Source organism: Coregonus clupeaformis, chromosome 26, assembly GCF_020615455.1.
Source record: "Coregonus clupeaformis isolate EN_2021a chromosome 26, ASM2061545v1, whole genome shotgun sequence".
NCBI classification, from domain to species: domain Eukaryota; kingdom Metazoa; phylum Chordata; class Actinopteri; order Salmoniformes; family Salmonidae; genus Coregonus; species Coregonus clupeaformis.
The window spans coordinates 39,573,861-39,718,039 of NC_059217.1; the positions used below are offsets into that span (position 1 = coordinate 39,573,861).

Consider the following 144,179-nt stretch of genomic DNA (forward strand, 5'->3'; position numbering starts at 1 on the left):
CTGTCGTTCACCATCAGCTTATTTTCCTCCAGAGTTTGTAAACAGTGTAAACTAAATCTTTATGGCCTCAAAACATGGTTAAAACTATAATTTTGATATCATGGATGGTCAGTCATTGCTTCAATAGCTCTGTCTATGAATTTGTTTACTTTTCTCCAGCTCCATCCTTCCGCTTTTTACCAAAACTGTGGCAGGGCGACTGCTTTTTTATTGTTTGAACAGCAGATTGCCCCTTTAACAATTGCCATCTGATTATTGAAAATGGCAGGATCATCATCACCAAAAAGTGGTTCAAGAATATATCAACATTGTCCCTTGCTTAACAGGTTTATCTATCCATGTCGTCCGTGCTTAACTGGGATGGCCTAATTGGTATAGAAGCCAAGTGGCAGCTCAGGTTTTGGGAGACACCTTGCAGGAAGGGAAATGTATGATGTGAGTTGGAGGAAAGGGTTGGTGGTATTTCAGGAGCTCACAGTTCCATTGGCCTAAAGAGTCTCCACCACCATAAGGAGGTCCCTGGGTTTCTGCTGATTCATCACTAGTCTACATATACACCCTGTTTGATTTGTTCTTTGCCTGTGACTTGCCAGTGTCTCCACTTCTTCACCGAGTGTGTCCTGTCCTCCTCTTCTCATAGGTGAGAACCTCTCTTTTCCTCCTCTCTGATCTTTCTATCACACAGGATGTGTCTTATTGATAAATAAGGCAGGATGTGTCTTATTGATAAATAAGGCAGGATGTGTCTTATTGATAAATAAAGGAATACGGTCTCACTGTGGCTGGTAGTTTTACCTGTTACTGTCACGTTCGTTTAAGCACGGGTCAGACCAAGGCGCAGCGTGAAATGCGTACATGTTTATTTAAATTATAAACACACGACAAACCAACGAAACGTGAAGTCCTAAGGCTAAACACAAAACAAGCCTCCACACGGAACAAGATCCCACCACTAACGAGTGCCAATAGGCTGCCTAAGTATGATCCCCAATCAGAGACAACGAGCGACAGCTGTCTCTGATTGGGAATCATACCCGGCCAAACACAGAACTACAACACCTAGACTGAAACATAGAAAACACACCATAGAACACCACACCCTGACTCAACATATAAGAGTCCCTTGAGTCAGGGCGTGACAGTTACTTAAGTCTTACACAGTACGCATTTGTAGACTTTAATGATTAGGTGATTTCATGACTACATTTACACACATATCCACTAACAGGTAGCACCTGGAAATGATCACACTAAGTGACGCCTGTCACAAGATCAACACATTTGAATACAGGTGAATACATTGAAGTAAATATGTCAGAGTGGATACTATGAGAAACTAATGAGCCTGTCTAGACAGAATGATGTGGCCCTGCTCAAGGGCAATACTCTAGCATGGAAGGCGGTTGAAGAGATTAACTTACTGTAGCTATACCCATACCAAAACCAAGTTTCTGATTATTTACTTTTTGTGGTATTTAACGTTTTTATATTTTTTGAGTGATGTACAGTACCAGTTAAACGTTTGGACACACCTACTCATTCAAGGGTTTTTCTTTATTTTATTATTTTCTACATTGTAGAATAATAGTGAAGACATCAAAACCATGAAATAACACATATGGAATTATGTATTAACCAGTGTTAAACAAATATATTTGAGATTCTTCAAAGTAGCCACCCTTTGCCTTGATGACAGCTTTGCACACTCTTGGCATTCTCAACCAGCTTCACCTGGAATTATTTTCCAACAGTCTTGAAGGAGTTCCCACATATGCTGAGCACTTGTTGGCTGCTTTTCCTTCACTCTGCTGTCCGACTCATCCCAAACCATCTCAATTGGGTTGAGGTCGGGGGATTGTGGAGGCTAGGTCATCTGATGCAGCACTCCATCACTCACATTCTTAGTAAAATAGCCCTTACACAGCCTGGAGGTGTGTTGGGTCATTGTCCTGTTGAAAAACAAATTATAGTCCCACTAAGCCCAAACCAGATTGGATGGCATATCGCTGCAGAATGCTGTGGTAGCCATGCTGGTTAAGTGTGCCTTGAATTCTAAATAAATCACTGACAGTGTCACCAGCAAAGCACCCCCACACCATAACACCTCCTCCTCCATGCTTTATGTTGGGAACTACACATGTGCAGATAATCCATTCACCCACACCGCGTCTCACAAAGACACGGCGGTTGGAACCAAAAGTCTCCAATTTGGACTCCAGACCAAAGGACATATTTCCACCTGTCTAATGTCCATTGCTCGTGTTTCTTGGCCCAAGCAGGTCTCTTCTTATTATTGGTGGCCGTTTGTAGTGGTTTCTTTGCAGAAATTTGACCATGAAGGCCTGATTCACATAATTCTGAACAGTTGATGTTGAGATGTGTCTGTTACTTGAACTCTGTGAAGCATTTATTTGGGCTGCAATTTCAGGGGCTGGTAACTCTAATGAAATTATCCTCTGCAGCAGAGGTAACTCTGGGTCTTCCATTCCTGTGGCGGTCCTCATGACAGCCAGTTTCATCATAGCTTTTGATGGTTTTTGCGACTGCACTTGAAGAAACTTTCAAAGTTCTTGAAATGTTCCGTATTGACTGAACTTCATGTCTTAAAGTAATGATGGACTGTCGTTTCTCCTTGCTTATTTGAGCTGTTCTTGCCATAATAAGGACTTGGTCTTTTACCAAATAGGGCTGTCTTTTGTCACACAACATAATGCCACGGATGTCTCAAATTTTGAGGGAGCACGCAGTTGGCATGCTGACTGCAGGAATGTCCACCAGAGCTGTTGCCAGATAATTGAATGTTCATTTCTCTACCATAAGCCGCCTCCAACTTCATTATAGAGGTATCTGTGATCAACAGATGCATATCTTTATTCCTAGTTGTGAAATCCATAGATTAGGGCCTAATTAATTTATATGAACTGTAACTCAGTAAAATCTTTGAAATTGTTGCATGTTGCATTTATATTTGTATTCAGTATACATTTTGTAATGATACCACATTGCTCATAGCCATCCTAAAAACACTTGGGTTTGAGTCTTTCCTTTTCACAACAACAATGTGAGAAAATTGTAAGTAAATTTGATATTTTCTGACCTTCCCATTCTATGCAGCATGCTATAGAATATCACTGATACAACCCTTGGTCAACATATTGGCCAGTCATGTCCCTTCAGCATATTGAGCAGTCGTGTCCCTTCAGCAAATTGACCAGTCATGTCCCTTCAGTATATTGACCAGGCATGTCCCTTCAGCATATTGACCAGTCATGTCCCTTCAGCATATTGTCCAGTCATGTCCCTTCAGCATATTGACCAGTCATTTCCACTCAGCATATTGATCAGTCATGTCCCTTCAGCATATTGAGCAGTCATGTCCCTTCAGCAAATTGAACAATCATGTCTCTTCAGCATATTGACCAGTCATGTCCCTTCAGCATATTGACCAGTCATGTCCCTTCAGCATATTGACCAGTCATTTCCACTCAGTATATTGATCAGTCATGTCCCTTCAGCATATTGACCAGTCATTTCCACTCAGTATATTGATCAGTCATGTCCCTTCAGCATATTGACCAGTCATGTCCCTTCAGAATATTGAGCAGTCATGTCCCTTCATTATACTGACCAGTCATATCCCTTCAGCATATTACCAGACATGTCCCTTCAGCATATTGCCCAGTCATGTCCCTTCAGCACATTGACCAGTCATGTCTGTCCAGCATATTGACCAGTCATGTATATAACAATCCTGTATGTCAAACTCACCTTTTTTCACAGGAAAAGGATGTCCTCGACCCGCAAGCATCATCTAAAGGTAAATCAACACATTTCACTGTGACAACTTTCTATGTATTCTTATGGTCTGCTTGGCAAGTTCGGTGCAAACTGCATTTTATCGATGGGTTTCCAATGAGCAGTATAGGACTCTGGGTATGACAATGTGCATTTCTATATTTTTGACCTCCATTAAGTACACTAGTGTGTCCTAAATGTACACAGTGGTGTAAAGTACTTAAGTAAAAATACTTTAAATACTACTTAAATAGTTTTTTGGGGTATCTGTAATTTACTTTACTATTTATATTTTTGACTACTTTTACTTTTACTTCACTACATTCCTAGAGAAAATTATGTACTTTTTACTCTGTACATTTTCCCTGACACCCAAAAGTACTCGTCACATTTTTAATGCTTAGCAGGACAGGAAAATGGTTCAATTCATGCACTAATCAAGAGAACATCCCTGGCCATCCCTACTGCCTCTGATCTGGCGGACTCATTAAACACAAATGCTTTGTTTGTAAATTATGTTGGAGTGTTGGAGTGTGCCACAGGCTATCCGTAAATTAAAAATATTTGCTTAATATAAGGAATTTGAAACGATCGATACTTGTACTTTTTTTTAAACGTTTGATACTTAAGCATATTTTAGCAATTACATTGACTTTTGATACTTAAGTATATTTAAAACCAAATACTTTTAGACTTTTACTCAAGTAGTATTTTACTGGGTGACTTTCACTTTTACTTGAGTCATTTTCTATTAAGGTATCTTTACTTTTCCTCAAGTATGAGAATTGGGTACTTTTTCCACCACTGAATGTACACCAATCCAGGTACTAGACTAGGTTTGGCCTCACTGTGTTTCTTTTCCCCCCAGAGCTTGTGTCTCTTGATTGTGGCTACTTCGCTGGAAGCAGAGAAAAAGGAGTCTGTGAAGGAGAAAGACAATTTCATGGCTCAGATCCCCGGCCTGGATTTGTCTGGAGATCAAGCGGCGCTGGTGGTACGATACTATTTATTAATTTGAGTTTGTCGTAATAAGGAGGGGGGATTCGTACATGAAGTATACAAACTCCATTATCTTCCTTTTGCGGTTGCTGATGTCTTTTTTTAATACAGCAGCAGGGGATATAATTTCACACAGGCGTCTTGGCAAAGCCTTCATCAGTATGGGGAATGAAAGGTTCGCCACCTCTCTCTCTAGATAGCTGTTGCCTGCAGAAAGTGGTTCATTCCACACACTGTAGATGCTGGTGCCATGCTGGTGCCTCTCATATAAATTATCTGTGATGTGTTTGTGTGCACAAAGGAAATGATTAAAAAGTTAGCCCAGACCATCGACAAGGTTGATGAGGAAAGATATGACACAGAGGCAAAAGTGAAGAAGTCAGACAAAGAGGTACAGTACATTGCATTCCATATTGTCCTCATCCTGGAAACATATACCGCTGGTCTTGACTATGTGTTGACTCACCCTCTTCACAGATCGAGGAGCTGAAGATGAAAGTGGTTGAGGTCCAGGGCATAAAGAAGCCAGCTCTGAAGTATGTCTGCTGATGCTATGCTTGCAGCTCTGCTGGGCACCAAGCACAAGGCTTCCATGGATTTCAGAGCCAACTTGAAAGAAGTGAAGAAGGAAGTCAAAGAGGAGGTGGGTATTTGTGTGGAAACTTACAAAGCAGAGAATCACAGTACTTTAGGAGTTGGCAACCTTTGTCCCACATGTTCAGGGCTTTGACGAAATGATAAATTACATTTATTTAATATTATATCCTCAAACACTGAGAATGTCACATCGTAAACTTTGTGTCATGCAGGAGGAAGTCGGTGACTGGCGTAAGAACATTGATGAACAGGCTGGCATGGACTGCAGGAAGAAGAAGTTTGAGACCGCATAAAGGACTGAATTCGTTTTGGTGTTCAAAACTACGGAGGCTACGGAGTGATTCATCTATCTTTTTTGTTATTTTGTTGTACTGTTACAGAGTTAATGTTGGATCTGGAACCTAAGGTCGAGATTTGAGGTAAAGCCATGTTTTCACGCAACTTACAGCATATGATAAGCACTTATACTAACTGTAAACTGTGTTGTGTAGAATTATGTTACCCCTTTCAGATTTGGTCCCTCCATGCTTTTGGATGTAAGGTATTCTGGAGTATAGTTGCAAAAAAGGTGACTTTATGAAAAATCGTCTTATTCGCTTCTGATTCTGGGAATCTTCCAACTGGGATTTCTGGAAAACCTGGGAATTTTGGGAAAGTTACCGGAATTTTGCAACCCTATTCTGGAGAAACCTAGAACAGCTGGGGTTGAGGTTATCTATTATTATTTTATTATTATTATCTATTAAACACATCTGAGTTATAAACCACAAGATGTCAGTATAGTAAAGTACTTTCTCTTTCTGATGACCCTTCCTCTCTCTCTCATTCACTCTACCCCACTCTCTCAATTAAATTAAATCCCCTTTCTCTGACCCAGATTCCTCTTTGACCAACAAACAGGCATGCCCCCCCCCCCCCATTTGAAAGTATGGAAATGGGAAAAAGGGGGGACTTTGGTGAGTTTTGAACAAACGATGGCAATCTGCACTGTTCACCAAATGTAGCCAAGCAGAATCATGAACAGAGTAGCATTTCAGTTACTAAGTGTTATTTACTATTTAGTTTAACTACATTTGTCATGTGTTGGCCTGCTTAAATACTCAACTTATTAGCAATATGGCCTAACATATAATTCACAGTTGCTGTGCTTTTAGGCTTGAAGGAAACACGATGGAATTGAGGTTTATTGTGTTTTGTCTTGAAGAAAATAAATCAATTTCTGATTTCAATACAATTTCAATTTCTGAGTACTTTACTGATTCGATAAAAGTACAACTTTAAAAAATGTTTTAAGATTTTCAAGTACTTATTTTTCTAGAATTGATAATATGATTCAATTCTTGAATTATATTACTATGATTCATTTGTTGAAGTAGACTCCCATTTCAATTCATTTAGATTTTAAAAATACAGTATCATATTTTTTTTTTATCACTCATGTCTATAAATACTTTCCCTATCCCTCCCATACTGAACTGTAATTCTGTACTCACTGTTCAGAGCAACATATGTCTTGAAAGACATCTTGAAGGAAATAACATTTAAGAGGTGAACAGGGTTGGGCAGAGTGTATTTCAGGAGCTCGATGTTCCATTGGTCTGCCATGGAAACTACTTCCATAAAGAGGACCCAGTGTTTCTGCTGATGCATCACCCGACACCATATATACCATTTTCATGTTTCACTGCATGTCGCTTGCCAGTGTGCTAGTCTTCCATTCTTCCTCCTGGTGTGTTCTGCCCTCTTCCTCCTCTTCCTCTCATAGGTGAGAATCTCTCTTTTCCTGTCTCTCTATCAAACTCTCTGATTGTGTAGCACCACTGGAATTAAAAGCACAAGGTAATAGAAAGAGAAAGAGACTAAAAGGCCTCCCAACCGATGACAATCTTAACAATCAAACTCACTCATTGCACATGGGTGAGTTGCTGTACACCACTTTATGGATCATTAAAAATTGAACATATGGAACATATCTATTCACCTGGCAATACAGGTGAATGCATTGAGGTAAATATGTCAGGTTTTCTTTATTTTTGTGAAACTTTGGCTAGGGTTCTGGTTAGGGGCTATACTCTAGCAGTCAAAGCTGGTAAATACACTTAACCTAAATCCAGACCTCTGAGTTATTGAGTTTCAGATAAAGCTCTCAGGCACATGATGTTCTGTGTTAGATTCAGTGATTATATTAGGATTAGTGTTAATTCAATATAAAAGGGGAAGTTTATAGTGTTATACATTGTGATGGACAATATGATAGCTGTGAAAGTTTTTTGTTTTCTATTCAAGAAATGTGGTACATGTTTATTTGAGGTGGTGGATGGAGTAACAGCTTTGTAGAACTGAATAATAGACAGCATGCTAAGTGCCATGTTAATTGTTATGTATGTGTAAACAAACAAAAAGAATAGGAGATGTTTCATTAGTCTGAGCTTGCTAAATTGTACACTTGACTTGATTTTATGATTTGAAATGAAATCATTAATTTGAATAGATTATGAATTACTGGGAAAGTAAAGCTTTTCTGATGTTTTCAATTCTCAAGAACTTTTAACTGAGACTTACAGTAAATCTTGGGGAAGAAAAATAGCAAACCATTATTTCCGTTGATTAAGTGTGAGTACCTTGATTCAACACCATCACATCTGTCTGCAGAATGAAGAAGATGCTGTTGATTTATGTAATTAGGAAGGCTTTTCTGATATACAGCACCGCGGCAGGTTAATAAATCGAGACTTGCGTCTCTGAAGGCAGCAGCAGTTAAAGTCTGTTAGGGTTTCACATTCTAACAACCATAAAACAAGTCAGACACCTGACTCTAGCAGTCCAGATTTAGCTCGCTCTGAATCACTGCAGACTCTAGCTCTGAAAATGGATAATGTTTCCCCTAAGAACCTAGTTTGGCCAAGTGTTCTCCAATCTTCAGCTCAATATCACAGTATGATCTTTAGACCAGACATGTCTCTCGCTTTTGCACCTATTGCATCCTAATGATATTATAAATGTTTATTTTTTAATCATAAATATCAAAACAAGTTTTCTCTGTTGTGTCTTCTATTCAGGGTGTGAAGCATAACAACAGCCAATATGTCGGAGTAAGTCTTGAAATTTGTCTAAAATTCACTAAAAGTGAAATTCCAGACTTTCAGCCTGACACAAAGCATGTCCGATCCACCGTTATGTTCTCTCAGTAATGCACATACCTGTTATATCCCTAACAACGTGTGAAATCCACGTTTCTTCACAGAAAAAAGATGACATCGAGCCGCAGGCATCATCTGAAGGTGAACCAAGACAATGAGTTGTGGTCCAATGGATGAAACAAGTATTACACACCAATATCCAGTACTTGACTAAATTAGTTTGGGCATAAATTAGACTGGATTTACACCTTTTCAACCTCTTTAATCCTTTAGGTAATCCTTTGTGCTCCAATACTACGTAGTAGGCTGGGTTTGGATTTACTATGTTTCTTTGTCCTCCAGAGCTTGGTGCTCCAGATTGCATTTGAGCTGATTGAGACGGAGAAAAAGGAGGCTGTGCAGGAGAAAGCCAATTTCATGGCTGAGCTCCCCGCCCTGGATTTGTCTGGAGATCAAGCGGCGCTGGTGGTACGATACGATGCTAGTCATTAATTTGTTTACACAAGCTTCACACAACTACTCCAGTGTATTTAAGCCTCACATTGGTGGTTCTTGGAATAAGCAATGTGTATTTTCCTACAAAGGACACAGACTCCAATTTCTTCACTCTAAATAACTGTTGCCTGAGGAGACTGATTCCTTCTGGAGAGGAGAGTTTCGCCTACAAATTATCAGACTGATGTGTTTGTGTGTCAACAGGAAATGCTCAAAAAGTTAGCCCATACCATCGACAAGGTTGATGAGGACAGATATGACGCAGAGTCCAAAGTGACGAAGGCAGACAAAGAGGTAGATTGTATTCCATCTTGTCCTCATCATGAATCAAACGTATACTGCAAATCTTATCTTCCTCCAAACTTTCTCACGTCACAGATTGAGGATTTGAGGATGAAAGTGGTTGAGATCCAGGGCATGAAGAAGCCAGCTCTGAAGAAAGTGCGTATGTCTGCTGATGCTATGCTCCAGGCTCTGCTGGGCACCAAGCACAAGGCTTCCATGGATTTCAGAGCCAACTTGAAAGAAGTGAAGAAGGAGGTCAAAGAGGAGGTGGGTATTTGTGTGGAAACCTATAAAGTAGAGAATCACAGTACCTGAGTACTGTGTCCCAAATGTGTTCTGAGCTTTGAGGAAAGGATGAGTTATTTCATATTTTATCCTCTATATGTCACATCACAAACTTTCTGTAATGCAGGGAGTGGATGCAGTTGGTGACTGGCGCAAGAACGTTGATGAACAGGCTGGCATGGACGGCAGGAAGAAGAAGTTTCAGGGTTGAACACATTCATTTTTCAGCCATAGCCGACTTTTGTGTTTTGTCGTATTGTGGTACAGAGATGGATTTCTATGACCTTGTTGTTAGGCATCCCTTCAGGAAGAGGATCTTTGATTTTAAATGCTGTTATTTTTTGATACTGTAGGTTCAAATATATACTCGACACTATGGTTTTGGATCTCTCTCTCTCTTTCTTTATCTCTCTCTCTCTCTTTCTCTCTCTGTCTCTCTATCTTTCTCTTTTAACTTTTCAGTGTTATTTGCAAATGTTTTTGGCTATGGTATAGTGAGGTGGAAAGGGTAAATATTTGTAGCTTCACCCACTCTTAACATCACACAGCTTTCCATCTGCATCTGTAACATTCACTAAAAGGAACATATTCACTAACCAAAAAATACAAATAAAAATATATTTTAAAAGCTTGTGAATGTTTTAGTAGTGTTTTCCTACAAGATCATTGCCAGTTAGGCCCAAATTGTCACTGGGCGTGCTTCTGCCAGTGAAAACATGGCACTCAAAGAGTGCGTGCATATTTGCCCAGATGTGTCCTTAGATCACAATATCTATGAGTCTGTAAGGTTCTGTAATTGACCCAGCAGCCCTGCTGTATGCTGTTTTTATGTGTTATGCAAAGCTTGCATTTAGAGCTGGAAATTGGCCCTGTGCAATGGATAGATCCAACCCAATAAATATAACTAAGATTTACAGGATTCCATGGATCTAGATCAGGGGGAAATGATTAGATTCTTAATATATTTATTTTTGTTATTGATATTTAGAATTGAAAATTGAAACACAACAACAAACACACAACCCTGGATTGAACAACCAATTATTATTTGCTAAGTAACCAACCTCCTATTTAATCCAGATTAACAAATTGTTATCAGATGTATACTGTAGTTTGTAAGAAATATTGTTCTTAACTGTTCTAATCTGTTTTAGCTAATGGAAAGGCATTGGGAAATGGTCATGTCATATTAGTGTACCATATTTGTTAACACCTTTAATAATAATAATAATGATAATGATAATAATAATAACTGATTTCATTTATAATTTTCCAGATACTCCACCAGAGGGAACCTCCATATGTCGACAATATTAGGACGTTTGGGCTGACATTTTTATTTATTTTTACCTTTATTTTAGCAGAAAGTCTCATTGAGACCAAGGTCTATTTTGACAAGACAGGCAGTAATTCCACATTCAAAGTTAGAGATGCAAGTAGGTCAATCAAGAAAAAAAAATACAAAAACACAATTATAGAAAAACAAGCACTATCCTCTGTGAAGAGGTCCTCTACCAACAATCTGAACTGCCCGAAAGGCACCAACGCATCCAACTGAAGGGTATTCTGAAGATTGTTCCATAACTAAAAGAAGATTTAACTATATCTGTATTGACGGAAGGATTTCAAGAGTTAGCCATCCATATATGGTATCTCGTAAATATGACCAGAGTATGTCGATATAGATAGATACATACATGCACATGTATTGGGAAGACATTAGTGGATAAACATGTGCAGTAAGCTATTTACCCACGAACATTATCAGTTGAAAAACACAGATTTACTCAGATATGCCCATCCTAGCACCTAACCAACCATTCACGCTCAATATCTGAACTGTGGAGATATGTTAAATGCTTAGCCTTAGACTGTTCAGAGTATTGATATCAAACCTCCAGGCAGCCAGCTACAACCACTGGCATAGCGATACCATAGCATTCCATCTATGGTCATGATGGCCTGCCTGTATTTAATACCCCAGCCTGGGCTGGGCATCTTAGGTTACCTCCAAGGAGCTCAAATGCAGGCCTGAGACTGGAGAACTGGCTAAGTATATCCCCTGACCCTGCTTCCGAATGCAAGGAGATGACACAGTGCTATATTTGGGGCATCTGAATTCACCAAGACACGCTATCTTTAACATTAGGAGAGCCGACAGAATCATAATGACTCAAAACAAATGTACTTTTCTAAATACTCTGCCATTTTTAAAGTGACTTTTCTTAAATAAGTCTATATAACACACTGTTGTTGTTAGAATCTTAATATCAGACACGATATTGGAGACTCCTTGGGGGAGATGTACTGTCAGAGAGAGATGCAGTCTGCTGGACCTGGTTTAATATGACCTTGGGTCAGCTCTAGCTGGGATGCGTTGATCATCATTTGGCTGCTGATCTTCTGTCTCCACCTCTAAATGGAGGATGTTTTTGTTATTACTTGAGAGGGACAAAAGGAGAGATTTAGTGAAGAACTGTTTATTTAACTTGTATTTAACCAGGCGAGCCAGTTAAGAACAAATTCTTATTTACAATGACGGCCTGGTTGTTATTCAGATAGTTAGGACCCTTTCAATGTTACGGCCTGGTTGTATGACAGATACCGTGCAGAAATAAGACATGACAGTGATAGATTAAAAATGCTCATATTTGGTAGTCATATCGCCTATACTGGCATACCCAGTCTACAGCCAAGCATGTGTTGATATTCTATCAGTGATATCATGTCTTGCGTTGGGTTCTGGCTTATTTCAAACCCATGAACATGTGAGAAAACCCACTGCTGGTGGACAGTCAGCCGTAAAAACAGAGCATTCACAAGGTAGCATTTATCAGGTGCAATGACAGCCCTTAAAATAATCAATGTTTTAACACAATAAAATGCATGAGGGGAATTTAGACCAACAATGCTTTCTTTGTCAACACATATGTTGACCAGAGGCACGGAATCAAGTCAACATATGGAAACAAAGTACTGCAGCTAAGTCCCCTCTGTTTTCCTCATGATCATCATGGTCATTATTTCACTGACCTAAACCTGCTTCTGACTGAAACAATTACAAAAAAACAGACACCACTGGCAGCTTGCACAGTGTAGTTGGCAGAGATTTGGGGTTGACCTTGTGTCCGTTTCCTGTGTCTTTATCCAGAAGGAACTGAAATGTCTTTATAACACCAACAGTGGACAGAGCCAACAGGACCTTTTGCCTTTTCTCCTATTCGTGTTTTAACACCTTTACTGCTGTACCAGGCTCACAGTACAATGACAGAATATGAAGGGTTACACTGTACCCCAAATCCAGAGTCATGATCAGTGACCCTTACAGGTTAACCATTACCATAGCCACTAATGACGCATGTTAGCTACGACTGTATCAGCAATTGAGGCATTTTCTGGATGTGTGGAAACTAAAGAGAATGAAGCTGGTCAGAATGGATTGCCTTGCTGCCATGGACCAGTGCCAAATGCCCCCAGGACCCAGACGGCTCATAGCAGGGATATGAGGTCATACTGCAGCCAGCCTGCCCTAATGGCCCATAGTCACCCGGTCAAGACGCTTCTTGTTGGGACTGTTTGGATGTTGAGCCCTTCCCTTCGCCCTGTGGAATGGTCCAGGTCCTGAGAACATCGGGCTGTGGGTCTTTTTGAGAGGCTAGTAGTTGCATTCCAAATGGCATCCTGTCAAAAGTAGTGCACTATATATGGAATAAGGTGCCATTTTGAACGTTGCCCAGGTCTCCAGGGCTAACGAAGCCTCTGTTCCCATAGAAAAGCCTCTCCTTCAGGCCTTGACAGCCAGGGACTCTGCCTGCTGCAGACTAGGAAGAATGTGCCCCCCATGGAGGATTGAATCAATATGTTGTGAAATCTGTTGTGAATGTATTGTAATGTTTTAACTATTTTATAACTGCCTTAATTTTGCTCGACCCCAGGAAGAGTAGCTGCTGCCTTGGCAGCAGCTAATGGGGATACATAATAAATACAAATACAAATACAAATGTGACACATACTGACCCTGGTGGCATTAGGAATTAGAATTGGAATGTAGTCTCAAAGCCCCATGCATTTTGTGAATATCTGGTTGATCACAGTTTTTGTCCCCTAATGATGAATGACAATACATGTAGCAGCACAGCTGGATATGGTAAGGAATATGTACTTGTACTACCAAACTTGGCCCCAAATACAGGCCTTCAGACACACATTATTAACATTAACTTAAAAACAAGAGATGTGTGATTTACAGTCATTTGGTTAGCTGTGGTTCATTTTCCCCAATCCCTCCATAGTTTTCCTGTCACGGATTCTGCCGAGACTGCCCTTCCTTCTGGCTCGGGCAGGCTTCGGCGTTCGTCGTCACCGGAGTACTAGCTGCTGCCGCTCTATGTTAGATGTTTCTATGTTCACTTGATTGTTGTCTGTTGTTGCGCACCTGTTCCCCATTATGTTAGTTTGTCTGCCTATTTAACTTGTAAATCAAATCAAATCAAATCAAATTTTATTGGCCACATGCGCCGAATACAACAGGTGCAGACATTACAGTGAAATGCTTACTTACAGCCCTTAACCAACAGTGCATTTATTTTTAACAAAAAAGTAAAAATAAAACAACAACAAAAAAAGTGTTGAGAAAAAAGAGCAGAAGTAAAATAAAATAACAGTAGGGAGGCTATATATATACAGGGGGGTACCGGTGCAGAGTCAATTTGCGGGGGCACCGGCTAGTTGAGGTAGTTGAAGTAATATGCACATGTGGGTAGAGTTAAAGTGACTATGCATAAATAATGAACAGAGTAGCAGCAGCGTAAAAGGATGGGGTGGGGGGGCAGTGCAAATAGTTCGGGTAGCCATGATTAGCTGTTCAGGAGTCTTATGGCTTGGGGGTAGAAGCTGTTGAGAAGTCTTTTGGACCTAGACTTGGCACTCCGGTACCGCTTGCCGTGCGGTAGCAGAGAGAACAGTCTATGACTAGGGTGGCTGGAGTCTTTGACAATTTTGAGGGCCTTCTTCTGACACCGCCTGGTATAGAGGTCCTGGATGGCAGGAAGCTTGGCCCCAGTGATGTACTGGGCCGTACGCACTACCCTCTGTAGTGCCTTGCGGTCGGAGGCCAAGCAGTTGCCATACCAGGCGGTGATGCAACCAGTCAGGATGCTCTCGATGGTGCAGCTGTATAATTTTTGAGGATCTGAGGACCCATGCCAAATCTTTTCAGTCTCCTGAGGGGGAATAGGCTTTGTCGTGCCCTCTTCACGACTGTCTTGGTGTGTTTGGACCATGATAGTTCGTTGGTGATGTGGACACCAAGGAACTTGAAGCTCTCAACCTGTTCCACTACAGCCCTGTCGATGAGAATGGGGGCGTGCTCAGTCCTCTTTTTTTTCCTGTAGTCCACAATCATCTCCTTTGTCTTGGTCACGTTGAGGGAGAGGTTGTTATCCTGGCACCACACGGCCAGGTCTCTGACCTCCTCCCTATATGCTGTCTCATCGTTGTCGGTGATCTGGCCTACCACTGTTGTGTCGTCGGCAAACTTAATGATGGTGTTGGAGTCGTGCCTGGCCATGCAGTCATGGGTGAACAGGGAGTACATGAGGGGACTGAGCACGCACCCCTGAGGGGCCCCCGTGTTGAGGATCAGTGTGGTAGATGTGTTGTTACCTACCCTTACCACCTGGGGGCGGCCCGTCAGGAAGTCCAGGATCCAGTTGCAGAGGGAGGTGTTTAGTCCCAGGATCCTTAGCTTAGTGATGAGCTTTGAGGGCACTATGGTGTTGAATGCTGAGCTGTAGTCAATGAATAGCATTCTCACGTAGGTGTTCCTCTTGTCCAGGTGGGAAAGGGCAGTGTGGAGTGCAATAGAGATTGCATCATCTGTGGATCTGTTGGGGCGGTATTCAAATTGGAGTGAGTCTAGGGTTTCTGGGATAATGCTGTTGATGTGAGCCATGACCAGCCTTTCAAAGCACTTCATGGCTACAGACGTCAGTGCTACGGGTCGGTAGTCATTTAGGCAGGTTATCTTAGAGTCCTTGGGCACGGGGACTATGGTGGTCTGCTTGAAACCTGTAGGTATTACAGACTCAGTCAGGGACATGTTGAAAATGTCAGTGAAGACACTTGCCAGTTGGTCAGCACATGCTCGGAGTACACGTCCTGGTAATCCGTCTGGCCCTGCGGCCTTGTGAATGTTGACCTGCTTAAAAGTCTTACTCACATCGGCTACGGAGAGCGTGATCACATAGTCATCCGGAACAGCTGGTGCTCTCATGCATGCTTCAGTGTTGCTTGCCTCGAGCGAGCATAGAAGTGGTTTAGCTTCGTCTGGAAGTCTTGTGTCACTGGGCAGCTCGCGGCTGTGCTTCCCTTTGTAGTCTGTAATAGTTTTCAAGCCCTGCCACATCCGACGAGCGTCAGAGCCAGTGTAGTACGATTCAATCTTAGTCCTGTATTGACTCTTTGCCTGTTTGATGGTTCGTCGGAGGGCATAGTGGGATTTCTTATAAGCGTCCGGGTTAGAGTCCCGCTCCTTGAAAGCGGCAGCTCTACCCTTTAGCTCAGTGCGGATGTTTCCTGTAATCCATGGCTTCTGGTTGGGGTATGTACGTACGGTCACTGTGGGGGACGACATCATCGATGCACTTATTGGTGAAGCCAGTGACTGATGTGGTGTACTCCTCAATGCTATCTGAAGAATCCCGGAACATGTTCCAGTCTGTGCTAGCAAAACAGTCCTGTAGCTTAGCATCTGCGTCATCTGACCACTTTTTTATTAACCGAGTCACTGGTGCTTCCTGCTTTAGTTTTTGATTATAAACAGGAATCAGGAGGATAGAGTTATGGTCAGATTTACCAAATGGAGGGCGAGGGAGAGCTTTGTATGCGTGTCTGTGTGTGGAGTAAAGGTGGTCTAGAGTTTTTTTTCCTCTGGTTGCACATTTAACATGCTGGTAGAAATTAGGTAGAACGGATTTAAGTTTCCCTGCATTAAAGTCCCCGGCCACTAGGAGTGCTGCATCTGGATGAGCGTTTTCCTGTTGACTTATGGACTTATACAGCCCATTCAGTGCAATCTTAATGCCAGCATTGGTTTGTGGTGGAGTTATGGGAAATAACTCCACCACAATAGACAGCTATGAAAAATATTGATGAAAACTCTCTTGGTAAATAGTGTAGTCTACAGCTTATCATAAGATACTCTACCTCAGGTGAGCAAAACCTCGAGACTTCCGTAGTATTTGATTTTGTGCACCAGCTGTTGTTTACAAATATACACAGACCGCCACCCCTTGTCTTACCGGAGTCAGCCGTTCTATCCTGCCGATGTAGAGTATAGCCCGCTAGCTGTATGTTATCCATGTCGTCGTTCAGCCACGACTCGGTGAAACATAAGATATTACAGTTTTTAATGTCCCGTTGGTAGGATAACCGTAATCTTAGGTCATCCAATTTGTTCTCCAATGATTGAAGATTGGCTAATAGGATTGATGGGAGCGGCAGTTTACTCGCTTCGCCGTCGGATCTCATAAGGCACCCCGACCTACGTCCCACGATATCTCCGTCTCTTCCTCATGCGAATGACGGGGATTTGGGCCTTGTCGGGTGTCTGTAGGATATCCTTTGCGCCGCCTCGTTGAAGAAAAAATCTTCGTCCAATACGAGGTGAGTAATCGCTGTCCTGATATCCAGAAGCTCTTTTTGGTTATAAGAGACGATGGCAGAAACATTATGTACAAAATAAATTACAAATAACGCGGAAAAACACACATAATGGTACAATTGTTTAGAGGGCTGTAAAACGGCAGCCATCTTCTCCGGCGCCGTTAGAATTCGTCCACTGTTTGGTGTGCGTGTTTATTTTATGTACGAGTGTCATTAGTGTGAGCGGGTTTTGCTCCTCCTTTGTTGTTTTGGAGGATTTTCCTTGTATTTCTTTATTACTCAGTAAAGTGGTTCTTCATCTCATTCTGTGTCCTACGCTTGACTCTGGCCTACCGCATTTCACCGACATTCGTGACATTTCCCAGTTTTTCCTATAGTTTTAATACAGTAATTCACCTCACTTAACCAGTCCCAGGAAAGGTCAGTAGGCATGTTTGCTCTGTTTAACTTCAACTTGTTTGGGTATCTGGCTGCTATGTTAGCTAGTACTATTGACTGAAGCTGTGCTGTTATTAAACAGCAGATCAAGCAAAACATAGCCTATTGACCATAGGCTTTAATTCAGAGGTACATTTACCAAATGATATAAATAAACAAGGCACAAACTATCTCATAGATCACAGAGCAATCCACCTTTTGAAAGAGCTTAATCAAGAGTCCTCAGTCAATAGTGAAGAAATGCATTTTGCTTTGAATGAACTGCTGGTGTTTTCAGGTATTTTCTTTGTCTTTCCCTATGGTCCTAATGGTCGGTAGAATAATCAGTCATTCCATTCTTACCCTCCCTGGTTAGTCTCATTGTAAAAAAGGCCATGCCTGTGCACGTGACTTTCCCCACAGTTCCGAAGGGTGATTTCGCCCCTTCTCAGCCTCCTGGTTTCCACCAATCCGAGTGCCCGAATGCACATGGACTCCGACCCCTCCCACTCCAGGTCAGAGAGTGGCTATCGTTGTCGGCAGATGAAGACGCAAGTTTTGGCTGCCGATCAAGTTGTCAGTGTGTTTACTAGGAAGATTGTGCGTTTACCAGGAAGAAGTCCATTCCTATGTATCACACATAAATCACTTTCTAATGGAAGCAGCTGTATCCACGTGTGTGGTGGTGACAGACAATTGTAATGGGCCTGAACATTAAATTCTGACAGGACAACACTGAATTGATCTTACTGAATCAGTTTATCAGTATATAGTGGGTGAGGGCATTCACAGCCGATTGCTCAGACGGGTGAGGGCATACCAGCCAACCGTTTTTGAATGAATGTCACAATGTCATTAAATTTAGCTCCCCATTAGTCTCATAAACGTAACACAAGCTGAGTGACCCAGGTTATAAAGTAATTTAAGGTCATTATGTATCCACCCCGCTGAGGTCATTGTAAAAGTTCAGAGTGCTGTTAGATTTAGTGCCTGCTCAAAATCTCATTACGTTTTTCTCTCTACTCGTATTGCGTCCCATATGTTTTCATTTTGTGCAGATTGTAACCTACATGCAAGGTATAGCTTCTGCTTCCCTTGACTTGGCAGGATAATAGCTGCTTGAATATCAGTTTAACTCTGAACGCGCTCACGCACACATACACGTCAGAACTGGATTGATGAAGATGTATTTCTCATTCAATTCCATCCTACATCTGATATAGTGTAATCTGTGTTTCCATGGCCAGAGAGTTAATTGTGTCACTTCTTGAGTTTTGAAATAATAATATGCCATTTAGCAGACGCTTTTATCCAAAGCGACTTACAGTCATGCGTGCATACATTTATTTTTTTATTTTTTTGTATAAGGGTGGTCCCGGGGATCGAACCCACTACCTTGCCGTTACAAGCACCGTGCTCTACCAGCTGAGCTACAGAGGACCACGTCGTGAAAAGGTTGTGAACCTTAGCTAACAACACATCTGGTAGTCTAGTGGTTAAGTGTGTTGGGCCAGTAACCGAAAGGTTGCTGGTTTGAATCTCTGACCTGACTAGGGTAACAATCTGTTGATGTGCCCTTGAGCAAGGCACTTAATCCTAATTGTTGCTCTGGTTAAGAGTGTCTGCTAAAATGTTACTTTGTTTTTTATGTAATTCAGTAGGGGAGAGATGTAAGTTATCTCTGTTTCAAAACAGTCCCTGTTTGAGTAAGTACAGTCAGGGATCTGGATGTCAAATGTCTCAAACAAAAATGTTCAATAAATGGAGATTAAAAAAGAAATCAACATCTGCCGCCACAAAACAAATATTCAAGTCTATAAATATGTTGGCTGCGATTAGTCAAGGGGCCACAAAAGGCAAATACATTTTCAAGGGGATTGCAGGAGGCCAGGGCATTGGAAGTTTGGAGAGGAATGCATTCATCATCATCTCCAGGGGTCAAAAATTGAGTTGTGGGAACTCAAAGAACCAATAAGCGGGTCTGTGTTAGCCAGGTCACCGCTGCAATGGAGAGATGAGGATACCTGATAATGGAATAACGAGACGTTTTCTTGTCTATACTGTCCCTTCCACACACTTTTTTTTCAGCTTATTCACAAATAAGAAGGGGGAAGGAAAGTAAAACTATCCAGGGAAAAATGTGAATGGCAAATATATATATATTTTTTTTTGCAAGATTGCCAACTGGTGGTTGATCATGACAGTGACACTGGTCTGGAGGAGTGCTGCGGGGTTGGGGTCAATTCCATTCAGAAAGTACATTTCAATTCCAATACCAATTTTCTTAATGCTTTTCCATGATGAAAAATGTGAATGTCAGTTTACTTCCTGAATTGAAATGGAATGGCCCCCCAACTAAGTGCTAAGTGTTCCTCCTATGAATAGACAATTGTCCTGCTGATTGTACTGTTACAGTATGTCTCCATCTGGTGGGGGTCTGTATGGGGCAGATGAGAGCGGTGACAGGGCCAGATGAAGGATCTCTCTTCTCATCCTCCTAACACTTTCCACATGTACAGTACCAGTCAAAAGTTTGGACACACCTACTCACTTAAGGGTTTTTCTTTATTTTTACTATTTTCTACATTGTAGACATCAAAACTATGAAATAACACAAATGGAATCATGTAGTAACCAAAAAAGTGTTAAACAAATCAAAATAAATTTTGTATTTGAGATTCTTCAAAGTAGCCACCCTTTGCCTTGATGACAGCTTTGCACACTCTTGGCATTCTCTCAACCAGCTTCACCTGGAATGCTTTTCCAACACTCTTGAAGGAGTTCCCATATATGCTGGGCAGTTGTTGGCTGCTTTTCCTTCACTCTGCGGTCCAACTCATCCCAAACCATCTCAATTGGGTTGAGGTCGGGGGATTGTGGAGGCCAGGTCATCTGATGCAGCACTCCATCATTCTCCTTCTTCTTCTTGGTCAAATAGCCCTTACACAGCCTGGAGGTGTGTTTTTACTCAGGCTTCACTTATTATACAGATTCTTCCTCTTTTTATGTCTGATCTTCTGTGGATGTCAATGTTTTTAGCTAAATTGAGGATTTAGTACTTAAATCATTGAGCAAGAGTTGTCTAATCTCCCAACCCCCGTGGATGTCTCACTCAGGCCTCATTGATACCCTGCAATGTAGCCTCTCTCTCTCTCTCCTACAGTTTGTCAAGCATGACGAAACACACTAGGAAACCAAAGCTTATTCTAAACTTACTGTGACATAGCAAATCATTACTTCATATCCCACCATCGTGGAGACGGAACGTCAGGTCACCTGACAGGTGATTGTTCTATCAGTAATCAGTGTCACCTCTTCTCCTGTTATCTCACCCAATCAGAATGCACCCAGGAACATTCTCTTCCTGTTCCTCTAAAACATTTATTAAGGCACAGATAGAACAATGAGACAGATATTTCACTGGACGTATGAATGTGGTAGTGAGAGGAAGCCCATTGGCCGGCAGTTGGCTGACATTCTGCAAATGTTCTCATCAATGAAACATTTGATCTCAATACAGTTTTCAATACCCTCCTCTGTACAGTGTGCATTCCTGCAGCTGAGGTGGAATTAGTGAGGCATTACTCTGTCAGTATGCACGTTGCCTACATGCTGTAAACCTCTAGGAGGGGGCAATAAAACCCTACACTGTAAAAACTACTCCCCCAGCACCCCATAAAACCTGAGGGGGCTTAGGACCATGTGGTGGGTAGTGTTAGTACAGTACCCTCAGCTCTCTACACTGTTCATGTACCTTCACTCTCTAGCTGATTCTCTAACTGCCTATATGCAGTCCATAGGAAGAAGAAAAGTGCTGTAAGACAAGCTTGCTTTTCACTGGAGAGAGAAAAGTTAATCACAGATCGTTGGATTGAATAAATCTGCGGACACATGAGCTGATAGTCAAGAGTTGCACATGCATCTCGTTCTCGAGTTAGATTTGTCTCTGGGCCCAGACCCCGATGAAGGAGTCTTGAAGGCTCCAACTTCCAGATGTGCCATCACACATGTTTGATCCATATAATTAAATAGTAATGTGATGTATCTCTATGGGCCTAGTGGAGGTCATTAATTACAGAGCGGATGGTTGGAGTTAAGAGGCATCAGGGCCAAACCATTACTTACTGTTATAGCACTATTACTATTGGTGTTGTAACACTTTTGTGAACTTATTTTTTTCTTTCCACAAAAAAGAAAACAGATATGGGATATTGTGTTCATGTAGCAAGGAGAGATATTATGATGTAATTAAAGACGTATTCAAGAGGAAGAAAATGCAATGACAAACAAATAAAACAACTGAACATAAGCAGTCTTTTTTGATCAGGTCTGAGGTTATTTACTCAAGTATAAAATAAAATACCCCCACACAATAAATATACATATATTGACTGGTATAATGTGACTTTCTATTTCACAAATGTAGCTATCCATTTGATATATTCTGCACGCACTCATTAAAAAATAATGATCTGCCGTTGATGCTACAATGTTTCCAGCTGAATGTAGCCCAATTCTTATATTTAAAAAGTTTAACAGCACAGCAGATAACCAATAATTGCATGGAACTATCACATCAATATCTTAGATATCTTAAATAGTTGTACAAATGGGATATTGGGCTCATTTCTGGAAGTGGAAATTATATTTCAAATGCTGTCAGCATACTTTTATTTTCATTCACTTTGGAGTAGAATGTCCTTCAGAAAGTATTTAGACCACTTTACTTTTTCCACATTTTGTTACGTTACAGCCTTATTCTAAAATGGATTCAATTGTTTTCCCCACTCATCAATCTACACACAATACCCCATAAAAACAAAGCAAGAACAGATTTCTTGAATTTTTTACCAAATGTATAAAATAAAATAAAAACAGTAATATCACATTTACATAAGTATTCAGACCCTTTACTCAGTACTTTGTTGAAGCACCTTTGGCAGCGATTACAGCCTCAAGTCTTCTTCAGTATGACGCTACATGCTTGGCACACCTGTATTTGGGGAGTTTCTCCCATTCTTCTCTGCAGATCCTCTCAAGCTCTGTCAGGTTGGATGGGGAGCGTCGCGGCACAGCTATTTTTAGGTCTCTCCAGAGATGTTAGATCGGGTTCAAGTCCGGGCTCTGGCTGGGCCACTCAAGGACATTCAGAGACTTGTCCCGAAGACACTCCTGCGTTGTCTTGGCTATGTGCATATGGTCGTTGTCCTGTTGGAAGGTCAACCTTCACCCCAGTCTGAGGTACTGAGCGCTCTGGAGCAGGTTTTAATCAAGGATCTCTCTGTACTTTGCTCCATTCATTTTTCCCTCGATCATGACTAGTCTCCCAGTCCCTGCCACTGAAAACATCCCCACAGCATGATGCTGCCACCACCATGCTTCACCGTAGGGATGGTGCCAGGTTTCCTCCAGAAGTGACGCTTGGCATTCAGGCCAAAGAGTTCAATCTTGGTTTCATCAGACCAGAGAATCTTGTTTCTCATGGTCTGAGTCCTTTAGGTGTCTTCTGGCAAATTCCAAGCGTGCTGTCATGTGCTTTTACTGAGGAGTGGCTTCCATCTGGCTACTCTACCATAAAGGCCTGATTGGTGACGTGCTGCAGAGATGGTTGGAAGGTTCTCCCATCTCCACAGAGGAACTCTGGAGCTCTGTCAAAGTGACCATCGGGTTCTTGGTCACCTCCCTGACCAAGGCCCTTCTCCCCCGATTGCTCAGTTTGGCCGGGCGGCCAGCTCTAGGAAGAGTCTTGTTGGTTCCAAACTTCTTCCATTTAAGAATGGTGGAGGCCATTGTGTTCTTGGGGACCTTCAATACTGCAGAAATGTTTTGGTACCCTTCCCCAGATCTGTACATCGACACAATCCTGTCTCGGAGCTCTACGGACAATTACATCAACCTCATGGCTTGGTTTTTGCTCTGACATGCACTGTCAACTGTGGGACCTTATATAGACAGGTGTGTGCCTTTCCAAATCATGTCCAATCAATTGAATTTACCACAGGTGGACTCCAATCAAGTTGTAGAAAAATCTGAAGGATGATCAATGAAAACAGGATGCACCTGAGCTCAATTTCGAGTCTCATAGCAAAGGGTCTGAATACTTATGTAAATAAGGTATTTCTGTTTTATTTTAAATACATTTGCAAAAATTTATCAAAACCTGTTTTCGCTTTGTCATTATGGGGTATTGTGTGTAGATTGAAGAGAAAAATAAAATATTTAATCCATTTTGGAATAAGGCTGTAACGTAACAAAATGTGGAAAAAGGGAAGGGTCTGAATACTTTCTGAATGCACTGTATATAGTCTATGCATGGTCCATATTATCAGGTATGCTATTAGCAATAAATAAACTGTTAGGGTAATTTGGGGTAACTCGCCACCTGGGGTAACACGCCTCCTGCCTGTACTTTTCACAGAAACCACTTAATGTCACAATATTTCCCCCCCACATTTTACATTTACATCATTTAGCAGACGCTCTCATCCAGAGCAACTTACGGGAGCAATTAGGGTTAAGTGCCTTGCTAAAGGGCACATCGACAGATTTGTTTTCACCTAGTCAGCTCTGGGATTTTGGTTACTGGCCCAAATAAAAACTCTGGTTTTAAAATGATGCAGTTCGCACATATTTATGATTAAACAGCAAGCTCATTACACAGGTGCATCTTGTGCTAGGGACGATAAAAGGCCACTCTAAAATGTGCAGTTTTGTCACACAACACAATGCCACAGAAGTCTCAAGTTGTAAGGGAGCGGGAAATTGGCAAGCTGACTGCAGGAATGTCCACCAGAGCTGTTGCCAGATAATTTAATGTTAATTTCTCTACCATAAAATGCCTCCAGCGTCATTTTAGAGAATTTGTCAGTACGTCCAACCGGCCTCACAACCGCAGACCATGTGTAACCACGTCAGCCCAGGACCTCCACATCCGGCTTCTTCGTCTAAGACCAGCCACCCGGACAGCTGATGAAACTGTGGGTTTCCTTCACTCTGCGGTCCAACTCATCCCAAACCATCTCAATTGGGTTGAAGTCGGGGGATTGTGGAGGCCAGGTCATCTGATGCAGGACTCCATCATTCTCCTTCTTGGTAAAATAGCCCTTACACAGCCTGGAGGTGTGTTGGCTCATTGTCCTGTTGAAAAACAAATTATAGTCCCACTAAGCCCAAACCAGATGGAATGGCATATCGCTGCAGAATGCTGTGGTAGCCATGCTGGTTAAGTGTGCCTTGAATTCTAAATAAATCACAGACAGTGTCACCAGCAAAGCACCCCCACACCATAACACCTCCTCCTCCATGCTTTACGGTTGGAAATACACATGCAGAGATCATCCGTTCACCCACACCACGTCTTACAAAGACACGGCGGTTGGAACCAAAAATCTCAAATTTGGACTCCAGACCAAAGAACACATTTCCAATGGTCGAATGTCCATTGCTCGTGCTTCTTGGCCAAAGCAAGTATTTTATTTTTATTGGTATAGTGGCGCCGGAGAAGATGGCTGCCGTTTTACAGCCCTCTAACCAATTGTACTATTATGAGTGTTTTTTCGCTTTAATTGTAATTTATTCTGTACATAATGTTTCTGCCACCGTCTCTTATAACCAAAAAGAGCTTCTGGATATCAGGACAGCGATTACTCACCTCATATTGGACGAATATTTTTTCTTCAACGAGTCGGACGCGAAGGATATCCTACAGACACCCGACAAGGCCGAAATCCCTGTCGTTCGCATGAGAAAGAGACGTAGATATCGTGGACGTAGGTTGGGGTGCCTTGTAAGGATCCGACGGCGAGCGAGTAAACTGCCTCTTCCATCAATCCTATTAGCCAATGTTCAATCATTTGAAAATAAATTGGACGACCTTAGATTAAGGTTATCCTACCAACGGGACATTAAAAAATGTAATATATTATGTTTCACCGAGTCGTGGCTGAACGACGACATGGATAACATACAGCTTGCGGGATGTACGCTACATCGGCAGGATAGAACGGCTGACTCTGGTAAGACAAGGGGTGGCGGTCTGTGTATATTTGTAAAAAACAGCTGGTGCATAAAATCTAAAACTAAGGAAGTCTCGAGGTTTTGCTCACCTGAGGTAGAGTTTCTCATGATAAGCTGTAGACCACACTATTTACCAAGAGAGTTTTCGTAGCTGTCTATTTACTACCACAAACCAATGCTGGCACTAAGATTGCACTCAATGAGCTGTATAAGGCCATAAGTAAACAGGAAAACTCTCATCCAGAGGCAGCGCTCCTAGTGGCTGGGGACTTTAATGCAGGGAAACTTAAATCTGTTCTACCTCATTTCTACCAGCATGTTAAATGTGCAACCAGAGGAAAAACAACTCTAGACAACCTTTACTCCACACACAGAGACACATACAAAGCTCTCCCTCGCCCTCCATTTGGCAAGTCTGACCATAACACTATCCTCCTGATTCCTGCTTATAAGCAAAAACTAAAGCAGGAAGCACCAGTGACTCGGTTAATAAGGAAGTGGTTTAGATGACGCAGATTCTAAGCTACAGGACTGTTTTGCTAGCACAGACAGGAATATGTTCCGGGATTCTTCTGATAGCATTGTGGAGTACACCACATCAGTCACTGGCTTCATCAATAAGTGCATCGATGCCGTCGTCCCCACAGTGACAGTACGTACATACCCCAACCAGAAGCCATGGATTACAGGCAATTTCCGCACTGAGCTAAAGGGTATAGCTGCCGCATTCAAAGAGCGGGACTCTAACCCGGACCTGGTTTATTATTTTTTTTAAATATTTTTTTTAGGGGGTAGATCAGCTTTAATATTTCAGATAGATTGTAACTTCCATCAATGTAATTGTCTGCATCACTTTCAACCCCCCATATGTTTTTTTCTCTCGCAAATATATATATATATATATATATATATATATATATATATATACAGTGGGGAGAACAAGTATTTGATACACTGCCGATTTTGCAGGTTTTCCTACTTACAAAGCATGTAGAGGTCTGTAATTTTTATCATAGGTACACTTCAACTGTGAGAGACGACAAAAATCCAGAAAATCACAATGTCTGATTTTTAAGTAAAACATTTGCATTTTATTGCATGACATAAGTATTTGATACATCAGAAAAGCAGAACTTTGTATTTGGTACAGAAACCTTTGTTTGCAATTACAGAGATCATACGTTTCCTGTAGGTCTTGACCAGGTTTGCACACACTGCAGCAGGGATTTTGGCCCACTCCTCCATACAGACCTTCTCCAGATCCTTCAGGTTTCAGGGCTGTCGCTGGGCAATACGGACTTTCAGCTCCCTCCAAAGATTTTCTATTGGGTTCAGGTCTGGAGACTGGCTAGGCCACTCCAGGACCTTGAGATGCTTCTTACGGAGCCACTCCTTAGTTGCCCTGGCTGTGTGTTTCGGGTCGTTGTCATGCTGGAAGACCCAGTCACGACCCATCTTCAATGCTCTTACTGAGGGAAGGAGGTTGTTGGCCAAGATCTCGCAATACATGGCCCCATCCATCCTCCCCTCAATACGGTGCAGTCGTCCTGTCCCCTTTGCAGAAAAGCATCCCCAAAGAATGTTGTTTCCACCTCCATGCTTCACGGTTGGGATGGTGTTCTTGGGGTTGTACTCATCCTTCTTCTTCCTCCAAACACGGCGAGTGGAGTTTAGACCAAAAAGCTCTATTTATGTCTCATCAGACCACATGACCTTCTCCCATTCCTCCTCTGGATCATCCAGATGGTCATTGGCAAACTTCAGACGGGCCTGGACATGCGCTGGCTTGAGCAGGGGGACCTTGCGTGTGCTGCAGGATTTTAATCCATGACGGCGTAGTGTGTTACTAATGGTTTTCTTTGAGACTGTGGTCCCAGCTCTCTTCAGGTCATTGACCAGGTCCTGCCGTGTAGTTCTGGGCTGATCCCTCACCTTCCTCATGATCATTGATGCCCCACGAGGTGAGATCTTGCATGGTGCCCCAGACCGAGGGTGATTGACCGTCATCTTGAACTTCTTCCATTTTCTAATATTTGCACCAACAGTTGTTGCCTTCTCACCAAGCTGCTTGCCTATTGTCCTGTAGCCCATCCCAGCCTTGTGCAGGTATACAATTTTATCCCTGATGTCCTTACACAGCTCTCTGGTCTTGGCCATTGTGGAGAGGTTGGAGTCTGTTTGATTGAGTGTGTGGACAGGTGTCTTTTATACAGGTAACGAGTTCAAACAGGTGCAGTTAATACAGGTAATGAGTGGAGAACAGGAGGGCTTCTTAAAGAAAAACTAACAGGTCTGTGAGAGCCGGAATTCTTACTGGTTGGTAGGTGATCAAATATTTATGTCATGCAATAAAATGCAAATTAATTACTTAAAAATCATACAATGTGATTTTCTGGATTTTTGTTTTAGATTCTGTCTCTCACAGTTGAAGTGTACCTACAATGTAGAAAATAGTAAAAATAAAGAAAAACCTTGAATGAGTAGGTGTTGACCGGTAGTGGATATACAGTACCAGTCAAACGTTTGGACACACCTACTCATTCCAGGGTTTTCTTTATTTTTACTATTTGACCAAGAAGGAGAGTGATGGAGTGCTGCATCAGATGACATGATGTCCACAATCACCCGACCTCAACCCAATTGAGATGGTTTGGAATGAGTTGGACCTCAGAGTGAAGGAAACGCAGTCAAAAAGTGCTCAGCATATGTACGAACTCCTTCTATACTGTTGGAAAAGCATTCCAGGTGACTACCTCATGAAGCTGGTTGAGATAATGCCAAGAGTGTGCAAAGCTGTCATCAAGGCAAAGGGTGGCTACTTTGAAAATACATTTTGATTTGTTTAACACTTTTTTGGTTACTACATGATTCCATATGTGTTATTTCATAGTTTTGATGTCTTCACTATTATTCTACCATGTAGAAAATAGTAAAAATAATGAATGAATAGGTGTGTCCAAACTTTGACAGGACAGTATATATGATGGGATGTAGAGACACTATGGACAGGATATGGATAGAATATCTAGTATATCTGAAGAATACGTAGGATAGAATAGTATTTGTGCAGCAATAGTTAAATAGGATAGACCTTGACTAGAATGCAGTATATACATATGAAGTGAGTAAATAGTATGTAAACATTATTAAAGTGATCAGTGTTCCATTATTAAGGTGCAGGGTTGAGTAACCGGATGGTAGCCGGCTAGTGACAGTGACTAAAGTTCAGGGCAGGGTACTGGGCGGAGGTCGGCTAGTGGTGACTAATTAACAGTCTGATGGCCTTGAGATAGTTTTTCAGTCTCTCTGTCCCAGCTTTGATGCACCTGTACTGACCATGCCTTCTGGATGGTAGCATGGTGAACAGGCCGTGGCTCGGGTGGCTGAGGTCCTTGATGATCTTATTGGCCTTCCGGTGACACCGGGTGGTGTAGATGTCCTGGAGGGAGGCAGTGTGCCCCCGCTGATGCGTTGGGCTGATTGCACCACCCTCTGGAGAGCCCTGCGGTTGCGAACGGTGCAGTTGCCGTACCAGGCGGTGATACAGCCCGATGAGACTCTCTCAATGGTGCATCTGTAAAAGTTTGTGAGGGTCTTAGGGGCCAAGCCGAATTTCTTCAGCCTTCTGAGGTTGGAGAGGCACTGTTGCGCCTTCTTCACCACACTGTCTTGTGGGTAGACCATTTCAGATTGTCAGTGATGTATATCCCGAGGAACTTCAAGCTGTTCGCCTTCTCCACTGCGGCCCCGTCGATGTGGATGGGGGCATTCTCCCTCTGCTGTCTCCTGAAGTCCACGATCAGCTCCTTCATTTTGTTGACATAGATGATAATAGGCACTGATAACTCGTGCAGGGCTGCCAAATTTATGGGTGTTCCCATAATATTTAAATTGAGGAAGTATAATCATTATTTTTGCAATATATGGTAGACGTCCCTCCTAATAAAAATGCCCCCCATCCTGCTGATTTGAGCTGCTGAACAGAATACCTATTTGCACTTGAGATCCGTTAATGGATGAGACAGTGAACTTGCCATTTCCAACAAACTTAGTTCAGTGAGGAATCAGGGATTCCCTGCTTTGAGATCTATTGATCCATTGCCTGCCTATTACATCAACAGCCAGGGTTTCATTAAATAAGCCTATATCCACAATACTTTTTTATTGCACATTTAGGCCTAATTAAACTTGCTTTCTTCTACTTCAATTTACTGGCAAAAAAATGTGTAAACAAAAGTATTTACTTTGAAAGTTGATGAATGCAGGCCATTCATATGAAATATACAATATGTGCAGCACTTTGTTTTAAGCATCAATTGATCAAATCAGTTCGGTTTTCTTGCTCAAACTGTGAGTGATACTGTCAAACTCTGTAATGTCACAGAAAACACAGGGATGTCAATACGCACGGGACTAATCATGGCTACCCGGACTATTTGCACTGCCCCCCCACCCCATCCTTTTTACGCTGCTGCTACTCTGTTAAGTATTTATGCATAGTCACTTTAACTCTACCCACATGTACATATTACCTCAACTACCTCAACTAGCCGGTGCCCCCGCACATTGACTCTGCAACGGTACCCCCCCCTGTATATATAGCCTCCCTACTGTCACTTTATTTTACTTCTGCTCTTTTTTTTTTTTCTCAACACTTTTTTTTGTTGTTGTTTTATTTTTACTTTTTTTTGTTTAAAATAAATGCACTGTTGGTTAAGGGCTGTAAGTAAGCATTTCACTGTAATGTCTGCACCTGTTGTATTCGGCGCATGTGACCAATACAATTTGATTTGATTTGATTTGATTTGACTAGAATTATAAAAGGACCTTGGAGTTTGCCAAAAAACTGTAGGTTATTCTGGCTGGAATTGTTACTCTCCTGCCATGTAAAGATTACTGACATATCAGATTCGCACGGGACTAAAATTACAGATGTGGTGTTTTGGTCTTGTGCACATAATTACATTACCCGACATCCCCCAGTAAAACGAATCCCGTCTGGATAGGCCTTAGTGAACTTTTACATCCATTTCATGCATTATTCTGGAAGTGAAACTTTAAGCATGGTAGCTGCATCATTCCTGTATAATATCATGATTCACAACAAGAACATATCAACATTTTATTTCCTTTGACAGAGCAACATCAGGAAGCCCTTCAAAGTTCCAAACAAGAACAATAATCCCTGTTAGAAAGTCTTCAAAGTGCAGATTGGTTACGCTGGATTACGGAATAAACTCTGTATACTGTGATTGACCCCCCTGCGCCTGACTCCTTCAAATCACGCATTACAGAATCACCCACCCAAAATGGAGCCAGCTTGGGAGAAGCGATGGATCGGGTTCTCCAGGTCGTCCAACGCCTGGAGAGGAAAGGACCCGATCTGTCGAGACCAGCTGGGCAACCGGATCCAGCCACCCACACCCCAGCACCCAGAGGGATCCATATATCCCGACCACGGGAGATGGACGGGACAGCTGCTCTCTGCCAGGGATTCCTCCTCCAACTGGAGCTCTACTTCTCCAGCATTAGGCCGGCCCCATTGGAGTGGGAGAAGGTGTCCGCCCTCGTCTCCTGCCTCTCGGGGAAAGCCCTGGAGTGGGCCAACGCTTGATCACCCGCCCGAAGGTCGATAGGCGGGCGAGTGGCTGGTCCACCTGAGACAGGGGACGAGGACTGCGAAGGACTTCGCCTTGGAGTTTCGGACTCTAGTAGCTGGGTCCGAAACTGGTGGACATGGCTCCTTCATCACATCAATTCAAGGCGAGATGATATTCAGATAATCGTTGTGTAGATACATTTGTCACGCTACTTATTCAGAAGGATATTGTCAGAAGGATATTTTTTGCTTAAATTGTATAATATTTTATTATTGGAATATGTTGTACCCTTCTAGAATAAAGTGCAAACCATGTTTGTTTAAAAATAATTTACTGGAAAAGGCCCTTGAAAAGGCTAAAATGATGCAAACAGATTTGAAGGAAAAAGACAATATGACTGAGGTTTGATTATATTAATTGTATTTTCCTTGCACAATATTTGCAATGCGTATTTGTGTTTCCATTTTTTGTTTGACCCCTGTACATGCATGAGTCCAGGAAAGAGATCGTTCATATGTTCTATCCCACAGAGAAAATACAAGAGATTGAGGGGCAGTTATCTGCTGCAATGAGAAGAGATTAAAAATCAACCAAGGAGAAAGATAATCTAAAGACAGCCATTGTACAGCATGAGTGAGGCCTTTGATGTTCAAATATCACTTATACAAAAACCTGAGGGGATAGTCACCATTTAAATAATGCTGAATGTGAATTCTTCACAATGGTGAAGTATGAAGAGCTATTAGCAAGTTTCAATCAGCTGCAACTTCAGAAGAAGTCTATTCAGGAGCATATGCAGAATGAATCCTCAGAGGCAACCATTCTTGTAGCACAACTTAAGGTCTGTATTAATTGAACATGTGTTGCTGTTTGTATACAATACTTTAGCAGTTTGTTGATAATTCATGATGTTGTAATCTGGATATTTTTCCCTCATTCAGGAGAGCGAGGCAAAAGAGATGAAGATGAAGAAGGAAATGGAAAAACTCCAGGAAGAAAACCACCAATTACAGTCAGTTAGAGTTAATTGTTTATACATTATAGTAATTATACAATTCAGCAAGATTTTTTCTAAATAATTCACCTTTACTTAACCATAGAGAGGACTTGAAATCCTTAAATGTCAGAGTTGAAGAGCAAGGTCAAGAGACTGAGACTCTGCAGAAGAAACTTGAATAAAGTGTAAGCAAATCAACTCAGTTTAAAACAGTTTTTCAAAAAAATGATATGGCCATGTAAATGTAAATGTCCAAATTTAAATGCACGTCTGTTTTATTCTATATTCAAACTGAGTGATAAGTGATAATAAATAAAATTGACTATTTTCTCTTGTACTTTTTTATAGTGTGGAGATCTGCAGGCTGAGCTCTCAAAAAAGGTGATTAAGAAAGTCATCGGCTACACTTTGATTATTTTGTCTTTAATTATCTTATCAAATACTTAGTTTTTCCCTCTAGATGTCCAACCTGAAGATAAAATTAGTGAGTAAAACTAAAGTCCAGGACGAATAACAAAAATACTTTTTTGTTGACTCAAAAAATGAATGAAAAATTACTGATACAGTATATAAACACTTTCAGCTTTCTTTAACCTCGTGTTTTTCATTTACTTGTTTGTTTTTCATTTACTTGTTTGTTTTTCATTTACTTGTTTGTTCACAGAACAAAACTTTGAAAAAACAAATTGCAATTGAGACAGCAAAATCCAGTGAACTTGAAAATGAGGTACTCCATGGCTTTAAATGATAATTTACAAGAAAAGTGCAACATTTTAATGCAGTTGTAATGCAGCTTTTTGGTTTGTTTTTATAAACACATTGAAAGAGGAGTCAGAAAATCTTCAGCAGTCAAATGAAGAGGAATGTAAAAGATTGCTTGATGACCTTGGAACCAAATCAACATCTGAGGCAGAGCTTCAGAAAAAGGTGCTTATTGGAAGTGAATAATATGGCACATTTTCAGCTTCTGGTAGATGTGGCAGAATACGTACTACATACCTTGATCCCTGCAGGTAACAAAGCTACATCTTACAGCTACAAAGGCCATCAACAGTAAGGAAGATGCCGAAATAAAATGTCAGAACAAGATAGCAGACATGGTTGCCTTGATGGAAAAGCACAAGGTAAAGTTGTCTGTTCGTCGATATCCACAGATTACACCAACACCGCTGCCATCTTGAATGTTGTATGAAATGCTCTCCATGTGTGTTTGTTAACATTTTGTTCTCTGTTGGTATCAGAACCAGTATGACAAAATGGTTGAAGAGAAAGATACAGAGCTTGATGAGAAGAAGCGAAAAGACATGGAGGCAACTGCTAATAAAACATCACTAGTATGATACATGATAGTCACAGGAGGTTGGTGGCACCTTCATTGGGGAGGATGGGCTCGTGGTAATGGCTGGAGTGGAATAATTGGAATGGTATCATGCCAGTGATGTTTTATTAGCAGTTGCCTCCATGTCTTTTCTCTTCTTCTCATCAAGGCATGGTTTGATGCCATTCCATTCGCTCTGTTCCAGACATTATTATGTGCCGTCTTCCCCTCCACTGATGATAGTATAGAAATACAAATGAGATTGTATTAACTGTGAGTATTTCAGTAGGGTGTTATAGCTCTGCTTTTTTGATATTTTTCAGATTTTTCCAAAGGAATTGGAGCTGTCACAGCAGAACATTGAGAATGGTCGTTTGAAGGAACAACTAGAGAAAGAAATGAAGGAGAGGGTAAGTGTGTAATGTCCCATGTCATGCACCATGCTGACAAAGCTGTGTATAGAGACAGATGTAGTCTATTGACTCAGTCATGAAGTCATGTTGGGTTGTAGGAAAGCTTACTACAAGAGGTTAAAGACCTGAAAAAAGAGATGACATCTCAGAAAACAAGGAGGCAACTGGAGACACAGGATAAACAGGTAGATAATCAGGTATCTGAGCATCAGAACACCAGTTTGTGTTGTTTAAAAGTGTCTTGACAAAAACTGTTGTTTTTCCTTTTTTATATTTACAAATTAGCTGCCTGAGCCAAAGTCCAAAGAAGTTGCTCTTTCGCCAAGATGCCTTTGTTCCATTTGGCAAAGGAGAGTCAGAGATATACGAAAACTCAGAAAGCCTCTGTAACCCCATCCAAAAACTCTGAGAAAAGAGTTGCTGTAACTCCAAACATGAATGTAAGTGATCATGGTCAAAGGCTCTCTAAAATGTTGTGGTCAAAGGCTCTCTAAAGTGTTTCTCATCCCTGTGCATAATCACTGTAAAATACCTTAGATGAACTGATATTATGTTTTTGATGGGTCAAAGGAAATGGAAAGCGAAGCCCCAAAAACTCCATCTTGGAGTTCCATGACTAAAGTTGGAGCAACACCACGGAAGAAGGTATTGGAATTGGTTGATTATTTTGTGTGTTCTATACATAATGCATAATCTAGGCTATTCAATCATAAATTACCTGTATGTTGTATGATCACTGTAGAATGTATTACATTAACTGACGTGATATTTTTGATGAGTCTTCCCTGGGGGAAGAGCACCATGGAGCTTGACCCCAAGTCTGACAGCTCGGAATGTAATTATTTATTGGTAAATGCTTCAAGATCTAATGAACACACTGCTCAAAACATTCGATTTGCCTAACACTCAGGATTTATTATCAGATGCCACCCAATTCCCAATGACCACAAATAAGTTAAACTCATAAGTTAAACTCATAACTTATTTGTGGTCATTGGGAATTGGGTGGCATCTGATAATAAATCCTGAGTGGTCCTCTGTAGCTCAGCTGGTAGAGCACGGCGCTTGTAACGCCAAGGTAGTGGGTTCGATCCCCGGGACCACCCATACACAAAAATGTATGCACGCATGACTGTAAGTCGCTTTGGATAAAAGCGTCTGCTAAATGGCATATTATTATTATTATTATATTATTATAATGCATGCAAATTTCCAGCTTGGGTGTCTTTCTGGTTTTTATAATGGCAGAGCATTGCAGTTGCAACTGATCCATTCAAGAGCAGCCCGCAGCCAAGTGTCCCAACAGCACAGCATCAAGGTAGAAAGCAGTAGTGTTATGAAAAGAGCATATTGAATCTCCACCAGTGGAGGCTGATGAGGGGAGGACGGCTCATAATAATGGCTGTAACAGAGCAAATGGAGTGGTATCAAACACATGGAAACCACGTCTTTGATGTGATTGATACATCTCATTTACTCCGTTCCAGACATTACTATGAGCCGTCCTCCCCTCAGCAGCCTCCACTGGTGGAGATTCAATATGCTATTTTCATTACACCACTGCTCTCTAGTTCATTCATGTCTATAGTTGTTTTACTTTTTTTAAACATTTGAGTCATTTAGCAGACGCTCTTATCCAGAGCGACTTACAGTTAGTGAGTGCATACATTTTCATACTGTTGTCTAATGCTAGGAAAGCTGTTGACCGAAATAGACATTTCAAATGCAAGTCAAACACTTTGAAATGAACCAAGTATGTTATCTTGTTTTGGTGTTATTGTTTAGCCACTTTACTCACATTGTTCAAGGCAAAATATGTCAAAGGCTTGTTGTTTTGACCAACCTTGCCTCTTTTGAGTCCATTCAACATGAATAAGTTCATGTGTTCATGAAATGTAATTTATTTGTTCGTAACATTGTTTTTGCTTATGCTGTTTTTATGTTCCTATATATTATGTTTGTCAACATTGTATGATGTTTTGTTGTTTATTATTATTTATATTAGTACCAAATAAAATGAAAATTCAATCAGCAAAATATGTCAAAAGTGTAAAGAAATGTATACAATGCAATTGATGAACTGATTGATTTGACTTATTTTTAGAAGTAACATAAAAAAGATATTCCAAACATAACCACCTTGAGGTTGCACATATGTACTTGATGAGACTAAAGACATGCCATTATGAATTTAGAAATGAATGGTCGTTTGGTCCAGTGAAAATTGATAAGCATTATTGGTGTCGTCATGGTACCCTGATCCAAGAGGGAACAGACAATCTTTAGTCATAATTTTCACATGCTCAAGGGACTTGGAGGGAGGCACTTTGACGTCAGCAAATAAGCTCACAAAGACACTTCTAATCATGTGTTTCATACATGGATGATGACCATGATGTGAATAGTTTTGATAACATCTGGTTCCTTTCTTACACCTAATTGCAGGCCGTGGGAGAACACCAGACACTACCCTGTGATGGTAGAATTCACTCACCAGCTACACCTCACCCCCACTGAGATATATGGCTCGGGCTTACCCCTTATGAAGGGAAGTTGTATTAAACCCGTCAGATGGGAGGTTTACCTGCCAGGACAGTACTCTATCTTGTCATGTAGTAATCTGTGTGAGATCTGGGCTGCCCGCATGGCTGCTGTTATAAAGCGATTACATCTCTACAGGCTAACAAGCACTTCATTGACAAGTTTATTAGATAAGTGCATCTGCGGTTTGAACAGATCTGGGCTTCATTCCACTCTTTCCGTTAATGTACAGTTTCCTCAAAGAAAGATATATATTTTTTTATTTTCTTCTCGAAACATGTCATATGGATATTTGTATCCAAATCTACACCGTGTCCAAATGTAAGATGGATGTGTGTAGATTTCTATGAAAAGTATTCCTCACTTGGTTTTGTGAGTGTCTGGGGAGAATCCAGTGGTACAGAAGTGTTGTAGCCAAGGGCTATGTGTGTGTGTGTGTGTAGGACTTATCCTGTCACACACACAGGGTTATACATTCCTCTCATGGATCTTTCACTGACAAAAACCCACTACAGAAAAATATTTAATGATTGATATGGAAAAGTTAAACTCCTTCATGTCATGTGCTCAGCCTTAGTTTCTATTAGGTCCTTGCAATCTAGAATCTTTGGGACCTCCAACTCTGACGTGACCCCATTGAAGTTGAAATTTAAAATGGTTAAGGTTAGGGTTAGGTAAGGGTTATGGTTAAGGTTAGGGTTAGGGTTAGGTAAGGGTTATGGTTAAGGTTAAGGTTAGGTAAGGGTTATGGTTAAGGTTAGGGTTAGGTAAGGGTTATGGTTAAGGTTAGGGTTAGGTAAGGGTTATGGTTAAGGTTAGGGTTACCCTTCTCATTGTTTCTACAGATTGTTAATTGAAAATAAACATTTTTGCTAAAAGTATTATTACATTATTGATCGATTGACTATGACTTTTCAGATCACCCAGTATTGCTATCTGCAGGGTTAGTTCCAGGTAAATATTGCAATCCTCCAGCCATTCCTGGACCTGTGACCAAAAACAAGCTACAAATGGACACTACCAAAACAAATGATCTAATGATTCTGTCTCTTCGCAGCAAAATCTGCAGAGCTGGGAAGATTAACCATAACTCGTACCCTATTCTCCTGAGTGGCGCAGTGGTCTAAGGCACTGCATCGCAGTGCTAGCTGTGCCACTAGAGATCCTGGTTCGAATCCAGGCTCTGTTGTAGCCGGCCGCGACCGGGAGACCCATGGGGCGGCACACAATTGGCCCAGGGGAGGGGAGGGAATGGCCGGCAGGGATGTAGCTCAGTTGGTAGAGCTTATGTGTGGGTTCGTTTCCCAAGGGGGGCCAGTATGAAAATGTATGCACTCACTAACTGTAAGTCGCTCTGGATAAGAGCGTCTGCTAAAATGACTAAAATGTCAAATGTAAAAAAATGTATCCTCCACATAAATAACATTGTATTGGTAGCAAGAATTTTGTATAATAATTTTAATTGAAAAATTCTAAGTTTTGAATCCGGCGTCGTTTTGCGTATCAGTTCATAAACACATGGAATCGGTAAGTCAAAAATCTCTTCCCAACTATTTTGCAGTCTATATGGGACGGCTGTCAATCCTTTGGTCCTTAAATGAAACTGGTATGTTTTTTTTTTTTCTTAAATGGAACTGGTACAATTTTCTTTGACCAATTATGTTCTTTAATGCAGGGCCGACAGACAAGTTCCTTACTTTTTCCCCATTCCACTTTCCTCTTCCATTTTTGCGGTAATGCTGCAATTATTTGCTTGTAATTTTGAGTAGAGCAGACATTTCCACATGTTTTTGTTAGCTGCATGTGCGACATAACTCCACCAGTCCTACCTATGATATCATTTATGAAGATTATACATTTTTTTCCCTTTTTTTTTAACAATGTTTTTTTTATCAATTAGTATATATGAGTTTAACCACAATATTTGTTGCATTATTTGTTCTGTCATTTCTGGAGGATTAAATTGAAATTGCAACCAACTTTCTGTGGCTTGTTTTAGAAATAGGGATATTTGGGAGATTATTTCCTTTTCAAATAACTGAAAGTGAGTGGTTGTAATCTGAATAAAGGGAAAAAGGCCATTCTTGAACATGGGGTGAGACAATCTTACTAATTTGCTAAAGAACCAGTTCGCATTTAAGTATAACTTTTGTATGACTGATGCTTTTAGTGATAGGTCTAATGATTTAATATTTAATCATTTCTGTCCTCCGAATTCATATTCAGTATATAAATAGGCCAGTTTAATTTTGTCTGGTTTACCGTTCCAAATAAAATGGATTATTTTTTTTGCATATAATTTAATAAACTGTTCGCTAGGCTTAGGCAAGACCATAAGCAAATAGGTAAACTGGGATAATACTAAAGAGTTAATCAGGGTGATTTTTTCACAAATAGACAGGTATTTATTATTATTATTATTATTATTATTATTATTTACCTTTCCATGGTAGCAAGATCTTATCTATTTTTGCTAACTTTCTATTAAAATGTATTGAAGTGAGATCATTTATTTCATTTGGGATATGTATTCCAAGTATATCCACATCACCATCAGACCATTTTATTGGTAAACTACATGGTAATGTACATATTTAATTTTTTAGTGATCCAATACGTAATATAGTACATTTGTCATAATTTGGTTGTAATCCAGAGAGGTTAGAAAATGTATATAGATCCTCTATGAGGCTGTGGAGGGATTCAAGTTGTGGATTTAAAAGAAAACTTGCTTCCTGGTAAGCAACTCCAGTGTAGATTTGGCCTTCTGTTTTAGGTTATTGTCCAGCTGAAAGGTGAGTTCATCTCCCAGTGTCTGGTGGAAACCAGACTGAACCAGATTTCCGCTAGGATTTCGCCTGTTTTTATCCTGAAACACTCCCCAGTCCTTAACGATTATAAGTATACCCATAACATGATGCAGCCACCACTATGCTTGAAAATATGGAGAGTGGTACTCAGTAATGTCATGTATTGGATTGTCCCCAAACATAACACTTCGTATTCAGGACAAAAAGTTAATTGATTTGCTACATTTTTTGCAGTATTACTTTAGTGCCTTGTTGCAAACAGGAACCATGTTTTGGAATATTTGTATTCTGTACAGGCTTCCTTCTTTTCACTCTGTCAATTAGGCTAGTATTGTGGACTAACTACAATGTTGTTGATCCATCCTCAGGTTTCTCCTATCACAGCCATTTAACTCTGTAACTGTTTTAAAGTCACCATTGGCCTCATGGTGAAATCCCTGAGCTGTTTCCTTCCTCTCCGGCAACTGAGTTAGGAAGGACACCTGTATCTTTGTAGTGACTGGGTGTATTGATACACCATCCATGCCCTTCTTTGTGAGGCAGTGGAAAACCTCCCTGGTCTTTGTGGTTGAATCTGTGTTTGAAATTCACTGCCCGACTGAGGGACCTTACAGATAATTGTATGTGTGGGGTATAGAGATGAGGTAGTAAATCACAAATCATGTTAAACACTATTATTGCACACAGAGTGAGGCCATGCAACTTATTATTTGACTTGTTAAGCAAATTTTTACTCCTGAACTTATTTAGGCTTGCCATAACAAAGGGGTTGAATACTTATTGACTCAAGACATTTCAGCTTTTCATTTTAATTAATTTGTAAACATTTAGAAAAACATTATTCCACATTGACATTATGGGGTATTGTGTGTAGGCTAGTGACAAAAAATGTCAATTTAATCAATTTGAAATTCAGGCTATTACACAACAAAATGTGGAAAAAGTCAAGGGGTGTAAATACTTTCTGAAGGCACTGTATACAGTATGACAGATCTGTGCATGATAAATCACGGTCTGAGCACTACCAGAGAGAGAGCGAGAGAGAGAGTGATTTAGGCCGTGCTTCAATCTGATCCTGGGTTGTGGCTTTTAAAGGCAAGGTTACCGCGTTCGCGGAGATTGCATTCACGGTAAACAGCTGCAGATGTCGGTTCAATTGGATATTACCTTTAAATGTTGCATTGTCGACAGGCGAGGTCAGATTGAATCCCCGCCTAAGTGCCCTATTAGATGTAAACTGTACGTTGGTGGGTTTCTTCCCTGTTACCTAGGATACATGTATCTCTGTGTGAATAGATGTCTCTGTGTGAGTTAAGTTTGTCACAAATGTACCATGCCCTTATCTCTCTAAACCTGTACTGAAGTGTTCACCATCTACCTCAGGTAAAATAGTCTGCAATTTCAAGCGAGGAAACACATCTGAATTTTCAATACTATAACTTTTATAGTTTTGTATCAAAACTGCATCAAAACTGTATCAAACAGCTCATAGCTAGAGAGAGGGAGGGAGTAGAGCCTGGGTATCAGAAGGAGGAGAGGACACACATTCCAGGTCACAGGTCAGCACTCAGCTCCTGGAGATGGGAGGATTTAGTTCTCCTGGTCACTTATCAACACAACCTCTCCTTTCTCTGAGATGGAACGAGAGGCAGTGTGAGAAACCCAGGTAAAGGGGCGGATGGTATTACAAGGGGAGAGGTTTGAATCATAAGCTTTACCCCAGTTTAAACACTCTGTAATGAATACTCGGACAGAGTGGTAAGATCCAATCGCAGAATAGTGATGCTTTATTAGAGTACAGACAAGGGAATAGCTTAATCGTGGTCGGGCGGGCTGTGGTCAAAACCGGGCCAGGCATAGACAGGCAGAGGTACCAAAGAAGCGGGCTTAGTCGTAGTCGAGGTCACAGGCACAGGATCAGAGAACGGTAATCACTGGGGTAGACAAGTAGAGGATTAAGCAATTCGGGGAGTCAAACAACAAGGCACAGGTCGGATACACGGGTAATCAAAAACAACAAACTCTCTCTCTCTCTCGGAACAAAACGCTTAGCAAGTCACAATGGAACAATACCTCGCACCGACTGAACTTCTGAGCACACCTTAAATCCTACACTAATTACTGACAGGTGTGCTCAGAACTCAGGTGAACCAGATCGAGTCTGATGACTCCCCCTCTCTGTAGATCGGGGAAGTGTCAGACTCTGTCTAGACCCAGCCAACCCCCGATCCCTTACACACTCCTCACCATGCAGATGTGCTATCTTAATTTGACCAGTTTCTCACAGCAGGAAAATAATCCTGCAGCAACAGGAAATGTGAATTATTATGTGGATTATAATTAATGGACATTTCTGTAGGGGTTGATACATTTTTTCATTAGGATAAATCAAGTTTGGAAAATGATCTGCAACAACAGAGTGATGAAATGAAGAGAGCACAGCTGTATATACAGTACTGTACTGTACCTGTAACACATAGCTATTGTGACAACGATATGTAGACAGGCATACGTCCCTAGCCCTAACTTCATGTCCACACCCGGCTCAACCCTAACCCTAGCCATAATCATAACCCTAACCCCAACCCTAGCTTCATGTCCACACCCCTCAGAGTAATTACCCAGTTATAACAATATTGTAATGTAAAGTCTGACCAATTCCTCTGTATACTTTCAGCCCCAGTTACAGCACAGTTTAGGCCACAGCATAATTACAGGCCTCTTATAGTGTGTCTGAGTCTGCTGGCAGGTCACTGTGGCTCACAGCAGCTGCAGACACACTCAGACTGCAGTAAGACATGGATCATTGTCCATTGATGTGTTTTGGCTCTGACCACCTATTTTGTCTCCCCCCTCCTATTGCACAGTAAATCGAGTTTTCCGCTAAGTCTGCACTGTATGTCTCAGGATTGATAAGAAGTGATCGTAAATCTCCTGTTTAGTGTACGCAGGTGAGCTACAGATCACGCTGTCCAAGAATTAGATTTGGTATCTGTCATTAGCAATAAAATGTGCTGCATATTATAGATCTGTTTGTTTCTCTCTGCACAGTATGGTCATTCAGTTTATACACACAAGCAAATGCACGCAGACACACAGACACACAGACATGCAGACACACAGACACACAGAAACGCAGGCACGCAGACACACAGACACACAGACACGCAGGCACGCAGACACACAGACACGCAGGCACACAGACACGCAGACACGCAGGCACGCAGACACACAGACACGCAGACACGCAGGCACACAGACACACAGACACACAGACACACAGACACGCAGACACGCAGACACACAGACACACAGACACACAGACACACACAGACACACAGACACGCAGACACGCAGACACACAGACACGCAGACACACAGACACACAGACACACAGACACACAGACACACAGACACACAGACACACAGACACACAGACACACAGACACACAGACACGCAGACACACAGACACACAGACACGCAGGCACAAAGCAGTGTCTGATGATGATCCACCTCCTCCTTCGTGTCAGGGGAGGAATGCACAATGACAGGGTTCTGTTCTGTGTGTGGATCAGATTCTGTGTGTGTGTTTGTGTGTGTGTGTGTGTGTGTGTCAAGCCCTGGCCCTGCAGCTGTGGATCAACCACACCGGTGGTATCATACTGTAGAGTTGGCTGGCATTAGGCCTTCTCTCTCATAAATGATCCACTGTACTCTGGGTCATATACGGTACACAACTTGCTAAGACTTTAGAATGTATTAAATATAACCTTCTCAAAATAATAATGGTTAATAATATTCCATTATAAAAAAAGCTACATTAGAGTATAATGTAATCTTTTCTCGGTCACTACTCACTTACTTTACTTCGGGCACCAGTACTTGAACGAGTAGAAAGTTAACAGTAGAGACAGAGTAGTGACTTAGCTACACTACTGTATAGTTATTCAACAATTATGCTGTTGTAACTGAAACTAATAACACAGTAGCTGGTCAAGACTAGCTGATCTAGCTGCCCAAGTGACATGGCCAGGTAGTGTCTTAGACTTATGGGACTGTTTATTCTGTGTGTCTGGGATACGACCAGCGGGATACAACCAGACCTGGGTTCAAACATTATTAGAAATCTTTCAAATACTTTGAACATTTGCTATAGCGTACCTACAATGCCAGATGGGCTGGGTTTTACATTTTGGGACTATTCTATTGGTCGATTAAGCCAGGCAAACTTAATCAAGCAAAGATAAAGTACTTACAATTATTTCAATAGTTTTTGAACCCAGGTCTGGATATGACCAGTGTTCAGGTCAGTGAGGGTGCCATATAGTATTTTCTTTGGCTTGGGTTGTCCCACCGCTGCTCCCCTGCTGTGTGAGCAGCTTCTCCTGATGAGGGGGGTGGGACGGTGGGACGGCCGATCTATGGCGGGCTCTGACAGGCTGAGTACTCCCTTTGTCTGACGTGTCACAGAGAGAGACTCAGCAGCACAGGAGGCGTGAATGGTGGGCAGCTTCGCCATGGTAACGGCGTTAACTATGTCGTCGCCCTGGTGAATGTGTGTGAGACAATGTACTTTGGGGGGGGTTATTCATGAGAGGCTGAATAGGAAAGGAAAGTGTGTTTGTCTGTGTGTGTTACATTTACATTTTAGTCATTTAGTAGACGCTCTTATCCAGAGCGATTTACAGTTAGTGAGTGCATAAATTTTTCATACTGGCCCCCCGTGGGAAACAAACCCACAACCCTGACGTTACAAGCGCCATGCTCTACCAACTGTGCTACAGGAGGCCTGTTGAGTGGCTTGTGATCCTTCTTTCTTTGGGGCCTGAAAAAAGTGCACATTCTCATAAAACAGAAAGTCCATATAGGAACTATAAATCGTGTTATTATGTTTGAATAGTGTATGACCGACGCTATGCTACCATTTGTCTGCTTACAAGAAAGCTTGTCATTTGTCACACACACTGAATACACAGGAGACTCCCCAATGACCTGTTGTTGCAGGTTCAGAATATTCCCTGATTGTTTTCCAAGAAAACTGAACTTTGTCATGTATCTTCTGCATGGCCTCACTGGCACCAAGTCCCACTGAGATTGTCACTTTCATGAGCCCCATAGGCTGGAAAGGGACATAGAGGACCACCAAAGTGACATACAGTACTTTGCCGAGGTAATCAGTTACCCTTCTCCAAATGCCACATGCCTCTAAATAAGTCATATTTGATCAACAAAATGTGTTCAATCAAAGTGCTTTTACTACTTTATGATTGGTAAATAAAACTGAACCTACTCAATATTTTTTAAAACTGATTATTAGTAATTTGAGAGAGTGTAAACAGGACATGCATGGGGGAAAAAAATATTTAGTCAGCCACCAATTGTGCAAGTTCTCCCACTTAAAAAGATGAGAGAGGCCTGTAATTTTCATCATAGGTACACGTCAACTATGACAGACAAAATGAGAGAAAAAAAATCCAGAAAATCACATTGTAGGATTTTTTATGAATTTATTTGCAAATTATGGTGGAAAATAAGTATTTGGTCAATAACAAAAGTTTCTCAATACTTTGTTATATACCCTTTGTTGGCAATAATAATAATAATAATAATATGACACAGGTCAAACGTTTTCTGTAAGTCTTCACAAGGTTTTCACACACTGTTGCTGGTATTTTGGCCCATTCCTCCATGCAGATCTCCTCTAGAGCAGTGATGTTTTGGGGCTGTCGCTGGGCAACACGGACTTTCAACTCCCTCCAAAGATTTTCTATGGGGTTGAGATCTGGAGACTGGCTAGGCCACTCCAGGACCTTGAAATGCTTCTTACGTAGCCACTCTTTCGTTTCCCGGGTGGTGTGTTTGGGATCATTGTCATGCTGAAAGACCCAGCCACGTTTCATCTTCAATGCCCTTGCTGATGGAAGGAGGTTTTCACTCAAAATCTCACGATACATGGCCCCATTCATTCTTTCCTTTAGACGGATCAGTCGTCCTGGTCCCTTTGCAGAAAAACAGTCCCAAAGCATGATGTTTCCACCCCCATGCTTCACAGTAGGTATGGTGTTCTTTGGATGCAACTCAGCATTCTTTGTCCTCCAAACACGACGAGTTGAGTTTTTACCAAAAAGTTATATTTTGGTTTCATCTGACCATATGACATTCTCCCAATCCTCTTCTGGATCATCCAAATGCACTCTAGCAATCTTCAGACGGGCCTGGACATGTACTGGCTTAAGCAGGGGGACACGTCTGGCACTGCAGGATTTGAGTCCCTGGCGGCGTAGTGTGTTACTGATGGTAGGCTTTGTTACTGTCACGATCGTTACAGGAAGACTCGGACCAAGGCGCAGCGTGATAAGCGTACATTTTATTTACCGTACTGCACACGAACCAAAACAACAAACCAAATGATACGTGAAGTCCTAGGTTATACACACCAAACCAAACGGAACAAGATCCCACAAAATAACAGTGCCAAACAGGCTGCCTAAGTATGGTCCCCAATCAGAGACAACAAGCTACAGCTGCCTCTGATTGGGAACCACCCTGGCCAACATAGATATACACGAACTAGAACACAAACCTAGAAAACTAAACAATAGGAAATCCACACCCTGGCTCAACATTTAATAGTCCCCAGAGCCAGGGCGTGACAGTTACTTTGGTCCCAGCTCTCTGCAGGTCATTCACTGGGTCCCCCCGTGTGGTTCTGGGATTTTTGCTCACCGTTCTTGTGATCATTTTGACCCCACGGGGTGAGATCTTGCGTGGAGCCCCAGATCGAGGGAGATTATCAGTGGTCTTGTATGTCTTCCATTTCCTAATAATTGCTCCCACAGTTGATTTCTTCAAACCAAGCTGCTTACCTATTGCAGATTCAGTCTTCCCAGCCTGGTGCAGGTCTACAATTTTGTTTCTGGTGTCCTTTGACAGCTCTTTGGTCTTGGCCATAGTGGAGTTTGGAGTGTGACTGTTTGAGGTTGTGGACAGGTGTCTTTTATACTGATATCAAGTTCAAACAGGTGCCATTAATACAGGTAACGAGTGGAGGACAGAGGAGCCTCTTAAAGAAGAAGTTACAGGTCTGTGAGAGCCAGAAATCTTGCTTGTTTGTAGGTGACCAAATACTTATTTTCTACCATAATTTGCAAATAAATTCATTAAAAATCCTACAATGTGATTTTCTGGATTTTTTTTCCTCAATTTGTCTGTCATAGTTGACGTGTACCTATGATGAAAATTACAGGCCTCTCTCATTTTTTTAAGTGGGAGAACTTGCACAATTGGTGGCTGACTAAATACTTTTTTTCCCCATTGTATGTGTAGGACCATTAAGTGTTGTTTGTACCCAAACAGAAATATCTTCATTGTTTTTCTTCATCTTTTCTAATCTGAGTGAAGATTGAGATGTAAGGAGTGGATGAGCTGGGGGACAGACAGAGGGACAGGGGGGTTTTAGGGGGCTGGATTAGAGGACGTTGGGTGGGGGTATCATTTTACACCTCCCCCAGGGAAAGACACATGACCCTGCAGAACGGGAAAGGGAGGGGAAAAGATATTGGGCCACGGTCTGAGCACTAAATAAGAACCACATGTAGCAGAGAGGGAGAGGAGGAGAGAGGGAGAGAGGAGGAGGAGAGAGGGAGAGAGGAGGAGGGTGACGGGGGCAGTGACTGAAACCTGTCTCTGTGAGAGGAAAGAGAGTGCTGCTCTGAGCTTTCCTCACATTTTCAACAGGCTGCGTGGGGGCCAGGATCTAAGAGACGAGGGAGCCCTGGGAGTGTGTGTTTGTGTGTGTAGGTCAGAGAGTGTGTGTGCCTTCCCGTCTGAGGGAGAAAAGAGGAGTACAGAGATCTGTCATATAGAAACCTCATCACTGGCCGTTGGGCTCAGGACTGGAAGAGACAGAGAGGTTCTGTCATTCTGTTGGAAGAAGAGGAGCTACACTTGTGATATTTTTATTCTGATAAAGAGGGCCAGAAGAGGAGAAAGGAGACATGTCACATGCTATCCTGAGAAGAAACTCCAGTAAGCAAGGTTTGCAGAACCTCTTGAAGTGAGTAAAAACATGAATACCGTTTTTTGGAGTACAAATAGTTTGAATAAAGAAAGATAGTTAATTATGCTGTTTTTCAGGTATGCTAGACAAAAATGTGTAAAGTGAGTCATAGCCCTATGTTGGTAGCCTGCTAGAGTAAATTGAGTTGTAGCTCCAGACCCATTCTCAATCTCTTTGTTTTGTGGGCACAAGGCAGCACTCAAGTTAATGGTTATTGTGACTGTGAGACACAAGTACTGTGTGTTCTTAACTGACTTGTTCTTAACTGACTTGCCTAGTTAAACATTTTTTTTTTAAATGGTCATCAATCACACCTCAATTGGTGGTCCACATGTGGACGTGAGTCGAAGTCTGTCCTCATTTAACGCAGAACAACCTTTCTTGGCTCAGGAAAACTGCCGCGTGAATTTGTCTAAAATCCATATTTCATCAAGAAATACAATGGCTCAGAGTATGTTTTACACTGATCTGTTACATATAATGCATAATATTATCCCTACAGTGGTTCCTCAATTAAATGTTTTGAAGTTATGCCGTGGCCCATTGAGGTCCATTGTGGGATTGTACCATGCCATAGCACAGGATACCGCATGCTATACTGTGGTATGATGCAACTTTTACCTGAGGAACCACTGTATGTTAAACCATGCTAAACCATGTATCCATATATCCCCCAGTTCTGGCTAGCAAGCCTCTCCTTAGTAAACATGTTTGTCAGATTGGGCACCAGAGGGATGGATCAGTGTACTATAGATGTGGGTCAGAGGTCAGATCCCACGGCAGCATATACAAAGCTTCTCAGAGTAGGAGTGCTGATCTAGGATCAGTTTTGCCTTCTAAATCATAATGACTAAGAGGGGGGACCTGATCCTAGATCAGCACTCCTACTCTGAGAAGCTTCATAAGTACAGACCCTAGGCTTTCTCCCGTTGCTCTGATTACAGGAGGGGTAATTCAATGTCCACTGCCCTGGGTCTTATCACTGTTAACAACACAACCTGGACATGGACTGAAGTAGCAGGCTAAACTGTTCATCAAATATAAAAAAGTTAATCAAATACCACCATTTACTGTTTCCTTGTTGAGATTCAATGGCCACATGCGCAGTCGGTGGTTGTATTTGATGAACGTTTAAAGAAAAAGTATGGATTTCAGTAAACAAAGAAAGGCAAGCAACTACAGAGGACAAACATAAGTACAAGGTGGGCTTTTCATAATATTTTTTTTTTAAAGTATTGACCTTGGGCAAATCGGTGTAGTCGGAGCTAGATTCCACAAAGCCTGGTCTCGGCTCCACGCCGTTGGTGAAGTTCAGGACTGAAGCAGTGCCACACTGTCACCACAGACAGACCTTTACATCCGATCTCGTCCTTGGTTGTTTGTTGTTCCTCTCAAAGACTCTGGGGAACAGGGAGGAAGAGAGAGAGAGACAGAGAGAGGGAATAAGAGAGAGAGAGAGAGAGAGAGAGAGAGAAAAATAAATTATGAGAGAGGCGCCCCAGGCTTTCGCTTCAGACTGAAGCTGAGACAAATTGGGGCAGTGACCTGTGTCAAAGGTGACAGGGGTGACATGGGCAACTCCATTGTGAAAAGGGGCCGCTTACGGGCGGCGGCATGTTAGGTATTTTTCCCTTTATTTTACATTCCTTTCCCCAGTGTTGCTTTGAGGGAGAGAGACAGTAGTGAAAGTAAAGTGTAGGTGGTCTGCAAACCGATAGCCTCCATTTAGTGCAGGTCCAGGAATCACTCAACATTCAGAGATTCAGATTCAGAGTGTTTAATAGTACAGGGTTGCAGGTGTGATTGCAGGGTACAGTGAAAATCTTAGGCTTGGAGCTCCAACATGCAGGACTAGTGAAATCAAATAATGAAAATGGTAATACAACAATAAAATAGAAATAGCACTATAACATGAAGGGGGGGACATTACACAATGAAAATAGGAGAGACATGAAATAACATAGATTCCATCTACCGAGACCCATTTCAGTCTCATTCCCAAATATATGATCAGTCGATCCAGAGCCTTCCATGATTGATCAAACACAGAACACTGTTTGGGAAAGGGTCCTTAAGACACTTCAACCGTTATAATCAACAAAAAAAGAGAAGAAAGAGAGGGAATGAAAGTGAATCGTCTTCACTGAGAATTCAACCTTTTGTTTTGATCATGTATTCAGAGAGTTCCAGTTTTGTCAATGGGAGAGGATTTCAGATGGAGCATAGCAGGTGGGGTTTATCAAACAGCTGAGAGTTGAGGCTTAGGCAGTTAGGCTGCTGCACAGAGGGTGTGGAACAGTTAGGAGGGATGTAATTAGGCACTTTATCCAATGTTTTTAGGTAACAGTCATAAATACTATACAGCCAGGCCTGGGGGGTGCATCAGAGCTGTGTGCCCACGAGACACTTGGGCTGATCCTCAGTGCAGCTGGTCCCACTGGGAAAGTGGAGAGAGATGGATGACACTCCTCCATCCCATCCTTAGAAAGTGTCTGATAATGCCAAACCTTTCACCCTCTTGTCTAAATGTTCTGTTGCCTCTAGTTTTTTATCAGGTGAGTCCCATCCCATCATTAGAAAGTTTATGACAATGCCAAACCCTTGGAAGTGTTTTTTTTTTTTACTGTAACGAAAATATGGTTTTCAGTTTGTTCATGATCCTTCATCCTCTTGTCTAAATGTTATGCTGTCTCAGATTTACTATTAAGTGAGTCAGAGATACTGATGTTAGAAGCCGAACAAACTCACAGTTTAGTCTTATTATTTGTGAAAAGCACCCTTACACTAAGCAGTGAAACTGCCCCAAACTTCAGCTTCTACCAAGAGGAGGTATTCACAGTAAAACGACAGGAAAACCTCAAAGAGTGGCGTGTCGATACCAATAAAAACAAACAGAACAAAAATGGAAACATGTTTTATCTGATGTTGTGCCATTAATTTGAATGGGTCAAGGAAAGCATGTGGGGTGGATCTGTTTTGAATGAAATCAGAGAGAGACATATATAGAGACAGAGAGAGAGAGAGAAAGAGAGAGAAATAGAGAGAGAGAGCTTATTTTCTGTCTTCCTCATCTCTGATCCTCCATCGCTCAGAGGTTTATGATGATGTCCCTCACAAGCATCCAGGTAGGCGTCAAGCAGAGCAAGCCTGTTTGTTTTGTCCACCCTTCTGCTAGCCTGCATCAATGCACACACACTCTTACTACAGCCCCACCCCACCTTGGCCTGTTCACCCCTATGCTAGCCTGCATCTATATTGTCTATATGTAGACTATGTATAAATTCCTCTGTCTATATTCTGTCTGTATATTTTATATATTGCTGGCATCACCATTTTGCTAAGATACTTTCTGGGTAAAATTTCCTTGGCGAATAAAGGCGATTCTGATTCCGATCAATACACACACATTAATACTACAGGCCCACCCCACCTCAGCCTGTGACCTCTTAATCCTCATGGCAGACTTGGTGTTCTCTCTGTTTACGATAGGGGGGAGAGATAAGAGACAGAGGAACGTAGGGGGCTTTGCCAGTTGAGTGAAAGGGGCAATAAACTCTGACAGTGTCCCAAATGGCACCCTGTTCCCTATATAGTGCACTATGTTTGACCACAGCCCTCTGTTGCCTTTGCCCTGGTGTGCCTTACCAAAGGTTGTCTGCTTTTGGAGGGCAGCAGGGGAACGCAAACACCCAGGTGTTTCCCTCTCCAGAGATCACTCTCTTTAGAGCAGTAAAGGAAAGAGGTGATAGACAGACTGGCTGTCTGACAGTTATCTCTCCTGCCTTGGTCAGTTAAGATCCTATAGGATAAGAAAGACTCAGTGGTGGATGGATATTATCTCTATTGGTCTCAACATGGACTTAAAACCATCAAATCCCACACAGTGAGATAAGATGACGTGCAAATGGATTCACCAGACCTGCTCATTGAACAACTTTATTAGGGTATTCCATGCAGTTGAGAAATGACGTGTACATAAACAGTTAACTGCCAAAATAATGGAAACAGTTAAGTAAATGAGGGACACAAAGTCTATTGGTGGACCAATGCTCTATTAAGACACTTTATGTTGGTGTTTCCTTTATTTTGGCAGTTACCTGTGTGTAATGAGCTTTAACTAATGCCCATAGGTAAACAAACCAAAAGGGCCCTGGGGTTCCCAGACTGCAGTAAATGAGCTTTGCTCCATTTGGGCTCTGCAAGGGGGGCCAGTCGCCAGCCATAACATGGTGATTGGTGATTACTGTCTACTCTCCTGGCTTACAGGGGGAGCCCAGGCAGGCCTGTGTCCATGGCAACCAGAGGAGGCTGGTGAGCTGAGCTATAGGAGGACCGGCTCATTGTAATGGCTGGAATGGTACAAATGGAACAGTCAAACATGTGGTTTCCATATTTTTGATGTGTTTGATACCGTTACATTTATTCCATTCCAGCCATTACAATGAGCCCGTCCTCCTATAGCTCCTCCCACCAGCCTCCTCTGATGGCAACGCAGTCAGATTGCCCGGCAGTCACCTCCATGGTCATTGTCCATCCTCCCCAGTTGGCCGTGTGTGAACATCTGCCCTAAACATGTTGCATTTCACTGAAAATGACCAGCAATTTTGGAGATGACTGGAAAGTGTCATGATGATGTGGCATTCATAGTAGACTTTCATTCGTTTGAGTAGAGACACATAAGGCTACAGCTGACTTGGTTTTAAACTGTAGTTCAAGTAAGGTCATGGCACTGTGAGTTGGAAAAAGCTCCTCTCAGTTAGTGACTTGTTCAACCGATTCTTGGAAAAGTAATCTCTTCAGTATCGTCAACAACATAGTATTGTGTCTGGCTGATGTAATGGCGTCCACATAGCAACTGTTCTAACTTGTTTCATGACAACCATGACATCATCCTGGAAATTCTTCACAGCACCCTCTCTTCAATGTCTGTCTGTCTGGCTTTTAACAGGGGAAGGAAACCATGTTATTATTTAATCATTCAGCGAGTAACCAAGCACTTAACAAGTGCGCTGAACCTTTTTAACCTTAAGATAATAATGTTTCCTGTGAAATACTTACTTTCTTACCTAATGCATCTCTAGTCAAGTACTACTTACAACAGTCAAGCAAAGGGTGTGTTTGTGTGTGTGAGTGTGTGTGTGTGTACAGTTGAAGTCGGAAGTTTACATACACCTTAGCCAAATACATTTAAACTCAGTTTTTCACAATTCCTGACATTTAATCCTAGTATAAATTCCCTGTTTTAGGTCAGTTAGGATCACAACTTTATTTTAAGAATGTGAAATGTCAGAATAATAGTTGAGAGAATTATTCATTTCAGCTTTTCTTTCTTTCATCACATTCCCAGTGGGTCAGAAGTTTACATACACTCAATTAGTATTTGGTAGCATTGCCTTTAAATTATTTAACTTGGGTCAAACATTTCGGGTAGCCTTCCACAAGCTTCCCACAATAAATTGGGTGAATTTTGGCCATTCCTCCTGACAGAGCTGGTGTAACTGAGTCAGGTTTGTAGGCCTCCTTGCTCACACACGCTTTTTCAGTTCTACCCACAAATTTTCTATAGGATTGAGGTCAGGGCTTTGTGATGGCCACTCCAATACCTTGACTTTGTAGTCCTTAAGCCATTTTGCCACACCTTTGGAAGTATGCTTGGGGTCATTGTCCATTTGGAAGACCCATTTGCGACCAAGCTTTAACTTCCTAACTGATGTCTTGAGATGTTGCTTCAATATATCCACATAATTTTCCTTCCTCATGATGCCATCTATTTTGTGAAGTGCACCAGTCCCTCCTGCAGCAAAGCACCCCCACAGCATGATGCTGCCACCCCTGTGCTTCACGGTTGGGATGGTGTTCTTCGGCTTGTAAGCCACCCCCCTTTTCCTCCAAACATAACAATGGTCATTATGGCCAAACAGTTCTATTTTTGTTTCATCAGACCAGGGGACATTTCTCCAAAAAGTAAGATCTTCGTCCCCATGTGCAGTTGCAAACCGTAGTCAGGCTTTTTTATGGCGGTTTTGGAGCAGTGGCTTCTTCCTTGCTGAGCGGCCTTTCAGGTTATGTCGATATAGGACTCGTTTTACTGTGGATATAGATACTTTTGTACCTGTTTCCTCAAGTATCTTCACAGGGTCATTTGCTGTTGTTCTGGGATTGATTTGCACTTTTCGCACCAAAGTACGTTAATCTCTAGGAGACAGAACGCGTCTCCTTCCTGAGCAGTATGGCGGCTGCCTGGTCCCATGGTGTTTATACTTGCGTACTATTGTTTGTACAAATGAACGTGGTACCTTCAGGCGTTTGGAAATTGCTCCCAAGGATGAACCAGACTTGTGGAGGTCTAAAACTTTTTTCTGAGGTCTTGGCTGATTTCTTTTGATTTTCCCATGATATCAAGCAAAGAGGCACTGAGTTTGAAGGTAGGCCTTGAAATACATCCACAGGTACACCTCCAATTGACTCAAATGATGTCAATTAGCCTATCAGAAGCTTCTAAAGCAATGACATCATTTTCTGGAATTTTCCAAGCTGTTTAAAGACACAGTCAACTTAGTGTATGTGAACTTCTGACCAACTGGAATGGTGATACAATGACTTATAAGTGAAATAATCTGTCTGTAAACAATTGTTGGAAAAATTACTTGTGTCATGCACAACCCAATTGAGATGGTTTTGGATGAGTCGGACAGCAGAGTGAAGGAAAAGCAGCCAACAGGTGCTAAGCATGTGTGGGAACTCCCTCAAGATTGTTGGAAAAGCATTCCAGGTGAAGCTGGTTGAGAGAATGCCAAGAGTGTGCAAAGCTGTCATCAAGGCATGTCAGAATGCTGAATGTGGATGTGGTGCAGGAATCAGGCGCAGGACACAGAAGCTTCGTCCAACAGACTTTAGTAGACGACAACGAAATACAAACGGGCCTCAAAAGAGCCCGGAGGCGAGCGATTACGCACACCGTGCGTAAACACCAAATTACAATAAGCGCGCACACAAGTGCGAAAACTCTCCAAACAATGGAGCAAAACAATCACAGCACCTGCTGACAGGCGGAACAATTACACACAACACACGACTAACAAAACGAGAACTTATAGGACACATAATTAACACTAAACGGAAACAGGTGTACAAATAAGACAAAACCAAACAAACATCGAAAACATACAACGGTGGCAGCTAGTACTCCGGGGACGACGACCGCCAAAGCCTGCCCGAGCAAGGAGGAGCAGCCTCGGCCGAAACCGTGACAGTACCCCCCCTTGACGCGCGGCTCCAGCCGTGCGCCGACCCCGGCCTCGGGGACGACCAGGAGGACGCGGAGCAGGGCGCGTGGAATGACCATGGTGCAACTCAGTCAGGAGAGACGGGTCTAAGATGTCCCTCCTCGGCACCCAGCACCGTTCCTCCGGGCCGTACCCCTCCCACTCCACGAGATATTGGAGACCCCCCATCCGACGTCTCGAATCCAAGATGGACCGAACTGTCTACGCCGGAGCCCCCTCGATGTCCAGTGGGGGCGGAGGAGTCTCTCCTATCTCACAGTCCTGGAGTGGACCAGCTACCACCGGCCTGAGAAGAGACACATGGAACGAGGGGTTAACGTGATAATCAATAGGCAGTTGTAACCTGTAACACACCTCGTTCAACCTCCTCAGGACTTTAAAAGGCCCCACAAACCGCCGACCCAGCTTCCGGCAGGGCAGGCGGAGGGGTAGGTTTCTATTCGAGTGCCTCAGCGGTCTGTAGGGCAGTAGGAAGACCCGGCATTGGGAGGAGACGACAGGCCTTAGAGAACCGATCCACAACGACCAGGATGGTGGTATTCCCCTGAGAGGGGGGAAGGTCTGTAACAAAATCCACCGAGAGGTGAGACCAGGGTCGTTGTGGAACGGGCAGGGGTTGTAACTTCCCCCTGGGCAGGTGTCTGGGCGCCTTACACTGGGCGCACACCGAGCAGGAGGAGACATAAACCCTCACATCCCTGGCTAACGTTGGTCACCAGTACATAGCGCTAAGGCAGTGCACTGTCCGGCCAATACCTGGATGTCCAGAGGAGGGTGATGTGTGAGCCCAATAAATAAGTCGATCCCGAACCTCGAGCGGAACGTACGTCCGACCCACAGGACACTGTGGAGGGCCAGGGTCGGTACGCAACGCCCGCTCGATTTCAGCATCGACCTCCCACACTACCGGTGCCACCAGACAAGACTCCGGTAGTATGGGAGTGGGCTCAACGGACCTCTCCTCTGTGTCATACCGCCGGGACAGGGCGTCTGCCTTACCGTTCTGGGACCCAGGGATGTACGTGATTTTAAATACGAACCGGGCTAGAAACATGTTCCACCGAGCCTGGCGAGGGTTCAGTCTCCTAGCTGCCCGGATGTACTCCAGGTTACGGTGGTCAGTCAAAATGAGGAAAGGGTGTTGAGCCCCCTCAAGCCAATGCCTCCACACCTTTAGGGCCTGTACCACGGCTAACAGTTCCCTGTCCCCTACGTCATAATTTCGCTCCGCCGGGCTGAGCTTTTTGGAGTAAAAAGCACAGGGGCGGAGTTTATGTGGCGTGCCGGACCGTTGCGATAGCACGGCCCCTATACCGGCCTCAGACGCTTCCACCTCTACCTGAAATGGTAAAGCGGGATCCGGATGCGCCAGCACCGGAGCCGAAGTAAACAGGCCCTTCAGTCTCCCAAAAGCCCTGTCCGCCTCAGCTGACCACTGCAAGCGCACCGGACCCCCCTTCAGAAGAGACGTTATGGGAGCTGCCACCTGTCCAAAACCCCGGATAAACCTCCGGTAGTAATTCGCAAAACCCAAGAACTGCTGCACCTCTTTAACCTTGGTTGGGGTTTGCCAATTACGCACGGCTGACACACGGTCAACCTCCATCTTCACCCCTGACGCGGACAACTGATAACCCAAAAAGGAGATAGACTCCTGGAAAAACAGACATTTCTCTGCCTTGACATACAGGTCGTGCTCCAACAGCCTCCTCAACACTCGGCGCACCAGCACTACATGCTCGGCTCGTGTAGACGAGTACACTAGAATGTCGTCAATGTACACGACCACACCTTGCCCCTGCATGTCCCGGAAGATCTCATCCACAAAGGATTGGAAGACTGAAGGAGCATTCATCAACCCGTATGGCATGACGAGATACTCGTAATGACCCGAGGTGGTACTAAATGCTGTCTTCCATTCATCGCCCTCCCTAATGCGCACCAAGTTGTAGGCGCTCCTGAGATCCAGTTTTGTGAAGAAACGCGCTCCGTGTAATGATTCCGTCATAGTCGCAATCAGAGGGAGTGGATAACTGTATTTCACAGTGATCTGATTGAGACTACGGTAATCAATACACGGGCGCAATCCTCCATCCTTTTTCTTCACAAAAAAGAAGCTCGAGGACGCAGGGGAAGTGGAGGGCCGTATGTATCCTTGTCTCAGAGACTCGGCTATGTATGTCTCCATAGCCCCCCTTCTCCTCTTGAGACAGAGGATACACATGGCTCGCGGAAGCGCTGCTCCTGCCTGGAGGTCTATCGCACAATCCCCCTGTCTATGAGGTGGCAATCGCGTCGCCCTCGCCTTGCTAAACACGAGTGCTACCTCCTCATACTCAGGGGGAATGTGCATTGCGGGCACTTGGTTCGGACTCTCCACCGAGGTCGCCCCCACGGAAACACCCAGACATCGCCCCACACACTGGGCAGACCACTCCTTAAGAGCCCTCTGTTGCCACGAAATAGAGGGATTATGGGTAATCAACCAGGGAAGCCCCAGCACCACTGGATACGCAGGAGAGTCGATCAGATATAACTGAATAGTTTCCTCATGACCCCCCTGCGTACTATTCCTAAGTGGCGCTGTGACCTCCCTAATCAACCCCGATCCCAACGGGCGGCTATCTAGTGCATGTACAGGGAAGGGAGCATTGACAGGAAGGAGGGGAATCCCTAACTTTACACAAAAATTCCGATCAACAAAATTCCCAGCTGCGCCTTATGCTGGGAATGAGGTGCAACCTGTGGAAAACTGACAGGTATACATAGGTGCACAACAGAGAGCTCTGGGTAAGTGGGGCGCCTACTCACCTGGAAGGACTCCCCAGTGCGTGGCCTGTTGTCTCGTCCCCCTGGAGACCCTCCCCAGCACCTAGCCGCAGTGTGCCCTCCACGGCCACAGTTGGTGCAGGGGACGGCCCCCCTCGGGTTCCTTCTCCTCCTCTCTCTAGCGCCAGCACCCCCGAGCTCCATAGGGCTCGGCTCGGAGGTGCTGGAGGGTGGAATGGACGGCCCCCACTCGGGACGTCCGCGGGTGACCAGCAGGGTGTTGAGACGGATGGACATGTCCACCAACTGGTCGAACGAGAGGTTGGTGTCCCTGCAGGCCAGCTCTCGGCGGACGTCCTCCCGCAGACTGCATCGATAGTGGTCGATGAGGGCCCGCTCATTCCACCCTGCATCCGCCGCTAGAGTCCGGAATTCCAAGGCGAACTCCTGGGCGCTCCTCTTCCCCTGTCGGAGGTAGAATAGACGCTCCCCCGCCGCTTTCCCCTCAGGTGGATGGTCGAACACGGCCCTGAAGCGGCGGGAGAACTCCGCGTAGGTGATAGTGGCGGCGTCTATCCCCCTTCATTCGGCATTGGCCCACTCCAACGCTTTGCCGGTGAGACAGGAGATGAGGGCGGAAACGCTCTCATGTCCCGAGGGCGCCGGGTGTACGGTGGCCAGGTAGAGTTCCACCTGCAGGAGGAACCCCTGACACCCGGCAGCGGTGCCATCATACGCCCTCGGGAGCGAGAGCCGAATCCCACTGGGTTCCGGAGCTTGGATGGGCGGACTGGCCGATGGTGGTGGTGAGGTAGGTGGAGGTGTGGGTACCCCTCTGTTCTCCCATCGGTGCAGAGTATTTATCATGTCCTGCAGGGCGGTCCCGATTTGATGGATCCTGTCGTCCTTCCCGCGGACGCGTTCCTCCAATGACTCGGGCGCTGCTGCTGCTCCTGCTGATTCCATAGTAGGTCTGTAATTCTGTCAGAATGCTGAATGTGGATGTGGTGCAGGAATCAGGCGCAGGACACAGAAGCTTCGTCCAACAGACTTTAGTAGACGACAACGAAATACAAACGGGCCTCAAAAGACCCCGGAGGCGAGCGATTACGCACACCGTGCGTAAACACCAAATTACAATAAGCGCGCACACAAGTGCGAAAACTCTCCAAACAATGGAGCAAAACAATCACAGCACCTGCTGACAGGCGGAACAATTACACACAACACACGACTAACAAAACGAGAACTTATAGGACACATAATTAACACTAAACGGAAACAGGTGTACAAATAAGACAAAACCAAACAAACATCGAAAACATACAACGGTGGCAGCTAGTACTCCGGGGACGACGACCGCCGAAGCCTGCCCGAGCAAGGAGGAGGAGCAGCCTCGGCCGAAACCGTGACAAGGCAAAGGGTGGCTATTTGAAGAATCTCAAATCTCAAATATATTTGTATTTGTTTAACATGTTTTTGGTTATTACATGATTCCATTTGTGTTATTTCATAGTTTTGATGTCATCAATATTATTCTACAATACAGAAAATAGTAAAAATAAAGAAAAACCCTTGAATGAATAGGTAGTTCAAACTTTTGACTGGTACAGTACAATGCTACACAACAGAAGGAATATGTGACTCAGTCATCATTTTGGCTCAACATTTCACAGTGTGGCAGGAAACCTGGTGTGTCACAGTCAGAGGTTAGAGTTCACCTCTCTTCCTGTATTCCATTGATCTTTGTGATCTCCGGGTGGCCAGTCAATCATCTTTAACAGCCAGGTGTCAAACCTAGCATGGGAGGCAGAGATGGGGAATGAACTACCAGAGGGGTTCACATGTTGTTCCATAATCATTCCAACCCTCAGTGCATTTGAATACTTTATTGCTGGGGTAGATCATGTCATTAACTTCCAGAGCAAAAAGTCAAGGGGTGTGAATACTTTTTGAAGGCACTGTACATATCGACCCCAAATACCTCGTGCCCCTGCACATTGATATGTATTTGTACTCCTTGTTTATAGCTTCATTCTTGTGTGGTTTATTTCCTCATGTGTTTTTCATTTTCTTATTTAACTCTGCATTGTTGGGAAAGAGCTTGTAAGTAAGCATTTCACTGTATTCAGTGCATTTGACAAATAAAATGTGATTTGATAAGTAAATAGGTCAGTCAGAAAGGTGAAGCCTCTGGCAGTTCCCACTCCAAGAACTCTGCTAATCACACTCCCCTGTGACGCACAACACCGACCCATCTGGTCTGGAGAGGCAGTTGTCTGTTTGTTTTCAGTTTTGTGTGGAGACAGCAGTGGCATGCTCAGACTTGCTCTGGTGTGAATTTACAAAGGGGCAAAACAGCCCCAAATAAATCCCCTTAACAGTCTAACTGTCAGAGTCTGGCTCCTTGGCCCTGCGGCTTTTGAACATTATTCAGAGGAAGTCGAGATTAGACGTTGTTACAATTGTCAGGAAAGGCAACATAAGCCCCAATGTTAACCTGATTCTTTGGCGCGTCTTTCCTCACTGCTATTCCCCCCCACCCCCCACGGTTACAGATCCAGAAGATATATAATATATAATAATATATAATATATATAATAATAATATAATATATAATATATAATATGCCATTTAGCAGACGCTTTTATCCAAAGCGACTTACAGTCATGCGTGCATACATTTTTTTTTTTTTTTTTGTGTATGGGTGAGATAAACGGGGTGAGAAAATGGGTCACTTAGATTAGGTTTAAACAGGGACAGATTTAGACAGTGAGTGAAACAGGATGACAAAGAAAGAAAGGCCATCCAGTCAGCAACAGATTCATGACATCATCATCTGAGTCAGACGTTTGACTGGTGCCAAGAATGAGATAATTCCATAATGCAAATTAAAGGAAAAAGAATGATAGGTTAAGAAGTTATCAAGTCAGACTGCCACGCCCCCTACTACCATACCATACCAACTGGGATGGTGTGCCTGCGTTCTTGTCTCCACAATGGTTGTGTTGTGTCAACATTTTAGCGGAGACAAACTCATGAAAATGATCCTTTGTATCACAATTGATATGGCAAATGTGTTATACATCAGTTTCTCAACCCGTCTGTGAAGTCACCTTTGTGAAACCATGACAATACCTCCTGGTTCATCCATCACTCAGTGTTGTTGGGCACTTGGTTATCAAATTATTCTCCCCTGGCCACAAGTTCTGATTGTGAAGGAAACCACAATTTAAAATAGTAGAACATATCTGGGTAACCTCGATCCACCTGTGCTCTGACCCTTTCATCTTAGATGTCTTGAACTTCCTACATTTACTCTGAGGCTAATACCATGGCACTTCGCTACAAAACAGAGAAACAGTACAGCCGACAAGTCCATAAGTGCTGTGGAATCTGCTCTTCATAAACACTGAAAAATAGATGTCATGCAAATCCAGGAAACATTTAAATGTCTACATTAGCGAGGGTGAACCTTTTGATCCCACGGGGAGTTTGGTTTGGTCTTCTGCGGAGAAAGGGGTTTACACTGTTGTTATAAATGTGTTGTTGCAGTAAAATGCAAACATGTGTAGAACCATGTGTAGTATGTTTACTAGTGAGATAAACACAGGGGGATGCCGTAGTGTTTCCGATGTTCTGTTGGGATGTCATCGCTCATCCATTGCGAGCTGAATGCTTGGGGTCTGAGGCAGATGTTCTCCTGGCATTATCTCCCAGAACTCTCCCTTCTCCAGGAATTAACAGGCCATTGTTTAGAAACATCTTCTTGGGAGAGCCCAGGATGATGACTCATGGGATCCAACCATGTCAGCCATAAATAAAAAACTCAAAGATACATTGGGCTGAAATCCGTTTCTCATTTAGATTCTAAAGCTACAGTCTGGGATTTTGAAAGCTGTTCAATGGTCATTAAAATTTCCTTAGCCCCATCTCTCAAGTGGAGGCGACCCATTTTGTTATTTTACAAATCACAGACTGTAGCTTTAAACAATATCTCCTCACCCCGTCTCTCTCTCCACAGAATAACCGCCCAGAGGAGCGTCGAGGATGCAGAGGAGGTGGAGCGAGAGCGTCGGCGGAGGGCCCGGGAGTCCTTCCGCAGTATGGGCAGCAGCAGCACCTCGGGCCCCGGAGGCCCCTCACTGGACAATGGGGCCCTGGCGGAGGATGGCCTGTAAGTACCCAAGTACTATACTATGACTCATCAAACATGACAATGGAGTTATTGAACCTTGTAGATCAGGCATGACTCATTTCCTATCATCCCTGTCCCACAACCAAACATCACTCATTGACCCACCAGGGTTGGGCTCAATTCGAATTGAAGACAGTCAATTCAGGAAACAAACTAAAACTACAATTCAATCATTTAAAAAGGGCATTTATTTTCAATTACTTCTCAATAAACTGAAAAGTAGAAGCTATTTATTTCAAAAGTATTTACATTTCTGAATGTTAAATTCAAATCACTTCCTAAATTGACTGCCTTCAATTCGAATTGAGCCCAACCCTGTGACCCACTCATTCATGTCACATCTCCCACATCCAAACTATAGTTTCTCGATTATGTTTTGTCTTGTGCTGAAGCAGCTGATATCATTATTTATATTAAGGGCTGTGTGTCAGATTTCCCAGCTGGAGAGCCAGGTAGCGTAGCGGTTAAGAGTGTTGGGTCAGTAACTGAAAGGGCACTGGTTCAATTCCTGAGCTGACTAGGGGAAGAATCTGTTGATGTGCCCTTGAGCAAGGCACTTAACCCTAATTGCTTATGTAAGTTGCTCTGGATAAGAGCGTCTGCTAAATGACTAAAATGTAATAACACCATGGGAGTTTTACTGGGATTGTTACTTCCCCCTTGCTTGCCATACATTCAGTTGTTTATGGGTCTGCTCCACTATCCCGAGGATGCGTGGTTACAAAAACCAAATATTTCCTTTAGGAAAAGCCACTAATCTCCACATGCCTCCTTTTCTCTCTCTCTCTCTCTCTCTCTCTCTCTCTCTCTCTCTCTCTCTCTCTCTCTCTCTCTCTATTTCTCTCCCGTCTGACTGTCTCTCTCCCTCTTTCTTTCTCGCTCTCTCCCTCTCTCTCTCTCTCTCTTTCTGTCCCTCACACGTTCATTCTCTCACTCCGTTCTCTCTCTCTCCCTCACTGGTTGATTCACTCTCTCAATGAGAAGAAGAACACACACAGCTGCCTTCTCATTACAGCACCTCAGAAGAATGTTTACTAAAGAGCATCTTGGGAAACTACTACTATCATGGCCCTTAGCATAACTGCCACATGTTCTCCAAGGTGGGAGAAAAAGAAAGAACAAAAACCGCCCTAGATCATGTCAATGGCTCCATGTTTCTAAACCGTAATGAGTGACTTGACATGAGGTATAGTCACTACACTCAGTGTAGTCTGTAATTGTGGATTGATCATAAAACAGGAAAATGTCCAAACTGTTTCAAGCACTCACTGTTTCCTCTTTATCTCTAGGGGATAAATGATAGATGATACGGTCGAATAATAGTTCAGAAGACCAAATGTCAAAGCAACTGTGAACACTGGTTTGGGGTTTGCTGTTATTCGATCTCTGTGTCGTTGACACTCGCGCACTTCTCTCTCAACAACGTAATTGCCAACCCAGATTCAGACCTGGTTCCTTCCTCTTTGTTTTCAAAGTCATTACAGTAACATGACATTTTAGAGCCATTACACAAACATTCCTTTCCAACAGGTGCCTGTAGCTTGTTACCGTAGCGCCTTTGGCGTCAGAACTAACCACTTCATAACAACATCAGCATGACTAAACACCTGAAGAATCCAACCACCACAATTACTTCTCATCATTCCTAATTGTCCATTAAAGATATTTTATATATATATATATATATATATATATATATATATAAATATATAAAATATATATATATATATATATATATAAACTGCCATCTGGAAACATCAATTTACTTTAGTAGCTAACCTGCTTAATCATAATTGGAATGCCTGGCGGGAGCATTCCGTTCAGCTAGCTCCTGCGAAGATGAAACAGACTTTCATTTCAGGACTGTTTTAATGAATGGGGGTTAGAGAGAATAGAGGAGTAGCGGGAGAGCGAGAGTGAGAGAGAGAAAGACAGAACAAGAGAGAGAGAGAAAGAGAGAGAGAGAGGTGCGCTGCTAATCTGTTCATCGTTAAAGATGGGATTCTTCACTCTCCCTGGTAATTGATAGAAGGTTCTTGGAGTTGTTCAGCCAGGTGCAGATGTTTGGATTAACCTGGGGAGACCCCTGTGAAGTTTACAGTGAAATACTCTGTGGTAAACTAGTAAATGTCCTGTGGTCATGTTGTATGAAAGCACGACACAGTGTTAGTCTAGAGGCAGGTGAAGTGGTGAGGACAGAAAGGCTGTGTGGTGATGAATGGGCACTCAACATGTCTTCTGTTCTGTATGGACCACAGCCATGTCAATATTGACCAACCTCAGGGAACGGGAGGACAGTAGTCCCTGGTGCACTTTCAATAATGTGGTCATCAAAATGTAACTAGGACAAGAGGATTTTTCAGCTTTTTCCACCAGCAAAACTTAAAAACTTAGTAATTGATTAGTAATCCTTGCCCTGTAAGGGTAGAAAACCAAAGTGTCCTATGGTAGGGTAAGAAAATGAATTCTGTGAATGTTGACTTGATGCCAGGATCACATGTGTGTTACACACTGCACACATAAACTAGACTGGTTTGAAATGCCAACAAAATCTCTAAGTACTTTGTAAAAAAAAATTTTAACAAAGAAAGAAAGTAAGTACTGAACACAATCCCAGAATTAGGTTGTTTAAAACGGATTGTTTTCCGACTGGAGCAGACATAGTTTTGGAGGGACTGTTTGCATTGTTACTTGTCACATACATACTGTATACTTACATATACTTCACAATTTTTTCGACTTGTCCGCTAATAGCATTCCGATTAGAAACTATAATCACAGGAGAGGAGAGCTGTTAGTGGCCTGTGTTTACTCAGCATAGGGCTTTACCACTCAGTAATGTGACTGAGTCTGACCGAGTCTGTAATACCTACATGTTTCAAGCAGACCACCATAGTCCCTGTGCCCAAGAACGCCAAGGTAACTTGTCTAAATGACTACCGCCCAGTAGCACTCATGTCTGTAGCCATGAAGTGCTTTGAAAGGCTGGTCATGGCTCATATCAACACCATCATCCCAGAAACCCTAGACCCACTACAATTTGCATACCTCCCCAACAGATGCACAGATGACGCAATCTCTATTGCACTCCACACTGCCCTTTCCCACCTGGACAAAAGGAACACCTACATGAGAATGCTGTTTGTTGACTACAGCTCAACGTTCATCACCATAGTGCCCTCAAAGCTCATCACTAAGCTAAGGACCCTGGGACTAAACACCTCCCTGTGCAACTGGATCCTGGACTTCCTGATGGGCCGCCTCCAGGTGGTAAGGGTAGGTAACACCACATCTGCCACGCTGATCCTCAACACGGGGGCCCCTCAGGGGTGTGTGCTTAGTCCCCTCCTGTACTCCCTGTTCACCCATGACTGCGTGGCCACGCACGACTCCAACACCATCATTACGTTTTCTGACGACACAACGGTGGTAGGCCTGATCACCGACAATGACGAGACAGCCTATAAGGAGGAGGTCAGAGACCTGGCAGTGTGGTACCAAGACAACCACCTCTCCCTCAACGTGAGCAAGACAAAGGAGCTGATCGTGGACTACAGGAAAAGGAGAGCTGAGCACACCCCCATTCACATCGACGGGGCTGTAGTGGAGCGGGTCGAGAGCTTCAAGTTCCTTGGTGTCCACATCACTAACAAACTATCATGGTCCAAACACCCCAAGACAGTTGTGAAGAGGGCATGACAACGCCTATTCCCCCTCAGGAGACTGAAAACATCTGGCATGGGTCTTCAGATTTGATTTGATTTGATTTGACTTTGGGGCTGTGTCCGAAATGTCACCCTATCCCCTATAAAGTGCTCTACTTTACAATTTACAATTTCCGACGCAGCCTGGGTCTCAGCATTTCTCTACATGCCTCAGATGTTGAGTTACAGAATAGGGGAGAGGAGATGACTCTAACATTCACAGTTATCCACTTATTCTACCACATAGGATACCTACCATGTCCATGACATTACTGTCTACCATGGTCCTCACATTACTGTTTACCATGGTCCACAGATTACTGTCTACCATGGTCCCCAGATTACTGTCTACATGGTCCCCAGATTACTGTCTACCATGGTCCCCACATTACTGTCTACCATGGTACCCAGATTACTGTCTACCATGGTCCCCACATTACTGTCTACCATGGTCCCCAGATTACTGTCTACCATGGTCCCCACATTACTGTCTACCATGGTCCCCACATTACTGTCTACCATGGTCCTCACATTGCTGCCTACCATGGTCCCCACATTACTGTCTACCATGGTCCTCACATTACTGCCTACCACGGCCCCCACACAACTGTTTATAATGGTCCCCACATTACTGTCTACCATGGTCCTCACATTACTGTCTACCATGGTCCCCACATTACTGTCTACCATGGTCCTCACATTACTGTCTACCATGGTCCCCACATTATTGCCATCACATTACTGACTACCACGGTCCTCACATTACTGTCTACCATGGTCCACACATTACTGTCTACCATGGTCCCCACATTACTGTCTACCATGGTCCCCACATTACTGTCTACCATGGTCCCCAGATTACTGTCTACCATGGTCCCCACATTACTATCTACCATGGTCCCCACATTACTGTCTACCATGGTCCCCACATTACTGTCTACCATGGTCCCCACATTACTGTCTACCATAGTCCTCACATTGGGCTCCAACCTCCTTCCCTGCAGTTAGTCTAAGCCCTTGTTTACACTGGCTCTTAAGCACTCGTTACAGAAACTACTTAATGCCAGTTGACGGAAGCTAGAGGCTCTCGACTCCTAGGTGCCAGTTCATTTGTCCAGCTGTGTTGTCTCTGGTTCTCTGGGTCTCTATAGGCCCTGTTGTCCTCATAAGCCCCCTGTCTGTCTGTCTCTCTATCCCCTGGTATCATCATTCAAATGTATCTTTGTGCTAAAAGAACCCAGGGCTGATTCAGTGTTCATGCCAGCTCTAATCTCAGTTAGTGTTGTTTTTACTTCAGCCCACAGTTCCTCACCACTCCTCTCCCAACCCAAGTGTTTGCGTGGTGAAATCAGGTGTCAACCGCCTACCATCTCACCACACATGCACGCACGCACACACACACACACACACACAAACACATACACACACACACACACACACACACACACACACACACACACACACACACACACACACACACACACACACACACACACACACACACACACACACACACACACACACAGACACACACACACGATAGCTTGCGGCAGTGGCTGTAGAGGAGAAACAACAACACCAGAGCCAGTCTACAAGCTGTTCCAGCTGTTTCCCTGTGTTGTGTGTGTTTCGATCTGGGCCTGCTGGTGTTCATAGAAGGGCTCAGCAGCAGCTCCTGTCCTCATCTACACCTCTCATTCTGTTACCCACCTCCCCACCCCACAGCACTCGCTGGGCTGCTGAGAGACGGCTTTGTTAGCTGTGTGTGGGCCACGTCTGCTCTCACCGACACAGTTTAGCTATAAAAGGATCGTAATAACTCTTACACTGATGATTGGATTCACAGGCACTTCTTCAAAGGGGATTTAATGAATATAATGACCATATTAGTTATTTGTATCCAGATTTGTTCTTCCTTGCCACATTCTTTTAGGGCTTCCTGACTTTGTCAAAAGTTGTCAATTATTATTGACTATAATGTTTTGAGGCTCAGTTAGGAGTCGGTTAGGCCAGTGGTTCCCAAACTGTGGGGCGCAGTCCCCCCATCCCCCGTTTATAGCCGGACTGTAGCGGGTGATTTGGACGGAGTCAGGCACAGGAGGTGTAAATCACAGAATAAATTGTTTACTCGGCCAATACAGCGGTTCGCAGCAATGCTTAAAACAACTACAGTGCGGCATAACAGCGCACTGGAGAAAAACAAAACACATGGGTGAATAACCCGGCGATACAGTACATAAAGCTCCACTGAGCTATCGACACCTCTACATGAAACAATCACACACAAAGACATGGGGGGCAGAGAGAATGAGGGGATATGAACCAGGTGTGTATAAAAACAAGACAAAACAAATGGAATGATGAGATGAGGAGCGGCAGTGGCTGGAAGGCCGGTGACGACGAACGCCAAAGCCTGCCCAAACAAGGAGAGTAGGCAGCTTCGGAGGAAGTCATGACATTACCCCCCCACTTGACGCGCAGCTCCAGCAGCGCGCTGACACCAGCCTCGGGGACGGCCAGGAGGACGCGGAGCAGGGCGAGACGGATGGCGATGGTGGAAATTCCGCAACAGGGAGGGATCGAGAATCGAGAATCCTTCACCGGGATCGAGAATCCTTCACCGGGACCCAGCACCGCTCCTCCGGACCGTACCCCTCCCACTCCACAAGGTACTGAAGGACCCCCACCCGACGCCTCGAATCCAGGATGGAACGGACGGAGTAGGCCGGGGCCCCCTCGATGTCCAGAGGGGGCGGAGGGCCCTCCCGCACCTCAGACTCCTGGAGCAGACCAGCCACCACCGGCCTGAGGAGAGATATGTGAAACGAGGGGTTAATACGGTAATCAGGAGGCAGCAGCAACCTATACCTACCCTCGTTAACTCTCCTCAGGACTTTGACCGGCCCCACAAACCACGGGCTCAGCTTCCGGCATGGCAGGCGGAGGGGCAGGTTCCGGGTCGAGAGCCAGACCCGATCACCCGGGACAATGACCGGGGCCTCACTGCGGTGGGGGTCAGCGTTGGCTTTCTGGCGATGCACAGCGTGCTGGAGGTGGACGTGGGCGGCATTCCATGTCTCCTCCGCATGCCAAAACCAGTCGTCCACCGCAGGAGCTTCGGTCTGGCTCTGATGCCATGGTGCCAGAACCGGCTGATACCCTAAAACACATTGAAAGGGTAATAGGTTAGTGGAGGAGTGGCTGAGAGAGTTCTGGGCATATTCGGCCCATGGCAAGAACACCAACCACTCCCCCAGCAGGTCCTGGCAGTAGGACCGCAGGAACCTACCAACATCCTGATTCACCCGTCCCACCTGCCCATTAGACTCGGGGTGAAACCCAGAGGTCAGGCTGACCGAGACCGAGACCCCGGTCAGACACTATGTCCTCTGGCACCCCGTAGTGCCGGAAGACGTGAGTAAACAGGGCCTCCGCAGTCTGCAGGGCCACGGGGAGACCGGACAGGGGAAGGAGGCAGCAGGCTTTAGAAAAGCGGTCCACAACGACCAGGATGGTTGCGTTACCCTGAGAGAGTGGAAGATCAGTGAGAAAATACATCGATAAATGGGACCATGGCCGTTGTGGAACTGGTAAGGGATGTAACTTACCCGCTGGAAGGTGCCTAGGTGCCTTACTCTGGGTGCACACCGAGCAGGAGGAGACATACACCCTCACGTCCTTAGCCAAGGTAGGCCACCAGTACTTCCCGGTCAGACAGCGCACTGTACGGCCGATGCCTGGGAGACCAGAGGAGGGGGACGTGTGATCAGATCAGATGATCATGGCCACTAGACGGCACATACCGCAGCCCAGCTGGGCACTGAGGTGGAGATGGCTCTGTGCGTAACGCCCGCTCTATGTCCGCGTCCACCGCCCACACTACCGGTACCACAATGCAGGATGCCGGGAGTATGGGGGTGTTGTCTATGGGCCTCTCCTCTGTGTCGTACAGCCGTGACAGTGTGTCTGCCTTCACGTTCTTCGTGCCTGGTATATAGGACAGCGTGAAATCAAACCGGGTGAAGAACAAGGTCCACCTGGCCTGGCGAGGGTTCAGCCTCCTTGCTGCCTGGATGTACTCCAGGTTACGGTGGTCAGTCAAGACGAGGAAAGGGTGTTTCGCCCTTTCGAGCCAGTGCCTCCACGTGGTCAGGGCTCTGACAGCAGCCAAAAGCTCCCGGTCACCAACATCATAGTTCTTCTCCGCCGGGCTGAGCTTCTTAGAGAAGAAGGCACAGGGGCGGAGCTTGGGTGGCGTGCTCGAGCGTTGGGATAGGACAGCGCCTACCCCTACCTCGGACGCATCCACCTCCACTACGAACGGCAAGGATGGATCGGGATGGGCCAGCACCGGGGCTGAGGTGAACAGAGTCCTCAGGTTACTGAAAGCCCTGTCAGCCTCAGCAGATCAGCAGAGTCGGGATGGCCCACCCTTCAACAGAGAGGTGATGGGAGCTGCGACCTGGCCAAAGCTCCGGATAAACCTCCGATAGTAATTGGCAAAGCCAATGAAGAGCTACACCTCCTTTACCGTGGTTGGAGTCGGCCAATTACGCACGGCTGAAATGCGGTCTCCCTCCATCTCCACACCTGAGGTGGTAATGTGGTATCCAAGGAAGGAGACAGATTGTTGGAAGAACAGATACTTTTCTGCCTTGGCATAAAGGTCATGCTCCAAAAGTCGGCCCAGCACTCTGCAAACCAGGGACACCTGCTCGGCACACTTAGCGGAATACACCAGGATGTCATCAATGTAGACCACCACGCCGCGACCAAGCATGTCCCGAAACACCTCGTTCACAACGGACTGGTAGACTGATGGAGCATTCATCAACCCATACGGCATCACCAGGTATTCATAATGCCCCGTGGTTGTGCTAAAGGCTGTCTTCCACTCGTCCCCTTCCCGGACATGCATCAGGTTGTACGCACTCCTGAGATCTAATTTCGTGAAGAAAGTGCGCTCCATGCATTGATTCAATAACAGAGGAGATGAGGGGTAGAGGGTAACTATAGCGAATGGTAGTTTGATTAAGTGCACAGTAATCAATGCAAGGGCGCAGACCCACATCTTTCTTCTTCACAAAAAAGAAACTTGAGGATGCGGGTGAAGTGGAGGGACAAATGAACCCCTGGTGCAGGGACTCGGAGACGTATATCTCCATAGCCTCCATTTCAGCCTGCGACAGGGGATATACATGACTCCTGCGAGGCACAGCATCTAACCAGAGGTTTATCGCGCAATCCCCCGCCCGATGGGGTGGTAATTTGGTCGCTTGCGTTTTGAAAAATGAGTGCACCAAGTCGAGGTATTCGGAAAGAATGTGCACGGTGGAGGTAGTGTCTGGACTTTCCACCGTGGTTGCACCAACGGAAACACCTAGACACCTACCCTGACACTCTCGTGACCACCCTGTGAGAACCCTCTGTGGCCATGAAAAGGTGGGGTCGTGTAGTGCTAGCCAGGGAAGGCCCAACACAACAGGGAAATCAGGGGACTCAATAATATAAAGGTGTTTTTCTCCCTATGGGTCTTCTGCATAATCATAGTGACAGGTGCTGTAACCTCCCTAACAAAACCTGACCCTAATGGTCGAATGTCAAGTGCTTTGATGGGCAATGGAATGGACAAGGGAACCAATGTAATACGTAGACTATTAGCTAAAGTCCATAAAGTTTCCAGCTGCGCCTGAATCGACCAGCGCCTTACACTGGGGAACTACCGTGTAATCAGGGAAGTTGACGTGGTTGGTGAAATGCGCAGCAGAGGGCTCTGAACGAGTGTGGGTATGTGCTACCTGGGGTGACACGAGAGTGCCCTGCCTGCCTCCTCCAGACCCAGAAGAACTCTGACGACAACGTGCAGCAGAATGTCCCTTCTTGCCACAAGAGGGACACTGGATCTGCCGTCCTCTGTTCTCCCGGATCGCTGCACCACCCAGCTCCATCGGAACTTGATCTGGGTTGAAGGGGGGTGAAACGGGCAGGCCACTTCCAGGACGTCCTCTCGAAGCCAGCAGGTTGTCCAACCGGATGGCCATGCCCACCAGTTGATTGAAGGTCAACGTGGTATTCCGGCAGGCTAGCTCCCTTAGGAGGTCCTCACGCAAGCTGCATCGGAAGTGGTCAATGAGGGCCCGCTCATTCCACCCGGACCCAGCCGCTAGAGTTCTAAAACCAGGGCAAAGTCTTGCGCGGTCCTCGTCCCCTGCCTCAGATGGACCAGACGCTCGCCCGCCTCTCTACCTTCGGGGGGATGATCGAAGACTGCCCGGAAGAGGCGAGCGAACTCTCCGTAGTTGTCCAAAGCCTCTCCTCCTTCATTCCAGACCGCGTTGACCCACTCCAGGGCTTTCCCAGAGAGGCAGGAGATGAGGGCGGACACCTTCTCCCAATCTGATGGATCCGGGCTGATGGTGGTAAAATAGAGGTCCAGCTGCAGGAGGAAGCCCTGGCAGCGGGCCACTGTCCCGTAGTATTCCCTCGGTCGAGACAGGTGAATACCTCTGGGCGCTGGGGTGTGGGTGGCTGGATCTGGTCGCTAAGCTGGTACCGCTCAACGACTCCAGGCATATTCCCCGCTCCTGCGGACTCCATGCTGTTGGGTGTGTGATTCTGTAGCGGGTGATTTGGACGGAGTAAGGCGCAGGAGGTGTAAATCACAGAATAAATGGTTTATTCGGCCAATACAGCGGTTCGCAGCAATGCGGAAAACAACTACAGTGCGGTATAACGGCGCACTGGAGAAAAACAAAACACACGGGCGAATATCCCGGCGATACAGTACATAAAGCTCCACCGAGCTATCGACACCTCCACATGAAACATTCGCACACAAAGACATGGGGGGCAGAGGGAATACGTATACAGGGACTGATGAGGGATATGAACCAGGTATGTATAAAAACAAGACAAAACAAATGGAATGATGAGATGAGGAGCGGCAGTGGCTAGAAGGCCGGTGATGACGAACGCCGAAGCCTGCCCGAACAAGGAGAGGAGGCAGCTTCGGAGGAAGTCGTGACACAGACTGAGTTTTTTAAGGAACTCTGTCCGGCTATAAACTTACTCTATAAACTTAAGTTGTAATAGTAGAATGAAAGGTGCAATTTCGAAATTGGGTAGTGCATCATCAGTTCCTCTTGTCATGTTAGTCATTGCATACCTTAGAGAGCTATTTATAACTTGTGAGAAATGTCCAGATCAACTAGCCCACGTCAGCTAACATTTTCTTATTTAGGTTTGTTAACCCATATTGTTGTAATTTTTTTGTCACTCAAATATCACATGAATACACATTAGACATGGCAAAATAGAATAGAATTGCAAGAAAATTCGTTTTAAAACTGCCACATTTTCTTTGCACCCCATGACAAAATGTGTAGAATTGCAGGAAATAAGCTTTAAACCTGCTAAATACTCTCCACCAACAAGAGGGGTGTGAACAGTTTGTGTCATGAACAGTGCTTGTGCCCATAGAAATAGACGTGGTGCGTGCGCGCAGGGGGGGCACGATGTTCCCCAATGCCGGAAGGGGGACCCCGAGATAAAAAGTTTGGGAACCCCTGGGTTAGGCAATCCTTGATTTCACATACCCCTATAGGTCTTTCATGTTATAAACTGAAGCTAGCAAAGTCTAGTTCCCTCTCAGACTAGGGGTGAGTTTCCCAAAACATTGGTAGCACTAAGATCCTTTTTAATCCATTGCCTACCAATGGATTTAAGATGATCTTAGTGCTACAAAGGTTTTGGAAACTCAACCAAGATTAGCTCATGATGCTCATCTGAATGGTGACCTAACCTGTTCTATCTCTCCATGCTCCTCTTTGTGTCCCAGATATGAGAGTGATCTGAAGCCCAGCAGCAACTCTCCCTCTATGGAGGAGGACGAGGGCTTCAGTGACTGGACACAGCGGCTGGAGAGACGCAGGCAGCAGGCCCAACGTATGGAGGAGCTCAGTCAGGCCACAGAGGAGCAGGACCAGAGGCCCCTGAATGGTGCCGCAAAGCCCCCCACACCATATACCCTCTCTGTCTCAGCCACCCCCACCTCATCCACCCCCACCACATCCACCCCCACCACATCCACCTCTCGCCTGCAGAGATGGCACAAGGCAGAAGCGGAGGATGAAGAGGAGAAGAGGTGGGAAAGAAAGGAAAGTGAGAGGAAAGGGAGGGAGCAAGAGGAGGAGGTGGTTAGAGAAGAGAGGGAGAGAGACAAGGAGGCAGAGAAACAGAGGCAGGAGCAGATGAGAGTGCTGAAGAAGAGACAGGAGGACCAAAGACCAGATGCTGAGAAGGAGGTACTCTTTAGCATTACTGAAAAAAATGACCCAACAACAACAAAAATATATATAGGCCAATATGTGATTAATTAATAAAATATAAATGATGAATATGATTATTAAAAAATGTATTTAGTTGAAGTAGTCAACTTTGGAGATGTTTAATGTTCTTTGCAACTCCAGGTGAAAGAGAAGAGAAAAGAGGTGAAGGTCTCGTACACATCCAAAGTCGTTCTGCATACAGAGACAAAGCCTGGCAACGCCAACGGAGACGCAGCTGGGGAGAAAGTGACATCATACATTGCCAAAACCAAATTAAGGGCTCCCAGGTAAATCATGGCGTATTGTGGTATATGGATATGTCTCACTAGATCTGCTTCCAAATTCAGTTTCATGGTAAGCAAATCATATTGCAATTCACATTGTGACTCCTAGATGTTTCACATTCTAAACCAACAGGATGGTGAAAACTATTAGGAGACAGAGACATCTCTTCAAATCCTCCACCTCTATATATCCACCTTTCTTCCTCCATGCAGTCATCCTCCATCTCTCCCTCCATCTCTCCCGCCATCTCTCCCAGGGCTGTGGTACAAGTGGCAGCGGCAGAGGCTGAGGAGGAGGCCATCTTGGAGACAGAGGCCAAGCTGGAGAAGATCCGACGGAGCCACGCGGAGAAGGAGAACCAGGAGCTTGAGCAGCTCAGATACAAGCAGGTTGAGGCCGAGCAGGAGCTGGAGGCGCTGAAGAGCAGGAGGGAGGAGAGACGCCAGGTCAGGAAGGAGGAGGAGCGCAGGAGCAGGGAGGAGGAGCAACAGCGTCTAGCCAAGGAGGAGGTGATGGTCAACTACTGTGTAGACATACTGTGAAGCCTACGGCCTTAAGATACACACACAGAAGGAGAATAAATGGTGATGGGCATTCCAAGTCTTTTCAGTGAGCTGGATAATTTGGCTCCGTTCACCTAAAAGAGCCATTAATTTAGCACCCAAATGGCTCTTTGTTCAGTAGTGCTTAAAAATGTACCTAGAAGAATGAAAACATTGCAAATTGTGAATGTAAAGCCTAAGATCTGCCTACCATTATGTCAGATAGTGAAATGTGAGTTCAAATACATTTTTACCTGACCACATTATTACATCACCTGCCAAAGATACATCTGCAAAAATGTGCATGGACCTGAATGAGGCTCTCTCCGACTATCTATTGTTCCTGCAGTGAGAATGTCCTTCAGGTAATGTTTTTATCTGCAGATAATCGATGTCTGGATCTCAAAAAACAGTACTAGCAGTATGCAAATCAAGGAGCCAAATGAACGGCTCTTTCACCGATGTGATTTCCGACGTCCACCAAAAAGATCTGTTCCAAAAGAGCTGTTCATTCACGAACGACCCATCACTCTGTTAAACACATGCATCACACATGCAAAAGCAGCTTTAAATCAGCTAAGCAGGTATACCGCAGTTGAATATAGCACTCACTAAATGAGCCACCCCTTTGCCTTATAGGCTCTCCAACAGGAGTCTATGATACATGTGTAACGTAGCTATGATCACATGTGGTACACTCTTAGAAAGAAAGGTTCTATCTAGAACCTAAAAGGGTTTTCAGGCTGTCCCCGTAGGATAACCTTTTGAATAACCCTGATTGGTTCCATGTAGAACCCTTTTAGTTCCAGGTAAAACCCTTTTAGGTTCCATGGAGAACCCTTTCCACATAAGGTTCTACACTGAACCCAAAAGGTTTCTACCTAAAACCATTAAGGGTTCTATCTGGAACCAGAAAGGGTTCTACCTGGAACCAAGAAGGGTTCTCCTATGGGGACAGCCAAAGAACCCTTTTGGAACCCTTTTAACTAGGAGTGTACTGAACCATTGTGTCTTCATGTACAGGAGGAGAAGAGGAGGATGAAGGAGGACATAGAGAGGAGGAGGATGGAGGCAGCAGAGAGGATGAAGAGCCTCAGTACCTCCAGCGTGGACGGAGATGAGATGTTTAGCCCGCTCAGTCCCAAAGGCTCCATCTACAAGGTAGCTAACTTGTCTGTTTCCTCTGTCTATGTAGCCAAGGTTTGTCATCATTGCCCATGGTCATAAATGACAAGTACTGTTCTTATGAGATTATAATGATACCTTTGCTTTCAGTATTTGTTTCAAATTAAATTGCTCTGTACTTTGTATTATTGTTAAAACAAAGAAAAAAATACTAAAATGTGACTTTATACCATCTTTACAGCTATTGTGTTCAGTTTTAAGCCTGTAAATTGCATGTGTGTGTTTTAAATGTCAGAATTTGCCACAGTCTCCACCACAATGCATGTAGTGTGATCAGGTCACACACATTTACGTATGGGTTTGCGATCTGTGTGTGTGTGTGTGAGACGTGCAGCTTTGAAGTCGATCAGTATTCACTGTTTTGTGTCAATACAACCACGTCTCTGTCTGTGTGATGTTAGTTTGCTCTGACAGCATGTCTCTATGTACATACCTCCATTCCAGTGAATGAAAAAGGCAGAGACCATACAATGTCATAGTTTTTCAGGCCAAGGCCAAATGGTCGCTGTGACAGCCTGTGTTTACACTGTTCTGTGTTACTGTCCTTCACTCCTTCCACCTCGCTCTGTAAAAAGTAGGGTAGTAAGTTATTCAGTTAGTTAATATAGATATACTGTCAGTAGCTAATAGGTAGTGTTTCCATGGGTTCATTTGTTTGATTTTAGCATTTACACTGCATGGCATGTTGTGAAGGGTTGAGTATAGTACCATGTTCCTGCTTCTTGTATCATTTCATTAGACTTGTTGACTGTCAGATGCATTCCACAGGGTTTATAATCCACTCAGATCCCATTAGGATATGAAGCCTAATCACAGTTACTGGCTTTGTGTTCTGCAAGGAGATTCCAGTAAGGACCCTAGATAACCTTTTAGAGCTGGATGTCATTTCTAACACCTCAACCCTATGAGCTTGCTTTATGAGCCTGGCTCAACTCTGACTTTAATATATCAGTCAGATCATTGAGATAGCTAATTACATTTTTACAACCAGATGCATATATCATGTACCTCTCATCTGTCATAAATGCACTCACTGCATGTAGCATTCAGTCACCTTATCGTCTCCTTGACAGGCAACAAGTTCAGCTACTAATAATATTACGTTTCCATCCACTATCTCTTATTTTTACTTTCTAACCCGACTGTACAGGGTTATGTGGTTACGGGGTTGCGGTGGTTGTTTCCTTGGGCCTGCATCTGTAGCGCTGTCATGAGATTCTCTCTGATTATGTGTGTAATTTTAGAGAGAGAATGAATAGTTTGACAGGAGAACATACATGCTCTGTGAGTTGGGGTCGACAGGCTGTGCTCTTTGATTCAGGTCCAGGGCTGGACAGTGAACAGTAACATAAGGGATCCTTTTGTGTGGGAGGAACCAGAGCTTAGTGCTGGATCCATTGAAGTATGACCCCTTTGGCAACCAAGGGTAGAGGACAGGACATTATGACCCTGCCTCAAACTAGAACTCCTCTCATACAAATATTAGTATTTTGATAATGACTAGCCTAAAACTTGTAATCCCAAACACATTTTCTTTACTATGATTCAGTCTGTAATGCAGTAAATACACAGATTCAAGGTAAGGAATGGGTTTTGGAAGCCTTCCCACACCCTGATTTCATTATAATTATGCCTGCAGTAAACCTTGGATTAAGGCAGTCAGCTTGACTCTCTCTCTGATGATATGAACGGACAGATACAGGCCGATGGAGACAGCTGAAAAAGACCAGTAGAACATTGCTCTGTTTGACTTGGAAGAGATCTGCTGCGTCAGGCTAAATACAGGGCTGTGATTAACATCACATTGATCATGAGAATCTCCAGTCTGACAATTTTAGAAGTCATGGAACACTTCACTGTTCTATTCCAATTCCAAAACAATCACCTTCAACATCCTCTTCATCTTTTTCAGATCACAGAGAGAACGGAATCCTTGAACCGATCCCTAAAGAAAAGGTGAGCATCATGCAAGCAAACGAGGCATTTTGAATAAGACAAAGCAAACCTCTGTTGTTCCAATTGTACTCTCACATAGTTTCTCTCTAATCTTGGTTGTAACTTGAAGTTGACCAAAGTCCCACTGGGCCCCCCTGCAGATGCCTGGATGGAGAGGTGCTATCTATGGCAGAACAGCAGTTATGCCGGCTAAATGGCTGGTGTGTAAAAGTAAACATAGAAGAAGAGGGCCAGCGGTGACCTCTAAACCTCTCTCAGTGCATCACCTTTGTCAGCCTGGGTGATTTATGGCTTGGTTAACTCTGACCAGATGTGGGGGCTGGAGCCTGGGCTGGCTGGGTTCTCTCTGGTGGCTGGTGAGCTATAGCTCTGGACTGTGGGGCTGTGGTGTGGCTCCATGCAGTCTGACCGCAGTAGTAAGTTATCAGCGGTAAAAAGCTCTGAGCAGTTGGAGTAGTAGAGGCCAGGCCAGGGTTAAAATAATATGGAGAGTGTGAATGAAAACAGGGCATAATAACGACTTTATCATCCAGGTGCAGGTTTGAGATCTGAAGAATTGAGTGTGACGTCATGTTTTAGTCTAGGACGGAGGGAGAGTTTAGGTCGGAGGGAGAGTTCAGTGATGACATCACTAGTGATAGTCCTTTGATGTGTGTAAAAACACTGTTAGACCAAATCAAAGCATTCTGGAGAAGAAGTTATGGGTGACAGACGGCTTCCTTCACCCCTTTACTTATAACAGCCTTCTCTCATGCAGAAAGAAAGCATGACATCATTTAGCCAACCCAATTTTAACGTTTTTGCAGAGCAAAAGACCCTTCAAATAAAGATTTGTGGGCCGTGCACGTTTATCATGTTAAAACCATCCTGCCATGCCTGAAGAACTAGCCAGCCCTATCAGGCTAATGACTCATGCCTTCCATGGGAGCTCTCTTACTAATATAAATAGCTTTGGGGGCAATTTTGAAATGCAGGGAATAGGCTCAGTATTTTCAGATTGGACCCACCCGGTATGTCTGACATTAGCTCTGTGTAGTGGATTTTTAGGCAGCTAGCGGTGTGTGTGTGTGTGTGTTTGGGTAGGGGTCCTTCGCACTGGGTCCCACTGTGGTCAGCGAACAAGCCTCATATTGGGCCTGAAAGACAGTGTTGACAGAAGAACCTGCAAGAGGCCATGCAATCCCATCCCCTGTCTGATGGCAGTGCAGATTCAAATGGCTCATTTTATCAAGGGGGTGTATCACCACACTGAACCCACTGGGCAAAAACTAGTTGAATCAACTTTGTTTCCACGTCATTTCAACCCAAAGATTACATGTGATGACGTTGAATCAACGTGGAAAACTGACTGGATTTGAAAAAAGTCATCAACGTAAGAGAATTGTGTCTGTTTTTTACCCAAATTATAACCTAAATCCAATGACATGGTGATATTTTTTGTTTATTTCACGTTGAATTCACGTTAGTTGACAACTTAAACAAATGAAAAATCAAAACTAGACATCGAACTGACGTCTGTCCCCAGTAGGATATTTCAATAGGGGAGGGAAAGGATGATCCCTGCTCACTTGCAGGCCTGTTGTCAGTCAGATGAGATAGTAAAACGTTATTGTTTTTCTTCCCCCAACCATTTGTCCTCTTGTGTTGTATTTCACCCTCTGACCGAGCGTCTCTATTTTGGATACAGCAACAGCTTCAAGAAGACACAGCCCCCTGTTCTCCTCACCAAGATCGATGACAGGCTGGAGCAATACACCACCGCCATCGAGGTTAGCTCCCACCTTGTTTCTCCCCCTTTCTCCCTCCCTCCATCCCGACAGACAGAGCCCCCATTGATGGGGGCTGTGATGAAGGCTTTCATCTGGTGACTACTCAGCCAGACTTCTCTGCCACCTTCTCTGCCTCTTTATAGGTGACACACTGTGTCAGTATCACACATACATAGTTATATTGTAACTCAGAGTCAGTCTCATATCAGCCTTAGTAACCAGCTTTCCATCCAACCTTTTTATGCGAGTAAAGTACATGTCAGATAAAACATGTCACGACAGGCCTGATGGAAACAGCAAATTTGTCTTCAAACTTTCCAAATGTCGACAAAACAAAATACGCTATACAAGGTGGGATCTTTCTGTGTCTGTAAAATTAATTATGCAAGAAATGTCTGTGGAAACGCATTTATGCGCAAATATTGATATAAAAACCATCATATCGAGGTAAACTGGGAGTCACGCGATGATATGTTTTGTGGTCCTCCCACTACGACTCGTTGGGAAAGCATGACGTTGTTTTGGTCTAGAGTCAGATGAAATAAGTTATGATGAACTTCACAGGGTGGTGAAAGTGCACGTGATGAGCTTGACGCTCCTTTCCAATAAATATTGAGGGTCTTATTCTAGTGACATGATGATCAATGCTTGACTGTAGGCTATACCCGCACTATAGAACAGAGTGGGCACATTCGCAATATAATGCAATATTTTTACCAACAAAACCATTAGTAGAGTTTAAAATATTTGTATTTGCTCTACGTCGTCACGCACAGCCTTTTATCCGCAACGTCAGTTTGATGGATACACCCCTCTGATGGGAAATTGTGCATGTTGTTTTTAGAATATTTGCATGAAAATCAGTCGACAATTGGATGGAAACATGTCGATATCACTGTTTACACATCAAAGTCAGTCACGTGGCCTTAGTCAGGCCCAGTCCGTCAAACCACCTGTCTACTCTATAATTTGGGAGAGGATTGATGGGCATTTGAGGCTTAGCTTGCTTTCTCATCTCCTGAGTGGTGCCTGAGTCATACTATAAGTACATGGGAGTAGTTGTGTGTGTGGGGCCCTCCTACTGCTCTCCCATGAAGTCCCTATTGCATCATCAGATCACTAGCATGCCATGTTCACTGTTTTTCTAGACTTTGTTACTCATTGTGTCTAATTATGTGCTAACTGTGCCACTAGAGATCCTGGTTCGAATCCAGGCTCTGTCGCAGCCGGCCGCGACCGGGAGACTCATGGGCGGCGCACAATTGGCCCAGCGTCGTCCAGGGTAAGGGAGGGAATGGCCGGCAGGGATGTAGCTCAGTTGATAGAGCATGGCGTTTGCAACACCAGGGTTGTGGGTTCGATTCCCACGGGGGGCCAGTATAAAAAAAAAAAATGTATTCACTAACTGTAAGTCGCTCTGGATAAGAGCGTCTGCTAAATGACTAAAATGTAATAATAATAATAATATGCCATTTAGCAGTTGCTTTTATCCAAAGCGACTTACAGTCATGAGAAAATGTAAATGTAAAATGTATGTTATGCTGTGTTTTATACAACGGGTGGGTCTAATCCTGAATGCTGATTGGTTAAAACCTCATTCCAGATGGTGTCTATTCCACAAGTTACCACCGGCTAAATCTATGACGTTAAAATGCCTATTTACTCTGTTCCACCTGACTGCGCAATCCACTGTCTCATCAGTCCAGCCAGGCAATTTATAAACTTCATCTCCACTATAAAAAGCCTCTAGACATTATCTCACGTTTCTTTTAGACTTCATAAGATGAATATCAGTGAACAAGCTTGATAAATATGCTTTTTGATCTGGAGTTTTGTTATATGCAAATGTCCATGCAAATGGTCAATAAAGTATATTGTATCGTTATGTTGTGTAGTACTCCCAGGAGGTCAAGGCAGCCAAACAGGGCCTGATGGACATTCCCATGTCGCCTGAGGCAGTGTCCTCCAAGAAGAATTTGTTTGAGGCTGGAGAGGCCTGGAACCAGTGCCCGACCAAAGGCACACCAACCAAGGCAAGGAAACACCCCTATAACGTTACATACACATGAATTAATAAAGTCATAGAAGTCTAAGTCATTTCTCACCATCGCCAATGACTGAACATTATACACCCAACAACATAAATTGAACCTTATGGATACAAAACATGTGAATGCTCGTTACATACAGTATCTGCCTGGAGTTATACTGTCAAATTAAATTAAAATGGTATTTGCCACATGCGCCGAATACAACAGGTGTAACCATTACCGTGAAATGCTTACTTAAAAGCCCTTAATGTAAGAGTTAAGAAAAATATTTACTAAATAAACTAACGTAAAAAATAAAAGAGCAACAATAAAATAACAATAGTGAGGCTATATACAGGGTGTACCGGTACCGAGTCAATGTGCGGGGTTACAGGTTCATCGAGGTAATTGAGGTAATATGTACATGTAGGTAGGGGTAAAGTGACTATGCATTGATAATAGATAATAAACAGCGAGTAGCAGCATCGTAAAAAAAAGGGGGGTCAATGCAAAAAGTCTGGGTAGCCATTTGATTAGCTGTTCAGCAGTCTTATGGCTTGGGGGTAGAAGCTGTTAAGAAGCCTTTTGGACCTAGACTTGGCGCTCCGATACCGCTTGCCGTGCGGTAGCAGATAGAACAGTCTATGACTAGGGTGGCTGGAGTCTTTGACAATTTTTTGGACCTTCCTCTGACACCGCCTGGTATAGAGGTCCTGGATGGCAGGAAGCTTGGCTCCAGTGATGTACTGGGCCGTACGAACTACCCTCTGTAGCACCTTGCGGTCGGAGGCCGAGCAGTTGCCATACCAAGCAGTGATGCAACCAGTCAGGATGCTCTCGATGGTGCAGCTGTAGAACTTTTTGAGGACCCATGCCAACTCTTTTCAGTCTGCTGGGGGAATAGGCATTGTCGTGCCCTCTTCACAACTGTCTTGGGGTGTTTGGACCATGATAGTTTGTTAGTGATGTGGACACCAAGGAACTTGAAGCTCTCGACCCGCTCCACTACAGCTCCGTCGATGTGAATGGGGGTGTGCTCAGCTCTCCTTTTCCTGTAGTCCACGATCAGCTCCTTTGTCTTGCTCACGTTGAGGGAGAGGTGGTTGTCTTGGTACCACACTGCCAGGTCTCTGACCTCCTCCCTATAGGCTGTCTCGTCATTGTCGGTGATCAGGCCTACCACCGTTGTGTCGTCAGGAAACGTAATGATGGTGTTGGAGTCGTGCGTGGCCATGCAGTCATGGGTGAACAGGGAGTACAGGAGGGGACTAAGCACGCACCCCTGAGGGGCCCCTGTTTTGAGGAGCAGCGTGGCAGATGTGTTGTTGCCTAGACTGGAGACACAGAAATCTACCTAGCTCTCTTTCAAAATAGATTTACACACTGTGCAGATGTCTAATTATATCTGTCCCAATGCTACTCTCCATGCTATTGTATGGTTGTGATCTCAGACCTCTGTTTATAGTCCTCCCACTCCAGGCCACAGCCCCCTCTCTCCCCGATGTGATGTCTTTAATTACTGTATCCCATTCATCGTGTGCAGGCCAGGGTTCTTTGAGGTAACCAGAAAGGCATGGCAGCTTGACCCCGGGGAGAGAGGAATAACAAACAGCATGTGAGCCACGGCGGTACAGATCTGAGCCCCTTATGGCTGTTGTTTATTTTAACTCTCTACGACAAATGTGTGGTTTCCCCCCACCCCTCTCTCCGGTACCTCAGAGGTATTCCATAGCATGTACAGACGTAGGATCTTAATTTGAGCCAGTATGCTACAGCAGGCAAATAATCCTGCAGCAATAGGAAATGTTAATTATTATGTGGATTACAATTAATTGACATTATTGTAGGGGCTGATACATTTTTCGTAAAGGAAAATCAAGTCTGAAATTTCAAAGTGGAAATTACAAACTTCAGAAGCCTTTCTAAACCACAAACATATTACAAGTTTTACAATTCCTGCATTGCTGGAAAGTTATCCTGCAACAGGGTGATCAAATTAAGATCCTACATCTGTAGCAGTAGCTGCTAACCTGCCCCCAGAGATACAGTATGTCTTACCCTTTCTAGCACCATGCTAACAGCTTTCACCGCAGGAGTAGCCCTAAAGAAAATAAATCTACAGGCCAATGGACCAGACAGGCTAGCTTGAAAGGAGATGAGTGAGAGGACAATGGAGAGTAAATTACAGAAAATAAGTTGCATGGCAGTCTGAAGGATGCAGCCACAGAGCAGCAGTCTTGAGCCAGTTTGCTACAGCAGGAAAATAATCCTGCAGCCACAGGAAATATGAATTATTATGTGGATTATAGTTGATGGGCATTATTGTAGGGGCTGATATGTTTTCCGTAAATGGAAATTACAAACTTCAGAAGCCTTTTTAACCTCAAATGCACTGCAGGTTTAACATTTTCGGCATTGCAGGAAAGTTCTCCTGCAACAGGGTGATCAAATTAAGATCCTACATCTGTAGCCTAATGGTGTATAACCTCGTATGGATGAAAGAGAGCTGCCTAATCTCTGCACCCAAAACCAAAACCAAATCTTGTGTGTGTGCTGGACAGCTACATTTATCAGTAACAGTCTGTCACAAGAGACTAGGGAATGGAAGTGTCTTGATGAACGCCTGAGTGGAAATATGTGTATGTGTGTGTGTGCCAGCAGGATGCTGAGAGTCTGAAGGTGGGCGTGGCGGACATGATCACCCAGTGGGTGAAGGGGAACCCAGATGGCACCAGCAGCAGTTCCCCATCAAGACCAGCTGTAAGTCTCGCTCAGAACAGTCGTGTACAGTACAGTATATAGTGTATATGGGTATACGTCACAGGAGGTTGGTGGCACCTTAATTGGGGAGAACGGGTTCATGGTAATGACTGGAGCGGCATCGGTGGAATGGTATCAAATACATCAAACACATGGTTTCCATGGGTTCCAGGTGTTTGATGCCATTCCATTCGCTCCGTTCCAGCCATTATTATGAGCCGTTCTCCCCTAAGCAGCCTCTACTGGTATACGTTTACTGTATTTGGCTCTGCATTTCACCACAGTCTGCCTGCGGAGCACACACTACCGCCAACCGCTTTTCCGTCACTATTCTCTAGCACTGGCATCGCCTTCACAGAAGTGGCTTCTGGTTCAACAATGTAGTAAGAAGTCACACTGGGTTTTCTCATCCCCTTTAGAGAGACTGAATCATCTTCATCAAAATACAGCATCTGCGTATCTACTTCCTATACTTTCATTCCTCATTCTTGTTATTTCAACTGTCTTCACGTCTTCCCTTCTCAAGGTAACTGCTCTTTTCGCTCTCTTTCCCTTACCTCCCTTTTTTCCTTCTGAACTGTTCTACATGGAAGTGTTTGTAGCACAGCTGTAGTGCACCAGGCATGCAGAGAATCAGAGATGTGTGTGTACAGTCAGCCTTATCCAAGGTTGACATCTAGTGGGGCGTAGAGTTCTACGTTCAGAACAGTGGAGGCTGCTGACAGCTCATAAACATGGCTGGAACGGAGTGAATGGAATGGCAATTGACCGTGTGTTTGATGTATTTGAGACCATTCCATTAATTCCGCTCCAGCCATTACAACGAGCCCGTTCTCCCCAATTAAGGTGCCACCAACCTCCTGTGGTTCAGAACCAAAGCACAGAGGGTTGCTTGTCTTGCATGGCTCCCAAAAGCATTTTATATACAACTCTCCAGAAAGCATTTGAAGAGTTGCTGTTTGGTGCTGTTCATTCCCCAGGATGTAAAAGCTGGTGACGTGATGCAGAAAAAGAACATGTGGGAGATCATTGGAGAAACATCCCCTGGGAGTTCAGGAGCAGGAGCAAAGGTGAACGTGCTCACACACACACACACACACACACACGCTCACACACACACACACGCTCACACACACACACGCTCACACACACACACACGCTCACACACACACACACACATGTATGCACGCACGCACACACACACGCATGCACGCACGCACACACACACACATCAATACACACGTACAGTATTTGAATATTCTGTGTCAAACAGTGTATAATATACTGTGGCAAATTCTCTTTGTTCTAAATCAGTCTCTATGCTTTTCAGGGCAATCCATCTGGTAAAAAGTACAAATTTGTGATGACTGCTCATGGCAAATATGAGAAAATTCCTGTTGATGATGAAAATATGGATGGATACACCAATGGAAAAGCAGGTGAGATGACTGGGTCTAGACAATAATTATACATTTTAAAACATTAGTGTAAATACCATAATAGTCCAATAATAACTCGTATTTTCTTAGGCAAAAAACACCTTTTTATTCTGCTGGTCCTGCGGATAAAAATAAAACAATTCAATCTACAAAATACCAGCTACAATTAAATAACATGACTTGTATCAAACAACAAAAGCCCTTGATCTGCCCATTATCTTCACTACATAATTAATTCTCTCTATTTAATTCTGTAGCTCAAAATGAACTTTCTATGTCAAACAACATAAGCATTTTTTCTATTCAAGCTCTTTTTTATTTTCTGTTTTATCAAAAATATATAGAAAATAACATTTACTGTAAACTTATGCAGAAAAATCTCAGATTCCAAAGCAGTTGGACATCACTCTGTCAATAACAGGCAATATTCTTAATCTTTTTAATATAGACATGCATGAAAGAAAAACGTAAAGCACCAATAACAAGCTGACGAACCTACAGAACCTCAAAGTAAAATGTCACTCTCAGCTCTTGACCCTTCCGGGCCCCTCGTTTGAAAGCTGTCTACTTGAAAACTGTGTGTGTGAAACATGATATTTCAGTCTATTTTACTTTCACGTTAATCCTGCATTGGTGTCAATGGGAGATTTGTGGATCACAAGTTAGGATTCAGCCCTATGGTCTTCCTGTATACATTTGTCTTAGCGTCTGTCGTCACTGGCCTCCATATCCCACAACCCCTCCCCCCATGACCTCTTATCCACTCACGCCAACAGTTAAACACATCCTTCATAGAGCTGACATGTCCCCCACAGGAGTTAGAAACCCTATTTCTCAAATAACACTCTCACTGACCTGTAGTCCTAAAAGGGAAGAAGGCAAAGCTGGTAATCGTCTGCAGTCTACTCAAACGTTCTAAGAAAAAGTATCACCTGAATATCTAAAGTCTATTTGAAAGACTTAAGTAAATAGCACCATTTTGGGAAATATACACTCCTACTTTCATCCTCTCCTCTTTTTTTCATCCTTCTTTGGAAACATTACTCTAAATGCCCTGGAGTCAAGTTTCTTCGGATACCCAAAACCTGCATCAATATACTGTACAGTCTATAGACTATACACTCATCTGCGATTTCAAGACACATAACTGAGTACTATAACTGAGAGTTGATGGTTTTCAGTAGGTGGTGTACCTAAGTAAGTACATTGCACTACAGTCTCAGGACCCCTTCTGAAAAAGCAACTCATTCTCCTATCAGGGTTCAACAGTGGACAAAAAATAAACTCTGAGATTTACTTAATCTTTGTACATTTTAATCTCACGAGATGTCTAAATTCCTTTAAGACAACAATATATTTTTCCTTTTCCTCTGATTGTCAAGGTAATATTTTCATATTATCAGAGAAAGGGACATTCAGACAAATGCATAACGTAGTCTGACGACAAAACAATCAGTGCTCAAAATGCAACATGGTGCATTTATCATGTATAAAGTTAAGACCACATTCTCTATGAGACTGTCTTAAATATTGTATCCTGTGTCAAGCAGAGACTATTACATGGGACCTGTACATTATGACTACCATTTCTACACCAGTGAACATAAAACATTTAACAACAATGTTCTTCTCAGTTTCATCTTTACCAGTCCAAAGAGACATGGTTTAAGGACAAGTGAACCCTCTAGCTGTTCTGTTAAAGTCTTTTGGTTCCTCATCTTTATGTTTACGCCCTATGAGACCCATCTCAAACACAGTCGAAATTTTAGTAAGTGGCCTTGACGCAGCCTCTCTTAGCCTTTTGGCATCAAACTTTGGGCTGAAAAGGAGAACAGGCAGACGATGGGCAAAGGATGGGATTTCTTTCACTGCATCCTTTGGCTGCTCTTTTCTCTCCTCTTCACTTTTGCTGGCTTCAATCACCTGCATAATCTTCTCTTTAGTGGAGAACATATCGAAGAGAAGAGAATCCCACTTCTTCACTGCCTTGGGAGGATCGTCAGCCGTTACCGCGGCCACCATGTCTTTAAATGACACATTTTCATCATTTTTTGCTTCACCTCCATCCTGCTCAGTCCCCTTGGCGATTTCTTTCTTAGGATCTGATTCTGGGAATATAGGTGGTTCTTCTTCCACCACCATGTGCTGCTTGAGCCGTGACCAACCACTGAGTTTAGACTTCATCATGCCCTTTGGCTTTTGGATCACTTTAAGAAGAGGTTCAGCTGCTGGGAAAGAGTCTTTCCTCTCTTCCTTCTTCTCTGTCGATGGTGTGGTTGGAGCTGATACCGCCTTTTCTGGTTTGGCTTCCTGGTTATCCTTTGGTTTAGGCGGCGACACAAACTTCTCAGGAGCTGAGGTCTTTGCAAGTGGAGAAGAAGTGGTCGGCTTTGTCCCTACTGGTTTAGCCTCAGAGGTTGCTTTGGTTGGCGTTTTCGGATCTGTTGATTCATTCAACTCTTTTTGTTGCGCCACACTGGCTTTAGCCACAGGAGATTCTGTTTTTGAGACAGGAGGTATTGTCTTGCTGGCATCTTTGTTTGCAGCAGCAGGCACAGGACGTTGGGTTTCTGGGGTGGGTGTCTTGGGTTTTGGGGAAACTCCATAAGTTGGTGTCTTCACTGGGGTTTTAACCTCTGGTTTCTTAGCCTCAGGTGTTGGAGATTTAGCCCATGGTCTTGTGTTGGCCACAGTTTTAACCTTTGGCATTTCAGGAACAGGAGTTGGCATTTTGCTGGTCACAGCTGTGGATACTCTTGGTTCTGAGACCTCTTCAGCTTGTGTAACAACAATGGTTGGAAGCGGAAGCTTAACTACTGGAGTCGTGGATACTGTGGCCTCACTTGAAATAGTTTTTTCCAGCTCTTTGGAGGATGCTTCCTGGTTTGACACCTCGTGCAAAGGATGTGATTTTACAAGTAACTCTTGGGTAGGCTTTTTAGAGAACTCTTGGGTAGGTGCTTTAGATGCTTCTAACTCTTGTGTTGGGGTTTTAGATTCCTCTAGAGTTGGCGTCTTAGACCTGGATATGCCGAATAAAGGTGAAAGACTTTGGATTCCACCATGGGCAACATATGCAGCAGGAGTCAACCCATAATATGTATGGATTGGTTTAGGGGCCACATATGTTGGTGTCTTGGGCCTTTGAAATCCTATGGATGATACCCCAGCTGTGGTGCTCTTTGGTCTTTGATACCCTGCTGGTGGTTGTGGTCTTTGATACTCAATTGTTGGAGTCATAGGTTTATGCCCTTCATTTGAGGGAGTCTTGGGCCTTGGATACCCACCTGAGGGTGCTGTAGGTTTTGATGTTTCTTTTGTTGGCGTCTTGGGTCTTTGGGACCCATCTGAGGGTGCTGTAGGCTTTAGTGTGACAATTGTTGGAGTCTTGGGTCTTTGGTACCCATATGAGAGTGCACCAGATTTTGGTGTGACATCTGTTGGAGTCTTGGGTCTTTGGTACCCAAATGAGGGTGCAACACTTGTTGGAGTCTTGGGCCTTTGATAGCCTAATAGATCTGTAGGGGTCTTTGGTCTGGCAGACTCAACTATTGGAGTTTCGTGTCGAGGAGCCTCTGGTTTTGAAATGTTCTGAGGGGGTGATTTAGCTGTGGGAGTCTCTTTCGACGTCACTTCCCCATTTAGAGTTCTTGCACCTTGACTAGTTGAAGGTGATTTTGACAAAGATTGATTGGCAGCATTAGAACCAGGTGTTGGTGTTTTAGATCTCTGTGCCTCTGTAGTAATGGGTGAGACAGTGAATAAAAGTGGGTTGGTTCTTGATATTTCAAAAACAGGTGTTTTGGCACGGGAGACATGATTTGAGGGTGTCTTAGGGCGACCTAAAGGAGTTCTTGGTGTTAGAAAATCGCGAGTTGGTGTTTTAGCTCTTTTCACTTCAGATGTAGGCGTTGTACTCCTTTGGAGTTCAGGTGTCGGTGTTAAACCTCTTTTTACCCCGGATGTAGGTGTTGCACTCCTTTTGATTTCAGCTGTTGGTGTTGTAGCTCTTCTGATTTCTGATGTTGTTGTTTTACTCAGAGGTAATGCGTCTGCAGTAGATGTCTTTGATCCAGTATAATCATGGAGAGGGGACATAGATGCAGTATAGACCCTAATTTGAGGGACATCAAACATCGGTTTGGGTGCTTTTAGTGTAGCTTCGGTAGCTTTAAAACGTGGACTTGGACTTTTGTGGTGTATTACTACTGGGGCTATTCGCAGAGTAGGTTGTGTAGCAGCAGGAGTGACAGGAGCAACTGGAGCAGTGAGTGGATGAGTAACTGGAGCAGTGATTGGAGGAGCAATTTGAGCAACAGCTGTCGTTGTCACGTCAGGCACAGAGGAAGTTTGCACAGGCGTTTTGGGTGCCAATGCATGCAAGGTTGGCCCTGGAACATCTGGAACGGGTGTTGGAGTAAATGTGTAGAGTGGGGCCACATACTGGGGGAAGGTGGGGGCTGGAGCAGCATACAGCTGTGGGGAGAAACTTGCGGTTCCACCAAAAGTGGCTCCTCGTTGCTGCGGGTAAGGGGATGCAACATGCCGATAGACTGGCCTGACAGCAAATCTGGGGTGCTGTGTGTAGAAGGGTGCCTCTGGGGTTTTGGGAGGGGTTGAGTGGTCACTGTGCTCCAAGTCAGGGCTTGCTTCATTCACAGGGGAGAGGCTTGAGCGGAAAGGGACAGGTGTCTTTGCGGTCTCAGGGGCTGCTTTTTTCGTGATTTTTTTCTCCGTTTTCTTGAGTAGTTTCTGGAGTCTAGCATTTTCCTTGCCAGGCTTGGGCAGTAGAGTTGGAGGGTACTGCTGGAAAAGCAGGCCTGGTTCATTGACATTGCTATAACTGGCAGCCATGAGCAGTTTAACCCCCTGAAAGAAATACAGGACAGTGTGAGGCATATTTATTTGGTTATCAATGATACAGTAGCCTATTGTTTTAAAGGAAGAGGGGCAGTGTTCAATCAATTCAACTTCTCCTTACAGCTGCTCTCCACCCCCATCTCGGCCCATGGTATAGATCAGTGGCTGAACTATTCATTGACCATCAAGAACATCATCAATACATCATTGGTAAACAAACACATCTGACTACTTTTTCTTTCTTTTTCAGACCTATGCCATGGTGAATATTGAAATACAAATGTTGGTGGCAAAGACTTTCTATTCAAGATGGTATGGACTTCAACAACTTCGGTCACCTTGTCAGCAAACCCTGTGGTGATATCCTGCAGTAGCACTTGTTATGAAAACAATATAATTCACAGTTTATACCTTTCCTACCACCTTCAGTAGGTAACTTTTGAGAACTTCTTAAATGGTTAGTTGTTGCTTTGTTTTGTTCTATGTACTCACTTTGAACAAAGCAATGAGAACTCCCCAATTCAATTTAATCTTCAGACATATATTTGCTTACTTGTCAAAAGTATCTTTCACATATGTTTATGTATATATGAATATGTTTTTTTACTTACTTTTACTTTATATATTTTTTCATTTTATGCCATTGAAAAGTTTTAGGTGAATGCATTTACATGTACTGTACATGTATGTTGGAAATTATGCAGAAAGTAACATAAAACCAAAACCTAAGCTTGGAATTTGAAATGGTAACTCTTGTAAAATGTTCTGGTTTGGGAAGTTTGATCACCGAGCCCGTTATTTGTCATGTTTATTTTTTTTCTTTTCTTCTGGCTGTTATTTGAGCCCAGAGATTATCCAAACGTCTTCTGAATATGGTGTTAAAGGCCCAATGCGGCTGTTTTTATATCAATATCAAATCATTTCTGGTAACAATTAAGTACCTGACTGTGATTGTTGTCAATTAAAATGGTCAAAAAGAAAAAAATTGCTTCTTAGCAAAGAGTAATTTCTCAAGTATTCACAGTATTATTCCAACCTCATAGTGTGGAAATATATACAGTATAAAACACAGGAAAATCGTTTTTTTGACTCCACTGGGCCTTTAAACACTAGGCTTCACTGGGTGCTGCATATTCTCTAAGCTTTTAAGCGATTCATGTCTTCTTTTGTGTATTCATAAAATACTGCTTCGAAATGCCAAATTGTTTTGCGGTAACTGAATCACCTGGTTACAGAACATTGCTTGTGTCTGTTGTATGAATAACACTTTATCTCACACAAACTAACATTTCATCCTGCCATTTAACCATGATTCTGTTTTCAGTGCTACACACTGGAGTTTTCCACCAACCTTTTTATGTTACCAATGTGACATTTTCATCTTAAAAGACCCATTATTGTCATTTCTGCTTTTCTTGTTATTAAACCTTCATTTTTTCTCTTACATGAAATAAAGTATTGTATACAATAACGTTTGTTTTTGTTAGTAGCGTTTTCATTTGTAAATTTTACACAGCCCGACAAACGCTATTTGCAGCGGACAAAGGAGCAAACTTAGAGACGAAGTGAAGTGGAAAGCGAAGGAGGGCAGTCAAATGTAACACTATTAAGACCTCACAGCTGATACTGGAAGGTTCCTTGGCCTAATTTTAGGCTGAGAGCAGAGAGGAGGGCAGCCAATCACCTGCTCCCTTCTATAAGGCTTGGTTCTGTCCTGTACAGGCAGGGTGCATCACGGTGACAGTAAATCACTGACAAGAAGGTACCTGAGGTGCAGTTTATGCATATCACCAATCACTGTACTACACATAACAACGAGGTAGAGTAATGTGTGAAGATCTGACACTTGTGCCTGTGGGTATACTGAACATGAGCAGGGATTAAATTACCTATACAGATCCAATTTTTCAAACGTTTAAACTACAGTGCAGTTAGATACTGTTGCTTTGTGGTCTGACTGGCAGACACACTTGGCCTGCAACCTACAGGTTCAAGCATTAACTGAGAGTGAAAGTGAATGTTGAGCATTTGACCCCAATGACGTCACTACGTCATCACACGGTCATGGTGATGTGATTTTTTTTTTTTTATGCACAGTAAACACATTATATAATTGGAAGATTTTGACTCATATCTATTTAAACCTTGATGGCTGTAAACCTTTTAAAGTTTAAACCTTGATAGTTGTATTTAGATTTAAAGGGAATGTGATAGGTCTACAAATCAGGATATTATAGTTCTCTCACAGCATTCTGTCTTTCACTTAAATGGTTTTCACATAATCCCTTTTCACTTAAATGGTTTTTCAATGTAGGTTTGTATGTTTTAGGCCTCTACCAGTCAAACTCAAATGCAGGCCACCACTGATCATGCTTTAAAGGGACCACTCTGCTACAGTAAGAGAGACTGGACCTGCTACATGAGAGGAGGTCATCCTTTTAAGGCTCTTGTAGGTTAGGCATTTGGAGCACCTCCAAGATGCAAGTTCAAAAGAGGAAAGGGTATTAATAACCTAGCAATAAAACCATGCATCACACAATGGCTTTTAGGTGTCCACCTTCTCCCTCCCCCAACCCCTAAAAAAACATGCACAAGCAGTTAGTTTAGGAGCTAATCACATGATCAGTAAAGATTAAAAAATATATAACATAATTGAGCTTACCAGGTAATGCTTCTTACCGTTGACTAACACACTCCCGACAGGGGAGACCCCTTACAATGAGAAAAAAAAAACAAAAAAAACATTCAACTTAAAACACTTTGTACAAACTTGTTTTTCAACAGTAAACATGCTAACACCCTGTGTTTTCATAAGTTCATAGGTTAATATATACTTGCAGGAGTATCAGAACACAAGCCATTATTATTTTAAGCATTATCATATCTCGATCCAGTTTTGATACCGGGAACGCAACACCCTGAATTTATTAAAAACACATGTAACAGTGCGCATACCCGTCTCTAAGCCCCATTTCCCAATTTGATGACGCACCCCCCCCACCTCCTGTCAATAGCATAAACACATTACTACGAGCTGTCGAAAAGTATAAAATCGTAACTGCAGTTTGTTTACCTGTGTGACTGCTGCTTGGGGATCGGCTGCTGCCTGCTTGTCCCAGCCCGGATTGTCAGAGCGGGAGGCTCATGTTGAGCGCAACTATACCCCCTTCCTACAAATGGAAGGGCCAGTCTCCATGGCAGTCCAAAAATATAACCTGAGCCCTTTGCTCAGAATGTGCTCCGTCGTGACAGCACTCTAGCTGCGACCGTCAGCCAGGCAGGGGGTGGCCACTGCACTTTCGATATCATCACCCCTCGTTACCGCGACCAGATGCTCCTCTCTGAAAAATACTCTTTCAGAGTGACGCCCCCTGCAGGAAAGCATGAGCCATCTCAACCAGCTCAGGAAGTTTAGCTCTACCAATTCTGATCAAATTGTTTGCCAATCAAAGCTGCTGGGTAGAGTAGAAAAAAGATCCAATCAAGCACCCATGACACAGGAGATGAGGAAAATTCATAATTTTGCAATTCTGTAAGGCGCGTGTGAAGCTAGCAAATTAGAAACATTCTCAGCATGACAGGTAGTTCTTGCCCTGGTGAGAATCTAATTCACACCAATACAAGAAATGTACACCGCCACACATATCTTCCCATCATAGCCTGTTTATGAAGTTGAATTAGACCCACTGGTCAGTCCAAATACTATTTTAAAACTGCTGAAGACCTTGATAGTTGATTCAGCTAATAATGTCAAGGGTCGAGTACAGTAACAGTTAAACAGACTGTCCACAGATCCTGTTCTCCTTTGCCCGGGCCATTGACATATATTATGTTTATGTATCTATCTGAGCTCCCAGTTCTGTGGAAAAGCCATCTGATTGCCTCACTGACGTTCCTGTCTTGTCTCACTTTTAGGTTAATTTTGCTTGCCTAACATGACGGCAAATATAGCAACAGGGGTATCTTTGCTGTCCCTCTCCCAACTTAAGACCTCCCTCCCTACCCCACAATCCTTCCATCTCCTTATTGAGTGCCGGGTCTAAGACGTCGAGACATCCCCCCTGCAGCCTCGCCTCTTACGCCTCCTTGGCCAATAGGGACCCCCCGTGGATCAAGTGTCACTATAACAGAAGGACATAATCAGGGTGGTAATTCTGCAGAACCTTACAGCCAGTCTCGGCCACCAGGGAGCTCACTTCTTCTTTACGCTTTTCTGAGGTAAGAGAGAGAGAGAGAGAGAGAGAGAGAGAGAGAGAGAGAGAGAGAGAGAGAGAGAGAGAGAGAGATGAGAGTGAGAGGGTTTGGAAGGAAGAAAGAAAGAGTGAGTGAGTAGAACAAGAGAAGGAGAGAGTGAGAGAGAGATGGAAAGATTAAGATCAAGTGCAATGTTAAGAGCTCAGGGCCCCCCTAGCTGTCTCCTTTCAAGAACAGCTGAATCCACACGTGCAAAACCACTGCCACTGTGTTAAAACACTCAGGCTTTAAAACAGTCGGCTGCTCCTTGTTGTTGAGGTCAAGGGTGAGAAGGACCCAACCAGGGGGATAGGGACAGGTGAAGGGAACATACAGGTTTCTACAAAAGCTTCTATCTTGACTTGATCAGTAGAGCGTGGGTGTCTCTTTTTGCTTTGGCATTTTGAGTTACGGTAGGCTACATTGAATAGAACATAATTCTTTAAATCCGCTGGACATGTAGAATTACTTGAGACGAGTGTCAATGTTTTGTGTCATGAAATGCTAGTATAGGTGTGAAAGTATGTTGTTGTTGTATCTGCTATGTGCTGGTAGCTGTTGATGGATTAAACGGTAAAAGTGACTTAAGCGGTAAAAGTATCTTGGGGGTGAGGCCTGGCTCCAACTGGCTATCGTAAGCCTGGGCTTTACAAATGGCCCTCTAAGACTTGTAGCTATGTTGTGGAGCTGATCCAACGGTTTAAGTAACAGTCAAGGCTAAGATGAGGGATCTAAAGATATACTCAAAGCTACCTCAATGTTAGGGTTGGGAACAGTATTGCTAGCACTATACAGTTTTTTTGTGAGATGGTAAACAGATAGCTGGACAGATATCTGGTGAATAGATATGTTTGCTTGAGTGTATATCGCAGCAAAGACGGAGACAGTCTCATAGAGAGAAAGGTGTGACATTTGATAGTTTATGATATCCAGGAGCCCCATGAACTAGGAGAACATGGTGGTACATTAAACCTTCCATACTTAGGATAAACACATAGACACTACTACTGTTACAGTACCCATTGAACTATAGCCTGATTTGTGAAATCAAGCCAGAAATGCATAGCTATCAGAATAGGATTGGGACTTCAAGAAACAACCTTTGACTTTCCGTCTTTTACGTTATCAAACAGTTTCATGTACTTTCATTATTCCGCTTTACCCCCATTTTTGTTTTTCATCTATAAGAAGTTCATATGGCATCATGGAATCAGAGGAAAGTGCCTGAAATGCCTATGTGAGGGAGAAGCCCGCATAAGGAAATTAAATGGGAATTATTGATACTATTCCAAGAGAAAGAACCTGATCTGTGCTTTGGAAACCGGATCCTGGACATGTTTCTCAGAGACATTTGCAGCTGTCTGTTTGGGAATAGTTATGATGTGCGAGGAGGCCTCCAGGGTGGCCTTAACAGTTATAGGAGTATGGTTTACAAATGCAAAGGCTAATGCAAACATCCTTGCAATGTACGCTAATCAATTCGAAATTGATACTTTGGGGATTTTTCATCAGATGATGATACATTGTCTGAAAAGATAACAAACAATAAGTTGCAAAACAAAACCGTAATCAGAAGCAAAAGCCCACTGGGCACAGACGTCAATTCAACGTCTATTCTACGTTGGTTCAATGTAATTTCATTGAAATGACGTGGAAACAACGTTAATTCAACCAGTGTGCCCAGGTAACCAATGGCCTACTAAAATTGGCCTAGAAGTCACAGAATGCCTTTAAAATGTTGATAAAGAGCTAGGTCATCATGTTTCTAAAGATAGGCATTTCCTAGCACCTATGTTGAGACATGGAATTTGACCAAGAGATTAAGTTAATTTGAGGGCCACAGATCTTTACATTGACCTGTGGTCTCATGCAACATGACTCCCAGCCAGGGAAGGAAGGAGGGAGGGAGGGGAGGAGGGAGGGAGGGGAGGAAGGAGGGAGGGGAGGAGAGAGGGAGTGGAGGAAGGAGGGAGGGGAGGAGAGGAGAGTGGGAGGGAGGGGGAGGAGAGAGGGAGGGGGAGGAGAGAGGGAGGGAGGGGAGGAAGGAGGGAGGAGAGAGGGAGGGAGGGGAGGAAGGAGGGAGGGGAGGAAGGAGGGTGGGTGGGGGGGTGGGTAGAAAAAAAGGCCATCAATATTTGTATGGGGGTCTTCCCATTTATCGTCTGAGAAGCAAAATGGTGAGTGTGTTGAATTTCAGTCTTTTCCCATTTCCTAACACTATTTATAAAACAGTTATAAAAAGGTGGTGATTCAAAACCATTTCCCTTTATAAATACAAAAAAAGGCCATCAATATTTGTATGGGGGTCTTCCCATTTATCGTCTGAGAAGCAAAATTGTGAGTGTGTTGAATTTCAGTCTTTTCCCATTTCCTAACACTATTTATAAAACAGTTATAAAAAGGTGGTGATTCAAAACCATTTCCCTTTATAAATACTGCACATTTGTCCTGTAACACAGTTTATTTAAAAATGTAGGCGAAATGTTATTCAATTAGGGTTGGGTTCTGGTAATGGGAGAAGACATTTTAGAGCCTGGGACCATAGCCTCATGCTATAAATACTGCTAGTGACTTGAGCGTGGCCTCCTTGGCGTCTTGAGTGAAAGTGTCTCTCTTTCTTCCCTTGTACCTCAGCTGCAAAGTCCACTGTCAACATGTCTGACACAGAGGAAGTGTAAGTATTGGTAACATTTGTTTTCATCCTCACGATTACCTCATCCAGATTTCCCATGCATCATGTTGTTTTGACTGCCTGACTAAACGTGCAATATCTTTTTCTATCCTTTCACAGTGAAGGTAAGTAACATTCTTACTTTATTATTGCTAGGTATCATTATTGTATCTTTTCATTATCATAGTCATTTTAAATCGGCAATTGTTCAATCGCATGCTGAATCATTCTGTATGTTTTTGAACCAATGCCTAACTGATTTCAGTCCTCTATGTAGAATAGTTCAATGCAATGGACAAACTTGGCTTGCCTCCTTGGAATTCAAGTTGTGTTCAATACTGCCCTCTACAGCACAACAGCATACATTGACTTTGTTTATGACACTGAATGTGGAGAAAGCCATGATTTAGGGCTCTTTTCAATCTGTAAAGCTGAACTTCCGCGATAGATTGAATAGAGCCCTTATTCATGACTTACTGAATAATGGTTTCAGGAGCCAATGTTGATAACAGGCCATGAACTAAATTAAGCATATAAATCAAACATTCAAATGATTTAAAGCATACCTTTAAATTATTTTCTAAATGTCAGACCACATACATCTACTAGTCTGTTAGCAACAGGTCCCTGCAACTCTGTAGACCTTTTCCAGTAATACTGTCCTCCTAGTCTGTCCATATTCTTTCTGATTTAAAATACATAATGTATCTCCTCATTATGGAGGGAGATAAATCAAGCCTATTATACTACCAGGCCTTGAAATGTTTTGTCTGCTCAAAAGTTTGTGAACTTGGTATCATTTCATTAGCTATGGAGGACTGTATTGTGTACGCATACAATGGATCCCTACTGTACCCATATTTTCAGTATATTACATAAACTAAATATTATAAACTGATATATTGGGTACAGCCGGGTTCTTTTGGTAATACTATTGTTTTACTGCTTTCTTTCTCCAAAAAAAACAAAACTCTCCGTGGAGGCGAGGGAGAAGGTAAAAAAACAATGACGCTCAGACTATGAAGACGGTCATGTCATCTATACTAATATGTCATAGTTTCGATCTTGATCTTCAGTGTGTTTGAGAATGTGCATTCAACTCTTTGGATCTTCATGTAGCTTGTAGCACGTTGGATAACGCTAACTCTTCATTCAAACACCTCACTTCCTCAGGCTAATGCTACCTCTTCATTCAAACACCTCACTTCCTCAGATTAATGCTACCTCTTCATTTAAACACCTCACTTCATCAGATTAATGCTACCTCTTCATTCAAACACCTCACTTACTCAGATTAATGCTACCTCTTCATTTAAACACCTCACTTCATCAGGTCCCTGTTCATAAGATGATGTTTTTATTGTTGAATTGAAATGTGTCGTTTTACAGGATCAGCCATAGTAGTACAGCACCACTGGAGCAAATTAGGGTTAAGTGCCTTTCTTAAGGGCACATCGAGAGATTTTTCACCTTGTCAGCTCGGGTATTCGAACCAGCGACCTTTCAGTTACTGGCCCAATGCTCTAACCGCTAGGCTACCTAAGATCTAGTCATTGACAACTTAACTCTTTCTCCTTCTTGCTTTTGTCTCTGCATCATGCAGCGTCACCTGGTGGTCACGACCATTAACTACTCTCCTCTTTCTCTAAAGAACACACCCTCTTTCTCGTGCTTCCATTCATTAACCTATCCATCCCCCTTCCTCTCCCTGGTTACTCAATGCATGCTGTGTAGCCGTAGCAGAGGAAGTAGTTGAAGAGGTAGTTGAAGATGTAGTTGAAGAGGTAGTTGAAGAAGAAGTGATAGAGGAAGAGGTAGAAGTGGCCCCAGAGCCAGAGGCAGAGCCTGAGGCAGCCCCAGAGGCAGAGCCAGAGCCAGAGGCATAGGCAGAGTCTGAGGCAGCCACAGAGCCAGAGGCAGAGCCAGACCCAGAGGCAGAGCCAGAGGCAGAGCCAGAGCCAGAGCCAGAGGCATAGGCAGACCCAGAGGCAGAGCCAGAGCCTGAGGCAGCCCCAGAGCCAGAGCCAGAGGCAGAGGCAGAGGCAGAGGCAGAGGCAGAGGCAGAGGCAGAGCCAGAGGCAGAGCCAGAGCCTGAGGCAGCCCCAGAGCCAGAGCCAGAGGCAGAGGCAGATGAGGAAGGTATGTTGGCATGGGGTATTCTATCATCCTTTTAGATGCAGCAGTCAGCTCCACCTGTTACAGCCAGACAGACAAACAGACAGACAGACCTAAGACAAGAATAGCTAGGGCTGTGTTCCAATGTCCATAGTAGCTTACCCTCAAAACCTTGGGGCATACTTCATTCTAAGTGGAATGTTAGTGTGGATAATGGGACAGAGCCCCAGTGTACTTTCCTGTTCTACATTTACTAGAATGTAGTACCTTCCCTTCATAGCTGACCAACACAATGGATGTATTATGCAATGTTATTAGTTGTATGTTATTAGTTGTATGTTATTAGTTGTATGTTATTAGTTGTATGTTATTAGTTGTATGTTATTAGTTGTATGTTATTAGTTGTATGTTATTAGTTGTATGTTATTAGTTGTATGTTATTAGTTGTATGTTCCCATTTAGAATGTGTAAATAAATATGCCCTGTTCCCTTCTTCCTGCTTTTAGGCCTAGTGCAAACTGCTTCCTCATAGCTATAGATGCATTAGACTTCTAACCCTATGCTATGATCCCTAATGTTACAAATATTTAAAAATAGTAATAATACATTTATGTTATGTATTCAAAGAGGCAGTCACACCATTGCTGATTAATTAAATATATGGCAATTGGTTGGATGTGCAAAATGTCACATTTTAAACTTTTGATACCTGATGTAATTCATCATCAGTGTTTATGCCCATTTCTCTAAAAGGAGCAAAAATACCCCTGTGCTTCTACTATGAGCCTGAAAAGGCATAATCCTGATTATACATGCACTCTAAACATTTGTTTGTTGTGACAGGCACTTGTTAACTGAATGATACTTTGAGGTGCTATTGTGTGAGATACATTTACAAATCCATAACTGTTCTTCCACAAACTGTTGATGTGTTAAGCAAAGGTAATTCCTAGTGCTTAGCCTGACAAAGTATAATTTACATTTCAAATATGAAAGAGAGACGACGCAAATGCTCAAGCTTAGGTAGACTATTTTACAGTATGCAGCCTATAGTCTCATTAGTCAGCCCTTATTGCCGTTGCTAACGCTGTTCATTTTGCTTGCTGCATGTAGAGGTCATTGAAGAGGAAGGTACGTTGATTAAAGATGAATTATCTGTTTCACTCTGGTCGGTACACAGGACTGCCTTTATATTGTCACTGTCCCAGGTCTGAGGTCTCACTGTATTGAGGGAATGTTTGCTCTGTCATGGCTGTCTGTCAGATCAAGGAGCACTGTGGAATTGGTAGACTCTAAACTAAATGAACATTAAGAACTGCTAGGATTTAAAAAATCTGTACATCAGATCATCTAATCAATTTATAAATGGTATAGTTTGGGGAGGGGGGGAGAGGATGAAAGAATATGAAATGCTAACATTTGCTTAACCCCGTACTGACCCCACTGTTCAACCCTCCCTGCTATGCCCACTCAATATTAGCATGGTACAACTCGATAACTTCAAAGTCCATTTTCTAACAATGAAATCTGTGTTGTCTTGCTTGTGGAAATGGTGTGGGGGTCAAGCCATAAACACTACACAGTTATGACATTTATATTTTAAAGTAAAACACTTTGCCTGTCTTTAAGGAGTAATATTTTCAGTTTAATATTGTCCTTAAATATACTGTACAAGTGGACTTTCCTTATCTTAAAATAAGACCACACTTTAGAATTAAATCCTGCACATTTAAAACATGTTTACATTCTCCAACTGTGTGTGCAAAGTTGTTTATGTTAAGTCAATTTGTGAGATTTAGATTTCTGTCTGTTTGTGGTTATTTTTCTTTTGATTTTCTAATCACTAATGAACATTGACCACCTCTAATTAAAAGCCAGGCTAAAATTAGGAATATCTAACTGCAGATCCATTATTTTCCATTTAATGTAAAAACAACCAAATAGTCATCCAAGTAATGCCTGAATATTTTTTTGCCTGAGAATGACTCATTTGCTGATTTGTGCATTATGATGATGTGTGCATTTCTAACCCAATAACATGTACTTGTCCTCTTCATTTCTTAATATAATATACAGCCCAAAGGCCACAGTTCAAGTAAGTAATCTTTCATGTAACCCCTCATTTCATTGTACACATTTCTATCTATATATATGATTACTACATAGAAAGACTACATTCCTATTTCCAATTCCATTTCAATCTCTCATTGAAAAAAACTATATTCTTAGCTGTGGTAGTCAAAACGTTCAGCTGTCTTATTTTATATAGGCCTAGCACACCAAATATGTGTATGACTGGTATATATATATATATACAGTACCAGTCAAAAGTTTGGACACACCTACTCATTCAAGGGTTTTTCTTTATTTATACTATTTTCTACGTTGTAGAAAAATAGTGAAGACATCTAAACAATTAAATAACACATATGGAATCCTGTAGTAACCAAGAAAGTGTTAAACAAATCTAAATCAATTTTGTATTTGAGATTCTTCAAATAGCCACCCTTTGCCTTGATGACAGCTTTGCATAATCTTGGCATTCTCTCAACCAGCTTCACCTGGAATGCTTTTCCATAGTCTTGTTGGCTGCTTTTCCTTCACTCTGCGGTCCGACTCATCCCAATCCATCTCAATTGGGTTGAGGTCGGGGGATTGTGGAGGCTAGGTCATCTAATGCAGCATTTCATCACTCTCCTTCTTGGTCAAATAGCCCTTACACAGCCTGGAGGTGTGTTGGGTCATTGTCCTGTTGAAAAACAAATGATAGTCCCACTAAGCCCAAACCAGATGAGATGGCGTATCGCTGCAGAATGCTGTGGTAGCCATGATGGTTAAGTGTGCCTTGAATTTTAAATCACAGACAGTGTCACCAGCAAAGCACCCCCACACCATAACACCTCCTCCTCCATGCTTTACGGTGGGAACTACACATGCAGAGATAATCCGTTCACCCACACCGCATCTCACAAAGACGCGGCGGTTGGAACCAAAAATGTCCAATTTGGACTCCAGACCAAAGGACAAATTTCCACGGGTCTAATGTCCATTGCTCGTGTTTCTTGGCCCAAGCAAGTATAATCTTCTTTATTGGTGTCCTTTAGTAGTGATTTCTTTGCAGCAATTCGACCATGAAGGCCTGATTCACACAGTCTCCTCTGAACAGTTGATGTTGAGATGTGTCTGTTACTTGAACTCTGTGAAGCATTTATTTGGGCTGCAATTTCTGAGGCTGGTAACTCTAATGAACTTATCCTCTGCAGCAGAGGTAACTCTGGGTCTTCCATTCCTGTGGCGGTCCTAGTAAGAGACAGTTTCATCATAACTCACAACTGATTGGCTCAAACACATTAAGAAGGAAATAAATTCTACAAATTAACTTTCAAGAAGGCACACCTGTTAATTAAAATGCATTCCAGTTGACTACATCATGAAGCTGGTTGAGAGAATGCCAATAGTGTGCAAAGCTGTCATCAAGGCAAAGGGTGATTATTTGAAGAATCTCAAATATAAAATATATTTTGATTTGTTTAACACTTTTTTGGTTACTACATGATTCCATACGTGTTATTTCATAGTTTTGAAGTCTTCCCTATTATCCTACAATGTAAAAAATAGTAAAAATAAAGAAAAACCCTTGAATGAGTAGGTGTGTCCAAACCTTTGACTGGTAGTATACAGTGGGGAAAAAAAGTATTTAGTCAGCCACCAATTGTGCAAGTTCTCCCACTTAAAAAGATGAGAGAGGCCTGTAATTTTCATCATAGGTACACGTCAACTATGACAGACAAAATGAGAAAAAAAATCCAGAAAATCACATTGTATGATTTTTTATGAATTTATTGGCATATGATGGTGGAAAATAAGTATTTGGTCAATAACAAAAGTTTCTCAATACTTTGTTATATACCCTTTGTTGGCAATGACACAGGTCAAACGTTTTCTGTAAGTCTTCACAAGGTTTTCACACACTGTTGCTGGTATTTTGGCCCATTCCTCCATGCAGATCTCCTCTAGAGCAGTGATGTTTTGGGGCTGTCGCTGGGCAACACAGACTTTCAACTCCCTCCAAAGATTTTCTATGGGGTTGAGATCTGGAGACTGGCTAGGCCACTCCAGGACCTTGAAATGCTTCTTACGAAGCCACTCCTTCGTTGCCCGGGCGGTGTGTTTGGGATCATTGTCATGCTGAAAGACCCAGCCACGTTTCATCTTCAATGACCTTGCTGATGGAAGGAGGGTTTCACTCAAAATCTCACGATACATGGCCCCATTCATTCTTTCCTTTACACGGATCAGTCGTCCTGGTCCCTTTGCAGAAAAACAGCCCCAAAGCATGATGTTTCCAACCCCATGCTTCACAGTAGGTATGGTGTTCTTTGGATGCAACTCAGCATTCTTTGTCCTCCAAACATGACGAGTTGAGTTTTTACCAAAAAGTTATATTTTGGTTTCATCTGACCTTATGACATTCTCCCAATCCTCTTCTGGATCATCCAAATGCACTTCAGACGGGCCTGGACATGTACTGGCTTAAGCAGGGGGACACGTCTCGCACTGCAGGATTTGAGTCCCTGGCGGCGTAGTGTTACTGATGGTTGGCTTTGTTACTTTGGTCCCAGCTCTCTGCAGGTCATTCACTAGGTCCCCCCGTGTGGTTCTGGGATTTTTGCTCACCGTTCTTGTGATCATTTTGACCCCACGGGGTGAGATCTTGCGTGGAGCCCCAGATCGAGGGAGATTATCAGTGGTCTTGTATGTCTTCCATTTCCTAATAATTGCTCCCACAGTTGATTTCTTCAAACCAAGCTGCTTACCTATTGCAGATTCAGTCTTCCCAGCCTGGTGCAGGTCTACAATTTTGTTTTTGGTGTCCTTTGACAGCTCTTTGGTCTTGGCCATTGTGAAGTTTGGAGTGTGACTGTATGAGGTTGTGGACAGGTGTCTTTTATACTGATAACAAGTTCAAACAGGTGCCATTAATACAGGTAACGAGTGGAGGACAGAGGAGCCTCTTAAAGAAGAAGTTACAGGTCTGTGAGAGCCAGAAATCTTGCTTGTTTGTAGGTGACCAAATACTTATTTTCCACCATAATTTGCAAATAAATTCATTAAAAATCCTACAATGGGATTTTCTGGATTTTTTTTTCTCAATTTGTCTGTCATAGTTGACGTGTACCTATGATGAAAATTACAGGCCTCTCTCATCTTTTTAAGTGGGAGAACTTGCACAATTGGTGGCTGACTAAATACTTTTTTTCCCCACTGTATATATATATATATACAGTATATATTAGATATATCTTCTTATTATTATTTAATTTTTCTTGTTTTAGGTCAAGATTATTTCAAATTGTAAATATGTACATATATTTGAATACAAACAAGAAACAAGATTACATAAAACATAACATAAGCAACAGAAAACAAACTAGTGGCAGTAAACAAAAACAACAGAAACACCACCACCAAAAAAAAAAAGATTTTGAAATTCCCTTTCAGTTCTCTGATCTCTTACAATGTTGCATTACCCCTAACATTTTTACATTTTATAAAATATTTAATAAATTACATTATTACATTTTTATTACATTCGTAAATAGAAACATTCTTTATTTTTATTATTTACATTTTTCATAGATTCACTGTATTTTTATATTGACACTTCTCAGGGCACCAAAGATTCCTGATGGCGAGAAAGTGGACTTTGATGTAAGTAGCTATAGCCCTTCATACGTCATGACCATCTGGAGACAGCTGGCTGCATAAATACCAGGACTAATGTCAGAGTTGACAATATATTTTTTCCAAAACGCTATATCCACCACCTTTTCACATTTGTTTTTGTTTTTCTCATAAAAAATGATTGCTTATGGATACCTTCATGTGTATGTAAAATATTACTGTTCTCAGATTTAGATGTGTATCAAAATGTGTTTTTATGCAAATCGCTATATATCTATTGTTTAGCTGGAATGGAATGTTCGTATCCTATATATTTGACTGAAATGTGGTTGTCTCACGTAGCTATCTTTAGATGAATGCACTTACTGTAAGTCGCTCTGTATAAGAGCATCTGCTAAATGACTAAAATGTCAAATGTAAATGTTTTACATACAGATCTCATATTACTGTATTGAATTATTATCTTTTAAAAAAATCGAATATTGATGTGACAAATGTATAATTTGTACATTTCTTTATACAAAATGTAGTAATTTGTTACATTTGACTGTGTAAAACCTAGCAGTACTACTTATTTCTCTGACAGTGAGGCGCATATATAGCATTTGACAATAAAACATGATTATTTGTCTCTGAAATGAAACCATCAAGTGATAGATTTTAAATAAATACATATCTGCAATTGGACAACCCCATGCCATGATTTTGCTAGGGCTAAAAACTAAACGTGCACCCAGGGTGGGCCCCAGGATCGAGTTTGGGAAATCCTGGTCTAAAGAATCATTGTACCATCTAAACTGCTGTGAAATATATTTTCCACACTTAATATAGTGTATTTTCAGCTGTTTGAAACTGGTGTACAGAAACGAAAGTAAAAAACGAAACTTAAGAACGGGAAGCATAGTAATAGTGCACATAGACCATATCTACCGCTTCTTAGACTTGCTTTCAATGAGAATGTCAGATCTATAACATGCATTTCTATGTGGATTTGGTCAGGTCGCCTAAAAACGTTACATATTGCGTCTTTAAACTCTTCATGTACTTAACACGTGGCTCTATTTCCCAACCTTACAGGACATTCAGAAGAAACGTCAGAACAAGGATCTTGTTGAGCTGCAGGGCCTGATCGATGCGCACTTTGAGCACAGAAAGAAGGAGGAGGAGGAGCTCATCGCCCTCAAAGAAAGAATTGTGAGTGAGAATGAGTATATGACATCACTCTGCATACACATATGAGTAAATGACATCACTCTGCATACACATAGGTCGTATTTGAAAATGAAAACAAGGTCGTAAATTAAAACAAGGTTTTCTTTTTGGACAAGTTCAGGTAGTCCATCCCTGTTTGTGTACGTTTAGTTCCTAGTGAATACGACCATGACAAAACGATAAGACGTTGCAGTGCCCACTGGTGGCCAAAGGTATAACAACCAACCATGTGTGTCTGTGTGTGTGTCTGCAGGAGAAGCGTAGGGCTGAGAGGGCCGAGCAGAACAGGATCCGTAGCGAGAAGGAGAAGGAGCGTGCGGCGAGACGTGAGGTTAGTGTCCTCCGCCGGTATCACTACCGACCCCTCTGGGCTGTCCTCAACTATCAGCGTTCTGTCAACATGGGACATGTCCTTACAACACACATACTGACGTTGTGCTGTGATCTCTGACACAGGAGGAGAGGCTGAAGAGGGAGGAGGCAGATGCCAAGAAGAAGGCTGATGAGGATGCGAAGAAGAAGTCTGCCCTGTCCAGCATGGGCTCCAACTACAGCAGCCATCTGCAGAAGGTGACCAGTGACCAACCGGTCTTCACAGAACCATACATGATGAATTTATGAAATATCTATTATATAACATGTAATTCACAAAAGAGCGATGGGTTATGTGTGTACATGTCCGATCGATGGACTTGCCTCTCGTAACCACTGCCATTCATTTGTAACAGGCTGACTCAAAGAGAGGTGGGAAGAAGGAAACTGAGAGAGAAAAGAAGAAGAAGATCCTTACAGGCAGACGCAAGGTCCTGAACATCGACCATCTGAATGAAGAGAAACTGAAGTAAGAGACTGGGAAATTCCCAGTTCAAGTAACAGACTTGGGCTTTGTGTGTTGTTTTGGTGAGGCGAAATGGGCCTACAGCCTACAAAAACTTTTGCAACTGTCCCGTTATCTGAAATGAATGCACACTCTAAGAACACCCTTCAGCCTAACACAATCAAGTATTCAACCACAATATGAATATGGAATCTCCTCAGAGAGTTTGTACATTAACTCACCAAGTCATCCTGCTTGCTCTGCTCTAGGGAGAAGGCAAAGGAGCTGCATGAATGGATGAAGACGCTGGAGTCTGAGAAGTTTGATCACATGGAGAGGCTGAAGAGGCAGAAGTATGAGGTATGTATCTGATGTCCTGGTTAACGAAAATAGAAATGTACTGTACATTATCCCATTGATCCTAAATACACACAGGTCAATGCACATCTGAAAGAATTATGGGCTGTTTATGTTAAGTCTACTCAAGAGCTGAGCTGATAGTATGACTGGCTCTGTTCTTAGAACATATACATCTGGACATGACGCATTACACTGTGGCAGTATGGATGGTACTGGTATTAGCCATGACCGTATAAAAGGTCTAGCTCAGTCACAATACACTCTTAGAAAAAAAGATACTATCTAGAACCTAAAAGGGTTCTTCGGCTGTCCCATAGGAGAACCCTTTGAAGAACTACTTTTGGTTCCAAGTCTAACCTTTTCGGTTCCATGTAGAACCCTTTCCACAGAGGGTTCTACATGGAACCCAAAAGGGTTTTACCTGAAACCAAAAAGGGTTCTACAGTACCTAGAACCAAAACGGGTTCTCCTATGGTGACAGCTGAAGCACCCTTTTGGAACCCTTTTTTCTAAGAGTATAGGTTTTTACAGACATTGCTAATGTAAGACACCCTGTTAGATATTGTAATCGTAAGATACCCTGGAAAATTCCAAGTCTTACCTGAGTAAAATCAGGGGTGACATTGGGCCCCTGAGTGTGTCCATCCACTTGGTGGCCTCAGTCACGGCCTCTCAGATATGAACTCAGCTCTGCTTTGATATCTCCTCCAGGTCACAACCCTGCGTAAGAGAGTGGAGGAGCTGAGTAAATTGTAAGTAGAGCTGGACCGTTGTCACAGCTCAGGGGGCTCTCCTGGCCCACTGCAGTGCATGGCCTGAAACTTTTGTGAGAAAGTTGCATGTGAAACTTCACACAGGAGGCGACGGAAACAGACTAAAGGTTCAAAGGTTCGATCGAGGAGACGATAAAAGACACCATGGAAACACAAAATGAAATCTTAATAAGTATTGATTATATCTCACTCATTCAGGTTGAAGAGAACATTCTCTGTTATAGACAGGATATAACACATGGTATACTGACACCACCATGTCGTTTTTAAAAGAGTTGCAGAGAGACATAAAGGTGCTGTCTATAGAATAGGACACCAGACTGACGCTCAATCATTGAGTTACAGAGAATTTATGTCCTAAAAGCCAATTCACTAATCAAGTCTTTAGAAATGGTGTGTTTCCACAGGTAAGTTATTCTATCTGGAGTTCATTCCCACTGAAAGAAGTGACAGAAACTCGCTAACTATAGCCAATTGTCTCCAACATGTCCTCGTCTCCTGAACTCTCTATAATTGGCAGTTGGGGAGTTAATACTGACACATACACAGCTCACAGACAGTTAGCCTAACTATTCACAATCTCTCATAGTCCTCTTTTATTAATACAAAATATTTCTTCCCCCTCTTATGGTAAACAAATTAGAATACAAAAATAATAAAACATTAATAAGAAACCTAACACAAAAGATCAATGTTCTCACACAGCAGCAGTCTCCAAGGACTCAGCAAAAGGGCGTGATAGGCTAGGTGTATGTCCCGTCTTGGTTCCCCATACTGCCACACACAGCAGGCAACCCCTGGCCACAGGACATTCAGTCCACAGAAAGGAGAGCATTGGGCTCCTTAGTCTCAAGGTAAAGCCTCAGTCTGTCTGTCAGTCTGTCTGTCTCCTGTTAAATGTGCTGTTGAATGTGTAATTTCCAGGTCGTTACTCTCAGGGACCACAGTGATGAGTTACATAAACAGTAAGTAATATAGCTTCCACACCTATATCATTCTAGCCTAGTCCCAGATCTGTTTGTGCTCTTGCCGTTGCCAACCATTGCTGTCATTGTCAAACCAAACAATTCCATAAGGAGTTGGCTAGAGAGAAGAAACAGACTGGCACCCAGGCTAGTAACATTCCCCTCCTACACCCATTCAGACTGGCACCCAGGCTAGTAACATTCCCCTCCTACACCCATTCAGACTGGCACCCAGGCTAGTAACATTCCCCTCCTACACCCATTCAGACTGGCACCCAGGCTAGTAACATTCCCCTCCTACACCCATTCAGACTGGCACCCAGGCTAGTAACATTCCCCTCCTACACCCATTCAGACTGGCACCCAGGCTAGTAACATTCCCCTCCTACACCCATTCAGACTGGCACCCAGGCTAGTAACATTCCCCTCCTACACCCATTCAGACTGGCACCCAGGCTAGTAACATTCCCCTCCTACACCCATTCAGAATGGCACCCAGGCTAGTAACATTCCCCTCCTACACACATTCAGACTGGCACCCAGGCTAGTAACATTCCCCTCCTACACCCATTCAGACTGGCACCCAGGCTAGTAACATTCCCCTCCTACACCCATTCAGGCGGCAGGCATGATAATCTGGTGTATAAACACAGACATATGGACTTTCTCCATCTGATTACCATGCAGAGTTAAAAGGTTAAAGAACGTTTAACTCAAGCAATTCATAGACTGGTCACATAGGCCTAATACACTTCCATCAGAATGACAATACTGCAGTAACTGTTCAGGACAGTTCATGTAAGTTTATGGCTGAAAACATTACAGTTTAGAATCCACCAATGAGATGAAATGCTGTTGGGTTTATCTCTCCCTTCACTATCTGACAGAAGAAAGTAATACGTTTGCTATAGAACATTGCTACTGTATAGGCAAACATAGTTAGCCATTCCTTCTGAATTTCCTATGACATTACTTCTTCAGTACTCTTGGGCCCTTTTGGGACACAAAGTCATAAACACAAGCAGTACTCTTATACATACAATACATACTGGCAGTCCTAATCTCAGAGGATGTAAGCCTACACCCAGGTTCAAGACGACTGGACTTATTGGGTGTCAACAAAGAATGAGGTACTCAACTATTCTTCTATTAAATCTTGTGCATCACTTTCCTGAGCAGTGATGTAACATAGATAGATCTCTCCAGAGCCTTTTTTTATTTTATGCATTTGACAATATGACAATAACCACAACTTAGAACACATGGACTAAAGTTCCCTTTAGTCCATGTGTTCTATTTTGTGGTTATTGTCATATTGTCAAATGCTTCCGAAGCAAAGAAAATACATGAAAGCATCAAATCGGAGGTTACTTTATATTTGTTCATTTTAGAAGTCACTGTGCAGTCAATAAAATGCCTGGCCAATTACGAAATATTGTGCTTTCAACGTTCCTTTGCTCTCTCAGTGTAGCGTTCTAATGTCTCAAAGCTTTCATGTGTGTCACTGCCACCAAGGACAGCCATAGGATGTGAACAGAGACGGCTTTCCTCTATAAAGACAGCAAATACTCCATGAATCTTCACAGCCACAGAGGTATAGAACACCTGGGTCAGTGAGAGAATCATGGAATATTTCCTTTGTTTTCATTCATTCCACCATCACTTTCATTCCATGGTAAGTGCTGCATGGTGTGTCATAAAGGATAAGCATGAAAACTCCATGATTTGTTTTGAGTGGTCTGATGTAATTGTATCGGATGTGATTGATGATTGTCAGTTAGACCAATGTTATATTAACATTGGAACAGCATAACTCGCACATTTGTTTTCACTTTTATGTTAAATAATTTAGATTAAAGTGAATTTAGTAAGTTAAAGTCAATGTAAGTCTTTATTTGTAGATAAAATGGGCATTGATTGTCTCTTTATGGGATGTCTTACTCTGTTTCTCTCTCTTTCTGACATATTTCAGCTCTAAGAAGGGTAAAACAGTCCGCAGAAAGTAAACGGTCCCATTCTGCTGCTTGGAGCCCAGACTGCCACTGTACTACCGGACACACGTCTAATGCAGCAACAACAACACACACTTACGCTAAAGTCATGGCTCAGACAAGACTAACTACGTTTTACTGTATGCTTATTCACCCAAGACGTGCTACAGTCTACAGCCCAGAGCCATTAGCTGCTGTTGTAGGAATTATCCTTCATGCTTTCTCGCCCTGGATTGTTTGGTTCTCAGTAATTTTGTAAATAAAGTGTGACTCTTCAACTTTGTCTGTAGACGTGTCATTAACCAAACCCTCAATACAAAAAAAAGTAATTTGTTCATATTAATAATTATTTCCATTCTAATACAAGGCAGAATATTGTTGTGTTTGCAACAGTAGACTAAGATTAACTTGTGGAATGTGTTAGAATAATAATAATAATATGCCATTTAGCAGACGCGTTTATCCAAAGCGACTTACAGTCATGTGTGCATACATTTTTACGTATGGGTGGTCCAAAGCGAGTATTGCATTATAATGAAGGTTTCTTCAACATCCCATCGCACCATTTTGAGGGAAAATGCAAGCATTTGAATTGACATCACAATTAGATTGAATTCAATTGTAACATAGATTGAATGTATCAAACAATGTTCTGGTATGTAACTATTACATTTTACATTTACGTCATTTAGCAGACGCTCTTATCCAGAGCGACTTACAAATAGGAGGGTGATCAGGGTGATCAGTGCCAGTTTGAAATGCAATGCTTAATTGATAAATTCATTTTTATTATCGTATCAGTGCGCATGATTCATGCAACAATTCAATTGAAAAATTAAAATTCTTAAATTAAAATTGGAAATGGTAAAAATAAATTCTAAATAAAAATGGTAAATGGTAAACAGAAAAGGCCAAATGTAAACAGAGAATCGTAAATGCAATGTGCATAGTGGAATTTAAAGTGTCTGTTTTAATTTTCCAACTACCCAATTAAGCATTTTCTCTTTACAATTTCCATTTTAACTGTATGCGAATTGCTTCTTGGAGGTGTGAACCAGGAGCGCAACACCACACCCCAATGTAATAGTACAACCTAGCCATGTCGGCTCTCTGTGCATTGATTTTAGACTAGTGTAACCAACACACGGTGCGAAGCAACCCAGGTCTCCTGCTCACCAGAAAAGCATAGACCTGCTAAGCTGAAGCCTCGGGGAGCCAATGCAACTCTTCAGGTCTCAGGCAAGTTTAGGCCTGCACATCATGCATGTTTGGTAACTGAACCACCTAAGTTACAATTCACCATCCTTTGACCTCCTCCTCCTCACAGAGACCCATCTGAGCCACTGCACAAATATGACTGGCAGGGTTCGAACAAGGGTGTACTGCACATCAGAAGAGCACGTTAGACTGCTAAACCAAAGCCTATAGCCATTGGAACTCTTCAGGTATCAGGCAATGTTACTCATCATGCGAACAACTATCCAGGAAGAAGTGGTTCAGTGACCACGCACATGTGATGAGGGCAATTCCAAGGTAGCAGAATGATGCTGAGACTCCAAAAATGTTTTTAACAAAACATACAACTCTACTTTTAACAGTTTACAAAAACGACTTTTAACAGTTTCCACAGAAAATTGTACAAAACATATTTACTTGAAGAACAGTGCAGATGCAAAGTTTGGTAACATAATGATGGTTTGTGCTGTTTGTGCCGTCATTCTGTTACCAAACTTTGTATCTGCACTGTTCTGCAATTAAATATGTTTTGAACCATATCGACATCTTAATGCACCTTCGCCATTGAGCATTTAAGCATTGCATTTCCGAACTGGCACTGATCACCCTCAATATGTAAGAGAGGATCAAAACCGTTATGTATCATGGGTAAATTCTGACTGACTGACTGACTGATCTACAAATAATAATGAGTAGTTATTTATGATGCAAGGTTCTCTGTAGATCAGTCAGTCGGCAGTCGCCTGTACTGTCGGCTGCAATGTCGAAGAAGCCCAAAGTCAATAGGTTAGTGCTATCCGGAATGCTTGGGACGTCCCGACACTAACCCTAGCCCTAACCTTAACCCCTACCCTTACCCTAACCCTAACCCTAACCCTTACCTAACCCTAACCCTAACCATTTTAAATGTCAACTTCAATGGGGTAGGGACCTCCCAAGGACCAAAGTCAATACTATGAAGTGAGAAAGAAGGACAAGAGAAGGTCACAACGCATGCTTCCACAGACCTAGCTGACCACCTGACCAGGTGTAAACACTTCACGGGTCTTCATCTGCATTTTGGAGGGAAAATAGCTGGCATCGGAGCGGAGGCTCTGGCTGGATACGCGGTAAGGTGGCGGACAGGAAGAAAAGGAAGAAAGTGGAGCATATTATGAATAAATATGGAGTAGGGGATTTCCCAAGCCTTCTGGAAGATCTGGTGAAGGAGAAGATTGTGGACAAGAAAAAAAGGAGAAAAGTGGAATATGTTTTGAGTGAATATGGAATGGAGGATCTCACAGAACTGGAGGAGGAACTTGAACGTGACGAGAGTGAGGTATAATTAACTGTGGTGGCAGATGCAGTGATGAATGCTGAGAAGGAGCTGAGTGTAGTGGGAAGCATTCTGGCGAGGAAGGTTGGTGTCAAGTGCAAAAAAAGGATACGTGTTCCAGAGAGGATTCCTGTGAGTAGGCAGAGATCAAGAGAGAGTGATGGGAAGAATATGTGCTTCAGTAAGGAAGGCTTCTTGGCATTCATAGCTATGATTGTCAATTGTACTGCAGAAATGGATTGAAAGTCACAGAAAATAGAGGTTGTGGTGGCTGCGGCAGAGAAATACTTGGGAATGCAAGGTTTTACTGCAGAACAGTTGCAGGGGGTGTTGAGTGGTAGTGTTCTGTCCTCCCAGACTGTTGGCCTGGAGTAGGATTAGATAGGGGAAATAGTGGAATGGGGTGGTGTTTTTTTTTGGCAGGGTACTTTATTTGTCAGGGCTAATAGTTGTCAGGGTCATTTTTCCTTTTCCTTTTCCCCAAATGTATAGTACCGTGAATGGCCTCACACTCCAGTACAGTAGATGGCGGTGTATGCACCTTAAATTGGATGCGATCCGCCAACATAATCCCAAAGAAAAAGAAAATGGCTACTGACAGTGCGGAGCAAACAAATATATAGGTCTACTGACCAGTACAAGAAACAGCAAACTGAACTTAACGAATGGCTTTGAAGGAAACTTAAGTCTTTGAAAGTGCTATGTTTATGCGTAGCCTATTATTTTGAGTAAGTAGTCTCTCACAGCCGCTGTTGTTTTTTTCTTACAAGTGGTTGATAATATAGGCCTAGCCCAAAGGCCGGCAGATGGCGATATTGAGATGTTTATCTTACTGTCCAAATGCATTGTATGCAGCCGGGAACTTAAAACATTCTCCATCCAGGCTGCATAGGCTTCGATTTCCTCCTTAACTTTATTCAATGGCGAGAAGGTGGGAAAAAATGGGGGAAAAGCGTACTTTCCTTATGAAACCCCGTTTTCCACCACCATGCCAGAGTGGCTAAATGCTAATCTTGATGTTCTGTATGGGCTTTAGCCAATCAGACCAGGGGTTCCATTTCTTTTACGCTTGCTGCATTAGTAGTTCGTGGAAATTCTACACATGGGACTCTCAAAGTCAGTCTTAAATGAATAATTGTTTATTAACAGCAAGCTGGAGAGGTCACAGTCAAACTTAGATGCAGAAAGTACCAGTCTGAAGTGAACTCTGTCGTGCAGTCCCGTTAGATCTCTTATATACTGCTTATAGACACGTTACATAGGCTTAGTTCATAGGGTTGGTTCCGGCATGTGTCTGGCACCGTCTCCTATATTAACTTATAGAATATATTCTGGGTGTTCTGCCAGATGGTCCTAAGAAGGGGTCATGTCGCTTTGAGCTTCTATCAAAAGGAGGTTCTATACTTCTATTAAGGTAAGGGAAATCAACACATAAAACCAGACACTTCATCATTTCAAACCCTTCATTCTGGGTTATACAATCTAATTAGTATGGTAATACTATCATCGTAATAAAGGTTATACTTCTATTAGCAGGAGTGAATTTATCAAAAATACACACACATACACAGCATGTTAAATAACACAAAAAAAAACACGCTGCAGCCCATTTGGCAATTTGGGATCCCCAACTTCCAAACAGTGATTCCAACCAAATTGCAGGTGTCCACTCTCGTTGTGGGGAATTATTCTTAGCAACAGTGGCAATCACTGGAGGCTCCTCAGAGGAGGAAGGGGAGGACCATCCTCCTCAGTGAAATTTATTTTTTCTTTTTTATAGTGAAACACTAAAAAAGTTATCCTTTTTAGATAAAACTATACTAAACATATTTATATGTCACCAAATAATTGATTAAAACACACTGTTTTGCAATTAAGGTCTATAGTAACTTCAACAGCACTCTCTGGGGTAGCACCATTGTGTAGCCGGAGGACAGCTAGCTTCTGTCCTCCTCTGGGTACATTGACTTAAATACAAAACCTAGGAGGCTCATAGGCCTCACCCCCTTCCATAGACCTACATGGTAATTATGACCACTTCCGGAGGACAACCTCCAACCAATTAAAGATTTTGCAGTATGAACTGACATGTTGTCCTTCCAATCATAGGATTAGGATCAGAGAATGAACCTAGTGTGTTGTATTGGGGTTGTGCAGCAGAACTTTATTTGTGTGTCCAGTTAGTGCAATTTATTTCAATTTGCCTTGCCAACTTCAGTAGCAAGTAGCAGCTCCAGTGTGCAGTTTTCGCCGCCAACGCTACCGCAGTTTTTTTGTGACTTTTTGTTGAAGAACCCCTTTCATTCTCTGGGGTACACGGAAAAGGTGCGAATTAAAACCGAGAGTCGACCTCTGCCTGAGTTTCATGAAGAAGGATGAAAAGGTGAGGGCGTTCAATACCAATTGGTATCAAAAGTATAGCTGGTTAACAGGGAGCCTTTCATCAAGCCGCCTGTATTGTTGGCCTTGCCTGCTTTTTGGAATGTCAGCCTTGGGCGAAAGAGGGGTACAGTGACCTGAAGAACATTGATCGTTCAGCTAAACGGCAAAACAAAAGCAGGGAGCATATAAATGCCCACATCAGATTCAAGCTTCTGGGAAAAAGCTGCATCGATCATGACGAAGGTCTGCGTATTCAAACTGCGCAACACAACGAGAAAGTAAGAAGAAACAGGGATGTTCTCATGCGACTTATCAACACCACTGCGTTTTTGGGCATGCAAGAATAGGCTTTTGGAGGACACGATGAGAGGGAAAGTACCGCCAACAAGAGCAACTACAAGGAGCTTGCAGCGGTAATTGCACGTTACGATGCTTTACTTGCTGAATATATGGAACTTTATACTGTCTTTTCTGGGATGTCAAAATCAATTCAGAATGATTTGATAGCTTCCATCGAATCATCCATTAAAAGTTAGAATAAAGAGAGAGGTTGACGCAGCCCATTTTTTCGCAAGTGCTCAAGTAGGCTTTCCACACTTTATTTAGCAAAGATGATAACACATAATCACTCCAGTCAGACACAAGCAAAAACTCATGACATAAATGTTGCAGCAGCCTAGGCTACACCTAAACATTAGAAATCTGACTTGCTGTATGGGATGAAAACGAGACAATTTTTCAGTTTGATCAACTGTAGGCTACTAATAAGAGCAGCTGCATACAGCCTATGCGCCCTGTCCATCTGGTCAGGGTAAACTAATTGGTAATGTTATGTATTTATAGTCCATTTGTGGGTCAGGAGAAAATGTGAATGTGATCAAATTTAGTTTAAATTCAGAATTGGGCTGGCTAGGCTGCCTATACATTTTAATCCAAAATTATTAACTGGAATTAATCAATCAACATAATGATTTTTTTATAAGGTGATTTTTTTATAAGGCCTACAGTAGCATAGGCCTGCATGATGCAAACATGCATAAAGCAAGCTCAGCCCTGTGAGTTATATTGTCTATCAGTTGTTGTCTCTGTGTCAGGAGTTATTTTCCGTTTTTTTAAACCATGTGACCTGATTAGGAAAAACTGGTCGCATCATAGCCCTTGTAAAACCATTTTACAACTGATTAATCACTTCCATACCTTATAGGGTCCAGCGTTTTCCTGGTTAGGTTAACAGATAAGGAAAAACTCTGGGCCCCAGGGGGTAAAAATCCCCCCCCCCGCACTCTGGGACCTATGGTGCCACCAGTCTGCTTGCAGTTGTCAGTTATCGTCAGGTATGTGGATGATCAGGGCTTTATTCAGGAATGTTTCTTGGGCTAATATGATGTGTCAAGTGGGCGAGATGCGCAGTCTGTGTTTAACTTCATGGAGAAACTTGTTGTTCAAACCTACGATTGTGCAGCTGTAATGGAATGTATCTGCTATTTGTATTAACAGCTAAGTCCCCTCCTGTTCCCAAATTAAGAGGTGATGACCACTCCACTCCACTACCATTGTCAACTTTCTCCTGACATTAACTTTCTCCTGCCACGTCTCATGTGCCCTCTCATCCACTGGCACATTGAATGTTTCTTCCAAGCACTGTGAGTACCACTATCAATTTTCTCTCATTACTGTATGTAGAGTCAATCACATACACAAACACAATCACATTATTACACATCAATGATTTTACTCCTTGCTTGGACTAACTCATTCGTAGCTCTTTTGTCTAACTGTGTGTTGTGTTATTGTTTTTTGTCTTCCCAGTCAAATCCTGTCCTGCACTGAAGTCAAGCCTCTGAACACCTCAACTCATGCCTCATACCCTCATTCAATCACTGCTGTGATCCCTTCGCAAACACTGTGAAAGTAGCCCTCTCATTCCCATTCCCCATAATATTGTACTATAAATGTATTTATTAAGTGCTTTAGGTTAAAATAATTAGTCTTTGAGGATTTTTGAAACACACTTTGTCGTCTCCGTGTGTTCCGCGCCTATACCGTGGGTCTCCCATCCTCCTCAATTCTTCAAGTCAACAGCCTCCACTGGTGATAATGTATTCGGCGAGATCAGTTATATTAGAAGAGTGATCTGGGACAAAAGTATAACATTTATCACCAATGATTGCACAAGTACCCCCCTGACCTGACAAAATATAATCAAGAGCCTCTCTGTTTTGCAGAGCCAATTTACACAATTGCAAATTGGAGTGCTACATCAGATAACATGGCCTCCACAATCCTCGACCTCAACCCAATTGAGATGGTTTGGGATGAGTCGGACTGCAGAGTGAAGGAAAAGCAGCCAACAAGTGCTCAGCATATGTGGGAACTCCTTCAAGACTGTTGGAAAAGCATTCCAGGTGAAGCTAGTTGAGAGAATGCCAAGAGTGTGCAAAGCTGTCATCAAGGCAAAGGGTATCTACTTTGAAGAATCTCAAATATAAAATTGATTTTCATTTGTTTAACACTTTTTTGGTTACTTCGTGATTCCATATGTGTTAGTTCATAGTTTTGATGTCTTCACTATTATTCTACAATGTAGAAAATAGTAAAAAATAAATAAAAACCCAGGAATGAGTAGGTGTGTCCAAACTTTTGACTGGTCCTGTAAATCATTCCATCTAACCCATAACACATTAATTGCTCCACTTATATAGAAATAAACATATTAAAAACTTGCTCAAGTCAATTAGTCTGTTAGAAAAAAATGTTGTCAGTTTCCAACAATCCCTCATTTGGAACAATGATCACTTACATCAGGGTTCTTCAATTCCGGTCCTGGAGGGCCGAAACACCTCTGTTTTTCATCCTCTCCTTCTAATCAGTGGCTAATTCAGACTTGGGACACCAGGTGAGTGCAATTAACTACCAGGTAGAAATAAAAAACAGAAGTGTTTCGGCCCTCCAGGACCGGAATTGAAGAACCCTGACTTACATGTTCCACACTACCTAGAAACCATATTGACTTTCACAGGGAAGAGAGAGAATGCATGTTATAACAGTTTCACACCAACCTTGATAAGAATTAGATTGGGGCAAGGTTAGCCCAAGCTACAATCTAGTGGCTCTCCTCACATTTTAGCGGCATCGCTCTGTCTCTAGAAGCCTCGCCTTTCCAAATCATAATTAGAACTATTGATAAATTATCCAACCCAAATTTAGAATGACAGTCCTTAGTGCTTCACGTTGGTTCTCTCACTCAAATTTTAAGACCCTAAAGCACACACCGATATGGCAGAATGTACATTTACATTGATGTACAGTATATTCATCTTATATTTCTAGCATTAACTTTTCTCATCACGACCCCCGTTTGTGTTAATGACAGATTGGTATCTCAATGCATTCTTAGTCTAAACTACTATAACATTCGCAGTGTGCAGATCTCCACAATCAACCTGATACCCCAAATAAACAATTTTGGACAAGCCTAAATCAATTACAGGCACGGTTGACCAACCCCCTCCTTCACGGCACTCATTCTTCTGCCGTTTCTTCATTTTCTTCTTCAGATTTACAGAAGCTTTACAGTTCGTCCTCCCAATGGTACATGTTCAAAGTGGATGGCCCTTGATAATGTCCCGATTCCTCTCACCTGAGCCGCCACTGTCCTTTACGGTCCGTTATGTCTTGTCCATTTTTCTGCCAGTACACCAGCAGCATGAGAGAAGTTTGGACAGGATCTCTATCCATGCTCACTCCACATGGACTCATGTCGCACTCCTAAGAGAAAAGGCATGAGAGAAAAGGCAGTTGATAGCTTCGACTGGATGCTGTGTACAGGTTGCTGGCTTGGACTCAGGTCTCACAGTAGAAGTGATGAAGGACAGGGCCATAGCTAGGATGGGGAGAAGTCTGTCTATAATAAAGTGCTGCTCTGCATTCTTAACAGCACTATCAACAAGGCAGGTCCTACAGGCCCTAATTTTGTCACACCTGGACTACTGTTCAGTCTTGTGGTCAGGTGTCACAAAGAGGGACTTGCAATTGGCTCAGAACAGGGCACCACGGCTGGCCCTTGGATGTACATAGAGAGCTAACATTAATAATATACATGTCAATTTCTCCTGGCTCAAAGTGGAGGAGAGATTGATTTCTTCACTACTTGTATTTGTGAGAGGTATTGACATGTTGAATGAACCGAGCTGTCTGTTTGAACTACTGGCACACAGCTCGGACACCCCATGCATACCCCACAACACATGCCACCAGAGGTCTCTTCACAGTCCCCAAGTCCAGAACAGATTATGGGAGGCACACGGTACTACATAGAGCCATGACTACATGGAACTCTATTCCACATCAAGTAACTCATGCCAGCACTAAAATGAGATGTAAAAAACAGATACAAATACACCTTATGGAACAGCGGGGACTGTGAAGCAACCAAACATAGACACATGCATACAAACACACGATAACATATGCACTATACACACATTTAGACATGGATTTTGTGTTATAAATATATGGTAGTAGAGTAGAGGCCTGAGGGCACACACTTAATATGTTGTGAAATCTGTTATGAATGTATTGTAATGTTTTTAAAATGTATAACTGCCTTAATTTTGCTGGACCCCAGGAAGAGTGACTGCTGCCTTGGACGCAGCTAATGGGGATCCATAATATAAATACAAATACAAATACAAATAGTGAACGCCATTGTCGCCATTACTTCAGCCATTTAGAGGGGGTGAGGTTCACACTGTTCTTAGTCAAATCATCCCTTCCATGCATCTAGATACCATCTGTGGTCACCTTCTCCATAACCTCGAGAGAGGACAGACCTGAACAACAGTTTAGTTTAGGGCATTTCTGATTCAGGAAATCCAGACAAATTATTTACTGTATGACAAATGACAAATTATTCACTGTATGACAAATTATTACTACTACCAATATTCTTAATGCAAATGTCTAAGACAAATGTCTAAGAGAATAACAACACACAGTTGAAACACATTTTATTTTATTTTATTGGCTTATGCTCCCCTATCATCTTGGCGATCTCACCGCAGAGTTACAGGGTCAGGGAGTCAGAGGGCTAATCCTTAGGGGGAAATCCCAACCATCCAGCAGACCCAATCTGGTGAGATTTGTATTGAAGCAAGACAAAAACAAAACAAACAACAGCAATACATATATCACTTGAGGTGGGGAAAACTTCAGTTCATTTGGAGTAAATGTCAACCATTACCAACATATATTTTTTCCTTTTACTGGCAGGCATGTGAAGAAAATCAATTTGCATTTTATGAAGCATGAGGGAAATTCCTGTCTAACCAAAAGAGGACGAGGACCCGCCCAGACCAGACACTTACTGTGTGCTGCCCAGGTGGAGACACATCATCCGCGAACAATTGGGGGACATTTTCCATCACAGTAGCATCAGATTAGTGGAAACCAAGACTGTTCTCAGGGCGGGTGTGCCGGTTTTGACTAGCAATAGTAACCTTTCGTCGCAGGTAAGGAGAATTTACGCAGCGGGTTATGAGAATTAACATGGCTAGTTATGATAATTAGGTTAAGGTTAGGAAAAAGGTTAGGGTTAAATAAAATGCTAAAATTGTCCCCGACGCGACTCGAATATATCTAGCTACAACCAGGTCTGTCCTGAGAACCGTCTTGATTTCCACTAATCTGATGATACTCATGCAGCAAGCGTAAAATAAACAAAACCCCTGGTCTGATAGTTTAAATCTGATTGGCTAAAGGCCATACACAACATCAAGATTAGCATTTAGCCACTCTGGCATGGTGATGGAAAATGGGGTTTCATAAGGAAAGTACGCTTTTCCCCCGATTTTTTCTGCCTTCTCGCCATTGAATAAAGTTAAGGAGGAAATAGAAGCCTATGCAGCCTGGATGGAGAATGTTTTAGGTACGACCCAGTCAACGAGGGTTACGAATGTTTTGCAGGCTGCATTCAATGCATTTGGAAGGTAAGACGAAACGACTCAATATCGCCATCTGCCGGCCTTTGGGCTAGCCTAGGCCCAGGTAACTTATCCCTATGGTTTGAGTGACATTGTGACTCCTTCCGTGTAGCCTATCTTACAAACAGACCTTTTAACACAATTTGTATTTTAATTAGGCCTACTTTTGTCATTTTTACTCTATAGGCCTACAAACCATCAAGATAGCAAGTGCCTACTACCAGGGGCGGAACTTTCACTGGGGACGGGTGGGTCATGTCCCCTCCAAATTCTGAAATTGCATTTTTGTCCACCCCACTAGTTTTATCATTGCAATGTGATTAAAAAAAACAGCAATGGTATGCTTTAGGACCATGCGGACACCTCAGAGAGGTTGGATGGATTTAGGACCGCCTGGACACCACCGAGCGGGCTGTCAGACTGTGTGAAGGCAAAGCTTCTGGAAGGCTGGCTGGACCAGTGCAGGAGTGTTGAGCATAGTTCAGTGTGTATGTAAAAGCAAGCAGAGAAGAAACTGGCTACTCTTTAGTTTACTGGTGTAGCTGGCAAGGTAACTGTTGTTTAACTTATCAGTGCTGAGCTAATATTGTAACTGACACATTTCATCCCATCTCGACTGAGGTGAATGAATTAGCTACGCTAGCTAGTAGCTACCACAGCCAGGTCAGCTCTAGCCTCTAGCTAGCTATCTGTCAGATAGCGATATAAGGTAGGCTATTATTGCTATCTAACAGCTGTTTTTCATATGGAAATGTTTTGTAGCTGTCACACCCTGGCTCTAGGGACTCTTTTATGTTGAGCCAGGGTGTGTAGAGTGTATGTTTTGTGCTCTTTGTTTTCCATTCTAGTATTTTATTTCTATGTTCCTTTTGGTTTGTACCGTAGGACTGCACGTATCGTTTGTTGTTTTGTTCGGGTGATTACTCTATTAAATAAAATATGTTCGCAACTAACGCTGCGCATTGGTCCTCTGTTCCCGACGATCGTGACAGAAGATCCCACCAAAACTGGACCAAGCAGCGTGTCCAGGAGCCATCGCCAGGGGAATCGCTAGCGGATCTCCGTGGCAACCTCGACTGGGTCAAGCCTAGTGAAGAGCAGAGAGGGTGGACTTGGGAGCAGTGGAGGAAGAGTCTCGACTGGGTCAAGCCAAATGAAGAGCAGAGTGGTTGGACTTTGGAGCAGTGGAGGAAGAGTCTGGCGAGAGATAGGGAGGCTTGGTCCACGGGAAGGAGAGACACCCAGAAATTTTTTAGGGGGGGGCTCACGCCGTGGACGACGGGGCAGCAGGAGGCCGCGATGGAGCGGTCCAGCGGGTTTGCAGAGGAGGCCGCCAGGTTAAGGGGGCCACTGGTCACAGAGGAGAGGGAAAGTGTAGAGGCACGGCGAGAGGTACTGGGGTGTGTTACCAGTCCGGTCCGGCCCGTTCCTGATCCCTGCGTAGGGCCAGTGGTGTGTGTCCCCAGTACGGTCCGGCCTGTTCCTGTTCCTCGCATCGAGCCTGTGGTGCGTGTCGTCAGCCCGGCCCGGCCTGTTCCTGCTCCCCGCACCGAGCCTATGGTGCGCGTCGCCAGCCCGGCCCGGCCTGTACCTGCTCCCCGCACCAAGCCTATGGTGCGCGTCGCCAGCCCGGCCCGGCCCGCTCCTGCTCCCCGCACCAAGTCAGTGGTGCGCTTCGTCAGCCCGGTCCGGCCCGTTCCTGCTTCCCGCACCAAGTCAGTGGTGCGCTTCGTCAGGCCGGTCCGGCCCGTTCCTGCTCCCCGCACCAAGCCTATGGTGCGCGTCGCCAGCCCGGCCCGGCCTGTTCCTGCTCCCCGCACCAAGCCTATGGTGCGCTTCGTCAGCCCGGTCCGGCCTGTTCCTGCTCCCCGCACCAAGCCTATGGTGCGCGTCGCCAACCCGGCCCGGCCTGTTCCTGCTCCCCGCACCAAGTCAGTGGTGCGCGTCGCCAGCCCGGCCCGGTCCATTCCTGCTCTCTGCACCAAGTCAGTGGTGCGCTTCGTCAGCCCGGTCCGGCCCGCTCCTGCTCCCCGAACCAAGCCTATGGTGCACGTCGCCAGCCCGGCTCGGCCTGTTCCTGCTCCCCACACCAAGCCAGTGGTGTGCGTCGTCAGTCCGGCACAGCCCATGCCTGTTCCACCGGTGCCTGGTACGGTACCGGTCAGCTGCTCCACTCCGGAGCTAGAGCAATCCGCTCCACCAGTGTTCAGTCCAGCTCCGGCCAGCAGGGCCAGACCGGACCAGGGGTACTTTGGGGGGTTAGAGAGGGAGTGGGGATCATGCCCGGAGCCGGATCCGCCGCCAAGGCGGAGTGCCCACCCGGTCCCTCCCCTGTGGTGTTTGGTTGGCGCGGTCGGAGTCCGCGCCTTTGGGGGGGGGTACTGTCACGCCCTGGCTCTAGGGACTCTTTTATGTTGAGCCAGGGTGTGTAGAGTGTATGTTTTGTGCTCTTTGTTTTCCATTCTAGTATTGTATTTCTATGTTCCTTTTGGTTTGTACCGTAGGACTGCACGTATCGTTTGTTGTTTTGTTCGGGTCATTACTCTATTAAATAAAATATGTTCGCAACTAACGCTGCGCATTGGTCCTCTGTTCCCGACGATCGTGACAGTAGCCTTTGTTTTGTCCCGTTTCAACAGAACTAAATGTTTTGTTAGTTGATGTACCGTTAGAGCGAGAGCTGGCCAACAGTTAGCTAAAGTTAGCTATTATTTTTGCCTCAATCACACTAGATATTTTTGCCTCAATCACACTAGACCTGAATCAAACGATGAAACCATTGGCCAAACAATTGAAGACCAATATTCTGACGTTTTTTCTGGGCAATGTGATTTTTATTAGTCAGTATCGCATGTAACGTTTTTGATCTATCCGTTTCCCTAGCTAATTCCCTACTTTCCCCACTGACACAGTAATAAACAGCTCTAACGTTACAGGCTTCACTGTCATGGTGCACATTAGAGGTTTGCGCTGGACCAATTTGTTCATACGGCTCCCGCCCGCACCCGCAGCTTTTCCTACTGCACCCTGCCAGCACCCACTGGCTTTCTGTCCATCATCCACCCGCTACCACAAGAACTGATCCCAAACCCAACCGCAGTCCTGCAATGTTATTTTAGGAGAATGTGATGCAGCTCATTTGCCAGCCATGATCCCAGCAATTTTGAACCCTATAGGCAATATCAAATGTGCAAAAAATAACTTAAGAAATAGGTTAAATTACCAGAGATTCTCACATGCCCTTATATTAGGCTATCTGTATTACTGGGCTATATCAGCCAATATGCTAGATGTAGTTTGAACAGAGCAGAGTTGGAGAGACTTGCATTTTCTCTATGGCTACTGAAATTGAAGCAGCAAGAATGATGACAGCGACACTTGCTACGTTTTGCATAGCCTATAGGATATAGCCTACCTTTTAGGAGGACGATTTGCAGGCAGAGACTAATAAATGGGTAATCCATACTTATTGAAAATTAAAAGGCGCAACGCTCGCTCACCATAGTAGCCTAACCTATGTGCTTGTTTTGCCTTTTCCTTTTCAATGATGATTACATGTTTTGATTGCACTTCGACTCACATTGGTTGAGAGCCCTCCACTTCTTTCCATTATCAAGATTTATTTACAGACATTGTAGTAAACTACAGTCTAATCATATTTAAGTTAATTTCATATTCAAGTTAACTGCCATGTGATTCTCCGGCAGCCTACTCTATTTCAAAGAGGCCACACATACTAGGCGTACTTGAACTCTCACGCCCAACTAGGAGAGAGAGAGGTAGGCTACTGAAGTTGAAGCAGCGAATTCTGTGTGTGAATAATGCAAAAAATATGTGATTTTAATACAATAGGTAGGCTAATGCATACAAAGCAGAAAGAGGACTGTTTCCAAATAATATGTGGGACACCAAAAATGTTTTCATCCCAAAGTCATCTGTCTGACCGCCCGGTCCCCCCCGGGAAGAAAAAGCGGACTGCGCCACAATGATTTCTGTCAGGACCTGCAGGTCCCATGTCATGTCTTAGCAGGATCAGATGGTGACAGGGGTCCCAGCAGAGTCAGACAGCCAGGGAAGACCAGTCTACAGAGCTCAGGTGAATTTGGCAGTATATTAACAATATCAGTGAGTGATGCAAAGTTCCATCTTGAATTGATGGGTAGACCTACAGTAGCTACAGGACAGCAGCTTAAGCTTAAAGCTACAGTCTGTGATGTGGGAATAATGGTAATTTTAATTATTGAACCATTGATTCTGTTGTTGGATAATATAATGTATAAATGTATATCAAGGTAATTCTTTGTCATGCCTCATCTTAGGAGAATCGGATGGTGACCGGGGTCTCAGCAGGGTCAGGCAGCCAGGGAAGGCCAGTCTGTGACAGAGCTGAGAGTAATTTTTGCAGATACAACACTTTATTCCCTCTGTGCAGCAAACACTGGACAAGCCAGATGCTATTTTAAGGCAGTCTAACAAACCTCCAAAGTTGATTTCCAAACTGTCAAGGGTTGATAAAGGCTTTTCCTGATGACACAAAATATGTAAAACAAAAATGTGAGGAAGATCTGGTAGAAGCTATTGATGATGATGAATGCCCAGTCATGTTCATATCATCTCAGACATAAATTACTTCAGTTTAAGACCATCCATAGAACGTACTATATGCCAGTGAAACTGAATTACATGCACTCGGAAATGTAATTCCTCTGCTGGAGGTGTAAAACACAAACGGGGACATATTTGCATTTGTTATGGTCTTGTGAAGGCTGGCTGAATTCTGGCAAAGAGTATGTACTTTTATCTCAGGATGTCTACAGATTCTCCCTTCTCCCTGTTTTTGTTTGCTTGGAAATATTGATACAGGAGACTGTTATCAGAATAAACTCTGTAACCAAGCATTTATAGCGGATAAGAAATGCATTGCCATTAATTGGAAAGTTGGTTATCCTCCCACAATGTCAAGTTACGTATCACTAGATTTGATTTATTACCAGATTAAGGGTATACTGGGCAACTTTCATAAGGTCCGGATGCCTTATATGGAATACAGTACGAATAAAGGAGTCTGTATTGAAAACATGTCCACGTCAGAGGAGATACCTATTTAAGCAATCCCTAGCTGCTGGCCTGCTCAGTCCTGGCCCTGGGGGTCTGCCGTCCTGTGGGTTGTCACTCTGGCCTTGGCCTAACACACCCGAAACCAATAATGAATGTTTCACTAAGATCCTAAAGCTGAGTGGGGTGTGTTGGGTTGGGGCGCTGCAGGGTGGTGGACTCCTAGGGACAGGACGGGGCGACCCAGCTATATTGTGTGCAAGTAAAAAGAGCTCTACAGTACTATTATGCCTATTAATTATAATTAATTATATGGAGGATTTACTGTGATTTGCTGTTTTATTGTATATTTAAGGTGTATGTGGGGGGTTTTGTGGGTTTTTTTTTTTCGCCAAACCTTTCATTGGGAATCAAAAACATTTAAGGTGGGAACTGGGAAGGAAATTGTGTTGGGAGAGAGTTGAGTGATTAACTAGACTGGTGGGGGTTGGACGTGCAGGCGGCTCGGGCTGGCTGGTCGGTCTGGCTGAAATTTGAGATAGAGGATGTCTTAATAAAGACAATCAAAAGTCTTTATATTTTTTCAAGAGTTGTTCATTTGTTAAGCTATTGGTTAAAGGTGCAACACAATATGTTTTTTTTAAATTACCTTTGATCTAGTTCAGTCTTATTAATCATTTAAACATATTTAATTATGATATCTTACTTAGCTTGATGACTGTGGGTGTTTTTGCTTACTTTTTGATCTAATTAGAGACAGCATATTGGATTGTGTAAAATGCAGAAAATGAGCTTTAGATGCCCAAAAAAATTCAGGGGGAGGACCCCCAGACCCCCAGGTAATGTCCCCCATTTCTAAAACCAACTGGCGCCCCTGCCTACTACTGCAAGTCGACTGCACGCGGCTCAGACAGCCCAGACACTTCTGCCCATGCGCAACTTGTGATGAGGTTACAGCCAGCTAGGTGTTCATCTCTCAAAAGAGCACAAGACCATGAGATTTTGCAGCAAGCCCGCCATAGTAAGTTTCCTATAAATCCATTGTTATATAAGCGACCGTACTATAGGCCTACTTTCCGCCGAGTAGAGACTGTGTACATGGAACATTTTGTAACAGCCCTAATCTTTGCTGTAGCCTTATTGGCATAGTTGAATTATTGCTCCGGGCTTTTGCACTGCAGTACACAATCTGAACTCGTCATGACGCTGCTGCTGTCTCTATGCTCAAACGTTAGACCCATATGGGCCAGCGACTCACTTTGCTCACTTCTCAGCCAAAAAACATAGACTTATTTTCCCTTTCACTTCTGTTCAAGATTTTTACTGTCATTCACTTTTGAACAAGACAAGAAATAAAGGCAAAAACAATAATGTTAACACAGCTCATAGTACTTTTCCATCAAATTGTATTTATCCTAATTGGCTATTATGTTTAAAATATAGACCATTGCTATAAGTCATATCGGACCTAATGTTGTTTGTGCATTTGACCATAGATAGCTTCTTTTTTTTTTTTTTTTTTACTGAATAGGCTACATTTTAACCGATTGAAATGGTAAATAGCAATGCTTTGTACAACTAGCCTGCTAAATGTCAGACACGGAATAACATGCATATGCTAAAATTGTTTTTTTAGGGATAGCATCAAAAAGAAGAAAGGCTCTAGGCTTATAGGCCTAAAAAAGTATTATTGGTTTATTTTAAATCTATTTTAAATAAATGTTACTCGTTGCGTGCATATTTCACATAAATATGAGTAACGTTTTCTTTTGGAAATGAATTCCCGAATACAGACAGACCATTACAGAATGGAGAGAGAAAACATTTGTAGACTAGGCCTATACTGTCTATTTATTTGTGTGAATTGCAAAAGAGGAAACCTTCGTGATCATTTCAAATGGTGTGCTACGGCTAAACAAAATGTGTTTTGTATGAAAAATACGCGCATAACATGGATTTTTGCTCAAATCTCCATTTGACATCAATGCATGATTTATGTTACAGTTGGAGTTTCACGCACGTTAGTAAGTATTCCGGACCTGCGTTGATAGGCCTAATATCCCTTAAATTAACTTCTCTTTTAAAATAATATTTTAGACATATTATTTTATGGCAACAGTTTCTGTCTTATTTATGGGTAATTTGTAGCCTTATCAAACCCATCAATTAGGCATACAATAAGATATATTTCATATAGGCCATAGCCTATAATCTTCCCATCAAAGTTCATGCTTTGAGACGTTAGATGTGATAGGCCTATGACATGGAGTAATAATCGAAATTATTTATTTCCGATAATATGCTATTGTGAACTGTATTACGTTTTATTTTGTTATTAAATGGATGTGAAAATTTAACTATCAACCCTAGTCCATTGATTGTTTTAAATCAAAACGAAGCATTACCCTATTTACAATAGGCATAATATTAAGAAATGGAACACTAGTCACTTTAATAATGTTTACATATCTTGCACTACTCATCTCATATGTATATACTGTATTCTATTCTATAATATTCTACTGTATCTTAGTCCATGCCGCTCTGTCATTGCTTGTCCATATATGTATATATTCTTAAATTCCATTCCTTACTAGATTTGTGTGTATTGGGTATATGTTGTGAAATTGTTAGATATTACTTGTTAGATATTACTGCAATGTAGGAGCTAGAAGCACAAGCATTTCGCTACACCCACAATAACATCTGCTGAACACGTGTATGTGACAAATAAAATGTCATTTGATTTGATTTGAATATGATCATATAATATGCTTAATACAGTATAATATGCTACAGTATTTTGAAGATATTTTCGAATTTCAATATTTCCTTATAATCTTAACCCCATGCTCCTCAGGTTAAACAAGCCAGGTATTAATGAAACACATTCACAGTTCTCTTGGCAAAATAATATAATAAATGATGAAACATGTTTTGTATAAATAGTCATAGTCATTTATTTATAATAACGTCGAAAGCCTTTCACTCATTTTAAGATGTATAAATATAAAGTTAATCATTTCTCCCAACAAACAAACCAAGCGCCCCAGGCTACATTAAATACATAAAAACTTTTTTTTCGTTTATTTAAAAAAAAACAAATCACCTCTTATTTACACATGTACAAAAGTGGTCCTCTATTGTCATAAACAATAAAAATGGCAAGGAAAGAACAAAAGATGACGATGACACACAAACACACATAAATAAGTCGGAAATTATATCTCATTAAACGTGACCCATGGGAAGCCAATGATTGAACTTCAAGGAATTGAAACCTTTCTATTAAAGGAAGGAATGGGAGCTTTGCCATCCTATTCTTCTACTACAGCAACATTCTGCAACCCTTTCCGTTTGGTGTTTTCTTCATTTACAGGAATCGATTCGTTTTCATGAATGTAGCCATACTATAACTGTCTTTTCATAGCACTAGATAGATGGGGTCATGGGACGGCTGTCGGCAGTTGGTCGGTGCCCCGGTTTCGCTCAGGATAGATCCCTCTTGTGGAGAGCAGGGGCTACCCTCGGAACCCTCCTGGCCTGATAACACAGTGCACGCGGACGTGTCTGTAGAGATTCTCTCCACGATGTTGGATAGACAATCCAGGCTGGAGATGACTGCTGCGTTCTTGTTGCTTCTGGCATCAGCTGTAACAGAGGTGAAGGAAACATCAGTCAGAGACAATATAAACTAGTAACATTGTCTACATGTGTGTCAAATAATGTCTGTCTTGAATCTTGTGCATTAGGCTACTGAAGAGAGCTGCTGAATAAAACGTACTTTTAAAACCGTATAATAAAGGTCTAGGCCTAACAGGTCACAATAATATAACACTTTAAAATAACTTACCATTTGGAGTCTCGGCGAAGTAAGAGCTGTCATAGTTGCTTCGTCTTGCGGACGTGCATGTTGGGGCATTATAGTCCATCTGCATAAAACATTAATAAATGCAATCTAAGAATTCGATCAATAAAATAACACATTGTGTGTTCTGACAGGTTTTGGAATGATATGCAATAACATTAATATCTCAAACTATAGACCTATATCCAAAATAATATAAGAAAATAAAATCGAATAGGCCTACTATCTGTATTTATATAGACCTGCAAATATGTTTTATTTAAGAAAAAAACGACATGCCCATAGACACTGATGTCAAGATGCACCAACTCACCATTCCATCAGAGCAGTTGGACTGTGGACTGGATGCGTCAGAGTCCCCGCTATAGTGCTCCAACACCGGGTAGTAGTTCTCGCCGTCCTGGCCCCTGAGCAGAGATTGCAGAGACTCGATGTAGCTGATTGCATTTCTCAGGATCTCCACCTTGGGAAGCCTCTGATTGGGGTTGTTCGACGTGCATCTCTTCAGGTTCTCGAAGGCGTCGTTTACCTTGCCCAGTCTCCTCCTCTCCCGCATGGTAGCAGCCTTCCTCCGGTCAGAGTTGGTGGTTTTCCTCTTGCAGGCTTTGCATGCCCAGAGGAGGCACCTGCCGGCTTGGTGGTGCCCGCTCGGTGCCCTGATGTGCTCGTCTTCATTGTGATGGTGGTCGTCTGGCTTGAGGAGACCCACGTGGACTAACCGGGGGTCCAGGTCCTCGAAGAAATGCATGTCGCTGGTGTTGAAGCACGGGTCGTCATAAAAGTCATCAGCAGAGGTGACAGGGAACGAAATATCCGACAACTCCATCTCACTGTCAAATTCCAAGAACAGCTTTGTAACGATTGGAATCCTGGCTCTGTATTTGTACTTTGTGAAAAAAAAAGGTATCCTTAGAGCAACCAAAAACTTAAAAATGGAATGTGGTTGTCTTTCCCAACCTGTATCGTAGTTCACCCCTTGGGTACCTGCTGCTGATGCTGTGGCTCGAACAAGCTTTTATCCCTGGTGAGAGAGTTGGGGGCGTATTCTGCATTTCTGACAGCTCCCTGGATTGGCCAATGGTCGCGCTGAGTGGGTGCGCAGGGAGGGGTTTACAACTTCATGCTAGTTAGTGTACAATTTCTCGTAACTGTCTCTATAATAACATGGAATAGAATTACTTTATTTTTCCAGAAGGAACTTCAGTAACAGCATAATATTCTAGTAATAGGACTACATAGAATTATAATATTAATACAGCTATGCACCAACATATTAAAATGGAATCTGTAAATTATATTTATGAAAAGTTAATTGATTGTATTTCATTTTTCATTAATATTATTAGAGCTTCTTAAAATATCAGTATGACTGTATTCAAACGAATAATAGGCCTCGAACTCTCTTTTAAAGTCATATAGCCTAAATCTTTCATTCTGTTATTCACAAGTTTCTCTAGTGACCCTATTTGTTACGAAGATCTAAGTTGGCCTAATGATATCACTCATTGTTGTCTCGCACACACTATTATTATAATCTATATCCCTCGAATATATTCATTATCTAATTTGCAGGCTGCTTTATAATTAATCAGGCAGACCTGTTTGTTTTAAATAAAATATAATTTTCTACATACGAAATGCTCTCATGGCTGTAACTTCTGTTGTGATCTGAATATATTTTTTTTATAGTCAGGCCTATTGGAGAATAATAGGTCATTATAAACCTGCTTCATGAAAATCTCAATGTATTGGTGTTGGTATTTATTAGGATCCCCATTAGCTGCTGCAAAAGCATCAGCTACTCTTCCTGGGTTCCAAATTAAACATGACATAATACATAGTACATAACACTATTAGTCAAGGACTGAAATACATACATTTATAACGTCACACATAGCCTACATATCACAACATACACACAATATCTAGGTCTGGGTTAGGATCGCTAGATGGCGATAGTGAGTTGATTAACCCAGTGTTAACATCCCATGCAAAACTCCTGCAACAATCCAGAATCCTTTGACAATCAGGAAATTGAAGTCACTATGAACACTTATATTACATTAAACACTATATGAGCCATAGAGAAAAAGAGAGCTTAGAATTTTTTTCACAACTTTATTTCAAAAGGAAGACATATTGTTGTCAAATTGTACTGTATGTGATGAAGAGGGACAGTGAATATTTCAACAGTATAGGCAAAGGCAATAGGTTTTGTGGAAAGTGTATTGATGAGACCATTCCCAAACAATATCCCTTTATCATCAACCCAGAATGTCTAATGAATCAGTGATCTCTTTGTAACATAGTGAATACAGAAATACTTCACATTATAAGCCACTTAACATAGTATACTGTGAGGTGTGTCAATGCAGGAGTCAGCCAGAAAAATACCAGATATTACAGTATTTGAAGTGCTTTGACTTCAACTTTGATTGTCAAATTTGTATCTCTCAATTCATCCAACAGTGCCTTTATGACAACAAGAATACACTTTGCTTATGGAATAAATACATACATGATACACTGAGGCTGTGCCATTTTAAATGCCCAGATCTAGCACATAATACATGTATTCTTCATTTTTGGTAGTCCCTAGAATATAAAATACTGGATTCAAGACCTTCCACCCTCTCTAACACATAACTAAGCCATCCCCCCTTGTTTGTTCAGTTCTGAAATAATTTCCATAGAGGACCCTGGAGTGTCTTCTACAATACATTGGTCTTACTGACTAGCAATAACACAATATAGGTGCCCAGAAAAAAAAAAACACTGACAGGACAGGAGAGGCTTGTTTTGTGAGTCTAATTCAGCAAGTAGGCTTCTTTAATAGACATGCACGCGCTAGTGAGTGAGTGATTCATCCACTGGAGACGTTGGTCAACTCTTCCTGCAGCTGGTCGATGAGGTACTCCCCGAAGCCCCCCGAGCGGTCGCTGGTGCAGCCCACTCTACGGGCATTGGTCAGGAGGTCTCCCAGCAGTTTGACGCGGGGCACCAGCAAGCGGCTGTTGACCACGCTGGCGGAGTGCAGGTCGCTGTGCAGGCCTCCTTCCACTGGCCAGCATCAGCTCGAGGGCTAGGATCACCGCACACATCTCCTCACAGCCTGGCCTCTGGGGGAGAATGACAGGACCGACTTTGGGAAACCCTGTTAAATAACCAAAATGTAAATGTTAGAACTGAACAGCTCGCTTAATAGTCCCCCTTTTTGGAAGATTACTTTATTTTTTATTTATTTTTAGTTTATTAATTCTTTAAATTATAACACTACTTTAATAGTTTTTCTTTTTAATCTGAAAACATTTTAATATACCTGTCCTACTTTAACTATGATCTTTATGAAAATGAATCCATCCTACCTGTTTAAAAAATTTAAAAATACTAAATAAAAACCTTTGTAGACAACTTATTTCCAAACTTCAACCAAAGGCTATTACTGCAGAATTGAAATCTTAATAATATCAGAACTGATGAATATACTTATTCAGGACATATCGTTTTCCCTCACAGATCAATGGATAACAAGGTGTCCCAAATTGCTGATGATGGACCCCTTAGCGATCCCACTTGGGATCGATTTGACATGACTCGTAAAACTGGAGGAGGCAGAAAGAGGACACGGCACTAAAGTGTCAACGCCACCCTGTACATCTGGAAACACAATTAATGCCCTGTCCTTCCGCATGCACATTAATCTCCCCAATTTTCCGGAACTCAGGGGAAATGTACACCCTGACAGGCAATAGGCCTGAGCCCCAGGCAAAGCTCCAGGGTTAGGGTTTAACCCCTCATCCCCCTTGGCCTCAGACGTTCCTATTCTGTTCACTCACAACCCCTTATCCCTAGCCCCAAGCATAGACAGTAACCAGGTTTCCATCCAACCATTTCATGCGAAATAATTACCTGACGCATAAAAAAAAGTAATGACAGGGCTTATGGAAACAGGAAATGTTGGTACACTATCATAAATGTCCACAGACAATTTGTTCGTTCGACATGGTGGGACCTTTTTGTGTCTGTAAAATTAATTATGCGAGAAATGGCGGTGGAAACGCATTTATGCGTATTGATATAATAAAGTAAACTTGGAGTCACACGATGAAATGGGCCTACCACCACGACGTGGAAAAGCATGATACGTTTATAGGCAGATTAAATAAGTTATGATGAACTTCACATGGTGGGTAAATGCACAGTGATCATGCAAATTGCCAATAGGCTAAATATCGAGGATAAGCTATTATTTCAATGCTGGTGACATGATGACCGGTGCTTGGCTGCCAATGATCAAATAAAATGATCTTGCTCTTATCCATATAATGAATGAATCATATAACCAACCCCCTGTTCACTTTATCAGTGAGGGATATATTGTCTAGAGAGCATGCATCAAAACCAGATTGTGCAAGTTTGCTATTTATCACAACAGTTTGTGACAAAACCATCGGTAGAGTTGAAATTGCTATGGCCATCTAACTCATGTTTTTTATTCCGTACATGGGAACTTAACCACAAAAGTCATTTTTATGTGCACTATGTCATCACGCACAGCCTTTTATCCTCAACAAGTCAGTTTAATGGAAACATCTCTGGTAGGAAAATGAGCTTATTGTTTTTATGCAGATTTTAGAATATCCGCATGAAAATCTGTGGCCAATTGGATGGAAACCAAGCTAGTGTGCCAATTTATTTTGCCCAGAAGGAAGACAGCATGCATGCATTACCCATGCCCTTCTGTACTGCCTAGAGTTAGGAGGAACCCATCCCCTCTCCCAAGCAGTGGGTACACGTAATTAGAATGAGTAGAATAGGCATCCCCATTGAGGTCAACTATGCCATTATATTTCTATGAGTGGGCAGCTCTAACTGTAGTGTCTTTATTACAGTACTGTCCCCCTCTGTCTGACAGGTAGTCCAGCATGGCCTCAGCCTGTGACTGTTCCTGCTCAGAGTGCTCATGGAAGAATGCTGCCACTCTTGGCAAGGCAATGTCATTCCGCTCAAATATTTTGGCCTGGAAGAGTCAATCATACAGATTAACTCCAGTGAGAATGATCCATGTACAAATGGGTTATTGACATATATTGCTGTATTGGATGGCATACAACTTTATTCATATTGTGACTAACTTGGTACATTTCATCAACTCATCAAAGGCGTGTGCAGATATGACTAAGGCTACAGCATGGAAATAACTGATAAGAGGAGGACTTGTATCATTCATTGCTTGTACAAACTAGTTATGCAATGTTGTGGAATGACAGCCATGATGACCTCTAAATTAAGCAATAAGGCACGGGGTGGTGGTGGTGGGGTATATGGCCAATATACCAATATACCACGGCTAAGGGCTGTTCTTAAATAAATGTTTTGTCATACCCGTGGTATACGGTCTGATATACCACGGCTGTCAGCCAATCAGCTTTCAGGGCTCGAACCACCTAGTTTATCATGTCAATTCCACATTGCGTTGTACCTAAGAACACACCCTTAGCCTTGGCATATTGGCCATATACCACACCTCCTTGGGCTTTATTGCTTAAATATATGACAGAGGGTTGAAAACCTATTTCCTGCAGTGATTCAGGCAATATATTGTTTTATAATCAATGCATGCAATTTCATGAATATCCTTTATTTGTAAAACATCTTAGCCTTCTGGCAAGGTTGGTACAGTGGCTTGCGAAAGTATTCACCCCCTTGGCAGTTTTCCTATTTTGTTGCCTTACAACCTGGAATTAAAATGGATTTTTTTGGGGGGTCGTATCATTTGATTTACACAACATGCCTACCACTTTGAAGATGCAAAATATGTTTTCCTTGCGAAACAAACAAGAAATAAGACAAAGAAAAAGAAAACTTGAGTGTGCATAACTATTCACCCTTCTCTCCCTTTCTCTCCTCTCCTCTCTGCCTACCCCTTCTCTCCCCTCCCCCTCTTCTCCTCCCCCCTCCCGTGTTTCAGTAGCACCCCGTGCCACCGCTGCCTCTCGGGGGGCAGATGAGTGACGCGTGGGGCTGGCCGCTCCTCAGGGGCCTGCTCTGCCAGTAGGGAAGAAAGAAATGGCACTATCGAATTAGATATTTTTTTTTTTGCTCAAACAATTCGTAGGCTGTCAAGGATAGCGGTCACGTGTGTTTGCGAGCAGAGGATCACAGGTTCAAGCCCGATGTGGATACAGGGACACTGGGACAGTGGAGGAAACTGTTAGCAGCACACCGACGTCCGTTAACGAATACGGTGCCATTTTGGACATATCCAAGGCCTCCAGGAAACACTTCCAATCAGTGTAAATTATATAAATCTGACAAGATAGAATGGCATGATTTGGATTAAAGGGTACATTATGCTTTTAAATATGCCCTGATATACTGACTTATAACGAGAAAACAACAACAAATAAACAGTTTTAACTACTGCTTTAATCATGCCTGTGGCGATGTAGTATTGCTACAGACCACCCTGGGGATTGTCCTAGGAACTCAACCCAGGCAGGGTCCCCCTACCCACTTTGTTACTTTTAGTTTGGTCTGCTCACACACAGTGGCTTGGAACACAGCTGTTGACAGACACTCAAGGGCACTACATGGAGACTTGTGTCATTGTTCATGTCCAGCTGAACTCTGTGTACAAACACAAGGCCCTACTCAAACATAGTGACACATCTCATACCTGACCAGATTGACTATTTGTAGTTATCTATCTATTAGCTATTTTGGCATTCCTATTGATCATTCTATTTGTAATCTGTCATTCATCTCTGCTTGTTCTAACTTGAATGTTTCTTATTTATTGTTTTAAATTGGTTACTCTAAGCTCAAAGTATTGTTTTTGTGCACATTGTTGTAGCTATGTAACCACACACACACACACACACACACACACACACACACACACACACACACACACACACACACACACACACACACACACACACACACACACACACACACACACACACACACACACACACACACACACACACACACACACACACACACACACACACACACACACACACACACACACACACACACACACACACACACACATATATCCCCTCATACACACAGTCGTACAACACACACTATAAACAGTCAGGACAGGAGTGCTGACGTAGTATTTGACTGGACTGACAGTCAAGGTGTCTGTCCTCACACCTGCTGCGTGCCGTAAAGACTGCTTGGGGGGTTACCCTGTCGGGCCACCACTACAACAGCAGCATTGTGCCTGGACAGCCCTGGCCACAGATTACATTACACACAGATTACCATTTAGGATACAGGCAGGGCACCCAACCTGACCCCCCTCAGCCTGGACAATGCTGGTGTGGGGGGCTGCACACACACACACACAGAGACACACAAATCTGAGGGGGCACAAAGTATGTGAGGATGGCTGCAGGGTGGTTCTTTAAAAAATATATTTAAAAAAATATGCTTCTCTCTTATTCAGTACATTTCGTTTTTGCTTGCTTTTCTAAAGCCTACAGTGCCTTGCAAAAGTATTCATCCCCCCTTGGCGTTTTTCCTATTTTGTTGCATTACAACCTGTAATTTAAATGGATTTTTATTTGGATTTCATGTAATGGACATACACAAAATAGTCCAAATAAAGTCCCCCCAAAAAATACTTGTTTAAAAAAATTAGAACAAATAAATAACGGAAAAGTGATGCGTGCATTTGTATTCACCCCCTTTGCTATGAAGCCCCTAAATAAGATCTGGTGCAACCAATTACCTTCAGAAGTCACATAATTAGTTAGATTGCACACAGGTGGACTTTATTTAAGTGTCACATGATCTGTCACATGATCTCAGTATATATACACCTGTTCTGAAAGGCCCCAGAGTCTGCAACACCACTAAGCAAGGGGCACCACCAAGCAAGCGGCATGAAGTTGTGGAGAAGTATAGGATCAGGGTTGGGTTATAAAAAAATATCTGAAACTTTGAACATCCCACGGAGCACCATTAAATCCATTATAAACAAATTGAAAGAATATGGCACCACAACAAACCTGCCAAGAGAGGGCCGCCCACCAAAACTCACGGACCAGGCAAGGAGGGCATTAATCAGAGGCAACAAAAATACCAAAGATAACCCTGAAGGAGCTGCAAAGCTCCACAGCGGAGATTGCAGTATCTGTCCATAGGACCACTTTAAGTCGTACACTCCACAGAGCTGGGCTTTACGGAAGAGTGGCCAGAAAAAAGTCATTGCTTAAAGAAAAAAATGAGCAAACACGTTTGGTGTTCGCCAAAAGGTATGTGGGAGACTCCCCAAACATATGGAAGAAGGTACTCTGATCAGATGAGACTAAAATTGAGCTTTTTGGCCATCAAGGGAAACGCAATGTCTGGCGCAAACCCAACACCTCTCATCACCCCGAGAACACCATCCCCACAGTGAAGCATGGTGGTGGCAGCATCATGCTGTGGGGATGTTTTTCATTGGCAGGGACTGTGAAACTGGTCAGAATTGAAGAAATGATGGATGGCGCTAAATACAGGGAAATTCTTGAGGGAAAGCTGTTTCAGTCTTCCAGAGATTTGAGACTGGGACGGAGGTTCACCTTCCAGCAGGACAATGACCCTAAGCATACTGCTAAAGCAACACTCGAGTGGGGAAACATTTAAATATCTTGGAATGGCCTAGTCAAAGCCCAGACCTCAATCCAATTGAGAATCTGTGGTATGACTTAAAGATTGCTGTACACCAGCGGAACCCATTCAACTTGAAGGAGTTGGAGCAGTTTTGCCTTGAAGAATGGGCAACAATCCCTGTGGCTAGATGTGCCAAGATTATAGAGACATACCCCAAGAGACTTGCAGCTGTAATTGCTGCAAAAGGTGGCTCTACAAAGTACAGTGAGGGAAAAAATTATTTGATCCCCTACTGATTTTGTACGTTTGCCCACTGACAAATAAATTATCAGTCTATAATTTTAATGGTCCAGGAAAACGCATGTCAAAAATGTTATAAATTGATTTGCATTTAATTTAGGGAAATAAGTATTTGACCCCCTCTCAATCAGAAAGATTTATGGCTCCCAGGTGTCTTTTATACAGTTAACGAGCTGAGATTAGAGCACACTCTTAAAGAAGGTGCTCCTAATCTCAGCTTGTTACCTGTATAAAAGACACCTGTCCACAGAAGCAATCAATCAATCAGATTCCAAACTCTCCACCATTGCCAAGACCAAAGAGCTCTCCAAGGATGTCAGGGACAAGATTGTAGACCTACACAAGGCTGGAATGGGCTACAAGACCATCGCCAAGCAGCTTGGTGAGAAGGTGACAACAGTTGGTGCAATTATTCGCAAATGGAAGAAACACAAAATAACTGTCATTCTCCCTCAGCCTGGGGCTCCATGCAAGATCTGGAATGGGCTACTGTTGTAGCCCATTCCAGATCTTGTTGTCACCTTCTCACCAAGCTGCTTGGCGATGGTCTTTTAGCCCATTCCAGCCTTGCATGGAGCCCCAGGCCGAAGGACTGATATCCTGCAGCGCCCGCAAGGTCCCCCTGCTCAAGAAAGCACATATACAGGGCCGTCTGAAGTTTGCCAATGAACATCTGATTGATTCAGAGGAGAACTGGGTGAAAGTGTTGTGGTCAGATGAGACCAAAATGGAGCTCTTTGGCATCAACTCAACTCGCCGTGTTTGGAGGAGGAGGAATGCTGTCTATGACCCCAAGAACACCATCCCCACCGTCAAACATGGAGGTGGAAACATTATGCTTTGGGGGAGTTTTTCTGCTAAGGGGACAGGACAACTTCACCGCATCAAAGGGAAAATGGACAGGGCCATGTACCGTCAAATCTTGGGTGAGGACCTCCTTCCCTCAGCCAGGGCATTGAAAATGGGTCGTGGATGGGTATTCCAGCATGACAATGACCCAAAACACACGGTCAAGGCAACAAAGGAGTGGCTCAAGAAGAAGCACATTAAGGTCCTGGAGTGGCCTAGCCAGTCTCCAGACCTTAATCCCATAGAAAATCTGTGGAGGGAGCTGATGGTTTGAGTTGCCAAACGTCAGCCTCGAAACCTTAATGACTTGGAGAAGATCTGCAAAAAGGAGTGGAACAAAATCCCTCCTGAGATGTGTGCAAACCTGGTGGCCAACTACAAGAAACGTCTGACCTCTGTGATTGCCAACAAGGGTTTTGCCACCAAGTACTAAGTCATGTTTTGCAGAGGGGTCAAATACTTATTTCCCTCATTAAAATGCAAATCAATTTATAACATTTTTGACATGCGTTTTTCTGGATTTTTTTGTTGTTATTCTTGCATTTTCAAAATGGTAGGCATGTTGTGTAAATCAAATGATACAACCCCCCAGAAAATCCATTTTATTTTCAGGTTGTAAGGCAACAAGGTCTCATCGACGGGGCTGTAGTGGAACAGGTTGAGAGCTTCAAGTTCCTTGGTGTCCACATCACCAACGAACTATCATGGTCCAAACACACCAAGACAGTCGTGAAGAGGGCACGACAAAGCCTATTCCCCCTCAGGAGACTAAAAAGATTTGGCATGGGTCCTCAGATCCTCAAAAAATTCTACAGCTGCACCATCGAGAGCATCCTGACTGGTTGCATCACCGCCTGGTATGGCAACTGCTTGGCCTCCGACCGCAAGGCACTACAGAGGGTAGTGCGTACGGCCCAGTACATCACTGGGGCAAAGCTTCCTGCCATCCAGGACCTCTATACCAGGCGGTGTCAGAGGAAGGCCCTCAAAATTGTCAAAGACTCCAGCCACCCTAGTCATAGACTGTTCTCTCTGCTACCGCACGGCAAGCGGTACCGGAGTGCCAAGTCTAGGTCCAAAAGACTTCTCAACAGCTTCTACCCCCAAGCCATAAGACTCCTGAACAGCTAATCATGGCTACCCAGACTATTTGCACTGCCCCCCCACCCCATCCTTTTTACGCTGCTTCTACTCTGTTAAGTATTTATGCATAGTCACTTTAACTCTACCCACATGTACACATTACCTCAACTACCTCAACTAGCCGGTGCCCCCGCACATTGACTCTGCAACGGTACCCTATATAGCCTCCCTACTGTCACTTTATTTTACTTCTGCTCTTTTTTTCTCAACACTTTTTTTGTTGTTGTTGTTTTATTTTTACTTTTTTGTTTAAAATAAATGCACTGTTGGTTAAGGGCTGTAAGTAAGCATTTCACTGTAATGTCTGCACCTGTTGTATTCGGCGCATGTGACCAATAAAATTTGATTTGATTTGATTTGATTTGAACAAAATAGGAAAAATGCCAAGGGGGGTGAATACTTTCGCAAGCCACTGTACCAACCTTGCCAGAAGGCTAAGATAGTTAGACAAGCTACTCTAACTTGATAGCCTGAAAATAGCTTCTTGGTAGCTAGTTATGAAGTTGGGAGATTAGGAACCTATCTGGGCTAGCTAAAGCCAATTTCATAAAATTGCTAGGTGGCTAGTAGTAATACAGAGAAACATAAAAAACATAACAATTTTTTTTTTTTTTTAAACATTTATTTTTTAAACAGGACAAAACTGAGAGGGCACGTGCCCCTGTGCCACCTATTGGCATGACAATTCTGACACGCTTAACTTCAGATTCTAATACACTAATACATAAGCATTGTGTGGATTAAGTCACCTAAACTAAACAATGGACAGAGGTAAAAGAAAACGTTCAAAGAATTTCAGTGACTTTGAAAAAACCCTCTTGAAGCAAATTGTGTCAAACCACCCAGTTATTGAGAACAAACAGCATGATTCATCAACAGAAAACAAGAAAAATAATGCCTGAACCAACTCAAATGAAAAAGTAAACAAAAGGACGCTACAACAAATTCAGGTATGATACTGTATTTATTGTTGGACCACTTTTACAAATCAGAGTCTCTTTGAAATGTTTGTTTTCTTGTGTAACACAACACAGTGGGGCCTAAATGTATTTGTGTGACAGAAATGTAACACAAACAATATCATACATAATTATTCATATAATTTCTATGTTGTCTTGTCATTCTAGGGTCCTGTGAAAAAACATAAAAATAAATTTAAAGAAGACAAATGCTGTTGCACCTGGGGAGCATTTCAAGACTGGTGGCGGACCCCAGTAAGACCAGAGACAGATGAGCTGAGGGACTTTTAACCGGGATCATTGATAGCCAGCAACCCTTGGAAGATATCCCCGATGATTACCATTTGGACAGTTCAGATGGGGGACCGTTCCAATCCTCATTTGGTAGGACACATTCACTCAACCTGTGCCATCCCTGGACTGCAGGGAATATGTAATGTTGTCAGTTATCTCTTGCACTCCCTTAATAACAATTTATGTAATGAACTCTTGAACACTTGAAGAAATAAAGTTCTCTAATGCAGCAATGTAATAATTTTCTAGAGGCAGATGATCACCACAGCTTGGAGGGGATAAGACAGGATGAAGGTTAGCCCGTTACATCTACAGCAGCCAGGATGGAAGATTGTGTCACTAACCAGGGGACAAAGACAAAGAGGCTGAGCATGCAGGAGAAACTGGCCATGTAATTTCATAAGTGCAAACTAATATATTTAAAAGAAGAGCATGATATGAAGATGCATATCCTTAATGTTGAGTTGGCTATGAAGGAGGAGAAGAGGAACATGAAGCAGCAGCAGTACCAATGTTCTTCTCAAACCAGCACCAGATCGGGGTCCCGATCTTTCCATTTGTGAACTAAAAACCGTTTTGTCACCAATCCATGGCTATTGTTTGCTTCAATCACTATCTTTGTGGTGAGAAGTGCTGCATAGCAAAAGCATCTCTTCAGGCTAGTCCATTTCTGTAATTGTATGCCTCAACCATGGGAACATCTGGGCCATCCTCATCTTCAATGCGAGGATCTGGGCAGTCATGCTGTTTGAGGTCATTGATCTGGGCAGTCATGCTGTTTGAGGTCATTGTGAAGCACTGCTGTAGTGGGACACTTGA

The 144,179-nt window shown here is 43.0% G+C and overlaps 5 protein-coding genes, 1 long non-coding RNA gene and 2 pseudogenes across 10 annotated transcripts; 5 read left to right on the forward strand and 3 right to left on the reverse strand.

Moving 5' to 3' along the window:
* The first annotated feature begins 2,895 nt into the window (after positions 1 to 2,895).
* Positions 2,896 to 8,483, forward strand: LOC121540567 (annotated as a pseudogene).
* Positions 7,068 to 10,229, forward strand: LOC121540565 (troponin I, fast skeletal muscle). Of its 3 annotated transcripts, none has more exons than XM_041849534.1 (7): positions 7,070 to 7,156; positions 8,451 to 8,483; positions 8,636 to 8,672; positions 8,874 to 8,999; positions 9,231 to 9,320; positions 9,405 to 9,578; positions 9,724 to 10,229. In XM_041849534.1, exons 2-7 carry the CDS (start codon positions 8,476 to 8,478, stop codon positions 9,805 to 9,807), a joined length of 519 nt encoding a protein of 172 aa, XP_041705468.1. In that variant the 5' UTR covers positions 7,070 to 7,156; positions 8,451 to 8,475; the 3' UTR covers positions 9,808 to 10,229. The 3 variants fall into 3 exon arrangements, with proteins under 3 accessions (XP_041705467.1, XP_041705468.1, XP_041705469.1); XM_041849535.1 differs by lacking the exon at positions 7,070 to 7,156 and adding an exon at positions 7,183 to 7,308; XM_041849533.1 differs by lacking the exon at positions 8,451 to 8,483 and having other exon boundaries at positions 7,068 to 7,156.
* Positions 10,230 to 32,219: 21,990 nt separating this feature from the next.
* On the forward strand, positions 32,220 to 32,788 carry LOC121540920. The gene is made up of 3 exons (XR_005995567.1): positions 32,220 to 32,306; positions 32,395 to 32,476; positions 32,640 to 32,788. It is a non-coding gene; the product is annotated as an uncharacterized LOC121540920 (long non-coding RNA).
* Positions 32,789 to 46,996: 14,208 nt separating this feature from the next.
* On the forward strand, positions 46,997 to 91,306 carry lsp1a (lymphocyte specific protein 1 a). 2 transcript variants are annotated; one of them, XM_041849544.1, is made up of 13 exons: positions 46,999 to 47,430; positions 61,513 to 61,665; positions 73,228 to 73,693; positions 73,859 to 74,004; positions 74,259 to 74,511; positions 75,568 to 75,705; positions 77,642 to 77,685; positions 79,373 to 79,454; positions 81,350 to 81,487; positions 84,146 to 84,244; positions 85,225 to 85,314; positions 85,575 to 85,683; positions 90,794 to 91,306. In XM_041849544.1, the coding sequence occupies exons 1-13, from the start codon at positions 47,372 to 47,374 to the stop codon at positions 90,814 to 90,816; spliced, it is 1,800 nt and encodes a 599-aa protein (XP_041705478.1). In that variant the 5' UTR covers positions 46,999 to 47,371; the 3' UTR covers positions 90,817 to 91,306. The 2 variants fall into 2 exon arrangements, with proteins under 2 accessions (XP_041705479.1, XP_041705478.1); XM_041849545.2 differs by lacking the exon at positions 81,350 to 81,487 and having other exon boundaries at positions 46,997 to 47,430; positions 84,143 to 84,244.
* Positions 85,765 to 94,011, reverse strand: prr33 (proline rich 33). The gene is made up of 3 exons (XM_045207860.1): positions 93,617 to 94,011; positions 93,206 to 93,255; positions 85,765 to 90,552 (listed from the first exon to the last, which is right to left on the reverse strand). Exon 3 carries the CDS (start codon positions 90,535 to 90,537, stop codon positions 87,349 to 87,351), a length of 3,189 nt encoding a protein of 1,062 aa, XP_045063795.1. The 5' UTR covers positions 90,538 to 90,552; positions 93,206 to 93,255; positions 93,617 to 94,011; the 3' UTR covers positions 85,765 to 87,348.
* Positions 94,012 to 94,659: 648 nt separating this feature from the next.
* tnnt3a (troponin T type 3a (skeletal, fast)) lies at positions 94,660 to 111,643 on the forward strand. 2 transcript variants are annotated; one of them, XM_041849548.1, is made up of 13 exons: positions 94,661 to 94,761; positions 97,411 to 97,450; positions 97,568 to 97,572; positions 98,430 to 98,441; positions 101,639 to 101,657; positions 105,235 to 105,274; positions 106,325 to 106,441; positions 106,713 to 106,790; positions 106,916 to 107,029; positions 107,188 to 107,300; positions 107,546 to 107,636; positions 108,348 to 108,388; positions 111,347 to 111,643. In XM_041849548.1, the coding sequence occupies exons 2-13, from the start codon at positions 97,431 to 97,433 to the stop codon at positions 111,378 to 111,380; spliced, it is 684 nt and encodes a 227-aa protein (XP_041705482.1). In that variant the 5' UTR covers positions 94,661 to 94,761; positions 97,411 to 97,430; the 3' UTR covers positions 111,381 to 111,643. The 2 variants fall into 2 exon arrangements, with proteins under 2 accessions (XP_041705483.1, XP_041705482.1); XM_041849549.1 differs by lacking the exon at positions 98,430 to 98,441 and having other exon boundaries at positions 94,660 to 94,761.
* An 18,632-nt stretch (positions 111,644 to 130,275) lies between these two features.
* On the reverse strand, positions 130,276 to 132,175 carry LOC121539963 (myoblast determination protein 1 homolog 2). The gene is made up of 3 exons (XM_041848613.2): positions 131,516 to 132,175; positions 131,188 to 131,266; positions 130,276 to 130,985 (listed from the first exon to the last, which is right to left on the reverse strand). The coding sequence occupies exons 1-3, from the start codon at positions 132,026 to 132,028 to the stop codon at positions 130,759 to 130,761; spliced, it is 819 nt and encodes a 272-aa protein (XP_041704547.1). The 5' UTR covers positions 132,029 to 132,175; the 3' UTR covers positions 130,276 to 130,758.
* Positions 132,176 to 133,450: 1,275 nt separating this feature from the next.
* On the reverse strand, positions 133,451 to 144,134 carry LOC121540055 (annotated as a pseudogene).
* Positions 144,135 to 144,179: the final 45 nt, after the last annotated feature.

What these genes read in the sequence shown, in the direction of transcription:
- LOC121540565 (XM_041849533.1), top strand. Translation starts at nt 7,068, where the DNA reads ATGTTTCACTGCATGTCGCTTGCCAGTGTGCTAGTCTTCCATTCTTCC. An exon ending in TGACGAAGGCAGACAAAGAG is followed by an intron (nt 9,321 to 9,404) that starts GTAGATTGTATT and finishes CTCACGTCACAG; the next exon opens with ATTGAGGATTTGAGGATGAA. An exon ending in AGAAGGAGGTCAAAGAGGAG is followed by an intron (nt 9,579 to 9,723) that starts GTGGGTATTTGT and finishes TCTGTAATGCAG; the next exon opens with GGAGTGGATGCAGTTGGTGA.
- LOC121539963 (XM_041848613.2), bottom strand. Translation starts at nt 132,028, where the DNA reads ATGGAGTTGTCGGATATTTCGTTCCCTGTCACCTCTGCTGATGACTTT. An exon ending in CCAACTGCTCTGATGGAATG is followed by an intron (nt 131,267 to 131,515) that starts GTGAGTTGGTGC and finishes TGTTTTATGCAG; the next exon opens with ATGGACTATAATGCCCCAAC. An exon ending in CTTCGCCGAGACTCCAAATG is followed by an intron (nt 130,986 to 131,187) that starts GTAAGTTATTTT and finishes CCTCTGTTACAG; the next exon opens with CTGATGCCAGAAGCAACAAG.
- tnnt3a (XM_041849548.1), top strand. Translation starts at nt 97,431, where the DNA reads ATGTCTGACACAGAGGAAGT. An exon ending in TGAAGAGGCAGAAGTATGAG is followed by an intron (nt 107,637 to 108,347) that starts GTATGTATCTGA and finishes TATCTCCTCCAG; the next exon opens with GTCACAACCCTGCGTAAGAG. An exon ending in GTGGAGGAGCTGAGTAAATT is followed by an intron (nt 108,389 to 111,346) that starts GTAAGTAGAGCT and finishes GACATATTTCAG; the next exon opens with CTCTAAGAAGGGTAAAACAG.
- lsp1a (XM_041849544.1), top strand. Translation starts at nt 47,372, where the DNA reads ATGTCACATGCTATCCTGAGAAGAAACTCCAGTAAGCAAGGTTTGCAG. An exon ending in AATACACCACCGCCATCGAG is followed by an intron (nt 79,455 to 81,349) that starts GTTAGCTCCCAC and finishes TATGTTGTGTAG; the next exon opens with TACTCCCAGGAGGTCAAGGC. An exon ending in GTTCAGGAGCAGGAGCAAAG is followed by an intron (nt 85,315 to 85,574) that starts GTGAACGTGCTC and finishes TATGCTTTTCAG; the next exon opens with GGCAATCCATCTGGTAAAAA.
- prr33 (XM_045207860.1), bottom strand. Translation starts at nt 90,537, where the DNA reads ATGGCTGCCAGTTATAGCAATGTCAATGAACCAGGCCTGCTTTTCCAG.